This window comes from Megalops cyprinoides, chromosome 25, assembly GCF_013368585.1.
Source record: "Megalops cyprinoides isolate fMegCyp1 chromosome 25, fMegCyp1.pri, whole genome shotgun sequence".
NCBI lineage: Eukaryota > Metazoa > Chordata > Actinopteri > Elopiformes > Megalopidae > Megalops > Megalops cyprinoides.
The window spans coordinates 11,586,933-11,731,111 of NC_050607.1; the positions used below are offsets into that span (position 1 = coordinate 11,586,933).

The window sequence follows — 144,179 nt, forward strand, 5'->3', positions numbered from 1 at the left end:
GCGTCTCCCATTCCCACCTTACAGACCCGTTCAGATATCATTATGTCCCCAAAAACTGCATTTAGAACACTGGAGATCATGAAATGCCACCTCTTCAAGAAATGACCATTTTTAAATAAATGCTCTGGATTTGAGAAGCATTTTAATGTGATTTTATTGTGAAAAAAACAATACTGAAAGAGCCTTGCCATGTAATTAAAAATCTTAAAAAAACAGAAAAGCTACAAATCGTTTAATTTATACCAAAAAAAAAAATTCCAAAAAAAAAAAAATTAATTTATGAAACTCTCCTTCCGCTGTATGAGCGTGAATCTACAATAGCTCACCATTCTGACTCCCTGAGCAGAGGATCATCATGTAACATCCACCTTTAGTTTTATTCATGTCTAATGAAGGTCCTTCCTCAAGATGAGACTGTTCGAGTGTGTGTTTCACTGTTGTGGCCGAGTCTTACTGTGTGTTTCACTTTGACATTTTTGATAGCGCCCGCTAAAAAAAACTGCACAGGATGGTCATTACCATGGTTAAATACCACCAATCGTGAAAATAGTGACAAACCATGTGAGGTGATACATTGAGGGACAAAAACACAACACAAGGAACAAAAAACAGAACCATGTTTTACAAAATGACAGGTGCCCCTTTTGTAGGTAAGTGCAGAATATTTTACAACTGAGACTTGACATGGTTTGACTGAGACACACTTCCAGCACATTTTTGCCTTTGAAACTTTTACAAAGGCGACAGAATTTCTCCTCTTCTACAAATGCTTTAAAATACGACAAAGTGCAGTCAGTTTTACTAGCTAAAAGATCACAGAATAAGTTAAGATCACACAACCTCAAGTGACATGTAACAATTGACAAAACAATTCACTATTGCCCCTCATTTACAACATAGCTTTGCTGCACCAGCATAGATATTCCTCAAACATGATTCATCCGTAAGTTAGTAGCAACAGAAATTACTGTGTTTATTAAGGAAAATGTCATTCCTCACATCCTACAACATAAAAAGATACAAAGGTGGAGGGAAAAGACAATGCAGAAAGATTTAAGTTATTTAAATCAAAAAACAAGGGTTTTATTCCACAAATTCTGCATTTGTCTTTATGGTAATTGTGAAAATCTGTAAAGCACAGTTTATATATTCACACAAGGTTATTTTGAGATGAGATGAAATGCTAACAAATCCAGCAACAAACACTTGGGGTCCCTCTCAAATGAAATAGCCTCTGAGGCATTGCTAACTGAACGTGACTGCTATTTAGTTATTTGATTAGGTGGGTTGTGAGAGTGGTGGCCTTGATATGACTTTCATTGTGTTTGAACCGCGCTACTTTTGTGAATTCATCAGTTAGAGGAGGAAGGATTAAGACCTCACCACACTGTGCCTCCACCCATCTTTACCCATGTTAAATGGAGTTAGTGCTTCCTGTAGATTCACTACTGTTCCCTTTCAGGTAAATTTTGACCACTACTGTACCAAGGATAGAACTGACCTAATACAAAATCATGTTTTTGGGATTTGTGTCTTTATAGTTTGACTGTTTATATATATAGCAGTTGAGCAATTACACATTCTGAGCTCTGCAACAGCTTCAGTATCTCACCATTTCATAGTGATCATGTGATAAAAGATAACACAGAGGTGGCACATTAAAGCTTTCTAGTGTGGCCAATTGTCCCTCAGCTTTTCCCTCAAACAAAACCATTTATCATTAAAAAGATAAATAAATAAAAATCCTATTTTTGGCACTCTTATGCCACTCATGATGAACAGGCCGCATGACCTTGGAAAGTTCAAGAGACGGTATCACACTCTTCTGTATTCTGTAGACTTAACTGACATGTGTTTAATGAAATCCATATTTTCAGATCAGATCCCAGACTATAATGTCAGGGGTTGGTCCAATCATACGTTTACCTGCAGGGCTACTGGGACAGCAGTCCTCTTCATCTACCTCAGTTTAGCTTTGGCAACTTAAATGCTGTTTCAAAAATGGCATGTTTTGGGAAGCGTATCACAAGCTGAGCAAATCCAAGCGACCCGAACAGCTCTTTGACACTAAGAGAAACTTCAATATAGCCAGCAATGTTCTCACTTTCATTTTTCATTTTCATGGAGAATCCAAATCTGTTTCAGCTCAAACACCGGACACGTTGTGGTATAGTGCTGTAGTTGCACTGTAACAGACTGACCTGGTATCTGGTGACCAGACAACTGCTGAGGACACCATTGTGATGAGATGCCATCATGAAATGCTGGCTTTTCAACATCTTTCCACCGTAGGGAATGAATAGGCCTGTTTACCATGGTACTCCCCGCGGTTAGTATTTCAGCTCAACTCGCCTCAGGACATGCCTGGCCTCAAGAGAACTTCTAGGCATCAAATACTAATTACGGTCAGACTTATCCCACGATTTCAACACTGCAGCCCCCTCTGCTCTAGTTCAGCACTCTGTGGCCCACACAGGGCTTGCAAGGGCTTGGCTTTTGGGCCTGTTCTGAAATCCAAGCGCCAGCTAAGCCCCTCATAGCATGACTTCTGGAGCAGGTTGCATGTGAGGGCCACGATCCCGTCCTGGTCTGTCCTGGGTCCCCGGGACCGGCTCACGGGCCCCTGCTCTGCAGACCCTGTTTCTCCATGATGTTCCACAGCTTGCGCAGGTTGGACTGGGTGATGGCGTCGTGCGGCTTGAGCTGCAGTGCTCGGAGGTAATTGGACTCCGCCTCGCGGAGCTTCCCGTTGAGGTGGAGGATGGCCCCCAGATTCATCAGGGCTGCTGGGTACTGAAAGACAAAGGCACACGGACACACACACCATTACTAGCAGCCCCACCACAATACACCACTGAACAAGAGCATCCGAAAGTGTACAGCACCACACAGCTGATGGGTATTAAATGTCTTTTTGCTCTTTGGCCACGTTAAGTCAACCAATCCTGTCTGCTGTTGTATCTATACAATCTGAACACGTTTCCCAGGAAGAACACACCTTTGCTGTGCTCTGGTTAGACCATCAATGATGCTGTGGCATTTCAAGGTTATTCATGATCTCATCGTTTTCCAACACCACTCTCACCACTGATAAACTGAATTCCAATACAGTGTGGTAATTGTTAACCAGCCTTTTTAAGGTCAAGTGCCACAAAAAATTCAACGGGAGAACAGGCCCAACAGACGTGATTTAACACATACAGACATGAGCCATGTTATTGGTAGCGTGTTTGGGAATATGTGAGGGACTGCTTTATGGAAGAATAAGGGCAAAGCTTTCATGGGAGACTCATACATGCGTCTACACTGGAATGAAATGTTAATTAATGAGTGAGGTCAAGCCATTCCCGCCTGGGCTATTTTTGTGATTTGTAGCAGGTTCTCGCCCACAGGTCCTCATTTAATCAAATGCCATCCATTTATGTCATCCTGCTTTGACATTTCACTAATGTGTCGAAAGGTTATGATAGCGTCCGCTCCTTCCCTCAGGAGCATGCTCCGCTTCAGCATGACGTAACCGCCAAAACACAGAACGTTCTGGTAATGTCGAAGTGTGCGTGTTTGTGAGAGTCGCAGGAAATGTACGGCACAGGCTTCAGCAGAGTGGTAACTGTACGTGTGGACAGCTTTGCTGGTGCTGAAAGGAGAAATGAGAGGAAACCTCAAAACAACGCCTCAGGAACAGTAGTCCATTGGCACCTATAAATGGTGTTTCCAAGCTGCGAAGTTCTATAATTAAACAACAATAGTGGCACACGGGGCCATAATGAACTCTATGCCCTGAATTCTTGCACTGCAATCTCTGGGAATGTAATGGGAAAATTCATTAATACTAAACAGTAACGTACTGTACCAACACAAAAAGCATGAATGCAAATGCGGGGTAAAAAACCGCAAACACAAATCCCCAACTGGGGAGGTCTCTTCTACCAGTACCCAAGCATATATCTTTTCTGCTGTATCTGCGTCAATTAATCATGCCATTAAATAGCTTTGCTTACGGTCAGTTACTTATGACCACCCGTTATCAACCTGGAATACGGGCAAGCGAACAAAAACAAGCCGCACAGCCACACAGGAAGGACAAGTTAAGGAATATGGGCAAGTAAACAGGAACAGGCCACACAGTCACACAGCTGCCTCATGGATCAAGCACCTGGTCTGTGACAGGCAGCTGAGAGAGACCGATTAGCCCAATCCCCCTGCCTTTGGAGTGTGTGTGTGTGTGTGTGTGGGGGGGGCACTCAAAGACGGGAATGTTAAAGCACTGACCCACCTCTCCATATGGAGAGTCCATATGAAACACAAAGCCCTAGAAGCACATCTCCCCTGACCACCGGGGAGAACCAGAGAGCTTCCCTTGGATCGCACAATGTTGCGATCCAAGCGCATTGCTACAGTTGGGCCTGCCAGGGTCTTCACACTTTAGGACACTGGTCACCTCTGTTTGACTGAGGGGCTCAATGGAAACAGCATGTTGGACTCCGTGACTTTCCCTGTCCTGGGGGAACTGAATGGACAGATAAATCACAGCACTCCAGGAGGGATCTTGTTGTCAATGAATGGGCCCCAGAACCTCCTCTACACACATGAGAGAGGACATTTGTTTCAGCAGCTAGAGCTGGACACATTCAGACACACGGAACACAATGTGTTAAAGCACTCATTTGCCAGCCAGACGTTCTTCTCAGTGAATGTATTCTGCAATGCAACTTTTTTGGTTGGTCATAACTACGTACATTGCATTCATACAATGAACGGTACAACTAATTATCTGCATTTAAGATGCAAAACCTTTTATTTGATACACAATTAAATGAACATTCAAAACTCATGTTTGTGTTGGATGATGGAGCTGCACTTTGAGCTTTGAGCTACAGGTCTGGAGTAATCTTCAGTATCTCATCCATCGATCAATATTTGCATTGACATGACACAATAGCGATACAATGTTAATCCATGGCCCATGTTTTAAGTTTATATCCCTGAAGCACATAGGTTAGTTAAACAGTCAGTGACAATTCCTTGAAGTAGAAACAAGACTGAAGGCTTTTTGTTTTGGTAAAGGACATTTCACCTGTCAACAAGTGTGAGCATGTAACTGCAAGTGCCTGCATTGGTTATTCATTTAAATCTAACTTGAACTTAAAATTAAACTAATTTTAAATTGAAGTGGCAAACCAGTACTGGTTTCAGCCGCACATCCAGGAGAGAGAAACATATGCTGGGGCCACCATCTCCCATGGCATACACAATGTGTCCCATCATGCAATGCTGCGAGCTGTAGCTTGTTGGGGCTGGAGCAGTGAAGCAATGGTTCTCCTTTCAGTGCTGCTCGGGCAAACCTTCAAAGACCCCTCCTCTGACGGCTCCACCCCCTTCCTACGGCATTCAGCAACAGCAGATGTGAACTACATTAGATGGCCTCTGAAGAAACAGCCACTTAAAGGAAGTGGACACCATTTTATTTGATGCCGTGGCAAAAAAAAGGATTTAATTGCCCGGCAATCGTAAATGCAAAATATGAAACCAATGGAAGAGAGGGAAGCTTCCCTTTCATTGGCCGGGCCTCTAAGGGAGGGAGATGTCTGAGCACTCAAGCACACACCAATTCCCAATCCAAGCAAACAGACACATGTACTTAAGTCGCTTAACATAAAAGCTGCACTAAATCACTGCAGTGCACGTTATTAAGATCCTATCTGCCTGCAGTGTCCTTTCCCATTAACTCCATGTAACAAACTTAAACGAGTGTAAATCTTTTCTTGTCTTACACAACACTGGTGCTGGTGAAATGAATACTAATAAAAATTACTGTGCTAAAAAACAGCTTCAACAAGTTTCTCTCAACAGTTGCTTTAAGTTGCTTTCCAAATGCTTTGCAAGTGTATTGAACCTGGGCCTCAGACTGAACATAAATGTCAGTCAAAAAGCTGTGAGAGATGTTAGTATGGCTAATTAAAACTGAGGGCAACAGCCAGGGAGGTGCAGTCACCTGACTGAACCCCACATCAATACGCAGAGAGCTCTGGTCCAGTGGAGCCTTCATAAATAACTCCAGTGATGAGAAACTCGGATGTTCTTGCTGGTTTCCAGACACAGACATCGGGCAGGGTCAAATATGTCCTTGGTGTCTGAATGGCATACCTCCGTTTCATACTCAGAAATTTCTGTTGTGATCAATGCCAGAGCTTTCCTCGAGCTAACAAATGGTGATTGATAACACCATAAACACCAGAGGTTGAAAACATGAAGAAAATAAATGATTTTAAAATACATTTTTCAAACCCCAAAAGAATACATTCATTTGAATATACTATATATTTTCTGCTGTAATACAGAATTTGTTAGGAAAACCGATCCACATTTAGATACAGGCCTTTGCTACAGCAATATCAATACACAAAGGAAGGCTCTCAATACATTAAAAAGTCTCCATTATGTTCTATCATGGTCTGGTCTGTTCCACAGATCAACTATGAAAAAACTACATAATTACAGTCTGCCAATTAACACCCGCTTTTCATACCCTAACCCTTTCCAAGTGCTACTGCATCACCCAGTGAACCACAGCAGGGGCTAGGGTCTCTGGTGTAATTAATATAACACTGTGGAAATGGATTGCAGAATAACACCCTCCATTATCCTGCTCCGCTGCTTCCCCTCAATTACACTCTGCTATCAAAATATCCAAACGTGAGGCTGGTGGCAAATATATGGAAAACATTAAATCAATACCTACAGTCTACTGGCTGTCTACTGAAGACGAATTAAATTACTATTAAAGTTGGTGCACAGTGACTGGATTGTTAATGACAATAACAATAACAGAAATATGTTCATTGTTGCATATGGTAGTAATTGAAACAGTGTTAATTTCTGCAAAATATCAGTGATCAGTATTGTTATAATCTGTGTAGTAAATGTTTTCTTCCTCTGAAAACATCAGTGGTATTTTACCAATGTCTTTCACACACAAGGTTTGAGGCATTCATCTCTTTCACAACATGCAAGTCATGAACCGATCTGAATCAACGCTGGTGAGCTGGAAACATTTTCAGAAGTCACAAAGAGCTGAGGAGTCTTCCTTTTGAGGAGAGATCAGATGCAAACCCCAGTCAGAGCCGCCACAGTAAAATCACCAGTTTCGCTGCAGGAAACCTCAGGGGCAACGTGTGCCAGTTGTAATGTACATGATGAGGTAATGCCCCAGGTCTAGACTGGAGTCAGACTAAAACAGGGCTCCCAAATACTTTCACTGAATCAACCGCAGGTGTGTACCAACTTAATCCAAATTCGCAACGGAAAACACGTGTGGATCAAAGTGGGGGACCAGATGGCCTCGTGCTGATCCCGCGAAAGGACCGGTTTTTTTTTGTTTATTTTTGCAGCCATGCAGGAAGCGATGAGGTCACCAAAAATCTGATTGGCTATGGCAAAGTGGCTCCATCTTTGGCTAGAAGATTTAAAGAAACATGCTGGCTCAACAAATCTTTACAGGTGTATTTAAAAACTATTAAATTAAACGAATGAGATACAAGATTCCAAAATGTATCCAGGGTTAATTATATCCCAATTACAAGAAAATAACTAAATATTGATCACATCATTGGATATTTAAAACATATTTTGAAAATGAAATTACTTTTAAGAAGCATGGTCAGATATGGAATATCAGTCAAAGTGTCCTATGGGATCAGCCTGTAAAGACTGACAATTTATGGTTCACTACAACTGGCCCAATTTGCAGAAAGCAAGATGTATTTTAGAGAGATGCAGTAAGATGTTAAACACATGAAAAATACACAAAATACATATCTATATTAAATATATGTAAGGCAAATTAATCACAGCAAAAGCTACAAATGTGATATATCCAGCTCACACTGATTGCTACATGAAAAATCACTTCTTCAAAAGCAATGAACAAAGAAGTTCATTAATCCTGCCTACATTAGTACCAAAATTATGGAAAAATCATTAAGAATTATCTCAAACCAGGGCAGCTCATTACAACATTAATGTACTGAGAGAACATCTCATTACGACATTTTTTCCCCACTCACACTCACCGCTCACAGAAAACTGCCGGTTACTTTCTAGTCTTTTTCTATGCCTCCCAACCTTGTCTATTGCTCATACAACACTACAGACCATGGATATATCAGTTAGCAGTGAGTAACAGATGGGTACAGAGCTCTCTGAGCAGTAACTGCAAGCATTTCATAAGTAGTAAGTAGACTGATCCAGTACTTACATCTGGCCTAAGGCTTGCTGCTAGCGCATAGTACTTCTCCGCTGCTTCATTGAGACTGGCTTGCCTGTAAAGCAAAAAAACAAAAAAACATTGCTTGTCTTACATACCAAGATCAAAGGATTGTTTACCTATGGTCCAGCGTCTTGGGAAGCTACGGAGAGGAAATTGCTGAGAGACAAGTTGCTGAGACACCAGACAAGCAATAAGGACGCAATCAATCTGCATTCTCTGAGGCCGTTTCCAGGCCCTTTCTCTTGCGTGGCCCGCCAATCTTCACATGTCCAAGGTCGTGACCTTTGACCCGAGGGGGCAGCATGAAAGACGTTAAATGAGGTGGCTGCTGTTGTTAGAGAAAACATCCCCTCAAAGGGCTGTGTCGAATTTTTGTCTCTGTCCAAACAAACATGATGGTCTTGGAAGCAAGGGGTGGAGCAACGGAAACCGACAACGATGAGGAAAAATAAAAAGAAAAAAAATGGAAAGAATGGGAAGAAGTCTTCAAGCCTGCAGGCAATGTAAAACACACCGCTGTGCAACTCTCAGTCCCACCTCATTTTATAACATACAGCTGTTACATGGAAGCACTACTACTACATGTAAATTTCACTTCAAAATGATATGGACTTGTTTATTTCTTATGGGTCCATGTGAGATATTACAAGCAGCGAGGCCATGTGCAAACCACATGCAACCCAACAGAACAATGCATGGATCAATCCATACAGAAGCTTATGATATGCTATCTTGTTATATTTCGGTAATGTCACTGCCCTGCATAATGTAGACACAGAAATAATAAAGTATGCAAACAGACTGATCTGATTCTTCCTAAGGGACCGGCTCATTGGAATAAATGCAGATTCCTTGGTCTCTAATTAAGCAGGAACTGGCTGTGCTCCTACTCAACTTAATGTGCATGTCACCATCAAGCAACAAGCTCGAGCCCCTTCAATGTTGTTCAGTTTTAAAGCCTTGTTTTGGTCCTGGTTCAAATTAGTTTTGATTTATGAATAGTTAATAGGGATGAATTATGAATTAACACTACTATAATTGGATAACTGCAATTCTTTTGCACTTCTGAAGATTGTACTTTAGTTTTAATTTACATAAACATTAGAAAGGCTATTTGCAATCCATTAAAATGTTTTTTTTTAATCATTATTATTATTTTTCTGTTGGAAAGAACGTCATGTCCCTACAGAGTAAAAATATTCAGACACAATCATAAAATGACATCCGGTCTATACATGAATCTATTCCATATGCTCATTATCTATAAATGTATGTTACCTTTTCACCTCCTTTTTGTCACTCGATTTGTGCCAAAATGCATTTGGTTGATTGGTACGCCAATAAATCTGTAAGGATTTAACAACTTACAGCTGCATTTCACTGATGGTAGCAATTGTCTTATTACAAATAGCTTGCTTAACTTTGACAGAGTCAAGGACGAAGTCAACGACCGTTGGCTCTGGAGGATGATACTGTAATGATAAAAGAGTCTGCACTCTGTGCTTACTGCGGAATCTTCCATTCCACAAAACATCAGACGTGCCCTCAAAGTCCAATATGACATTCTCAAGGACCTTCCCAGTTGCACTGCATGGAGCAATCAGCATTTAAGAGCAAGTACAAAGGGCTATACGTTTATGCTATTTGAGTCGCTCAATTTGCCTGAGAAGCAATTTATTTTTGGCAGCAAGGAAGGAGCTAGCAGCACTAGAACAGTTACTGTCTAAATGACTGACAATAACTCACTCACTCACTCACAGACTGACTGACTGACTAAACAACTCACTTCGAATGACCAACTGAATTACTCACTCATTTACAAACTAACTGACTGAACAATTCACTCACAGACTGACTGACAGTTTCACTCACTTGCAGAATGACTGACTGACGCTCACTCACTCATCACAGACTCACGATGTGTGATCACCAGAGAGCAAATAGACCAGCAAAGTAGTGCTCTTACACGATTTCCTGATGGCTTTAGGCAAATCCAAGCTCACCATAAAGGAGAAAAAGTTACAGACAGACACTGTACTTACTGTGCTGCTCACAGTATTTTAAAAGCACTAAAATGGAGTGAGTAATGGTGAGTAAACCTGGGGTGGAGGGGGGTGAAACAGGGAAAAGCTCTGCTAATCGCAAAGTATTTTGGCATAAACTGATGTACATGACTGGAAGAGTGATATTGTTAAACTGTATTACAGTTATACAGTAAGAGGCTTGAAGGCATTCCACATGATTCACAGGAACGGCAGGAGTTTGGAACAGAGGAGCCCCTGTTTGGGGAACAACCTCCCAGTGGAATTGTGGGCTGTGAGGGCAAAGAGGCCAGTGGGATTGTGGGTAGTGAGGGCAAAGGCCCAGCCAGTGAGGGCAGGCTGTAGCCCTGGAGTGTCCCGGTTCCAAAGAGAGAGCCCTGCAGAGCTGGGAGGAGAGTTACCATAGCGGAGGGAAGGGAGGGGAGGAATTGGAAAACGATCATACACCGATTATAAGAGCTCCCTGGCTGCAGGAGACTCAGCCATAAATCAAATCAGCAAAACAACCGCTGTTCCATCTTTTTCCCTGCACTGGCAGAGAGCAATACCAGAATGCTTTATTAGCCCTCCTATCACACACAATACACACACATACGCACACGCACGCATGCATGCGCACGCGCGCGCGCACACACACACACACACACACACACACACACACACACACACACACACACGAACACAGGCAAACACACATATACACACACATCCATATGTACACATACACATGTGCATGCACAGACACATATACGGACAGACACACACAAATACTTATCAGACACATTTGCACACACCCACATGTATGCACACATATTTTACTCTTCATTTGTAATGGAGATACCAACAAGCCTATGTTTTTAACGTAGAATACAGCATGGTGTACAAGGTGTGTGTTTCAGATGTGAAGAGGCTGCTGTTTCAGCATAAAGCATCCCCATCCATCACATCACATCACATATTCTAAGCAGCTCTTCCTTGTTTTTGAATCTCAAAATGATTAACTAACAAGCAAGAAAGCCTCATGAGCTCTGAATGTATTCACCTACCATTGAAATTTCAGAACATTTACCCAGATCCAGACATTAAGTAGCATTACTAAGCATTACCTGAGACAGTTCCACAACCAGACCTGACTGAACTTGCATCTACTTATCTTCAGTCTCTTATAACAGCCTGTGTTAATTTGTTTTCCAGTAGATCGTTTCCTTACAGGACTACACATTCTGTCACCTTTGACACTTACCTTTTACCTTTATTCTTTTACACAATCTTGTAAACCTGGTATCCTTTCCACCACAGTACTGTAACAGTGTAAACCCACACAGCGTTCTCACAGTTTCACAGATGCTGTGTGACTAACACTTCATCAGCCTCACAAAGCACCATTTTTAGGGAGGAATCCTGAGCTTCCACTGCAAAGCGGGAATAACCCCTGCTGAACTGCATGGATGGATAAGCAGCCCCTCTTTGAAACAAACACTTTCACAGAAATGAGATCTTGGTCTGCACACTGCCCATGCATATTCATTAACTTCATGCTGCCACACAGTATATCTGGAGCATTCTCCAAGTAGCACCTTTTCCTCCATACCCTATGCAGGAATTAAGATGTACAGATTAGGTCCAGTTTACAGTTTGTTTATGGACTTGGGTACACTGATTCAAAGTTCAAACCATGCATGCCCCATCTGTGCACTGCAAATCCTCTGTATATACATACAAAGTACACAAACCATTACACTGCAATGTAAAGCCTGACCAATGAAGATGCAGTGTTTGTAGGAACACCACACTGAAAATGGAAGTTAAAAAACAATATATTACCAACTTACAAACACACTGTCAAAGGAGATCTATGTTTCCGAACAGGACTTGGCTAAGCTGAGAGTATAAAAAGGAGTAGAACACAACATAAGCTGAGAGATAAGAGGCGTATTCTGTTATATGGTTATATGTAGCTATAACAACACTCAGGACAACAATGTTAAAATATCAGCTATAATGCATGAAACTGCATACGGCCTTATCATTGCCATGGTGGAGCATAAACACGGAAAAGGACAGCAGGCTGTTTATGCAATGCGAGTAAGGATCTCCAACGGCTGGATATGACGTTTATGCTACATGAAAAATAGCGGGATCTTGATTCCAGCTATGATGTATCAGTTTCAATGCTGATATTGTTCAAGGGTACACAAACCGCTTTATGTCGAAACACACACAGAAATACGCGGCATCACATCTGCATTGAATCTTTGAAATCAAACGTGAACCCAACATGGGGCAGAACTCATAAATTATGCCGCACAATGGGCGGTTCCTGCCCTCTGATTGGTCGGCACGGCTCTAACGGTTGGAGCATTTATAGGATCTCCCCTGCGCTGTCGCTCAAGCGGCCTTTCATATCCTGCGAATAATTGCGTCCTGGACCAGAGTCTGGAGGGCCGCTTTAACGCACTGATTGTTTCAAGAAGGCCTGGGAAGTGGAAAGTGAGGAAGAAAAATTGTCAAAGGGCCCCTGGGAGCAGTAAGGGAGGCTTTTACCAGTGAGGGGTCCCCGCTGCTTTCCTCCCTCTCTCTCTCTCACACACACACACACAGACACACACACACACACACACACACCGACCTGAGGCCTCCGACGCTCCCCGTCCAACACAAACACATGTACCGCGTTCGCTCATAACCAGCGCAGCCCTCCGTGCCAGCCCGGCAGTCCGGGACGGGGCCAGAGAAGGTAATAAAGGGCCCATTACTGGGGAAAACTCCCTCAAAAGGGCCGCGAGGGGAACTCTGCGCTGTGGACAGGCCTGGCAGGAGGGGCCCGGGGAAACCGCCGGCCGGCCGGCCGGCCGGCCGGATGAGACGCACATTGAGCAGCTATATGGGAAAGTGCATTACGTCATGAGGCGCGAGACCGCAGTGAAATTAGACTCCTGCAAATTGCTTCCATGAAACAGGAGTCCCACATCACAGCGTTCTCACACTGAAAGAATAACAAGCAGCAATCAGGTTTATAGAGTGATACTTTATCCAATTTCTCACTCTACAGACAATTAGGTTTGCGACTGAACGTATACCATATACCAAACCGCTCTATTAGAGTGAGCTATTCAATGGCGCTGCACACGCACAAGCGAGGCTCTTTCAATACAGCTAACTATAATTCCGGTCCAAATTCAATCTAACTAAAATGCACTTCATCCTTACTTTTTGTTGTGGGTTTAAATGCTTCTGGTGTACAGCATTGCGAGTTCAGAGCCTGTGGAAATGTATGAAAAATGATGCATAGGAAAGGAGAAAACGCATCACTCAGAGTCGTGGATACACAGCATGTAAGCCTAATTCATCCACCCGGCTCAGAAAAAAAAAGAAAGTAATGAGGACTAGTAAAAGGCCTTTATCCCCATTGAAAACACGCCTGTGAGATTGTATCTGCCATAAGCTGCAACACCGCTCTGCACAGGTCCCCTGCAGGGACCGTGTCTGCAGGACTGACTGTGACCGAGTCCAGAACGTCTTTCTCATTTGGCAGGCGGGGTTTTTTATGAATGAGCCAAAGGAGGCAGAGAACACAGGCATGTATGCACTGCGCTGAAATGAGACAGCAGTTCTGTGGTCTGGCAAACAAAAGGGCTCTTAATACATGTAAGATTACTATGCACTGCTGGCGAAATTACTTGGAATGTGCACACATGTGTTCTTTCAGTTAAAACTTATTGCTGATACCAAAGGGGTCAGGGTCACCCAAAGTATTAATAGCCTTGTACATATGGGATTTTCAGTGTGACCTGTTGAATATTCTCTAGCTTACGCAGTAATAAGTGTTACGCACAGTAACAGGGCTATTACAGCTTGGTTTGTCCAGCATTTATCAATTTATGGCTTAGACAACTTAAGGTACAAAGCCTGTAGATGGTTTCCTTTATGCATCCTCGCTAGCACATTATTAACTGAGGCGTTAAAGCCTTGGGTGTGGACTGGGTATGTCAGGTACACATGCACCACCGCTTCCTCCACACGCTTCGACACCCTTCTATCTAACAATGAACTGCAAGATAAAAACAAGTGTGACGTTTGAAATCTTCCTGCTCAGGGACGGACAGGGCGTCAGGGTGGACCCACCTGAGCATGTGGGCAGCATTGAAGACCACATCAAACTCGCTGCTCTCCAGCTGGGCGGCCTTTTCCGCCATCTTGGCTGCTTCCATCACGCGGGACTCCTCCAACAGGAACTGACCTGGGAAGCAGAGAGGGAGAGAGAACCCTTTTAATGGTCAGTGAGTAGCTATGGAGACCAGAGGAGATACTGAGGACACAATGCTGCTAAAAATCACTGTCACAATGAATCAGACCCATAATCTACATTAAAAACTTCACTGGAACTTAAAAAGGATAATTCCCACATTGTTATGGTCCTCATAGCTGAAGAGATTAGGAACATTCCAGTATCAAATGGATACACTTTGTAATGTGGTTTCACTCTACAAGATCATCAAAAAACGTCATCAAACAGCATCAAATCAATGATAATGAAAAAGGTATTCTGCTCTGAACAGTTATGTTTTCAACACCTTTCTGTTTTTCTTTCATAAATCATTCTGGTCTCCTGTAAAAACTCCTGAAGCTCCGAAACATTCTCCTGTGATCGCCATGTGGTGTGCTGCATGTAATTCTAAGCTGAGAAAGGAACTACATCGATGTCCTTAGCCTCAGGGTGTCCCTTGTCAAAATGAAAGGTCACTTTGGATAAAGACATTGTAGTGCGTGTACAGTGATGCTAAAATATGAATTATCATGTAAAATCAAGGGCGTCCTCACGAGACTCATGTATCGTGATGGTCTACACATCACACTGTCCCTCCTTTTAACCATGTGTTACTGAAAACAATAGCCGGAAAGGCTTATCTTCAGTCTCTGGGCTCTCGTGTGAATTTTCCTCTGTAATATCTCTGCTCAGCCACGTACGCACACACAAAAGGTGGCCGCGGCAGGTCGCGTGAGGTGCATTCTGGGAAGGGGTCATCTACCAGCGTTGCGCTAACGACCTGGAGGGAGTCCAGTGGACACGGAACAAAGGCTCGATAAGACGGCATGTCAAAGCGAGCCAATTCCTGACAAACAGCTCGGAGACAGTGGAGTGACACCCCTGGACTGGACAGGACCGGATAGGACCGGATCCAAAGACAGCTCTCAACCTGCCAGAACCCTGACCCGAGAAAGTTCAGAAAAACCAGAACAACAAAGACTATAATGAGGAGAGTGAGGCCAATGGAGAGAGAGAGAGAAAGAGAGAGAGAGAGAAAAAGATAGAGAGAGAGGGTAATGAGGACAGAGAGAATAGGATGTGAGAGAAGGATGGAGGGAGACAGAGAAAGAGAAAAAAAGAGAGAGGCAGTGAAGAGAGTGAAGGAATGAAACATTTCCCTTTTCTTTGTTCTAATTTCAAATCATTGCTTCTTGTGGAATGCCTGCAGGATGCAAGCAAGTGATGTGACATATCTATGTGTGAGCTTCACAAAAGAAACATTTAGTAGCTCTTGTAGGACATGCAATTATGCACAGTGAGACCTTCTGCAATTACTACAGAAAAGAAGAAATGTTCCACAGTACAAAACAAACCATTTACAGAGTACATAAACTGTTTCCTCATTATTGTCCAAGGGCAGTAATCATAAAATTATCCTATAAAGGAAAGGATGGTCGTGATCAATCACACAAAAGAGACAGAGGGAGTGAAGGGGTGGGGGTGGAGGTGGGGATCCACAGTGGGTTGAATATTGGGAGCAGAAACATCTTATTAACTATGAATATTATGGAGATGAATGGCATTGTAATATAACTGGCATTTTCAATAACCCAAAGGCTGCAATTTACATAAGCCTAAAGCAATAAAAAGTTCTATTAACTTGATTGTCTGTTAATGCTTTGGTTATTCTAGACATTATCAATTGTACTGTGTAGTCTCAACAAATCTTTATGCAATTAGCACAAGGCTGACTTAAGACCATGCGGGCTATTTTTCATAAGCAATTAGCCTGGAGGTACAGCAAATGTGATGCTCTGCAAGACCAAGTAACACCAAATGAAAAAAATGCATTTGGTTGTTTTTTGATCATCAGCTGCCAAAAACAGAGTAACAATTTATGATTATGAGGTTTTTGGCCTAATCAAAGACTGTGTTGTTTGGTTACAGATGATGGATATCAGCCAAACAAATTCCATTGTTTTAGACTGAGCTCATTTATACCATAGTTTAAATGTGTAGTGCAATGGGTTCCTGTAACAACTCTCAGAGGAAATGTTATAATAGTGATTTCTGAGAAAAATGATTACACCAATATGTAATTGCTGTGTGAATGTATGTGTGCATACTGTGTTCTATATTTCAGTTGTCCCTAGTGTGAAAATGTATATTTTATTTTGACTTTTTCAGACAGAAAAAAATAGAAACAACACCACTATGTACTTACCATAATGCATGTAGCAGTTCCCTTTATTAGGATCCAGCTTGATCGCCTTCAGAAAGTACCTCTCCGCTTCAATCTTCTGTCCCTAGAGAGGACGATTATGTTATATTTTCAGTTCCTCCCAAAATTTTATTCATTTCACAGTAGTATGGTAATACATCACTAAAACACTTGTGATAGAATTAATTTAAATGATTAATTCAGTTATTTATTCATTCATTAGTTATTTTCTCAGCCTAAGTGCTAATGTAGAACACAGAATAATAGACATTTTTCATGCTGTCTATGCAAACAATTGGATGCAGCAATCCAGGTAAAATACCTTCTTGAAGAGAACAATAGCAGGACCCAATCTGGGACTTGACCCTGCAAACCCCAGCTCACAAGCCACAATGCCACACTGCCACCATAACAAATGGCCATTGTGTGTTGCTATTAGCTACACAACAGTGATATTATGTATTTGCTTAGGAGACTGTGCTTTCTTCATTGGGACAGCTGGATGCTTGCTGAAGCAGTCCAGGAGAAGTACCTCACTGCAATGTAGCCACCCACGGTTCAACCTTACGACCTCCCGGTTACAAGCGCGGCTCCCCAACCATTAACTCCCACCCACATAATAAATAATTGAGCGAAATGCTGGACGCTGTTTTTGCTGCAACCGTTTCCTCTCATCCTGCCCAAGCTTCCTCTACTGCGTTCCCTGTCTGATGGCACATGTGCGCAGCGAGTGAAGCCAAGACAGAGAGAGAGAGAGACCCGAGCTGAATGCCAATCTGACAGCACAGCTGGAGATCTCTTAGTTAGGCGGTCGCTGAATGACAGACGCACTCCGCACGTTCCAGCAGTGATTTACACCCATTCACGCGAATGTGAGCGTTGTTTACTGCAGTGTGTCAAACGCGCTTCACTGGAGTGCGCACGCCGGCAGCTGGAGACGTTCTGCTGAATGACCGTCAGGAGCCAGGATGGCACTAGCGACAGCGCCTTGTTTTAGCGGGAGGTTTACTCTCTGTCCAAATGCCCTGGCAGTCAACCCTATTTTGAGAGTAAGAATGTAGAATGAAGCTCAAAACTATGATGCTAATCAGGTTGACGTCACACATAGTCATGATGAAAGACCTTTTATTATCAGTAATATTGCCCAATTGTAATAAAACTCATCAGCACTATACCCAGACAGCTGCTTTTTCACTCATTTTCAGAACAATAACATATATGCTTTCATTTCTCCAGAATAATCCACAACATTTTTCATTCATGTCTGCTATTAAAGCCAAAAAAGCATAATTCTTTACACAAATTATGATTTTCGTAATGGCTAATATTATCATTCCACAGTAGCACTGCAGCTGTAGAGAAGTCCCCTCTCAAAAGCCATGTTCCAGGACTTGTACAGTGAGAGTAATAGTGACATTAGGACACAGATGGAGCGGCTACTTTTGGGGGTGTGGTTGCTGCGGAGATGTGGGCGTAAGGATGGGGCGGGGATGGAGTTGGAGCCTCAGCCGTTGTTGTACACAGGGAGGGCTCGCACCCGCACAGTGTTTCTCATTAAGCGTAACCAGAGTCAGCTGTGAACACATCTGCTGTCATACAGAGGTCCTGCACCGTGACAAGGGTGGGAGGGGAGAGGAACAGAGAAGGGACAGGCCACAAATAAACATGGGGGGGAGAGAGAGAGAGAGAGAGAGAGACAGAAATAAATTGGGAGAAGGAGAGAGAGAGGGAGAAAGAAGGAGAGATAGAGAAAGGAGAGAGAGACAGACAGAAAGAAGGTGGGGGGGGGGGTGAGACAGAGGGAGAGCTAGTGAGAGGGAGGAAGAGAAAAAAGACCAAGCAAAGGTTGGAGAGGGGAAAAGGAAAGGAAGAAAGAGGGAGAGGGAGAACAAAGGAGGGGGGGGTGAGAGCTGGAATCACAGCGCCTGAGCTCAGCTTGGCCAGTCACCCCCCGCTGCCCACAGCTGCGGTGGTCAAACAGCCAGGGACAGATGTGACGCCAAATGTTCTCCAGCAGGCCTGTAATCCCCATCGACTCAGGACTCATGCTCAGATAACATCTTTCTTCTCTGTTTGTTTTCTCCTCATGCATTCTCTTCAATTTCTCAAGGTCAAGGACATACAGGCTGGCCTGGCACAGCAAACTTATCAGTCCTCATCGCTCCATGGTTCCAGCACAGCCCTGACAACAGCCCTTGCTGAAAACTCCTGCTCTGCAGAAAACCTTTTTCTTCTAGTTCATTCTATGAATGTAACTTTTCCATCTAGTCTCTATAAGAGGAAATTATGCCTAATTAATGTGAAACCCTTCATTCTTATTTTAGCTCTAAAGTAATTATTACAACTATTCCCAGTTTCATGGGAAAATCTAAATTAAAATCTACCTAGACATATTAAATACTCATCTTGAATCTTTCATTGACAGTGAAAAAACACATTCAAGAATTCAACTGCTCAAATTTTATTTATTAAATATCCATTCTATCCTGTGGCATGAATGCTACTATTCTTGTGCAGACAAAACATTGTAGAGATCAATTAAGGACATGTTCCTCAAATTTCTCAAAAGGTTATGTCATCTGTGGCTTAAGGTTAAATTGATTCAAGAACAACACCCAAAAAAGAAAATTCTGGGAAAATCTAGGCAAACATGCAAACTAAATACATCAATTTTTGCTGATACTACAAATAAAAAGATTTAATTTTCTTCTACTTTTTCCTGAAATAAGTCTCTTTCGAGCCTAATTTAAACCAATGGTAACATATTTATTGTTATCTTTGTGTTTCAAGTAACACATTTTTTGCCCATTTCAATAAAACAAATACTCCACATCAAGTAGCTTGGGCAAATGTAAAACACCGCTATGTTAAATATATTTATTTCAAAGGGAGTTTGGACAGGACCTCAGCGTAACACGTCCTAATGCTGCGAGCCGGCAGAAGAAGGGAGCTTGAAAAGCGGTGAAGAGGAAGAGAGGAAATGAGAGGAAACATGAAAAGGAAAGCTCCTGGCACTGCACGGGCCGCTGGAGTCAGAGCGGGTCGGCGTGATTAAAGCTGCTGTGTCCGTCGCTGAGCCTGTCCAGACTCCCCCAACAAGGGGCTTTATTAGTGCTGGCAACCCCAAGCATAGGTTGGAGGTGGGGGGGGGGGGGGGTCTCCTAGCCCTGGCCTGTGAGAGATCTGTCTCTGTTCACCACGCCCTGATTCACTCTAAATGTGACCTACCTCTGCCCCCTCCAGGCACACCCCCACACCACCCCCCTGCCCCCGACTGTCCCCAACCTCTGACCCACCCCCGAGCGGATGGACCCTCCCTATCACATGCTGGCCAATCGGCCCTGGACCCTGTTCACCGCGAAGTAAGAGGAAGTCCAAGAACTACACGTTTGGGAAAATACAGATAGTGTATCTGAGTCGATAGAAAAACAATTACAATCGATGATGTTTCATTAAAAACACGGGCAGGGCCGACATTGGTGGGTCCGTTTAACCTGCGGCGAAATGAAACTGTCTGTCTCCTCTCGCAAGTGTGGTCCGCAGCACGACTCTGCCTCTCCATTTCTACAGGACCATTTACACAGGCTTACGTTCATATATGCATGACACTAATTACCTGATAGCCTCAGGGGAATTAGCTGTTTAGCAACCATAAAACGCGTACAGTGTGTAAATCTGTGACAGTATTTCTATTCTGAAGTATAGGCAAGGGTTGTGTGTGGGTGTGATGCATGGCGGAGATCCCATGCACATCACTGAATGAGAGTAAACAGAGACCCTGCCATGCAGTAACTCATTAATCCAACCAAAGGCCTCTTTGTACCTTTGTGTCCTGATATTACGTTTATTTAACCATCAGTTTCTTTCACATTCCCCTGGGACGTAGCCCCCCCCCCAGCCCATGTAGGAACACCACCTTCCTTCAGCCTGAGCTTCAGTCTCTCAGCGATGGGGATCTGACTGTCACTATCCTCTCTGTCCCTGCTCATACCTCTGCCACCCTGATATCCTACAAAGACAGTCTATATCATATAAGTTAGTTGCTGCCGTGTCGTTTGAAGCAGATGATGGATTGTATTTGAGATTTGAATGCTATCCCAACAGGATACAGTCATAGGTCAACGTATGGAACTTCTTCTGGAATTTTCCACAACTGGAATCAGTCAAAAGAAATCTGAACAAGCTATAAACAGTGAATACATTACATGTGAACTCCAGCTGGTTCAGTGCTCCTTTTAGCCAAAACTGGGCACCTAGATTACACCAGTGTTATCAAAATACATACACACATGCGCGCACACACACACAAAGGCATGCTGTCCAATGTCCACAGGCCCACACAGTATTCTGCCACAGCGTGGGACCTCGGTAAAGGGAGCCTGTGTGCTGTGTGGGGATGGACTCACCCTGGTGGCCAGCAATTTCCCATAGGTCAGGTGAGCGGGGATGTGGTCAGGCTTGGCCCTCAGAGACTCTCTGTACCAGTGTTCTGCCTCCCTCTGTTTGTTCAGCCTCATATAGGCCTCTCCTGTGAGGGGGGGGGTTGGGGGTGAGGGGTCCGGTCAAAGGTCAAGAAAGCACACACATTCACACTGCTCAACTGACGTACTTAGTAATGGAGAAAATACACCCCGTCCGCGACTTCAGCAGGCTTCGATACTCAATACCAAGGAACAAGGGCCAGCTTTCATCAGAGAGCGAGCTGTTTCGTGGGACAGGCTCATTGATCCTAGCACTTCATCCAATACCAACAACTTTCAGCCGAGCAGCTTTTCCATAATGGTTTATTCAGAAACTGCACAGCAGTGAAACAATCTCATCCCCCAAAGAGTGCATGATTAGGTGCAACAGTCTGATGCTCTGCTCAGTTGCCTCCTAGTAGCTGCAGGTAAAGTAAGAAAGAACAATTCCTCTCAGTCGCAATCACTACTACAGTGCATCACTAACTTCTAGAAACTACCAATTTTAATGACAGTGCGCTTGTTATGACGGCACTCTGTGCCCACCGTCACAGTTCAGACAGTCTCTTTCTGGAATATTTTTAGAGTGCAGTGTCTCAGGTAGTGAGTCACAAAGGAAGGATCCTTTAATCCCCCTCACCCCCATACACAGGCAGGTGCAGGAGGCAGACAGAGCAGCTAATACTAGAGTCACTGCAGTCCAGCCTGTATCTGAAAGTATCTGTCCCGGGTGACACCCTTGAGCTCATCTGATGACGCAGCGCTGATGACATGACTGAACTCCGAGGACACTGAGGTCACAGATATTATCTGAAACTTATACAGATTTCCTTCCCCAGCTGAGAAAACAGGCTTTCATCTGGGGAGTTCACACTGCCTCATAACTCGGAAAAATGCAGCACGGACCAAAGTTTTTAATGTAATTACCGAATTAATTTAGCAATAACAAAGAACAGCAGTGCATCACAGAGCCAAACATTTACTTGAACCTGTAGCATAGTTCATCATTTATTGTGCCTGTATTCACTGGTGTACAGTTGCAAACTGGGGTTGGCTGTTTAAAGACAATCTGGATTCTTCTAAGTCCTTATCCTGACAAGAAATCTGATATCATCAACATTTGGCGATATTAAATTAAGCTGTTAAATTAGACTGAACTAGCCAACCATCTCAACACTGAGGAGCTTATAACAAAGATATGAAATCATCATTATCTGCAAAGGGGAGCAGTCCTGAGAGTCCAATTTAACCTGACAATAATCCACTGGTTTTGGAATGAACTCGCACGAGTGTTATGATAAGGTTGTGGGATAGACTGACCTGAAACTTTGAATAAACTAATATTATGTGGTTTACCGCTACTGTCATCTCTGTGGCGGAATAAGAAAGTGTTTGACAGTTTTTCCAAAGGTCTGTGTCGAAACAGTATTTGACTGTGATTAGCTGGGGAGGAGGTCAACATTCCTAAAGTACATACAGTACCGTGCACAGCCTCTCTGGAAAAACCCAGCACTGAGAGCTAGTCTAGTCTCCTCCTTGCTGGGACTAAGAGCTCCCTGACAAGTCTGCAAGCTGCCATAAGTCCTGGCCTTTCAACAGTTAGTGAGCAGGGCGGTCACTAAGTTTTGACTAAATTCCAGCCAGGCTGTCATGTTACATTCAGTTCAATGAATTAATCATAGGGTTTTATTCAAAGTGCTCACTGCTAACGGAGAGAGCTATGTAGACATTTAGCTGTACAAAATTCATGAGAGAGAGAGACAGATTACAGAGAGAGAGAGAGAGAGAGAGAGAGCAGAAGCTTTTACCTTCCAACTTTTATCTTGGAAGGTAAAAATTACGTATCATGAGTAACACAGTTTGACAAGGAAGGAAGGAGAAATTTAGTGGTCATTGGTAATGGAGCGCTGCGCTGCCTAATAAAGTAAGAACCAGACCATCAGACATGGCTGTAACAGGATGAATGAGGTTATCATCACAGCAGAGAGTGAGCAATCCGCGTGAGCGCGGTGCGGAAACGTCAACGCTTAGGACCTGAGGAGGGCTTTGATCAGCCGCTGCACACCAGCGCTTTGAAGCTGTCGAACGTGTCCTTCGTAAAAAATAATACATCCCGACTCTGATTTTTATAAGGTCTTGTAAAACACAGAGCCGCTTTAAAAGCTGCTGCCGAAAGAAATATCCAACCCCGTTTTGCATTTCTGTTAAATCTGAGCCGCCTTCTTTCTCTGCCATTCCTGGAGTCTGATATTTTCCGCTCGGGGATTGGAAAATTCTCTGTGATTAGTAAGAATAACTCACTGAGCTGTTTGCTTATTATGTCCTGATAAAGCAAAAGGTCAAAACTTTGGTTGAAAACTGAGCCGAGTATAATCTGATTGCATTTTATCTCTGCATTAATTTTGGAATTTCTCATTTAAAACACTTATCTACAATGGTTTCAGTCAGTCACTCTTATGCAGATTGCAGTCACTCTTTTGGCCGACAAAGATTACACTTACCCATCATATTGTAGAGGCTCTGAGGTGCAAACTGTCTTGGCATCTTCTGTATTGCTTCTTTATACACTGAAAGGGCTTCCTGTGAATGCAATAAAAGGTCACTAATAAAAGAGAATGAATACATCCGCTTCCTGGAGTTGTAGTTAGCAAATAAACAATGCAATGAGGTAACTAACAAAGTAATCCCTGCAGTATTTTCCCACATTGAAGACCTGCACCTGAGTGAAACAGTAAATGGCATTAATGGAGCAGCCAATCAAAAGGCAATCACCACACAGACAACTTAATGCACTTGTAATTTCCTGCTCTTTTCCTTGGGTATACATTCATAAGGGTCAGTGGGAGAAGGTCATCTTTCAGACGTGACTAGTTCAATGCCCTCAGCCAGGGAGAAACAAAGCAGAGTGGGTAAGCGCACAATACGGACTGCCATTTCAGGCAGCAGCAGAAGGCCCTGCCTGTCGCTTCAGCATTTTGATTCCACCTGCTGCCGCACACGTCTCTGCCTCTCACCGCCCTGTGCCCTGCTGTTCCTCCTTATCAGCTTCTGCTGGTGCCCAGTCGCCAGCCTCCTGCTCATTTCCCAGCTCTCTCAGCCGGTTTCTGAGCCTCGGTATCAGCTCCACGCCTGCGCCTCAGCCCGCCTCCGGACTTGCACCCCTGCCACACGCGTCTTCCTCAGCTTGTTTCTCACTTCATTGCTCTGCCTCACGCCTCTGTCTGGATCTCAGGGTGTTTCTCAGCGTGTTTCTTAGCTCGTTTCTCAGTTTGTTTCATGGCTTGGAGCCCTTTTTTTCAGCTTGCTTCTCGGGTTTTTTTTTCTTCCAGCCTGTCCCTAGCCTGTTTCCCAGCATGTTTCCGTGCTTGTTTTCGTGCCTATTGCTCAGACTGCTCCCTCTGCTCATTTTCCTGCCTGTTACTCATCCTGTTTCTGGGGCTTACCTCCTGGTGGCCCTGTTCGTGAAGCAGCTTCCCCAGGTTGTAGAGGCAGCTGGTTACCGAGCTCCTGTGGGCGTGGGGGTCCTTCAGGTTTTCGTCGGGGATGTCGGCGCAGGTGAGGAAGGTCCGTTTGGCCTCGTCCAGACGCCCCTGGTTCATGAGGATGATCCCCGTGTTCAAGTACGCAGCTACAGACAAGAGAACCAACAGATGAATATTGGGGGTCTGGCGAAAACCCTCACAGTTGATCTAAATTACCACCCTCTTTAAACTTCAGCTTCAGCCATGTTCTGCCAACATATACTGAAGACACACATACACGTACACGTGTGGAGAGGAACTGGTTCAGTCCACCTCTTCATAACTGATCGCAAGTCTCCTCATTCTTCTCCCATATGTCAGTCCTTCAAATCAGCCATTAACGGTATAAATCCTTTTTCTATTACATTAGTCCGTTCCTCAATAAGCATTCTTTTCCTAAATAGGCCTTTACTCAAAAAAGAAGAAAGCAAGGGCAAGGAATGTAGCAATTTCAACCACAAAACTGTGAATGATGGGAACAGAATTATGGCCATGACAGAGTTTGCTTAAAGCACTGAGGCTTTTCTTTTCATTCATACAGTGTTCCCTGTATGAATGAATAATGAGAGAGGGCCCTTCCCAGCTCATTTCCACAGTTTCCCTCTAATCATATCCATTAACAGCTAAATGCAATTTGTGCAGAAATGTTTTGCTTGTAAAGAACATTTTGTCACTTCTTTGTCAGTAAATTGGGGAATAACTCAAATTCCACAGCGATCTGGAAATTCCACTCACAAAAGAGGAAGTGAACATCAGTTTCTACACAGTGTCGATGTGCTATTATAGGCACTCCCTGCAGGATAACCTCCTTTGACAGCTTAAAAAAGTTCTTTTTAAACATAGCCTGTTATCAACATCCGACAAGACCTTGAAGTACAGAGGCTGATTCAGAGGCGTCTCAAAGGCAGGATAACTATAAAGGTCTTGCCTTTATTTTAAGAGTGAAGAAATGTCCCAAATTAAACTGCCCTGAATTAAAAGATTTAACAATCATTAGTATCTGCGTAATATAGAGCAGTGAACAACTATCTTGGCTCTTTGTCTGCATTTATAGACGCAAACAATGGAGCCCAATTTCTCACATGACCAGCAGGGTATGAGCATGACATCTGAAGACCAATCCCATCCAGCTTCAACTCTGTTACACCCACAACTGAAAGGAGTTGATAATGGCTTTAAAGCACAAAAGCACCCCTGCAGAGAAGAAGGTGATGGGTAGCGAATTAAAGTGGTGAGAGTGATTAAAACGAAAGCTGAATTACCAACAAACGAAATAACGCAAGGGGGTTTAATCCTCGCAAAAAAAGGACGGAAGTTTCAAGCCGAGCCATTATTTGAGTGGTACGTCTCTCGGTGCTGTGTACGTTATACCAGTCGCTGTGCATGATCACAGGAGCCCGAAATTGGCAGTAAAAAGGGAAGCGATACTTACAAGCTAAAGTTGGCCTGCTCCCAATGGCAAGTTTATAGTAATTCAGCGCCTCGGAGAGCTGGTTGTTTTCCTGTAGCAGCAGGCCTCTGGGACAGAGAAAGGGAGAGGGCCCGAGTCACACTGGTTATTAAGGACAAGCCGTGTGGCACTATCCACCCTCACACAGGCTAAATGGCAGCCCCCTTAATGTGCCGGGAGGAAGACTGCGTGCCGTCTGTGGGGTGGAGGAGACGGAACGCATATCTTCTGAACACGGCTTTAAAGTTTTGCAATGCCAGAGCCGTGAGCCGTAGTATATCACTGGTTGCAGAAGAAAACGGTAAGGCTAACAGGCCGACTCATACAGCTTTAGAATAACGCCATGGCCTGCTCGCTGATACACAGCCACAGAGATAAAATACTTACTGTTCACTTACCGTGTCCCATTAGAACTTTACATTACAGGTCAGCGAGAGCCACAGAGGGAGCTCCCATATACTGGGGGCAGCTCAGCAACTCAGGGCAATTAAACTGTACTCCTCAATGTCACTGTGACTCATGCCATTAAAACCCATATGTGGCTAAGGCAGAAATAACACTGACCATGAGCTTAAATTACTGTATTTGTCAAAGATTTTAATTGTTAGACAAAGTCTATACCTGTATCTGTCAGGTGCACATTCAAGAAGCTTCATCCAGATAGCCAGCTAGTCAAAGGATCAGCCTAGCGTGTGCCATGCCATATGAAAACCCAGAAAACCACTGGCACTTGGGATTAACACCACTGGCACTTGGGGTTAATGTGAGCGTCAGTAGTGTCATCTTCCCCTTGGCTTACAAAGCATGATTAATGGATAAGCACAGAAGCAGGACCCTGGGGGTACAGAGTGGACAGCATCCCCTCTGACACGCTTGGTGATTGATGGTGGAGTTTCAGAGAGCGGTCCTGTTGGGTATGACTCGTTCACACACTCACAGGTTGTACAGCATGTCGGCCATGTTGCTGCGGTAGTGCAGGGCGTTCCTGTAGGCCTGCTCCGCCTCAGCGATCTTGCCCTGGTTCTTCAGGACGTTTCCCAGATTTCCCCATGCTATAATGGTGAGAGAGAGAGAGAGAGAGAGAGAGAGAGAGAGAGAGAGAGAGAGAGAGAGAGAGAGAGAGAGAGAGAGAGAGAGAGAGAGAGAGAGAGAGAGAGAGTGTTCACACATTTACATATTTACAAGTAAGGAAAGACACGGAAATTAATAACCACAAACCCAAACACTAACCACTGAACATGGAAACATAACCCAAACCATACACCGCTAAACACAAAGGGTTAGCACTTCACCTTAGCATGTCATCAGTGTCATTACTTTGCATTCAGAGCCCACCTGCTGTGGCACTCAGATTGCTGTTTATCTTGAAGAAACACATACTACAGTTTACCCTAGAGAGGATCATCAATTTCAGGAGAGAAAAACAATCAGCGGCACCCTGCTGCTCCAGTTTATGCCTTCCTAGCTCTAAGGGTGGCCATTTCTGCCATACCAAAGCGGACAGAGAGAGAGATACAATGAGAATGGCAGACAGACAGGGAGGTAGACAGAGTCAGAGAGACAGAGAGAACGAGAAGGGGATAGAGAGAGAGAAAAAGATAGAAGCACAGACAGGTGGAGGACAGAGAAACAGACAGAGAGGAAGGATTGTTTCGCATAGGACACCTACCAGGTGCAGGCAAGTCATGTGACGTATACGTGTGCGAGATGCACAAAAGAAAATCACACAGAGTTTTACACACAACACAAATTACTGCAAATTACACAAGAGGCAAAGCTTGACACAGAGTGCATGCAGCCTATGAAATGATGTGCCTTTAATATTCTTCCAAGGTCAATAATCCATATCGCACTTAAAAATGGACAGTCCATGATCCATCATAAAGGGTTTTTACAGGCTTTACGCGCTATTAAATCTGATCTATAGCCCGCAGCACAGCATCACTGGGGCTATGCGACAGACTCGAAATTGAACAACCCCCTGCTAAGAGGCTGTTTCTTCTCACTCTCCTGTTGGCTATAAAGGGAGAGATTCCAACAGTGTGTCTTTCAGGCTGAGCCTTTATTAATATATATATATATATATATATATATATATATATATATATATATATATATATATAGTGTGTATGGACATACATAATTCTGCCACAGCTTCTCTTGTATCGCATGCTTATTTATTATTGAACGGTTGGAAGGGAAACTATCCCAAAAGTATACACTCAATGAGACAGAGGGATGTCATTTGCTGTAATAACTGACATTTCCCCTTCATATATAAAATGGACAAGCCAAATGTGCTCTACTGGGAAGGGAACTCTTCCATGTAGTGGCTTTCTAGTTTTTCAGTGCATTTCTGTAGCAGGCTAAGCTTTGCCCCAATGTAATATTTCCAAAGACAAATGAGAATGAACTTTGCATGGGATCAGCCCACATTGACTCTTCACACATATCATGTCACCAGGCCAAGAGCAACACAGATGGCTCTAATGTTGCTTTGTCAGTAAGTGCACAGCTGTGCACTGCTGGATATGTGAAAAGGAAACTAGTGAACACAACTTGTTCCTTCACTTTTAACCATAGACAAATTGTGTATCTCAAAAGTCAGTACAGGTTCAAACAGGCTTGAAGGGAAAAGATTTGTAGGATCCCCTGCTTCATAACTAACAAATATGACACCCCCAGTGAAAAATGCCAAAAAATAACCATCAAAAAAATGAAAGAATAATATATCTCTCGCTCTTTTCTAAAGATTTGCCAAGACGAAGCTGAGACACTGCGCTAGTCAATCTGTCTTTTTTAAATATAGTGTTTCACATGCAGTCCAGACAAACAGGCAATACTTTCCCAGGAGTAAGAGCTCTGAAAGCATTTCCCTCAGAGCTGGCACTGTTAGCAAAGGAAACCTGCTCTTTTGTGCTTTTTCCTACTTTTCTTTCACTTTTCAGGAGAATTGACTGAACTTCCCTTCAAATGGAAAACCCCATGCATATTAAATGTATTTTTATGAGAAGGAATAGGGCCAACTTGAACTGAGATGTCAGTATGCAAAGATACGCATATTTTAAATGCAGTGAATATCCAACACACACAAGTCCTGTTCAAACAGCCATGTTGTGCATGCACTGAATTCTCCTGCGCCTGCACACGGATTGCTAGTCCATCCTAAGCCACGCTGTCATAACTGACACTGCACGACATCCAGTCAAATTCCAAGCCAATGAGAAATCCAGCCAATGGAAGTGGAGGAGGGAGGGAGGGAGGGCCTCGGTTTACCTTTAGCAGGGTTCACGCGTATCCCTGACCTGTACAGCATCTCCTCGTTGTGCCAGTCCTGGTTCCTCAGCACGGTTTTAATGCCGTAGAGAAGAAGCAGAGTGACACTGCAGCAGAGCAGCAGGGCCCTGGAGGACCTCCTCCTCAGTCTGATGAACAGGGCCCTCATGCCCACTGTCACCAGCAGGCAGAAGCCCATGCTGGGGATGTACAGTACTCTCTCCGCAATCACAAAGCCCACGTAGAAGAACAGGTTGGTGGCGGGGAGGAAAGGGATGGACAGCAGCCCCAGGGAGAACACCACCACGTTCTCGGTGGTGGGCGGAGATGTCCTTGGTAGGCAGTGGTTTTTTACACCATTTTCCATGCTAACTGGGGGCACTGACTCGGAGTTCATGTGGTCCGGGGTGGAATGGTAGCTATGCCCATTGGTGCTGGGCTTTCCGTTCGTGACGTGCACTTTCCCATTGGCTTCCTTGACCTTCGCTGGACTCCGAAGGCCAACCCAAGCCAGGAACAGTAATCCCAAATAGAAGGCTATGGTGTGAAGGTTTCTCCAGTCAGAGAAGGTCCTCAGCAAGGGCAGGGCGTCCATTGACCAATCAAAGCTCAGGGTGTCCGGGCACAAGAGCAGCCACACGTTAGCCACGGGCAGGTAGAGAAAGGTCAACGTCCTGGTGAGGAGGCTGGGCGAATCGGCCGCCGGGTTGTCAGAGTTGGAGAAGCTCGGCGGCTTGTTGCCCATCCAGTACAGGCGAGTGATCAGTAGAGCAGCGCCCCAGAAACCCAGCAAACTCAAGCTCAAGAGCAGGTTCAAGTTCTTCCTCTGGAAAAAAAATGAAAACAAACACGTGAGTGAGATTCCGTTTTCAAAGGACCGGAAACAGCACTTAACACAAGCACTGTATGCCATACTGGCCAAAGCAGCCAGCGTAGTTTTCTGGTTGTTTAGTGATTTTCAAAACAAGATGAGCCATACAGTTTATTGGCTTTGGTGTAATCAGGCTAAGGTTCTTACACTGAGCAGAAGGTCGAAGATTATTTCTGCTCTTGAAGATTAACTTGGAACAAGCCGGGCAGGAAAATGAAAGGAAACAAAGCGGCATTTTGCAATGCATATTGGGAACACAAGCCGCAGTCATGCGTAACTTGGTCGACTAAGCGTTTTATGCAGCGCTGGCAAGTGCGTCCAGAAAGTAACAACAACAGCCAGTGATAACAAAGGCTTGTTGCCATGTCCACATCTGAAACATACACGAGAGAACGCCAAGCCACAGGCCAGTTAGGCGCGCGTGAGGCCCCGCATGGACATGAGAAGCCCTTTATGCAGCGTTAACACCTTTTTAGCTCACGTCCAAATACATCATTGTGACAGCTTTATGGTTTCTTCAAGCAGAGCCAAGGACACACACCTCCTTGATACAATTACTTTTCATGGACTAGCGTTAGTCCCTCCCCTCCCCACACACACACAAACACACACACACACACACACACACACGCACGCGCACACGCCTCACACGGGCTTTGAGAAATGGAGTGAGAAAGTCCAATAATACTAATAATAATCTATCAATCATGTCACAGACGTTAAGTTAAGCATATTTGAATGTCCGGCATGCAAGTGGTTATGAATGATGTGAATTTAAAAATCCTGCTGAATCCTTTACACTGACTTATGAAGTTACGCTGAAAAGCAATACTTCATTACTTCCAGCGGAGCGACTGCCCTCACAATGTGTATTTTGGAAGCTTGGTGCTGGTACAAGCATTTATGGTTTCCTTTTGCCAATAACAATAACATAAATAAACAGAAAGCAAAAACCGAATACATTTATGGATCCAGGCAGCGGTCGGTGTTTCCATTACAAGAGGCTTCACAGGATGATGACATCACAGCTGTTCTGCAGCCAAGCACTACACTGCCATATTACTGATGTGTTTACAATAAACAATATCAAGGCAGGCATGACATAAAACCATTCTACCACACCTTTAGCTGTCCCTCTGTATTACATTACATTACGTTACAGTTGTTAAGCAGACACTATTATTCAGAGAAACTACTGATCATATTTGTACTGTATATGTGCAAATGGAACTTACCGTGCGAGAGCAGTGTTGTTGTGGAATAATCAACATTATTTTGCCTGTGATAAAATACATTTTTGCCTGTGATGCAACCTAAGGGACTGTGTCCTCTGAATTAAAAGACCTGCTAACCAAACCCCATTAGAAGACCACGAAATAAAACGCATAAATAAAATAAATCCAATAAAACAGGCAGCTGTCAGCCTAGTTAAGTGGTCCCTATGCCACAGGTTGTTCAGCAGATTTTAAAAGTGTCACAGATGATTTACCGTTTACATTGGGATAAAAACAAGGACTCCCGGCAGGCAAAGAGCATCCGATATACCAAGTAGAGGTGTATTAGTTTTATGTCATTACTCGCAGAGAGAGGGCCTTTGTCCATGGGTGATCATTAAACAGTGTGCCCTTGCCAGCAGGGTATGCTCTACCCAGCTGTCTGTACAGATACTGCTCCCATGAAGGGGAAAATTCCTCAGGCTGTAACTACACCAGGACTCAGCATTCCAGTCACAAAACATGGCGGCTGCTGACATCTCTTCTTCCACTGGCTCCCCCATTTAAACTGTCCGGGGCATGTTTTCTGCAGCCGGGCTGATACTACACAATGCCGGAGGTGTACTATCGATCGCTGTCTTTCCTCTGGTGTGGCATTTTGATCCAGCGAGGACAAAGCAATGCGTTCCCCAGGGAAATCTGCCTGTAAAGGCAACTTTCATTTCATCCCATCAAAGTAGATGTAGTATTGATGCACGGGCCATGCTCACATGACCAAACACAAAGGGTAATACAATTGCACAAGCTTTGCTCCTGAGCGGATGAAACACCAGGGAGAGAACAGCGGGTCTATTCTATAATCAAGCTGTGCAGCAGTTTCGAATGATCCGAGCTGACATCCCCACAAAGAATACGGAGAAGTCCCACTTCCACAGCATGGAGTCTGAGAGTGGAGCGGGGGGCTGATTTTTTTTCTTTTTTCCAGAGTCCTATGGAATGCAGGCTTCGAAGAAAATGAACAGAACCAAAGCAAAACCAGACATGAAAATGGAATAATTCATGTCTCATCACTACCTTAAAATCAGATTAAAAATGCATCTTGATTCATTTTTAAAGACAATGCAAAAAATCCTATATCCTATAGAAATACAGTTTACGCTGTGCTTCAGCAGCCTCCTGTATCCAATGATCAATCAGCACAAGTGTAGCTCTATTCTTTAATGTTTTAGGAAATAAAAACCAACGGTAGTGAGTAACATGAGTACAGAGTACAGAATGCCATTTCTTCACATATGGAGTAAACTAGGGCCAGTGAAGCATCCCTGTAACTCAGGACCGCTTGAGGACCACTTCAGGACTGAACTTCACTCTCTTGGTCACCTAACTATTCCATGGTTTCACCCGGTTGCTAGGATACTGCAATGTGACCGACCCACTCTCTGTCCCCGTTGCATGCTAATTAAAGGATGGTCCAACCTGTGGAGCCGCCTGCCCAGGGAACACCAGAAATAAACAGGACACAGCTGTAAATGTGGCACGGGCGGATGCTTCACCAGGAGCACAGCAGTCACCTGTGTTTTCATGGGACAGGACAGAGTCTAGGAAACAACAACTCTGGGTGAATATCATCCAAGGCATAACCAGCCCAGTTGTTTCAGTTGCATGATCTCTATATAACCTTGTTAAAGCAAAATTTCACTCAAAACTGGATACATCATTACTTACAGACCTCTACAGACACTGGCCCATGATGAATTAACCAATAAACATGGGTCCACCAGGAACTCCAAGTTTCTGGTCAGTGTCTAAAATTGGTCCTCCGCCACAGAGGAAGAGTGAGTAATGATTAGAACATACAGAGCCACACGTAGAGGATGGATGCCAATGTTCAGCCAAACTGCAATCCCCTCTGTCCTTAATACATTTCCCATTAATTTCAGTAAGGTTCAGTGACTCATTCTGTGTAGTCACTGAAAGAGTGTAACAGTTGTAAGGGAAATGAAACACAGCATAACGCATGCCGTTCATCTAAACCTCTTCTGGCAGGAAGACTAAAAACGGTACACTGATCATGATATGTTCTGATAGGGCAAAAAAGTAGGCTGCAGGAAGACTCATAAAAAGTCATTAAAATATGTCAGACTTCCACAGTGATAAATATTAATGTATATATATTAATGTGCCATCCATATTGTAATAATTAATGAATGAATGAATGACAGGGAGTAATACGGCTCTTGTGTAAAAAATGTATATTACATTATAAGTCTCATATAAGCTAAGAACTCCAGTTTGAAGAATAAATAGCACGGTGATTATCATCATCATGAATCATTTCTCATTAACATGAATTTCATCTTGCCTTATCCCAGGTCAGCACACAGCAGGGAAGAGTTCATACTGTAAAGTTCTGAAACTTCAAAGATGAAATGAACTGAAAATTTCTGAACGGGAATGTTAACCCTGCAAATGCTCGAGAGATTTGAATGAGCTAGTGCTTTTTCAGGCAGTGTACAATACACAAATCTTTACATACATGCCATCTGATATTCATTCATTCATTCATTCAAACTTGGGACACATGACCAAACTTTTCTGCCTTCACCACACTTCTCTGCAGCTGCTGACAGGTGACAGTTTGGTGTTTCAATGCAAGTGACACCCAAAGACTCATATGACATCCAGGGGGTAAAGCATGCAGCCCCATCCTCAATTTATCCCTACTGAAAAGCAGTGACAGAGCTGCTTTGATTTGCCATCCAGTTTCCAGGGGAATGCGACCACCTCACCTTCTCATGAGGCTGCTGTTCAAAAACTGTGCAGACCATGTTACGGTTGGTTTCGCTGGAACTCCGCCCACTCTGATCACCATGACAGCGGGCTTGATGCCCTTTCATCATGAACATGAACAGCTGGAATACAGCGCCTCTTACTGCAGCACAAGTGTGATAATCCTCTGCCACGCAGGGAATTCTGGGATGGATCTGCAGCTCTGGTGGTACACTGCCTCTCTCACCCTCCAAGGCCGGGATACTGACATCGCTCCAACCCAAGCAAGAGGATGGGGGGGGGGGGTAAGGTTTGGGGAGTTCCGTGTTTGGACGGAGGCGGAACGCTGACAGTCGCCCGTGAGATGGGCGCAGGCCCTAGGCCAGTCAGGCGCCTGGCAGGTTTTACCCCCGGCTGTGCGGAGACCACCCTCCGACAGGGCACAAGGGCAGGCGAGCTTTCCCGCTGCAGGCGCCAAAGGGCGCCTTGGCGCTTCGCCCACCCGCATTTGCTGTCTGCCCCGGAGACCCGCGAGTGCGAGCCTGTTTATTTTCACATCTGGGCCCCGGCGTTTTATAGACCTGCATGGATTAATGCCTTACAAATTAATCACAAAATAAAACAGATCTTTGAAATAAAAAAAAGAGAACACACTAAATGTGTGGCTTTGCATTGCTGGCACAAACCCTGAATCCAAACAACTCTCGAATCTTGAGCAGAATCATTCAGTAACAGCCGTGCTAAAAAGGCGTTCACGTTTGTGACAGAACGGCTGGCTCAGAAGCGGGGAACATTCATCAGCCGTGGATGGCTGGAACCCCCCCCTATCCTATTCTCTCTTAAGTAAACAAACATGAGCATCCTCCTAATATGCTCCTGGTTTAAATGGCTGACATTCAGCCGCTCCAGTTCAATTATGGGCCCTGCGAGGGGTCCCGATGTGGCCTGCTCCATTGTGCGGGGAGCCGAAGAATGCGGGCTTTGTCCGTAATCCACTTTAGCTTGAAATAAGTGGTTTAATACAATCCCCCCAGGATGCCTCCTTTTTGGATTTTTTTTGTAACTAGTCCAAATCAGTTTAGAACTGAAACAATTTAGCCTTTATGAATCAGGCATGTGGATAAAAGATCCTTGGAGACGAAGTGCGAAGCAGGCTGAATACGTGAATTCCTTTTTTTTTTTTGCACTCAGAATCCTATTCATCTGGACACTTGGGGTGGAAAACTGGCTGGAGGACAATCAAATAAAACGGGATTCACACGATAGACAGGAAAAACATGGTGATTGTTGATCTGTCTGACTTGTGGCTCAGATAAGTGAGACCTGATGGAGCAGCACCTTTCACTTTAAGTGGCTAGTGAACTCCTTTGGACTGTTCTTCCCTAAGTGCTGTCACAGCATAATCTCTTCACAAAGGCAGACAGTGCCATGTAGCAATTAAGAGAAGACTATTATCTGCTGTTGTAACTGGGGTGGGGGGAATCATAATTCATATTTAAGAGCTATTTGCAGCTATGTTTCTTTCAACAGCATCTTTCAACTTCTAATACAACCGGGATCATTCTTTCCACAAAGACTGCAAGATCAATTCCACAGGAACAGTTTAAATGCCCTCTTTCATAGTCGATCGGTGCTGACAAGGTCCATTACAACAAGGTCTGTGCAACTTGTGATTCAGCTCTATAAAAAGGACAAACTCCTTAAGAGAGATGAACTGCAGGCCCGATGTCCACAAGAATCCAAGCTCCACTTGGAGAGACCTGCGGAATCTCTTGCAGCATGACAAAAACCACATCCGTGCACACTCTGAAGTGATATAAAACAAGGCTTCTCAAAAACTTAGAGACTGTGGAGTTTTGCTCCTATTCAGGCTTTGCCAACTAATGAGATATTTACTCTCAGTGCAAACTAACATGAACACTGTGTTTGCCATTGAAAACAGACATTTATGTTAGTAGCATTTTATGTTTGTGTCTCTGGAAAGTTGTGCTGCAGGGCTGGGTGTTATCCTTACAGCACCTTGGACAGCGGCCATCTTACCTGGGCTGTGGAATCTTGGACAGCGTCCATCTCACCTGAGCTCTAGAATCTTGGACAGCATCCATCTCAGCTGGGCTGTAGTATGGCGTCCAACAGACTGGCTGATAATGAACTATGAAGAGCCCCTTGCAGATGAATGAACCTGCATTTGAGTTACAAACTGCCAATCAGCATATTTGGAGAGAAGGTCATCTGTATTCACCATATAGATGAGCAGATAATCTGTGTGGCCTGACGTTAATGTATGTATTGGACTCACGCTACGCATTTGTTCACGGTGAGAATTTGACACGCATTAAAGTGGAATGAAAATAATAGGACAGGGGACTGTGGAGACGAAAAAAGCCCAAATCTTTTAAAACAATGTTTTATTGGAAGTATCCAGTGCAACCAGAGCAGGAGACCTTCCATAAACTGGCTGCCCGTAAATCCCTTCATTTCCTACACTCTCTTGCATTTATTTACTCTGGACTGTCGCACCGTCCGCGTGTGCCGGCGGTTCTGATCTGGTCGGGAGCCGTGTAGCGGGATGGTAATTCGACGTGACTCCGAGAGAGGCCACGGATTTGGCTCTCTTACAGGCGCCTCTGTCCTCGTTCCCTTCCTGGCGATGGGGAGAGGCTTACAGTCTCCTTCCGTGCAGGTCTGCTCCCGTTACGAACATGAGGACGAGCTGTGGGTGGCCTTTCGCGTCACACCGGAGTTGCTACAGAGACGGTGCGCAGAGGAGGCTGGAGGGCGTTCAGACGGTCCGCACCTTGCTGAGATGTCATTTAGCCGTCGTCGTCTAACTTTACTGAGTAGCCGTTGCCTCTCTCGGCTCTGTCATGTGGTTTTGTGCTCGGTGTGTTTTTTTCTTCCTCACCACATCACTGCGACATTACAAGAACGCCGCTGTTTGCCTTGGCTTCCGTCAGCCCGAGAAAACCCAACCAGTACATAAAAGTACATGGTACGTGGCACTACAATTTCGGGAGCAAACGGCTCAGTCCTCCATGGAAATGCTGGAACGTGTGGCAACATGACAGACTCTTGACACTGAAACCCAAAACCGAGATAAACGCATACTTTGGTTAATATGGACCACGACACTGTGTCTGGATCTAGTGAATCTTGGGTCAAATACAGTAATAGAATATACAGTGCCAGTCAAAAGTTTGGACACACCTACTCATAGAAGGGTTTTTCTTTATTTTTACCATTTTCCACATTTTAGAATAATAGTAAGGACATCAAAACCATGGAATAACACAACTGGAATAATGCAGTGACAAAAACATGTCAACTCTTTATTTTAGATTCATCAAAGTAGCCAAGAAATATTTTAAAATTCAACTTTCTTGGCAAGATACATAGGCATCAACTTCACTATTTATATTTGTCTAACAAACAAATTTCAAGCACTTAAGCATAAGTCTTTAGATCAAAATGTCAGTGTCCAAACTTTTGACTGTGTAGCGAAGAGCAAGAGCAGTCACCCCACCCGGCCTGCATGGGCGCGCTTCCCGAAGGGGAGGGCAGTGTGACGGAGTGCCGTCACTACGGTTGAGTATGCGCTCTGACTGCCATACCAACGAGCCCGGCTCTTTGGCGTCGCGGTCAAAGTCGCATGGTTGGTACCCTGCAGACCCAGGTTCAAGGCCGGGTGGGGTGACTGCTCTTGCTCTTCGCTACAGACTGGTACTGTACAGTAGAATATACCCATATAATTTGCAGACTAGCTTAGATCTTCCAAGATGTGATTCTGAGGAAGCACTCTTGACCTCGGATGACCCCTCGCTCTCTCAGTAATCCGGGGATAGCTTTAAGCAGTAAATGCTAGCTATTGCAGTGTGTTGGCGTGGTGATGTTGGCAGCATAGTGGCACCCTCTGTAGTGAGTGCCAGGCTTGACTCAGAGCATCTACATCCTAGGCACTGGTGTGCTTGCAGCTCATTAAACGAAATGTTGTCAACCCAGCCTCTAATTTTAATTACCATCCCAGTGTGGACAGGGGGATTGCTATCATGGTCAAATCATGGGAATTCTTGACAAGGAAAAGTGTAAAATCTAAGATTGTAATTAATATCTGCTACATGTTCTGACACTTTTCTCACTAGAGTAGAAAAACACATGCTCTCGTCAGAACCGAGGAGAACATGCTGGCAGCGTAATTTCACAGACAAGGCAAAGACATGGCAAATAATAAATATTACATTCATCACCTAATACAACACGGGCTGGTCACAACATCACTTCACTAAAACTAATTATTAAAAAAATATTGTCTCCGCCACAGATTAATTACACGGCACACCACAGAGGCCCTTGAAAAAGTATCAAATATTGAGGCATTCATTAAAGATCTCTCCGTTTTAATAAAAAAGCTTCTGAATACACCAGGGACAAGTGGCATATTGTGATCGTGGCCAGAATATTTCCACTGGTTATGATATCTACTCCCTCTCACACCTTTTCCCCTTCCCCTGAATGGGAGAGGCTTTCCATATAAATATCCCCAGGGAGCTTCAGAACTCAATGCACAGCTAGATAGGCATACTCTCACATTCCATTAACCTTTTAGAGGGAAAAATGAGAAAATCATTTTATGGTATAAACAACATTTACTGAAAAATATATATATATATATTATATATATGAGAGAGAGAGAGAAATAAATATTGTACAGTCTGCTGTCCTGACACTGGTAAAGTCTCACAAACTTCTCCTGCAGAACAGTACTGGCTCTCAAAAGTTACTGGCAGTGGTTTTGTTGCACTGCTGTGATAATTACCGCAGTTTGTCACAATGTAGAAATGAGCGATGGGTGCAGGTTGCACAGCCCCTGCTCGGGCTGCCGGCTGCTTAGAATGAAAGGATATGAGCTGCAGCTCAACAATAAAGCCTTCCAAAAGAAAAACAGCTGTGGCTCGTCGCTCAATCTTTAAGGTCTCTATTAAGAGACAGAGCGAAATCCCCACCGACTGATCACAGACATGCGATGAGAATAAGTCAAACTCTGAGGTCTCTGATAAGGGACAGAGCTCAATCCTGTGTGACTGAGCATAGAGATAAGCTGAGAATAAGTCAAATTATGAAAAAATTCTCCGACCATCCATCAAGTAGCCATGGCAGTTACAATGTCAAGCATGCTGTTAAACTGCGTTGAGAAATATGTGTATGAGGCAATGTGAATAGGATTTCCCTGGTGGGTAATCAGAAAAAAAGTATGGTCCCGTATGGAGTGCCATGTAAGTCCTGTGACATAAATCCCCCCTACCAACACACACACACACACACACACACACACACACACACACACACACACACAGATCCACCAGCTGGTGGTTTGAGAGCAGTGAGAGGAACATGACAACAGCAGTGGGACGCGGGTGGAGTGGGGAGTGATGAATCACTCCATACCCCATAACACCATACACACCACACGCCCTCACTCCTAACCAATGTGTGTACATGGGTATACGTGTGTGTGTGTGTGTGTGTGTGTGTGTGTGAGACAGAGAGGGTAAGTGTGTGTACTTGTTCCTGTTTTGCTTGCGCTTTTAACATTCCGCAGCTGTCACCCAATTGGTCATTTCCTGGAACAATTGATTTTAGAGTGATTAAAGGCTGTTTTCTTTTCATGAACCATGCACCTCCAGCCAATGTTAGGGGAAGACACACAAACCACACTGCTCTCCACTATTCCCAAGCATAGCAGGTTTTTGGAAAATGGAAGGAGGAGTGTGCTCACAAATCAAACATACAAACTAAAAATGCATGCATGCTGACGCTGCAGTCAACAAATCAACAAAAAGACTGAACGTCTCAAAGACTGAAGCTGAAGGCCTCGCTCCAAATTTAGAGTGCCTGTATTTGGAACTGCTTGTCTGTCTTTGGCCTGTACCCTAGTAATTCCACTGCATTTCAGTTTCACCTTTACACTGAATAGCAAACTTAAGCAAGTTCAAGTTTACTTAGAATTATGAGAGTTTGCTGAAATTAACAAGGACTGTGCATGTACAGGTATCATTAAAAACTGTTTGTGCAGAAGTGCCCGCTAGCGAGCCCGTCGACAGGCTCACGACTTTGTAAAAAACATGCAGTCATTTCCATCGTAACCGGAACGTAATATTCTTGAACTCTTAGCGACCACAAAATGTAAAGTTTTCAGATAACTAGTGTTATAGTGTAGTAGTACAAATCGTTCGAAAATGAACATAAACTTGGATCTGTTAAGGGTGCTAAGGCCTTGTACTTAGGTTTGCGGGTGAGTGAGCTCTCTGTTCCAGAGCTGACACCTCACATTCGATACGCATCAGGTTTGCCTCTCCTCATGGGGAGGAAGAACAGTGACCGTCTCACTTCCCATTGGCTGACAGGTGATACTGCCATTACTATGGGTGACCCTGCTGACAGACCACACTCTCTGTGCAGCCTCCTTTCAGTCTAAACTCCATATCTCTGAGGATATGTGAGCGAAATAACAGTATTTACACTGCTAAGACAGCGTGAGAAAAGTATCAGCTCCCAGAGGTGTTAAAAATCATGTAGATGCACACAGATATGTTTATAAAACACCCAAAATGAGAAGCTAAATTTTTTTTTGATGAACTGAGACTTCCAACTCATCCATTAAAAATGGGATCTGATGTATGAAGTTTGGATTCAGTCTAATTCAGTTAATATATTTTTTAAAAAGATTTGCTATGCTGTTGCATTATTACACAAAGTCAAAGCTCCAGCCAGTACATCTCTGGGCTAGGATGGTGTTCAGAGTGAAGGTGGGGCAGGTGTGCAGCAGCCAGAGAGAAGACTGGCTCAGCATCTATTATGAGCCAAACAGAGCATGCAGCAACCATCTGGGCTGCACAGAACATCAGTAATACATCACACAGCAACAACCTGTCAGCTCTGCACACACGACCCTCGCTGTGTACCGCACACACCTTTGAGCCTGCCTGCCCCACACCTCCTTTGGTGAGGACACCTCTCCAGGTCTGCTTCAAAGGCTGTCACCATTAAAAGCACCATCAGTCTGGGACTGGGAAACTAGTCAGATTACACGAGTTAACTTGTGATATGGCTTGAATGGTGTTAAGCTCACACTGACTGGTCTGGGAGTGTTGTTAGCCTGGTCTGACACTGTTGCTCATCTAACCTGAATGGATACACTTATAAGAGTGTCTGGTAAATGCATATAATGTACTGTAACGTAATGTACTGTAATGTAATGAAAACAGGATCAAATACTTCATCCTCTTCTAAAATTGGATTTGACATGCATCTGTTTGAACATGGAAGAGCAATCTCAGTGTGCCAACATGTTTACCCCTACACAATGGAGGTAAGCAGATCTTATCTGCCCTGTTTTTAAAACTGCTGATGTAATACCGTCTTTATGATCCAACAAGCAATGCAACTTTTGTTGTGGAAAAAAACATAATAGCCAGGAATGGACATTTTACTACAAATCATTAATGAGTAAACCTCCACAGCCCATATTCTAAAACAATAGCATATTTGGCAAGATATGTGTGCTGATTATATTTTACTGTAGGATCTGCTATGTAAAATAAATCTGTTGCTCTGAGCCACACACAGAACATTAGGTCATAAAATGCATATTCCACACAGCATAGCAAATAACTATGGCATAAATATACTGCCAGTTAGCAATCTTGCATTGTCTTTGTCTAACATTTACGTGGGATTTGCATACTTCCATAAAAGATTAAATAGCAATTTCCAGACTGACTTTGTGTTCTTGTATTACTTGTAAAACCCACAAAGCAGATCTCCACATGTTGTAAGAGTAATGTTTGCAGAGCAAAGGTGCTTTGGTATTCATCTGAAAATACTTAACAACGGCTATTAGCATTGGGGTGATTCAAAGTTCACTTGGCATGTACCTGCAGTAATCAATTTTAATATCAAATTTTATCTAATTTCCTTTTTCAGAATTCAATGTAAAAGCCAAGCCTGCTTTTAGTTATACCTTCTATTATCATAGCTGGACTCATGGTACTAATGTTACAAACTAAGACTTCCTTTACTCTGATAATGATAGCAATCAATAGTTAAATAAAGCTCTAAAAACACATTTAGTCTTTTAAAAGTTATGGAGGGTCCATGAACAGATGTAGCTGAAAGTACTAAGTCAGTGCATCCTGCTTTTCAGAGCACTAGCGCTTAAACCGGCATGTACAGCAAGTAAATGAAGACATTCTCAGCTTGACCCTCTGCATAAATAACCTGCATATTTCAACACCCCTGATAAAAATAATTCACAAGTAAATCTACTTCTAAATTCCAGAGCGGTGTGTAAATTATAAAAGTGACAGATGACCTGGGCTAATATGCCCATATACACCTCAGCTGTTGGTCACTGGCGGGGTCAACAGTGATGTGCAACAGAGAAATATATGAACGTCTAGAGTCTGACACAGTTCAAAACCAGCTGACCATGTGATTCTGGCTGGGAAATGCTACGGACCGCAAACTGCTCTGACAGCCAATGTTATTACACTTGTAAGGTCAATTATGGCTGGATTGAGATATTCCCGGTTGTTTGTTAGCAGGAACAACCACAGGCCAAGAAGCAGCAATAGCATGTTGGGAAAAGAGAAAAAAAGTCAAGTGTTTGGGTGCCAAAGTTAATTGAAAACAGTGCTTTTAGCATATGTCTTGCCTATTGAGGTCACTCTGCTGTAAGTTTAAAAAGAAAAGTGGGCAGGAGGTGGGAATGCATCCCCATAGCAGACAGCTCTCCCCCAGACACTCCTAAAAACCCTCTAATAGCAGCTTCAGGAGCACACACTGCCAAAGGGGCTGGAGATTGCTGCTAACCCAGCAACGAACGACCCACTTCTGTGTGTCTTACACACACACACACACACACACACACACACACACACACACACCAATTTCCCCATGCAGAAACTCAACAGCAACTCCTCTTTGAGTGCATGTCACTCATCAGGATCCAGGGACACAATATGTCCTATTTCTGTTCTGAGACACTGTGTCCCTGATGGGGAGGCGGCGTTAAATTCCCAGAGAGGGTGAAGACGAATTCGTCGACATGTCCGTATCTCCAGCACATCGTTTTTATATCCACTTCCAAGCCAAGAACGTCTCCTGGTATCTAGCCATGCTGTCCCAGCTCCTCTGCAGCTATTGTTACATCTGTGGCAAAGGGCCCAGCCCATGTGGTCTTCTGCAGACTCCAGTGCTTTTACAGAAAAATGACAGAGAAATGAGTGAGCCCTTTCTGTGCGAGATAAAAATGAACTCTACCTCATTCCTTGACTGTCTTGCATTGTGATATACAGGTGGGTCATGGGTGTTTTGTTCTTCAAAGGCAACAATATAGCAATAAAAATGAAAGGGAAGACGTACTGTCTCTGTCTCTCTCCATTCTCTTTGGCTACATTCCCACTGTTCTCCCTTTAACACATAAGCTTCAGCATCTGTGTTTTTGAAAACTTTGGGCAAAAAAACCTCCCAAAACTAAATTCAAGTGAATCAAAAGCCTCTCATATCACTCAAGAGTTCATAAAATTCCACATTAATGAACCATCAGCACATCTACCTGTAACGCACTTGTTAAATAAAGTCACTAATGAAAGTGCATGGCAGTACATCATTTTAACAGCACTGGAAGTAGCATAAATAAATACATTAGCAGTTGTCTTGGCTCAACTGCCCGCAACTGTTGACTCAGCATTTCAGATGCCTGCTGTTGAGAATGCACACCTGCAATTTCCAAGCCATGCAAACAAATACACATTGCACTCATTAAAGACTGGAAGAAAACAAAGGCGAATTGTTTGGCATTGACCTGATATTTCCAATATAGACTGCTGTACTCAACACTGTACAACTAAGTGTCATTGGGGGAGTCACTTGGTCATTCAGCCAATCAGTAAGTCGGTCGATCAGCGAGAGGAACTGTACTATTCCTAAGGCCCGCTTCCTGTACTCACAGCCGAAAACAGCTGGTGGAAATTACGCATTCACCACTTCAGACGAAATGTATCATTCAATAAACAACCCATGTTTTGTGAATGTGACGGGTGTGACCTTAAAACACCTGATTTTGCAACATGCAGTTTGCATATATATAACAGGGAAGAGCAGTGGCTTGAAGAGCCATCAGAAGAAAGAAAGGTCAGTAAGAATTAGTACATGAACAGCAGGTCTAACAGATGACCTAGAAAACAGCAAGGTTGTGGACAGGGACAGTATTTGATCCTTTTTCTGTGAATAACAATCATGTGAATGTGACATTTGAAAGATGCAGGAGGGTTAGCAGAGCAAGTGAGCGTACACCTGGAATATGAAGTGTGCTGTTCCTTTACAGTTAACAGGTATTTTGGTGACTTGTTCAGCTCCCTTCAAAATGAGGCCAGCGTAAGTCCAGCGTGTCCTCTGGCAGGAGTGCAAAGGCAGGCTTACAAAAGCTCCCTCTCAAAACCACAAATTATACACAGCCAGCCAAAGGACTACCTGGGGAAAAATGTAAAAAGTTTACAAGGGGGCAAAGGGTCACGTTGCACGCTACTCTCTAAAATCAGTGAAGCGATAACAAGATCTGCAGGTTAGCAGAGATCGTAAACCAAGATTAGTGACTATGGGAGAGGTTTTCTGCTAAACAGAGAGACTGGTAAGGTCACTGGCAAAGGAGACACAGATAACTGATCAAGATAGGGCATTTTTGCAATGCATAAGCAGAGAGAAATAGAATATGACAAAGAAGGTCGCACCTCCAGCTGGCTCACGCAATGCTAAACAATGAAGTCAGGACCACCTTCAGACCATCTCCACCACATTCATCTCTGTCTCTGTTAAACACCTAAAGAATCACTTATTTAAACATAAAGCTAGTGAGAGAAAGAGAGAGAGAAAAAGAGAGAGAAAGCATACAGACTATGCTCGTTCTGATTTTCCTACGCAGTTGCTTGGAAGCCCATTATGCGCCACTACCAATTGCATTAATATTTTGCGAGCATTAAAAGATGCATGCTGGAAGCATCTGGAAAGAGCATGTTTGGCCTGACTGATGTCTGCAAGCACGCAGACCAGCAGTATGAAGAAAAGGCGCCTTTATGCTGGCCTGAGGTCACGTGTATTCCTGAGTTTATAATTGGGCTGTAGTGTGGATTAGTGATAAGGGGGTTGGACTTATGGGGAAGGGCTTTGGGAGGGCTGAGGGGTACAGACATCTCTCTGGTTTAGAGAATAGGTACTCAAAGCCAGGTAGGGCCTGCTACCCGCAATAAGAGTACCTGCTGAATGTAATGGAATGGAATTGCTCCTGCCACCAGGAATGGCGGGTGAGATGGACCTGGGGAAGGCTTTCTAATAAGACACTGTAAATGTCACACACGTCATCCCGCCAGCCGCCCCCGAGCTGACAGGCTGCTATAAGCACTGTCTGCCGCTCTCCGTGGAGGGCGGGGGCGGGGACGAGGCTGAGAGAGCGGAGATGCAGACATGCGGAGGGGGACAGCGTGCGGAGAATCGCACAGCCGCTGGGCATTTTCACACCATCAGGAGCACAGAAAATGACTGCCTGTCTATTCCTTCCTCTTGTACGCATGAGAGCCGCAAAGACCCGAATGAATATTAGAGTACCTCACACAACACACACACACACGCACATGCACACGCACACTGACTGAGTGCTTTTAAAAACATGGCAACTCATGGCTGCGTGCACTTTTCTACTGAATACATAAAAGCATGTCATTTAGACACAGCGCATCCTTTTTCCCACTAGCCTTCACCGTTATTTCATTCCAGCTCCATTAACTGAAAGCTTATGGGATCCACACTGCAGACAGAGGAGACCCGCGTTTACCCTGTGGAGGAGGTCCAGGACCTGCCGTAGCCTGAGGCGGTGGAAGACGAAGAGGTCGTAGGCGGCGGAGACGGCGAGGACGGTGACGCCCTGCTCCTTCCAGAGCATGCTGCAGGCGGCCAGGGCCAGGCTGGCCAGGAGGAGGGGCCAGCGACGGGGGGCGGAGCCGGGGCGGAGCTCGCAGTGCCGCGCATAGCACAGCAGCGACAGCAGGAAGCAGAGCGCCGCGCCCACGTCCGCCCGGCCCACCACGCCCGCCACCGCCTCTGTGTGGATGGGGTGCGAGGCGAAGAGCAGCCCCGCCATCAGTGTCCAGCGGCCACCGCCCAGCAGGAGGCGGGACAGGCCAGCGAAGAGCCCCGTGACGGCCGCGTGCAGGGTGACGTTGACCAGATGGTAGCCCCAGGGCTCCAGACCGCCCAGGGCGTGGTTGAGGCGGAAGGAGAGGGTGCAGAGCGGGCGGAAGGACTTGTGGCTACCGCTGTGGGTGAGCTGGGTGCCCCAGAAGTCATTGTAGAAGATGTTGATCCAGGGGGTTTCTGGGAGCAGGTCCTGATTGGTCTTAATTACACGGCTGGGGGTGGAGAAGAAGAAGGCAATTTACAATGTGACAGAGAAATCCAGGACATACCAAACAGCATGTCACTTCTTAGAAAATTTCTACCAAACCCACAACCACATCTGCTGTGGGTATGGATAAATGTTGTGGGGTCAGATGAGTGAAGAACGTGAAACAAGGCTAGTGTATTTTAGCAACCCGTTAATCGCATTCAAACTGCTACCTTTGAATCATACCATCATCTGGTCTTGATTATTTCCACACTGGAAGAATGCATAAATATCAGCTTTCGCCATAAAAATAGACAGAAAGGCATAATCTGTGGTTTAATGCTGAAGGAAATCCACTCGAACCATTTTCTGTACAGATCAGATGAAACGAGTCTTAACATAGCACTTTACAGTAGCTGTGAAACCAACACCAATTATTTTTAGAGGTGTGTTTTGCAGGTAAGAAGATAACACAATTACATGAAAACTACCTTAACCAGGGTTGTACTGCTTAGAGAATAACCTATGGTTTAATTAATTTAAACAAGGCAGTGAAATGTCATCCATGGTTCCATTCATCACAGTTTACACAGGAGAATCTGAAAGTTACTGAACTGCATTTACTAGGACAAGGAGGACTATTTAATCACATGGCCTGCGGCCATTTCAAAGCAGTGTTTACTAAATAAGCTTAGGGTTCCTAATCGTTTGGATTGCAAGTGGCACCTAGAAATGGACTTAACCAGAAACAACAGACGTCTGCATTTTGCTGGGTCCTGTGTAGCTCACGCTGGGAAGCCGAATACAATGGGAGTGTCCTAGCTCAAGCAGCAATATGTGTTTGACCCAGCTCACATCCGGAGTAGTCTAGTCCAGCAGCTGAAGATTGCTGAAGTGCATGTGGACACTACAAAGTGAACATGAGCAGCGCACTCTTCACCAAAAAAAACACACTGGGTAACAGAGAGAGGAACAGACATGTTGGCGTAACAACGGCGAGGGAGAATTTGGAACGTAGTTTGGAATGTAAGACTGCAGCATGCAGACAAAGACACTAAACATTTTGTGTATGCAGGATACTGTCACCTCACACTTCGGTGTCACTGGAAGGCGTTTATTTCCCTCGCTGACAATGTGTGGCAGATGTAAAGGGTGAGTACTTGGACACAATTTTGCCCCCCCGTCACCACCCTCCCATGGAGGAAGTGTGTGTTAACATGCGACTCTGTAATTAAAAACCGCAATGGGCGACAGGCGCCATGTGATAACACACAGAGAGTGCCATATTGTGCTCAGTCCCTGGGCGGTCGCAATTAACAGGCTTAAAAACACATGTGCATGTGTCATCTCAGGACTGACAGCTGCAAAACAATTTAAACAATGACTGCACTCAGTGGCGGCATCCTTTTATGTTTAATTTTTTTTTCCTTATTGGTGCCCTCCTATCTGAAATTATAACTTTAAAAAAATCCCGTTCAATTCACCTATTTCATACCTTTAGGGAGTTCAAGCACATTTCATCGAATTACAGTGGCCTATCGATTTCATCCAAAAATTCCGCTTTTGGAGGCAAGCCCAATATGCAATGTGCTGCCAGCTCAGCTCGTGCACAGATTCTTGAATCAACGTTTCTCCGCTTCTCTGTTTTAGATATTAGATTCCTAAGCAAATGACAATCCGTGAGGGGATCCTAGCCTAAAAAGCTTAGCCTATAAAGCTTAGCCTATATGAGTCCCTCTTTACTGTATGTGCTGGATCTACAGTGTAAACTGTTGCCTTTTTCATGGAATGAACGTTGCATTATGATACACCTGATAATCCAGGCTCCCTATTCACAGTTCACAAATAATTCATGCATTCACAAGCTCCCTCGCAAACTGTTCCGGCCACAGCTGAATTCAATATTAGAAAGGACTGAGGGAGTCTGAGATTGCCTCTGCAGTCAGCAGATCTTACAGAGAGGATTTTTGGGAAGAAAAAAAAAAAAAAAAAAGACTGCTGCAAATATCTACCCCAGTCAGTCCTGAGCTCGTTCCTCCTCCAACCACAGGCCTGGCCCCATCTCTGCTGTGGCAGAGGATCATGGGACTGGGGCTGGGACTGGGTCACATGTTGAGGGCACAGTGTGTGACAAGGTGCCCCGGTCAAAGGGATTTTTGGTTTCTCTAACCCCATTCACTACAGAACCTGAGAGTAACAGTATTGTTTTGCAGCCTGGTTTTTAATACAATGATGTTATTCCTACTATGTTATATACATCTCTGTGCCAGCCACTGCTCGGTTCACCTTACTATATACACTGATCTTTGAACACCTCTGGATATCCTTGACTGCCATTCAAGTAAATGCAAAAGTAAACACTTGAAGGGTATGGCATTCAGCTTATTATGTCTGTATGTCTGTGTGAAAGGGACACAGTGACAGTGTTTTACCTCTAAAAGGTAAAAGCATCAAAGGGATGAGAGCTGGCAATCTGTGACTGCACTTGATTTCGTTTTGCGAGAGAGTACATTACCTCCCGAGTGCTGGCGACACCCACTGACCCCACGTAATGGAAGCTGGCATCAAGTGCTCAGCACGTGAGGATGGTTACAGCAGTGAAAAAGCGCGCTGTGTGATTGTTTGAACATGAAGTGTGCACCGTGTCCCCTCCGCACACCCCAGCCATGACTAATGGTCCCCACCGCCTCCAGCGCACTGAAACCAACCCCTTTCCCTGCGCAGTGCAGCATGACACACACACTGGATAGTGCGGATAAGCCCACACACTCCCTGCTTGTACAGCTACAAACCAATGGGTATTCCTGATCCCGCAATGAGACACTTAAAACTCCATATGATTTATTTTGTGGCTACGGAGAGGTTTATAAATTATTTGAGTCGTCTCACTAAACACCCCGTTTTAACCATCTCATGGTAAAATGTAAATGCATTTAAACTGTCAGTGATGCATTTAAATATTCACATAATTTAGACATTCAGACATTCCCTGAAAATGCCTGAATCATTTCATAGTGGTGGTACTGATGCTACACTGGTTCACTGTCACAGACGATGACACAACCATGAGATCTATTAAAGAAACAAAGCAATTCAGAAACCTTCCTCTACCTCCATGCCTTAACCGCTCGAACATTAAAAATGGAGGTATCTGAACAGAGTAAATCAGCCATTTCTCCTTCACAGGAAAAGAATATTCTCAGTGGCTGTGGACAATGCCGTCTGTTTTATCCCTGCCTAGGAACAGGTCATGTGACGGAGCGTCAATGCCATATATGGCAATCTTATCAGTCATCCAGTTTCACAGTGGCAGCAGGATTGTGAAGGGAGCCATTGTGCTGCTCAATAATCGGCTCTGGAGGTGATGAAAAATTTCACTTGTCTTGGAGGGAATAAAAAATGTATGAATTTAGGAAAAAAAAATGTATCACTCCTGTTGCTATGGAAACATGACAGTCAAAAGTAACCGTGCACCGTACAGTTAGATTTCTGTTGATCCTTCCACATGCGCTGTACAGTAACAAGGATGGAATCAAAGCCCTTTGCATTGAAATCAGTGCATTAACACTGAATAAAATAATCCTTCACGTCTCACTTTTACTGTATTCCAGCTAAAAGGGCCTCAATTTGCTTTGGTGAAAAAAAGCTTTCTTGTAATATCACCAGCCCAGCACTCATGGACAAGACTTGATAAGACAGTTAAAATGTAAATGACTACAAGGCCCAAACACATCTTCATTACAGTAAAAGGCCGTGGTGAACTCATTCTTCACTGTCAGCAGGATGCATTACAGAGAGCGTGGTCGCCAGACAGAGGAACCACCTAACAAATCTGGTTTAACAAATGAGACGGTCCTTATCACAGAATAAGATGCACTGGGCCTGATGAGTCACTTTAAGCAAACTGGGCATTCATTTCAAAAACTGCAGCTGAAGAGATGTGCATTGTGTGTGACAGTACTTATTTGGGGTTATTCACCACAGGAACACGGTTAAACTGGTGAAGTATGAAAGTTTAAAAAAAGTCCTGGTTTAAACAATGCCGTACAATTCATGCCAGGCCCAAATGGGAAGAGCGAGGGCGGAGGCTTTCTGGCAGATGGGTGATCGTGCTTTTGCCTCTGCCAAGCATGCGTCATCGCCCGGCTTCGATGTCCAAACAGTGGTGCCGCCATTTTTTTTTTTTGTTTTTTGCGGCGTGCCTTTGGAGGGCCCCGGGCTGCCCAGTCAGCTTTCCCCGAGACTTTCACGCCTGCCGTTCCTCCTCCCTGGGCCCTTTCCAGCAGGTCGATAAAGAAAGCCTGCTCTTTCTTCCCTTCCCTCTGTGGCATTTTTATGGCCGTGTTTTTTTTTCCAGAGCCCCGCAGCCCTTTCATACTTTCATTTATTCCTCGGGAAACAATGCAAGTGGAAATCCTCTCTGGTTTCTGAGAGTGTCGCTTGTAGCGTTGCACCGGGCCGAGGGGCGGAAATTGCAAATTCATTACGGGGGAGAAGTACCCTCGCCCAGTCCTCCCCACCCTGCGAAAACCATTTAGAGTTAAAGAGTTAAAGAGTGATGAAATATTGTGTTCAGAGAGAGAGAGGCTGGGAAAGGAGCCAGCACAGGACTTCCTCTGAGTGCTGATTTAAAGCCAGCATCAGCGGAGCAGGTAGAGAGCCTCTCCGCTGTGAGTTCACTACAGAGGCACGGGGTCATTAATCTCCCGGCCTGCTTACAGCTGAACGCGGCGCGGTGTCGGAGGACCCCGTCTGCTCCCGCTTATTCCATCCCTTTGCCATGTTATTATCTGCCGTTACTAAGTACCAAACAAACAGGAGACTCTGTGTGTGACAGTTTTATGGCTGTTAAATGACATAAATCAGTAAAACAGAAAAGCAGTTATACTGTGACATAACATAAAACATCAGAGCAATATTACACTTACTTTTAAACATCTCTGCTTATGTCTTTTCATGTCTTAAGGGCCTATTCTTTATCATCAGATAAATTATCAATTAAGTTTTATATTAACTCAGAAGATAATGATCAAAAAAAGAATAAAAACTAATTCATTCATTATTTAAATTAGAAAATTAAAAACACATGATTTTAAGACGTGAATCTGTATTCAGAAAACGACAGACCTGTGATACTGCGACATCATAAAAAGAGCACGCCCAGAAAGAGGATGACTGGACGAAATGCGCTACACAGAACTATCCAATCGAAACGCAGGAACAGCCAGCTTCCTCAGACAGGGCCAATATACAGTACATCTGAGACCAGTGTGGAACCCTGAGAAACTGCTCATTTCCCATTGGAGAAAACAATGCTGGGAAACAGCAACAGCCTTTGGCAGGGCGGCCTATCACGCAACGCCTACAGCTGTGAAGTAACGGCAAATCATGCATCACCACACAATGCAAAGCCACAATCACACACACCAGGTCAGGCACTGTGGCACACAGAAAAAGCATCTTGCCAGGCAAATAAACAAGGTTGGTTTTGTTCGTTTTGGTGGTTGAGTTCAGGGACTGAGGGAAATGGCTGAGAAAAAGTGCCTAGTATCAGTTGTTGATGTCAAGGGCTTATTCTGTTTTGGTCTTATCAAACCTCCTGAGTGAGGAAACCAGTTATCTATTATGTAAAGGCTTTAGTGAAGTCATGAACTCGAATTTAATATCTCAACAAAACAGGAAAAATCCCGACAGCCAGTCCACAAATCCAAACCGTTTCTGTAAGCTATTTTTGAAACTGTAAACCATAAAATGTTTTGTCAGTTATTGTTCTAGTAATATAAACACAATTTTGAAGGCAAACTCAGGCCCAGATTCAGTCTTGACGCCACTGTAGTTTATTTTTGCCTTTGAGCAAGTAAATTAAGAAATTGCTCAATGTTTCGCATTATTTACAAATTATTTTTTGTTCAATTCAATAACTACTGAATTCATAATGTAGTGTCAGTATCTAGAAAAAAGTAACATTGGCTTGATTTCACAACTCAAAGTTAACAAAGTTTACAGCAGACATAGTGTCTTAAATTAACAGCTCGTACACGAAAGCTCCCAGATATTAGTCTGAGGGATAAAGGTCAATACAGGTCACAGCTGCTAAGTGTAGCAACCTGTCAATCTGCATTGTTGGGAATGGCTTGAAGCCTAACCAAGGTGACATCTCTGATTAAGGAGATTGAGATGCGATCCTGGAGTAAATAACCTAATTATGAGTGTAGGAGCACTAGACTTTAACTGGACATCTCATTGCCCTAAGATAAGGGTCCCCACAGGCCACAGAATCCCACAGGATATCTGTCCATAAAAGGTCAACAAAGGTTGCTGATGTTTGTCTTCTCCAGATTCAAAAGAATACTTAGTCTTAAATGACTGAATTATTTAACGACTGTAGAGATAAACGTATCCGGGGAGACGTCCACAGTTTACAGTCTTATAAATCCGCTTATGCGGGTGGATATTAGTTGAAGGATGGCATCTTATCTACGGAGTGCCCATGGAGACAAACTTGCAACATTCTGGCTGCAAGGCAAGTTTCCTACTTGCTAAAGTATGTCATGATCCCACCAAACAGAGTCCAAGCTAAAGCTGTAAGTTTCCCTTGCATGTGACTGGACATCTGTGGCATCTGTATAATGTGATTATGGGGCCATTTTTATAAAACCAGGGACATTAGTGTCTCTCAGATTAAAAAATGTTTATTTTGTATCCATTTGATATTCCGCGTTGCTTATGGTCTTGCAGTAACACTTGTCTTGCAGACATACAATACACCATGTCATAAACTGCAATTGCTTTAAGTTACGTGAAGCTGTTGCAATTACCAGCACTAATTTACATGCAAACAAAGTGAAGATGGACCGAATGGTGGTAATAAATGCGTGACCGGTAAAAAATGAGAGATGACTTTGTGATTTAACGCTCTCATGTTTTAGATGTTAATTTACTTTGCTTGCAATTTTTGACTTTGCACCTGGCCTAATCAACTTTCAGTTCCTGATAGAAATGATATGTGTGGTAAAAGAGAAAATCTTCTATTATTGTATATAACTTTAAAAAGTAAGAGTAGCCTCCCTTCAGGATTAACGGTAGGATCTTACCACCTCACGGCTCACACAGCAGGCATGTCATATTTCATAATTATTTCTATAATTACGACATAAATCTGACAAAACCCAAACTCAACAGAGCTTGAAGAACACTTTTAGCTACACACGAAATCATATCACTTTATCGCCTCGGTTTCCATGGATCCTGCCCCTCAACACCATTAAAACAAGGCCAGAGCATTTCATAATGGCAGTGAGTCAATAGCAGACTTCACCTTGCCAGAGAGTCCAGCAAATCCACTCAGACACTTCACAGCCTGTTATCTCTTTACAAAAACAAATTTCTCCCACGTTATCCCGTTTAAAGCTAATTAAAAAGAGGTCACGGTGCTCTGGGTTTGAGGGGCGCAGAGAGACAGGGACCGAGCCAAGCGAGTCAATTCTGTGAAACGGGAGGTGACCCTTTGAAGAATTCCCCGGTCCCATTTCGCAGGTGCCTTGCGTGTGCTTTGTAACTCTCTGCTCAATAAGCCGTTTCCAGTGAGGCTATCTATAATGTGGCACTGCTCAATTCATAGACGCACACTTAATTTCACGCCACAGTAGATGAGCAAACACTGGGGAGGTGAAATGCATTCTGGGATGCACCGAGCACTGAGTGACCTTGTTTAAGGCAGATCCATCCCCACACTGCTGTGCTGGTCAAGTCTTTGTTTCAGGGTAATTGGGCCTGGATGTGCCTGTGCTATCACAACGTCTCTCGGAGCAGAGAAGGAGAGGGGTGAGTGTCTCGCTGACTCTGAGAGAGCAGAGAGAAATGAAAGATTACCCAAAGAGAACATAGAAACGTGCCTAAATAATCCAAATCTTTTGGAGGTACTTCAGTTTGAATCCTACTGAGTGCAAACTTTCTTGTAAGCTACGCAAACACAATGACCCGACAAACATCTACTGAAGAGTACTCCTGACATTTACTATGACAAATGTGCATATCTACCTGTATTTACAACACAAAAGCAGACCGCACACCTTTCCACTGCTGTCTATTTCACTTACCATGTCCAGTGGAAAGACCTCTTGTTTTCCCTTAGCGTGAGAGCAGACCCGTGTGGACAGGAAACATGGCACGTTCAACCCGTATCTGAGGTTAAGCACTTCCCCATGTTCGGTGCTCTGCATTGTTCTTGATCCCAGCCGGACTCCTGAGCTGCGTGTAATTTATGGCCAGCACCAGGTGTGAAAACCAATTACAGAACCCCTGCCTCTGCGAGGCAGCTCCGGGTCGTACCCAGACAGATTATTACATCTCATAAATCTGCGCCGGAGCGGCGGGCGTCCGCCGCAGCTACTGGACGCTCCAGTACACCACTCTCCCCTCTCCCAGCGGTCACATGGCCCGAGGAGATGAGGGTCAGCGCTTTCCCTCCGCTGCGATCCAGGAGGATTCTCCCTGGCGGTCAGCCCGCGACCACGCCCGGAGGGGCATCATCATGTACCCGGCTCCTCTGAGGGCCCCTGACCCCATTTTTTTGGAAACATATCCAGCTGCTGCTCAATAGTCCGAGCAGCAGGGTACGCTGTCAAGGACAAAGAGATGACAGGCAGCTTTATTACCAGAGAAATATTCACATTGAAGGTGAAGCCGTATACATTCCTGCAAAACTCGATTTAAGCACCAAACCATAGAGCAGTTCCATTAATTGAGTCTCTTTTTTGTCCATTGATAATGAACTAATAAGAAATCCATAATTAGTCATTAACTCTAAAGGCTATTACAGCTTCCTTCACAGACTGACTAATTGAATAAGTCTCATTAGGTGCTGTTTATCCTCTTCCCATAAATTACCTTAATCTGTCTTATCTGGCATCGATTGAGAATCCTCAGAGACAGATAAGCTCTTCTTATTGCTTAACCCATATTTAATTATGCAGTCCTCTGTTCGCAATAGGGCTTTCATAGGAGGACGTTCGCCCTGCAATAACCCTTTCATCAATGGTGTGATGCAGGTTTGGCTCTGGTCGCCATATTCAGCTCAGCACAGGTTTTCACAAACTGAAAATTTGGCCAACCAATCTATTTCAATGGTGACAAATTAAATTATACTTGAGCAAAGTTAAATAAAACTAGTCACTCCACACAACAGGAGACTTAACAACAGGAGAGCTTAAATAAAGGCTGCATTGAAGCACTTTTTGCACCTTTCAAGTTTTTTTTTTCATGCTTTACATTTACCCTGAGAAATACTCTCAGACAGGCTGTACAAAGTCTGTGTAAATCTGTTACACTTTACCCCAGAATTTGACTTATACATTGTATGTATATGATATGTACCTGCATACCAAATCTGCTGTTTTACGCTACATTTTTATGTATATTTTGCAATTTAAGAAAAATCATGTGTGGCACTCTGACCAGTATGATCTCATAAGATATGAGACAATCACAGCAGGTCCAGGTTCAGTAAGAGATACATCCCACCCTTCCACAGACATTCATTCTTTCCCATCAGGAGTAATTCATACCTTCCCATTAGGAGTGTGAGAGCCCTTTTCACAGGGACATGAGCGGCTGCACACAGGACCCAAAAAGCCCCTCTGAGGTGCCTCGGGTTTCGCCCTTTCCCGCTGCACAGCTGCACACCACCACGACTTCCCACCCAATCAGATAAGGCTGCCGTAATTGGCTGTTTGTTGCGAGATAGTCAGGGCCAATGAAGAGCCACGACTGAGAAGACTAACAGAGCAGCGCACAGCTGTGGAAATCTTAATTCAGTTCAAGCTCTGTTAATCGAGTATGAAATTGGTTGAGGGGAAAATATGTGAATTACTGGTCAGCCAGGCAGGACTGAGATATTGAACCTGAAAGACTGAGCCATCACAGCCATCAGAAACAGATTAGTATACTTCACAATTAACTGAAAATTCCTTGATTAATTAAAGGCTCGTTCTTTTCATGTTTAATAGCAAGAACTGAGACAATCAAACAATTAGCTGCATGATTAAAGTTGCTGAACATAAAAAAATGGTTACAAACACGCATGAAGCCATAAATGAGGGGAAACGGCACCAAAACAGTCTACCTTAAAAAGAGGCCCTTGAGCCTTCGCTAAAACAAACACAAATAAATCCAACTGAAAACTCCACTGCTTGCGTGACTCTGGAGAAGCCAACAGCCCTATAAACATATCGGAAAGCCCTAACACGCCACTTAATTCCACATGGTGTCGATTTGCATCCTTGTGAGGGAGCTCATTTATGCCTTTGCAGTTTTACAGTTCTGAATCACCAGACCCACACACGTCCTTCCTGCTCACTTTACCGGCATGCGTTTCACAACCTACGTTTGATATGCAAAGCGCTTCAGCTTTGATATCAGCACACAAAAACCAACTGGCCTTACTCAGTGTCGAAGACAGTGAAAGCGTTTTAAGTGAATGTACGGGGAAAAAAACTACTCGCTGGGTGTTTTTTTAGTAGTACAAAGGAGCCTGGCTGCAGCAGCCACAGGAAGCCAGCATTTCCCATAGTTCGAGGCAGTCCTTTGATGTCTCTGCAATGTATATTTCCTGATTAATAACCAACAGCAGAGCACATGCCAGTGCGATACTATGAGCATGGGAAAACTCAGAGTGAATGACCTGGTCTCTACCTCCGTTTTCGTCTCTGCAATAATGTACATGTATCTTAAACACGAACCATGCCAATAATGACGGAGGCACTGACGCAGATGGAAACCATAAAGCAAAACCACAACACAGAAATAATCACCTCAATTCAGCATCTCTACCCGGCTTTGAGAAGTAAAAGGTCAATGCACTCCCTGTATAGTACACAAACCGGATTAAAATGTTTATCAGCGCTCTTTCCCAAATGCCTTCCGCACGACCCTCTTTATCAAGCATCAGGTTGCTGGGTTACTGGCTCCATGGTGTCGTCACGTCCGATAGCTGCGAGCAAGGCGGCGTATGAATTTAACAGAACGCCGCTGGCGGCAGACCTGCCAGCTCTTTCGGCAACCAATGTGGCCCGCAGCATCATGGGCAATCCTCCAGAATAGGAGGCCCATTAAACAGCTTTCCCTTATGGAAGAAAGCGAGGCATCCTAATTAGCCTTTCGCATACACACAGATTTATGGGTGCAATATAATCCACAATAAAAGCGAGAAAGTAAGGGCTTTATGAATTACAGCAAAATAAGAGACGTGCTTATTAAAATGTCCAGACTTCTGAGCGCATTTTCGCTCAGTAAATACATATCCAGATTAAGGGTAAAGTTGGCACTACTTTTCACCCACAAATCATTATTGTCACTAAGCAGCCCATGTGCAACAATGTAGTTTTGCGGCTTTAGGCATCTTAAGCCTGAGCCTGCTTCACATTTTAAATACTGTTCAGCCCAGTCATTCCTTACACAAGTTTAAACAAGGACTAAAGTCTTCAACATACCACTGTGCAGTGGTTTCTTGTGTTCTATTGTTCACATAAACTCAAAATATGTTGGAGGAAAATGTCTACATAGCTACTTAGCACAACTGGATTTATAAATTCCGTCTGTCCTCATAACCCCAATTTATCCAGAAATCTAACTGGCTCCCTTTCTCAGCGAATCACACGTCCACAGGCAAAAAGCCATGGCAAATCAAAGGTGGCCCTTTTAATTTCTGGTTCAGATCTGAACCAAAAAAAGGGATGTAATTCACAGAATTCCTGAAATGCCTGCTAGTGTCATACTGCACTGTAGGTAGAGAACAGCCAGCTCAGGATAAAGGCTGTGTAAAGTTTGTGCAACTGTGATATTTTATAATAATCATTACTACTTTTAGTCATCTTAGCAGTGGTGGTAGTAAAGTAGAAGTGGCAACAGTAGTGGTAGTAAAGTAGCAGTATATAAACAGAGGAAATAGGAGACTGTCTCTTCTTTTTATTACCATCTTTACTCATTAAATATCACCTACAATAAAACCTTCTTAAGATTAGATTATCCATTCAAGAATCCGGACAAATGGAGATGAGGCCTGCCATGATAACTATGCAGCACCATCTGCGTAGCATATGTGGACCTTTATTTTCCTTTACGTTTTGTCATTTTTCAGCACTTACAATGTAGAAGCACAAAAGGCATATGATCAAGTTTAAAATACTTCATAACTGCAAGTTACAGTATACAAGTACTGCAAAGCATGTAGTAAAAAGCATAAGGCCTTCGAACTGCATAGTTGATGTCAGAACAGACTTTTCATAGACCACTGTATTCCACAGTGAGTCCAAGAATCACATCGCTCTAAACCACACAGACAGCGGTACAAAGTCCACATGTAAACAAAGTACACCAATGAGCTCATAAGGCACAATGGTCGTATACGCCTTTGGTTAAAAACGCTACCATCAAAGCCAGCTGCTCATTAGCCTGTCAGTGTTATCTGTGAAAATCTGTTCTGTTCCAGTTCTGCTCTGATTTCTCTGAGTCGGTATGGCCCTGTGTCAAGGACATGTTGAGCAATTCCTTAAAAACTGGGCAAGCATATAATTAGGAAGTTTTTGAATGGCATGATAAGTCTGCAGAAATAGACTTGGCTTGCGCTCTAGGCGGAGGATAAAATAAGACTATACAGTTGAATCCTTCTCAGACAAATCCTGAAAAACAAGAAAATTAGTGGCATAAAATGCAAACACTATTACCCTTCAAATAAATGAATGCTAAATTACAAAGAGTTGTTCCAAGCTAACATGAGGCAGTTAATTTTTTTCTTTTGACAAAATGATTGATGTGATAAAAAAGCCTTTCATTTTCAAACCACGATGTTGTATTATATTTTTGATAATAAATTATGCACAGTGGCTTTAAATTTGGACTTTAAAAGAGTTTAAAATTTCCACATCTTTATACAATTTGGAGGACTTAGTCTGTATAATGAAGACAATAATCAGACAGTCTAATCTTTTCATACAGCAAGATTTGAAATTTTGGGCTCTAATCCTGTATTTACTTTGTAGGGGGGATTTTGGATGTGGTAGTTGGCCTCCTGTGAAGCTACAGGCCCATAACAGAAGTACATGACACTCTGATAGTGTTACACTGATGTACTAGTGACACGATAACATTATGATAACGTCACAGGAACATTGTGAGAATGTCAAGCCCAGCTGTGTTTCTGCTGGTCAAGAGGCTGGCGAACCACCTGTTTGGAGCTGCTTGCCGCCAAAAACCAGAAGGAAAACAGGGCCGGGAAGTCTGGAGTAATGCTGAGAAACAATCGGACTCATCTGGCTGGAATCTAGCAGCGGTGAGTCTTAATGGGTTTTCTGGGATATTGCAGGAGCAACTCGTAAAAATAAATCATTACAGTCACATATAAACTGCTGTTGAGGGAACGGAATCGTTGCTGAAAAACCACAGAGAAAAACACCTATCGCAGGAGGGAATGTTCCAGCACACTGCCACAAATGGGCTTGCTTTGCTGCCTTGTTTTTTTTTTTTTTTTTCTTTTCTTTTGTCTTGTTTGAAGCCAAATTTTCATCAGGAAAAGGACACAGATTGCAGCTCAGAACATTGCCTTTTTGTGTCTTTCCTGGATTTACCTTGGAATGCTTTGCAGTTTGAAAGACCGGCATTAGGGGCCACTAATCAAAGCTGGTTGGTTAATAGCCCGATCGCTGGTCAAATGCAGCACAAATCACAGCGGCTCTGATTGGCAGTTGGTGCACCCAAGGTTCTATAATCAGGAAGCAAATATCACATCACCCTGAAATCAACCCCTGTGCTTAATCCCTAGCCATGTAATCACACACCCACAGACAGAGCAGACCAGTGTAATAATTCACATTAATGCTATTTTCTGTTTCACTTAGGGCTTGATGGCCAGCTGGCAAGTTGGTGTACACTGCAATCTTACACGTTATGCCTGAAAATCTTATTGTTGCACATGGCATGATTCTGCTTTAAACCACAGTAGCATCCTCCAAAATGTATGGTGATGATGACAGTTACCAAATTGAAATGGAGTCACATTTCTGCACCGACTGTACTTACAAGTTAACCCATCTTTTTTTTAAACGTACCCATGAAATTATTTGCTTTTGCATCGTTTTCTGTCAGTGTTCACAGAAATGAAGTACCATGATTCATTTCTAGACTAACATTTTGTCTTCTATTATAAGAAAAAAATGAATGCAAGGTCACATTGACAAGGGGCCTAAACGCAGATGAAACACCATTCACGAGTAACAATAAACCTTTCAGCCAAATTTAGTCTTGGCAGCAATTCAGCGCTTAGTCAACCAAAATCACCTGTGACGTCAAGCTGCAAAAATGCTACAAATACTATTCAACTGCCAGAATGTCATCAATTCTCTTTATGTAGATAATGTAAAGAGAACAGGTGGGAGAGCTGAGTGTCCTCAGCAGAACCACAAGCTTGTTTCTGCCACTCAGCAATGATCACTGTCTCCCCGGGTTGCATGCTTTTTTGCTGAATAAACTGTCAGCAAGTGCTTGCTAACAGGAACAGTGAGGCATGTGACAAAATCCAGCTGTTTGGGTAATGCAAGGTCTATTCATTTATTTAGTAATAGCCGATTTCGGAAGCCACAATGGTGGATCTGTGCATCTGTACTGACTACCGCACAACAGTCTGGGACTTAAACATGAGCCAGGGCAAACCTGCAGCTGTGTACTAACTGTGCATGTGTTCCCAAACAGAAGCACATTCGAATATTACAACATAAACCCCAGAGAAGTCAGAGCTATGTGAATTGTGAACTGAGAATGAAAAATGCTGCTTTTTCTGTAATGTTCAGAATGACAATGGACTGAAAACATCATAGCTATAAGTATGTTTTAAGATGTGCTACAGAAATCTGAGTTCGTCCCAATGTTGAAGAGCTGCCAAAACATTTTTGAAGATTAAATAATGTGTTAATTTATGTTTATTATGTTCAACACCACCTTTCTGATCCATCTGACAAAAGGAAGTACCCCATGGTGCAGTAGTTACACATTGTGTTTAATATGGAGGCACTGTACGCGAGTTCATTTCTTTACACGTGAGAACTTGCTTGTTATACATCCATCACCATCCAACTGACCAGTCACATGGTTTTTGCAGTTAATGTACACATACCCAGTTATAAAACAAATCAAGCACTCATCTAAATAAACAACCCAGCATATTAAATTAGACACAGCTCAAGCATATCCTTGCATCTACCATTATGAGGTATCAGTAATTTGGCATTAATAAGACTAAGGACATAGGATTTATTGCAAACAGTGGAGACATAGCTTAACTAACCAATGTACTGAAAGCAGAATACTTTCATGTGTATTTTACATTACTTCAATAATGCTCTTGGCATGATATTAGCATCTTTTTATCAGCAAATCTTTTTATCAGTAAATCCCTTCATATATAACAAAATACATAACAAATATGTTCAACTCCTTCAAACTGGGGGCGAAGAACTACACTTGTTTCCTCTACACTGAAGTGAGCCATTATGTAAGGAATTATTCCACACTAATCCCCTTGTATTTGCCCCAACATCAGCTGAGGTGCTTTGGTAATCGCACACAGTCAGTTCTTGCAGGCATAATGAGACGATAAAGGAAGGAGACAGTTGCTTCCATGTGGCCAGCTGAGCAGGCAGAATGTGAATGTGTGTTTACCAATGCTAACCATGTGCTTAATGAAGGAGGAGGGAAACATCATAATTACTCCATATTCCATTCAGCACTGCCTTACTCAGTTCTAATGTGCATATCCACCTATTAGGAGAGCAGCTACAATTGGCTCGTTTGAAGTCTCCTCACTTTATTGCATATGAGGAGCTAATGTTTCCTCTGGAACTGAATTCTCCCAAAGGGCAGCAATTTATTGAACCCAATACAAAAGGTCTCATTGCCAGTTATGAAACAGGCTTGGTTCTAAAAGATTACCAGCAATGTGAAAGAGTGTGATTAGTAATTAAGACACTATAGCAGGTATCTTATAATTAAAAACCAGCTATGGGCTTGTGCAATGAATTTGGTTTAAATTAAGTACACAGGATACCAGTGGTGAAAGAAATGACCCCTGTATCTCATGAATTCATCATCTAAAACACACTGACCCAAAGCCCTTCTATTTTATCAGAACAGTGGAGTAATCATCATTCACTTGGCGTAAGCTGTGTACTGAACGATGCACACAACTCAGACCGTTCCACAAACTGACAGGCCATTCACATTTTGATTAATGAGCACGGCCTTGCCTTATCTGCAGATGGCTTCGCTTTGTTGTTCTGCAGTTGCTTCTTCGTTATTGCTGAATCCTCCTACAAATTCTGCTGCCCCTCCCAACATCTAACAGGGCCTATTAATACAGCATTAATAATTCTCCTTTGCAGAATAATGATAGCATCCCTAGAGAGGCGGACCTTGATCCAGGCCTCTATCAGGAACACAGCTTTGGCAGCCATGCAGTTCAAGTCATTTCTGGCAGAATCACATGAAAGAGAAAAACCTTGATGAGCAACAAACCATATACAAACAGATTTGTTTTGGATAAATTATGAATGGAGCTGAACACAAAAAACAAGAGATGTAGTTGAAGACAACTAAATCCCAGTGGTGACAAACTCTAAGACACTAAAAAGTGGAACAAGGTCACTCAGATTAGACACAAACAGGATGTACAATAATTCACTGAAAGCAGCAGCTCTGCTGTAAGCTCATGGAGAACAAATGAGCAATTAGATACTCTCAAAGCTACACTATGATAGTCAGTCTACATTATGATTCCCCTTGAATGCTGCCTGAAATGTCTAAGCAAGGGAAGCGCAATTAAATCTCTAAGGGAGTAAGAAGAGTTCTTTTTCCACATAACGGTGCACAGTCCTGCTGCATGATTAGAGTAGTTTTTTACACTTTCAAGTCACTCAGAGTCTGGGTTACCAACAGGCATAGTAGAAACACAGCTCAGTTACCTCAAGACGCAAGCTGAGGAGCTCCAGGCTTGTCACATAATAAGCACAGGAAGTCAACAGGCCATGCAGAACAGCAGCAGTAGTTTTCTCCCCCCTAGCGGTGAAATGCTGTTACTGACATTAATGTCTGAGGGAGCTGCTCAGTTTGCGAAACAGTGAGAAAGTGAGGAGTGCAGGGAACGTTTCAAAGGGCAGCAGCGTAGCGTAGTGGTAAGGAGCAGGGCTCGTGACCGAAAGGCTGCTGGTTAAATTCCTCGACTCCCTGATCCCCCGCTGTGGCACTTCTGCTGTACCCTTGGGTAAGGTACCTAACCCACAGCTGCCTTACATGAAGTCAATATCCAGCTGTAGAAATGGATAACATGGAAGCACTGTGACCTATGTAAGTCGCTCTGGATAAGAGTGTCTGCTAAATGCCAGTAATGTAATGTAAAGGGTTCTTCTTCTACAAGTAATTACAGCCTAAAATAACAGAATCAATAGTGGTCCTCCACCTGTGTAATTACCTACTTCTGTACAATGTAAGTTATGTTGCTACACATGTGCAATACCATTAAGTGTTCAGGATTAGCAAGCGCTGTGTAGCAACACTTAATTATCTTAATGAATCACACAGGCCATTAACCTGTAAAGTGTAACCAAAATCTCAGCAGCATTCAATTCATATCACATGCCAAAAGCAGCAATCAGCCAAAGACAGACAGGAAGTGGGGACATGTGCCTGACAGACTATACCAGTGTGGGAAAGGAGGAGTCTTCTTTAATATACCCTTACACTCAATCACTGCCAGCTGGCACAGTGAAGGAACTGCATTTGTAAGCAGAACACTGGAAACTGGAATCCCAGGTGGAGCACCACTGTACTTCCCTTGAGTACTTACCCCGCACTGCTTCAGTACAAAAGAGATGCAGGTAAGATATGTGCTACCATACACAAAAGGACAAGTGCACATCTAGCAAGCAAAATGCTAACAATAATAAGCATGATCTTAATCATCAGCATCAGAACACCCAGTGACCCACTCCACCTCAAGAAATAGTCTGCACTTGAGGCCCTTATGATACAGAGGGTATTCAAACCAAAGGCGCTCTGGTGGACTCATGCTCAGGCTGGTTCCATGAAATGGCTCTGTAAAGCAGCTGGTGCTGCAGTTCCTATGTCATTTAAAACAGAGTTGCTAACCACAGTCCCTCATAACGTTTAAAAGGGTGAATCTAAGGTTTCACTGCGCCCCTACTAGAATAAATTGCAGCTTTTTGTGGTCTAATTGTGCGCCTCTTACATCATGACGAATTAATTAAGAGCGCACATAGTCTCCGGACAGAAAATAACTCAAGTGTTGGAATGATGAATATCTCGCGTGACGATCGGCCCAAAGAACGTTAAGTTAACGATCAGGAATGGCATAACAGCGCAATCCCAATTTCGTCCTAAACGTCTCTGCATATAAATGTTTTGGAGCAAAATCATTTTGGCAATGGAATTATTTCATTACACAATGGGTCCAGTGGTATTAAATGTCAGTGCTGAGACAGAGCAGTATTCCATAATGTAGATATCTACCCCTTGCACGACTCCCTTGTCAACGTAGTATGAATGGTCATTCTTTGCTGTTCCAATTGCATTTTATAACTGAAATGACAGGTAGTTAAAAAGTCGTATTTCATGCTTCTGTAACTGCAAACTACAGGGTCCAATATACCGCAGTAAAAGCCAGCGAGCTGTGTAGGACTGTGGTGCCTTTGTAATATCAAACCTGGAGCGTGGGATTTGTAAAAAAGCACACAAAACAAACCACATCTCTTTTGCCTACTTCAGCAACATCAGTCATCGTTCCCTCTATTCAGGTACTCGAGTCATTCTGCTCCTTGACTGCAGTTTCGGTCTATCAATTCAATCTACAGTCACTTAATTTGAGGGGCCTCCCAGCCCTAACGTACTTTGCAGTCATTGCATTGCGCGGTAGGCAACCACCTACTCTAAAAATATTCCGCTGAAGCCGTAGAATATGAAAGGTTTGCACTTCCAAATGAGAGGGTTTGAGCTCCCATCCACACAAAATCATATTACTCAACTCACTGATAGTGCTGATAGAAATATTTGCAGCTCTGCTATTTCCAGTGTGATGGTGGTTATTTTAGCACTGTGACCACATCCATTTAAAGATAACAGAACAGGAATAAGCAGTTCATTGTGTGTCTCAGGCCTCCAAATTAAAAAAAAAAAAAAAAAAACAGCACTGCACAGTATGTAAATTGAATTAACTGGTTTGAATTTGATTTGGTTTGATTGATGTTCATTACCTGCAATAAAGCTTGTATGAATGAAAGGTCAGCGAACAGCTCAGGCTGTTTAATGAGATGAAATGGGAATTCAAATTAATTTAATATTAATATTAATATTAAATTATTTAATTAATTAAATCATTTAAATACACAAAACCATTATTATCATTATTATTACTGCTGTTGGACTTGTCATTTCAAATGCAACATATGCCCTTGACAGATGACTATGCATGTTGTTGGATGTCATTAATTTAGTGAATAGCTTGAACAGAGCAAATAATTCCTAGTGTTGGGTAAAACATATTTAGTTTTCCATTATTTCAGCACCAACTCCTCCATGTAATGAATGAATTGATTAGTAAGATGCTAATTATGCAGCTTTGGTATCCTTAATGACACCAGCACTAGATGGAAGCAGTCCAGGATTAGCACATCCCGTTGTTTGATGAGCGCAGCGGCGGTAATGGAACACACTCGAATCTGCCCAGAAAGTTTACTAAACTCATTGCAGGATGGGCCATTGATTCACGGCTGCTGATTAGCAGATGGATACCATCAAGCAATGACTGCCTGGGCCAGATGAGTTCATATGGGTCAGAGCTTGAACCATGCTCTCTCTCTCCATCAGCATAAATGGCTCTTCAGCTGACACCTAATGGCTTGCTTTGTGTCCAACAAATCTGCGCCACTCTTATCTGATTGCATAACTGACAGCAGCCTCTCAGGCAAAAATGGGTCCATATGTGCCCCTTTACAGTTGCTGAATAACCCATGAAAACGCACACATTTTTCAAAAAAAAAAAAAAAAAAAAAAACACACTTAAGGAGGGAGTAAGTATTCCCAAAGACAAATGGTTCACAGATATCCATATCAGCAACAGCAATGAATTCTTCTGTAAAATTTGTTCACACACATTCTCTGTCCCGTCCAATGCTTCGAGGCAGCCAAATAAATTCAATGCAAGGTAGTGTTCGGGGTGCGTTTCACGCAGAAAGCTCTTCCATATGGGACGCTCCATCTACGTGATCTGCCAACAGCATACAGATCAGACAGTTGGCAGCAATGTACTGTGCTGCACAGGCTCTCTGGAAGAGCACTCCTGTTGATATTTTCTGCAGCGCAGTCATCACTGCAGTTTCTCAGACCATCGGCCAAAGCATTCCAGAAGAGCCAGCTATCTGCCTCGCTGGTGGCCTCTGCGACCTCAGCTTCATCACCCCCAACCTAAACTCACTCAGTTACCTGTCAGTACTGCAAAGAAACTCACAGATTAAAGAAAGTTGTGAGACTGCCAGTAGTATAATGTGCAGTTCGTACCCCTTTAATAAAATGGTTCCCTCCTGGGGGGGGTGGTGGGCCAATTAAGATAAAAAAAAAACAGGAGCAGTGTCTCGCTGGAACTTATTAATAATGCTAAGAGAAAACAATTAAATGCAACTGCAGTGAGCAGTAACATCATAAGCGTACTTACTGCTAGCAGCTCTCTTAAGCGCCCAGCTTACTTGAAGCAAATATTTACAGCTCACAGACCCCATATCAAAGGGTCCTGTGTGATACAAGGGAAAGGTATACTCCCTGTTGCAAGTGCAGATTAATTAGAGTGCTGACTTTTCTGTAACATGAAAGCCAAATGTTTGTTTACTTAAGGTGGCTTGTCTCGTCTACCCAAAGCTATGGCCTGCACATGACAAAAGTGATTAAAGAGCTAACACTTACGAGGAAAAAAAAAAAACATCTGTGCGAGAAATACATTGTGTTTTATAAAATGGAAGAACTCTGATGTGAGAGAGAGAAAAAGGCTTGGGTTTGGGGTTTTTTTCTGAAGCAGTTCCACTGCTGCTTATAGAAGATAACCGACAGCCTTCAACACAGCATTACTGTACAAAAGCTTGATTGAAACTGAGGTATGGCTCTCTTACCATTAAGCAAGCAACAGGATGCCAAATCCTACAATATTCTAGCTCTTTATAACACCACAGTAGTGAGCCTAACTGCATTGTGAGAGGAATTCAACCGCCTTCAGAATGATTCACAGCTACACAACAGCAAGGAGGAATGACACCACAATAAGAGGGGAAAGGGGACGGTTCTGACATATAGCAGATGCACAAACCAATGGCTACAATAATAAAGATAAGTGCAATCTCACGGACGCCTCTCGTGAGCGCACATGTTTATTCTTGACACAAAGACATGGATCAGTTCCTGAGCGAGCTGCATGTGCAGAACATATCAGTGTTTATAAAGGTTCAGCAGCCGAGCAGGCCTGGCCCGGGCTGCCAGCGGTTACCACTGTGGGTCTATGTACACTGGCTGCTCCCAGGAGGACCCCTGGAAGCATGGCCAGACGAGGCTGGCTGGCTGCAGCAGTGGGCTGGCACGGGCACGCCCAGGGCCAGCCAAGGGTTACCTCTGTCCCACCTCCTATTAGTGGGTTTGATGGAAAAGAGAGGAGGCTGCAAAAATATACGACCCGATACAAGCCTGAATGTGCCCTCAGGGTCCTGGCAAAGCCTTGAGAAGACTTAGCGTTTTCACCACTCAAGAGGACACGCTGCCCTCACATTTCCAGTTATGTCCGCAATCGGCGCATAAATCTGTGGCGGGGTTTCAGGAAAAGTGCAATATCATACACTGTGTAACCTTACAGAGAGGAAAAAAAAACCTGAGAAATTTGAAAGCTTGTATTTGTGCCAAAGAACAGTCGCGCAAGTCAGGCCGTGCCAGAGACATCGTTAACGTGCCGTTTTGATGGGAGTGATAAAATGACAGTAGTAAATTCTGAGAAGACGCTGTTCGGAGCGCTGGCGGCTGGAATCGAAGGGCACGAATCGCTGAGCGGCGAGAAAATCAGCATCTGGGATGGATTGTTGGAGTGAGATCTGCCAAACCTGCCTCTGCGTGAACATACATGGCAAACATACAGTGCACTCTGTCAATTTACTCCCAATGCCCTGGAGTGCCAGAGCAGCCGGCTACAATGAGATGCTTTCACACCTAATGGCCCAAAACCATATGTATTAACACAGTACTTGACAGCAAGGAACTTCAAAGATGGTTCCTCAGTGATGGGACAAACCTTCAGCCTGTAAAGTTGCCTACCTCACTCCTTTGATTAAATATGACAAAAAAAAAAAACATGTAAGCAAGATCAAAGGCAAAAGGAATTCCTTTCATTTGAGGAGCGAGGAATCCTGCATTTTTTACATGTCATTTGGTTCGAGAGCGAGAATTCCATCCCTCCCTGCACGTGTGGTTTGACTGCTCCTCTCATCACCAGGTTTAGCACATTTCTTATCTCCATGGAGAGTTAAGCCTTAAAGTAAGCTTAACTCTCTGGAGCATCGCAGAGGAATCCGGCACAGAGAGCTCACAGGCCCCTGTCCACAGTCTCAGAGGGTTTAACCCTTCATCAAGGTTAATGGTGCCCTCCTCCTGAGACATCTGCCCGATAGGTACCTACAGCAGACCACAGAGTCTCTAAAGCCAGACAAATCCACAGCTAATTACAGCTTAGACGGGATATCCGTTTTTCATTGTTTAATATCTGATGTGCTTCCAGAGAGGTAACAAATGAATAAAACCAGCCGTTCAGGAAACGATCCAAACGGTCCAAAATGAGACCACTGTCCTCTTTTGCAGGCGTAATAAATTTGCTGCTGGTCAGAATCCCAAAGCGTCCCGCCAAATCTTGCCAAAGTGTAATCCCCATGGAAACGCGCCACGGTTACCGCCACGCGCTTGTGTGTGAGATTTTCGCAAAACAGTGTATAAGATGTGTTTCATTAAGTATGACTACATGTGAAACGTGATTCCCAGTACACTGGGAACTGTACTTCAGAGATAAATGGGCAGTCTCAAATTATATTCTGAAAACACAGCCTTCTGCAGCTGAGTAAAATAGTGGTAAGGTGCAGGACTCATAACCAAAAGGTTGCTAGTTCAATTCACTGCTGGGGTATTGCTGCTGTACCTTTGGGCAAGGTACTTAAGCTAGTATTGCCTCAGCAAATATCCAGCTGTATAAATGGGTAACATGTTAAAAAAATAAATAAATAAATAACCACATAATTGTAATTTAATGTAGCCTGCCCTTCAACTACATTCCCACAAGGAAGATCTTCAGCTCAAAAGGACGATGGTATGTAACCAGTACAATAATATAATAATATAAAACAATCACAGCCATTCCAGGGGGAAACGGAGGTCTGTGGAAAATAATAATATAATTATACCACTTCTGCAATGGATATGCATTTCTGTAAAATCTTACTCCAATTAGCCCTTTCCATAGCAGACATGAATCAGGCCACAGGAAGCAAAATCTGTCACTGTAAACCAAAGCACAGCTGAAGGCTCTCAATCACTGTAGCATAATGTGAATCATACTGTCCTCTGCGTGGAATTAACATGTCATTAAAACAGAAAATATATTTTTACTACGGCTTTGTTGATGAATTCAGTGGTGTAAAACAATGACTTATTGGTCAACAAAGTGACAAACGGCTTAGAGAAAAACTGCAGGACAGGAGTATTAAATTATCATTTCATCAGTGGGTTTCTGTTCTATTATTCATGTGTTGCTCAGGCAGAGCACTGTAAACAGCCAGCAGACTTAAAAAGGACACTTCTTTACACAGCGACAAGAGAAAACAGAAAGCCATTTCAATGATGAATGCTTCGTTTCAGACAACTGGGTTCCAGATGTGAAGGTTTAAAAATCAAGGCTTAATGTTCCTCCTCTCTGCATCACAGAGTATGAGACTTTGCATAGGGATGGCAGTGTAGCACAGTGGTAAGGTGCAGGACTCATAACCAAAAGTTTGTTGGTTTGATTCCCTGCTGGGGCACTGCTGCTGTACCCTTGGGCATGGTACTTAACCCAGAATTGTCAATAAATATCCAGCCGTATAAATGGATATCATGTAAAAACTGTAACCTATGCAAGTTGCTTTGCATAAGAGTGTCTGCTGAATGACGATAATGTAATGCTATTCCATTTACACTATAACAATAATGTATGGGTGTAAATGGAATGAAAGCAACCATACAAGAGACCACTCGTAATTAGCAACATTTTTATTCTTTCTGTGAAACGTGGGCCGTGATAATGGGACTGCCCACTGTCATGGACCGCTGCCCCAGCACAGACACTGGCATTGAGAGGGGCAGCACTGCACCGCAGGGCTAGAGCAAACCCTATTACACAGAGCCAATAGCACCTGTTGAATGTGCTGTTGCAGTGTTGCCATCGCTGGCAGGTGGCCTCCCGTTTGGACTTCTGGCAGAATCTGCCATCGTTTTGGGGTGCAATTCCAAATCGTCTTTCTTTGTATCAAATAATGAGGTGTTTTAGAGGGAAAAAAGCAACAACCTCTTTTATATTGAGCAACAGTGCAAAGCGACTAAAAGTGCAATAAAAATACTTTCAGCCAGCAAAGAGATTGTGAGAGTATTTGACTTCTAAAACTGCTACAAATAAAAAATTTGAAGATTTAATAAAGTGGCAAAATACACACAGCTTTATTCTGTCTAACATCAGAGTTAAAGAGAATAAAGAACAGGAAACAAATGACATTAGTATTTCTTCAGTTATTTAATTTCCTGGAAGAGTATGTGAACATAGATCCCACTGCAGTGAGTCAGTATTTACTCAGAGCTGGGATGAAAGAGTGGGCTGACCACTTCAGTGTTGTATCCTGTAAAAGAGCATAGGAATGTGTAATAATGTCTATTTTCTCTGCATTGGTGAGTATTAATCACATGCACTGTGTCATGTAAGGGAACTGTGATTTGGAGCTCCGAGGATTATGTTCAGAACCTTTTTACGGAATGTGGAGAGATACAACTATCCTTCGCTCCTACTGAAACCCAAAAAATTCAATCCTGCTCAATGTTTGAGCATATGGCAGCTTGCCCCCACTTGCAGGAATGGGGAGAACAGAATGGAAGCATGATACAACCGAACACAGTAAGCGAGTGTTTAGAAGATCACCCTAGTCACCCCGGTGATGGAGGCTTGCCCTTGCATTTTCCAAAGGTGCTTTCAGAATGCACATTGGGCATGCGCAGCACACGCAGGACTCAGAGAGGCAGTCACTGCCAGCGGCCTGAGCGCGACAGACTACAGTCATTGCCACACAATGAAAAGATCATTGCAACAGCGGACACAGAGAGACAGAGATTTCCAAAACATTGCACGTCAATCTGAGAGTCTGATAACTGGCAGATGCCACTCCTACGAGAGGACCTGTGGGTGAATAACACTTTGTTCCCAGACTTGTGTTCGAGCTCTCTGGCTGCCAGACACTCCATACGTACGCACAGACTCATTTAGAGACCACATGGAGGGGGGGCAGTGTCATTTCAGGACTTCTGGAGCTTTTTAATGAGCTCAAAAAGACATCTCTGCAACTTGCTTTCTTGCATAGTATGTGGGATACCAATGTCCTAATTTGATGTACAACACCACATCAACACCTCTACTGTGATATCCGAAATCAGTTTCATGATTACAATCATTTGTCAAACAAAAATCACACTCTCTTATGAGGGATACTAAAGAACAAACAGTAAGATTTCCATCAATAAGTAATCCACTAACCACCAATCTATTCCTTTCTTACTCAGGTTTGCACTCCAGGCCTGTGGGCGTCGACTGGAGGCACAGCGGGCGCAACTGAAGACATAAATCAAAAGGAGTGACACGTACTGCACGCCTCATTAGCCAACCAGGAATGTTCAGCTAATTGAACCCTGTGGAGGAAGTGTGAGAGAGCCCTTGAAGTTTTTAAGGACAATTTGTTGGTACAGTTCTAGGTCGCATAAACACTATTTGCTGAGGAAACCTTTTACAGCAGTCACTCACATCAATGTAAATACAGTTTTAGCCAAGTGGCCACTCTGTGGATTTATTTAATCAGCTTTTAATGAGCCAGGCTGCCATGTGGTGAAGGGCTAAATTGGGGGAAAATGTCAGCTCCCTCAAGACAGTCCAGCAAAGGATCTTGGGTAGTACACATCAAACTCCAGTACATGACATGATGTCTGAGTTTTGATGAAGAGAGACCTTTTTCAAGATACCTGAATGGTTCAAAGTAAGATTGTTGCGAAATATCTTTTTATGATAGTACCTGAAGGCGTTTTGAATGGAACAAGTATATTACTAAGACATTCCGAATAACAATTACTCCAGCTCAATTAGCATGATGAAAGAAAAGACCCTCCTTGCCAAATGGAACAACTGTCCTACACTCTACCTCCTCTTGATCTTGCCATCAGCTGGTCACACAGGAGGGTGTTCTGTGCCCTGCTTCAGCACAGCAATATCACAATATCAATATGCTGAAACATACAGATACAATTTCTCATTCCTTTACCGTGCACCGTGTCTTCTTTTATAGAAGTGAGAAGTATTTAGTACCTTAATCCTTTTTTGGTTTGAGGTTTTTGACAATGTGCAGACAGTACCTCTAACTGAAAACACAGAAAATCATTGCCGTGAGCTGATAAGTAAATGCCTGTCAAAGCCTATCCCTAAGAAGTGCAAGTCAGACTGCCTGAAACTGAAAACCTGTACATTACAGGCAGAGGTTCACATGCAGGGCACCCAAATATAAGCCGAGGGGACTAGGATAGGAATAGGTATGTCTGTCCTGAGGCTATATCCACACTGTCTGTGTGTGTGTGTGTGTGTGTGTGTGTGTGTGTGTGCACGCGCGCCTGCATAAGGGCATGTGTGTGCATATGTACACATTTTCAAGAAAGCAAAATGCCAAGATTCTACGTCAGCTTTTAACAGGCAATTCATTGCATTGCTATGACAATACAGCTCAAACCGACAGATCCCATTTCTGGACGGAAGAGTGCCTTTTAACCCTTATTCAAAACACTAACTCACAAGAGGAGTAATGTATCTCAACTGCTCTGCCATGATAATGTGTAGGCAATAGCTTTTATTCAAAAACATCTGAAATTCCCTTCTCCCTGGCACACATGCATTGGACATGGATCTCAGAGTGCAAATTAAACTCAGCCATGTCACTTAAAAATGTTTTCTGCCTCTGAAGTGCTTCCACTTAGCTAACAGCAGGCACAACATTCATTTATTTTTGTACATTTTCACTGTGGTCATTCACTTGATAATCACATTAAAATCAAAGGCCGCATGTGGAGAGTTTTTGAGACTCTTGGAGGAAATCCGCTCTGTTGAGGAAGAATAATGCTGGAAGGAAAGCCTGTGGAATTTTTATTTCATTTTTGCATTTTAGCTGAACTCAGATCAGCGGCATGTGGTTGCATGTTTGGGTAGCTCACACACGCTAACTTTATTCAAGTGCAAGCAAAGCGGTCCTCCACCATCGCTCTCGAGATGCATATCATGATGAACTCTGGGCTATAACTTTAGTCTCATCACATAAGGTATATTCTAGAATCTTCCATGTGCATCACCTTCACTTGTAGTTGATTCACAACAACTCCAAACACAATAGAGAGCAAAAACAGTATGTGTGAGGAAGAGAGGCCCAGCCGAGTTATTAATAAACAGTCACACAATAGTTCATAAAAGATGGGCAGGGAAAATCAAGAAAAAATATAAACGAATAAACAAATTATAAAAATAGTAAGCCCTACCAACGTAGAAAAAAAAAGAGCTGATTAGAATTACAACATCCAAGAAATGTAACACTACATGCCTGGTTTCTGTTCTTCCTCTAGGCAGCTGAGCTCAAAAGCAGACAAGCCATTTCACAGTCATTTTTATTAACACTATTATTATTATTTAGTCCAAGCGATGTCAGGCCTGCTCTGCAGCCAGGAAAACACCTGACGTTATAAAGCAAACAGAAACCCGCCAAATTTCCTCATAACTGCACTGGCTGGGCCTCCAGATACCCTTCCACACTCAGCCGACACTGATTAAGAAGCCAGCAAGACGAGGAAGGCGGGGGAGAAGTCACTGATGAAATCTGCTCCAAAGCCACAGCTTAACTCTGCTTTCACTCTTTCATATCCTACACAGCCACTGGCTTGAAAGGCCCAGAGAAGCTATAGTACACCATGGCACCGCAGTGAACTCCACTCTGACCCCTTTTTAAAGAGGCAGTTTGATGATGAGAGCCCGGGGGTCTCCAGCATTTTGACATTTGCCCGTTTTCACTTCAGCGTGTGACCCAGCGAGAATGGTTCTGATGCCAGGGTCAAAACGGGGCCTAAATTAACAACAAAAAAAATTCAAAAACCCCAGCCAAATATCAATTCTTTCTTCAAATGAATCATGACCTTGAGCAAAATAAAAGGCAATGCCTTGTTGTGACACAAGCTACAGTACGTTGGAGCTTTCATAAATAATAATAAAAAAAAGACATTCACAAAGCATGGTGGCCTGATTATTCTCTGCTGTCTCTTCATAATAATGCGACACACAATGGTGCCATTTACATTCAGCCCAAGGTGACTTTGTCAGTCGGTTTGAATTTGCAATGACAGGCTGCATATTTGAATCCCTTTCTTAAAATAACGGGGCCTTTCAGTTGGACAGAGGACACTTGTCAAGTTAAATCACAGCTGATCTAAAGCTACCAATCTCCTTCACCCCCTCTCTGCTTAGACGGTGACATCACAATGATCTCCGCAGATGGGTGGACAACACTCCACTTTGCTCACTGCTCACTTCCCGCACTTGCAAAGGGTGCTTATTCCAGCACGTATCCTCACAAAGAGTTCATTACTGTATATGGTTTCAGCCAAATTTTTATATGACAGTGGACAACTTTTATCCTCCGGAATACTGGGATTCTTTATCTCTATCCAACCAGTACAACAGGCCCAGTGTAAAATAAGCCCTTAATTGGGCCCGGGCAGAGCGTTCAGACCACACAGAACTCCACAGCAGACAAAACAGCGTTCAGCGAATGTCATCGTCTTATCAAACGAGCCAGCACATGATGCCAGGGGACAGAAATTAAGGGCTGCCTTTTTCTCCCGAAACAGCGGACTACTGCATTCTCGTTCCACGCCGGTGACAAGGGAGTTTTTGTTTCCAGCAGGTTCCAGTTGGGTTTTGCGCCTGCACTTGCTTGCTCATGCATGCCACTGTTAATCCCATTAATATGAGGAGAATCGGGAGCGAGGGCTGCAAACAGGATTAGGTCTGTCAGCGAGCACCAACCATCCAGACCAAACCCCCCTGTCCCAACCCATTACCAACTTCCCGAAATGTCAATAAAATGACTCCAAACTGATGTCTAATGCAGTGATGAAACATTACGCCAGACCTTGACCAAAGGTCTTCCTCCAGAAACATTCTGTCAGTGCTCAGGTGCCAACAATATCAAGCTGCAACCTCATATTGCCAATATATTCAGTTTTTTTTTTTCCCAAACAAATGGCCCTTCTAATGTTTTTCCCTAGTTGTACAGCATTTTTAGATCCAAAAAGCTTATGTCCTATTAGAGTGACTTCATCACAGCATAAAGGGGCTGGGAGACAGCAACAAGCAAGTGCAGCACAATTCTTTAATCCGCTATTTGTGTCTAAGGTGATTAAATCTGGTGAGAAAAAAAAAAAAAAACATGTAAGAAAGATTAATTCAGTGAGATAATCTGTGTGGTTTAATCAAATAGCCAGCCAAGAGATGGGAGACACAGGGAGAGATTACACGCGCGGCCACCTCCGGTATTAATACCAGGCTTGGGGGATCTCCCATGCAGCCCGTCACAGAGCAATAAGCCTGACACTGACATATAGCCCCGCTTTCCATCTGTCTAGTGGCCAGCTGAATGACTGCAGTGGACCCATGCCCGCTTCGGTTATAAAAGGGGCCGGGGAGCTGCCTGCTGTTCACGCGAGACAGACGGACGGCAGGGAGGGATCAGGCCGTCCCAGGCTCCTTTCACACTACCCAATCTGATGGCCGATCACAAGAGGCAATCTTTCCCTCCAATTCTGGTACAATGGGCCAGGCCTGTCCAATTTCCCGTCCCCTGGTGGTAGCAGAGCCAACATTCAAAGCCTTGTGGGGGAGGGGGGGATCCCCCTGAACCCTGTTACTGCACAGAGAACTTCTTGAGGCAAGACCAAGTCCTCCCCCCAAGGCTGGACACACGAGGCATAACGAACCAGACCCATTTTCTCCAACTTCAGACTTCTGTCAAGAAGCCATCTGGACTATGACTGTCTGTGGCCATCCAGCGGTATTGGTTTTAAGAATTCTTTTCGTATTAGATGCTAGCTTCAGTTTACAGAATCTAACACAAACACTGCCCTGCTCTGCTACATAAACAGCACTATGCTGAATATTTCTCCATTTCCAGCTCTACACCTAAACTGAGAATTACATCCCGTTCTTTCAAGATTTTAATACAGAAATTCCAACATACTTTGGATCCTCCATGCTAGTCACATTAATGCCTTTTTTGTACAAGTGACACTTACAATAATTAGTTACACAATAGGCTTTTTAGTTTCCGATACTCCACCGTCAAGATGATCATGTAATATTTGTGAATCATGCCCACAGCTGCATTTATAGACAAATTTAAAGGGACACAGACTACAGCAAGAAGCCACCTTAAAAGCCCAGGAGTCACCGTTCGGCTAATACCGTGGGAGCTGCTGCTGCGGCCTTCCATAGTGAGGCTAATTTAACACAGTTGACAGTCACTATGGAAGTCAGTGACCCCGCAGCGCTGTTACAAATGATCAGAGTCACGCTAGCACAAAGTCCTTTCACACCGCAGCAAAGGCGTCCTTATCGCCGGCTTTGCCCTGCCATCGCAGCAGCCCCTCTCGCTTTTGGAGCGGGAGAGGGCTCCTCCGCGGCCCGGCCTGGCACGCCGCCACCCTGCCCCCGCCCTACCCCCCTGCGGTGGCACAGTGCTGGCTCGGTGCCGGCGATTGTGCGCCTGTGAATGGAGCTGGTGACGCGCCAGCATTCACGCGGCCCGTGAAGCGGTGCGTAAAAAAACTGCGCCGCAGCGGCTGCTCGGCTGAGACAAATGCAGGACTCAAAAGGCCTTATGGGTACTTCCTTAGTGACCACTACTTCCTGATTATTAGAAAACTGATGCCATATTTGCCATGTCACTGCCTTGTATAACCTCCCACTCCTCTTCAAGCATGCTGCAAGGGATCCCTATGTTTTCCCTGCCGTTAGCATCAACTGTTGCAGTTGCAGCACGCTGAATGTGTGAAGCATCATCACCAAACACAGACAGACAGTGCACCTCTCCTTTACGTGTACTGTTGTGATTCGTTTTGGACATGTGTTCTAGTGACTGATATATCAGTGTCAGGTTAACTTGTGGTAGGGCTTGAATGGTGTTATGCTCGCACTCACTGCTCTGGCAGTGTTGTTAGCCTGACACTGCTACTCGTTCAACTTGAATGGATATGTGTTCCATTGTGCTGGAAGCCGCTCTGAATAAGAGCGTCTGTTAAATGCATGTAATGTAATGTACTGTCCTCAAATACATGTCCTCCACGTTCACATGTAGTAAAATATATTATGTACAATGGCTGCAAAACATCACATCCAGAAGAGAGCACTTTGCCAAGTAACATGTGAATGCTATTGAAAAATACAATTCAATACAATACAATTTGCCTGTGTTTCAGGCATCTGTCTCTGGTGTGTGGTGAGCTGAGGGCAAATTGCCAGCTTGTTCCATGTTCTTTGATGTAAAAGGGGCAAAAAGAACAGTACTGTGCAACCCTGCCCCACATCTGCTGTATATCATGTAGTTCACAATAGGACAAAATCACACAGTATGACCAATGAGCCTATAATCTTTGTTAGGAGCATGCAGCTACTCCCAGTAACATTGTAATTTAAGTCTATATACATACCAAGCTGAAATAACACATTGAGAAGTCGGCCTCAAAAGAAAAGTGATTGTAAAAAAAAAGTTTTCTCTGAGTTAAAAGCACCCCTGTGATGGGATGTATTTTGTTGCAAATGGCAGAGTGGACTGTTTATGCTTATGGTGAATGAGGAATGAGTTCACAGCTGGAAAAGAAGAGAACAGCGATAGCAACAACAAGCTCACTGCCAAACCTTATCGTCCTTCTTACACTTTTTGGGTCGATTGTTCTGAGGAAAATCTGTGGTATTTCATCTCCGGCTTCACATGACTCCTCTAAGATTAAAATGCTTCGAGTCACTCCGAGCATTATGGGAAACGGCAACAACACAAAATACACTGGAACGTCTCATTAATAGTATTTTTAGCAACAAACAAACCTCTGGTATCTCGCGTTTGTGGTGTGGGTGAAAATGACATATAATCTGGGGCTTCATATCTTATAGACACAGTGGAGACAAAGAGGGAGGAAAAGCCATCTATCAACCTGAGTGTGGCTGGAACTGTGCTGATCTCATAAGTATATGTCAGAACTGAAATAGTCACTGCTTACAGGGACAACAGACCTGAGTGCTACTGAACAGAAAAAAAAAAAGTAAAAATCCATTCAGTGTGATGAACAAAGTGGGGCAGAGTTGTCAATCTGAGTTTGTACTTGTAAGATTGCTATGTGCGGCACCAAAACAATTTTGTGCCTCAAGTCTTGCGCAAAGGCTTTTGAAGACTCACATTACAAACCATCCGTGGGTATTACTCCAGCAAGCCTGTACTGCAAGGGGGATTAAAGAACAGCAGACACACAACAGTTCAAAAGCATCTGCCCGTTTGTTTCAGGCCAATCCTTCGGCTCTAAATAAAATGTACCTTCAAGATGCCGTATGACTGAGAAAACTGACATTCTGTTTCATTTTGTTATAAGAAAATATCCAGAGCAATATACTGTATAAAAACAGAACTAATGTACCCACTGATTTTGAAGTCTACTTCAAATGCAGATAATGGTTAGTTCAACACAACAACCCTGTGCACTGCACCCTATCCAAGGCATTTTCACAAAGAGTCCCTGAAAGAATCAAATTTTATGGGAACCTGACTCTTCTGTGCATATTTGATTTAATTCCATCATATTTTTTTAAATCCCAGAATGCTTTGCAAACAGGACGATCTGGATCCAGCTGTTGGAGAACTACAGTGAACCCCTGGCATCACTCATGTGGTACCTGGTGCTCCTCTCCCAAGAGAGCAAACAGAGGCCAAGGGGTGAGACTGCTCTGAGATGTTCAGACACTGAGTAAACCATAAATCCATCCCGGATCGTCCAGTGGGTTCACTATGTGCGGAATGCTGAATTTACACCTCTACTCTGTCAGATGAAGGTCAAAAATGCATTCACAGTACTAATGGAAGTAGGCCCACTTCAGCTCACACATCATATAATCACATGATTAATGGCAGTTCATGCTGTAATATCAGCCAGCCTTAAATATGATGTGGTGGAACATACATAATAATATTGTGAAGCGTTCCCCTCATTCATAACCGAGGCACACAGCGAAAGATAAGGAGATGTGTGCCGTGCATTTGGGGTGACCACAAAATAAGGCAACAATTTGATGCCGTTTGATTAACGATAGAATTCAATCCGCCAGCTTTGCGGGTCAGTGAAAATTTCCAATATAGGAATAACGAACTGATTTTTTTCCTTACATACATTTCTCCGTTTCCTTCAAAACTACATGCAGCGAAACCTGAGAGTTGGTATCTTAGATGTTAGATAATAAAGTATGGCACTACAGCTTGTCCTCCACCCACTTCCTTATTCAGAGGCATCCTCTCCACAGCTGGCTCTCATGCCTTTCCACTGATGGACTGGATCCTTTGCTTTAGAGCCATGTGTGTCTAATAGAGATTACAAACAAAGACACATCATTTCTTCCAGGTATTGTTCTTTCAGGTTCAATGAAAGAAGCTTCTCGGCACCAGCCACTGCTAACACTGCTGCACAGCTCCAGATGACATCTGGAGGACCTCCAAACACAAAGCTAAATAAAACTCCACTTTGTATGAGGAAAATGCATAACAGCGTCTGATCGTGCATCAAGGTGGTATTTGTGCTTAAAGGCCAAAATCTTGCAGATTAAAACTATTTTATTCATGCTGACAGTGATGAATCTCTTTGTACCACAGTACAGAGAAGTATCCATCTCTGTCAGATGGAGGGATTAAAGCTCCTGGATGGCCATTTAAATACATGGATTCCTGCTCTGACATTTGGCAGATATGCAGTATCATTCAACCAAATGAGCTGGATTTCAGAACACGTTCAGTGATAAAATGGATCGTAAACTGTTTGGAGCCTAGGCTACCCTTATTCAAAAAAAAAAAAGAATGAGTTAACTGTACTGCAAGACCCTTAAGTGAACACAATATATTGAACGCTTTTTGACAGGTTCACAGCACCTAACAGGCAATGATTAATTATTGACATTTATCACCCTACTTATCGCTCCACCTTGGGTCGAACTTGGGGTTTATCACGTCCCAGAGATATGAAAGGAATGAATGGTAATTCATTCTCGATTGTGGATGTAAGAACATCCTTTCTAGCAATAATAGGAAAGTCATGTGATAGATAACTGTATAAGCTCCCCTACAGTGGAAAATCTGGTCTTTTAGCAGAGAAGGTTAGTCTTAACGGTGAAACATGTGGTTCCAGTCCACAGCGGGTTTTACACACAGATCCCTATGAGCTCCCCAGACACATGGTGCAGCGTTCACCAGATAAAGGACTACTCAGAGGATCATGGGAGGTGAAGTCCACAGCCCCACCAACTCCCTGGACAGACATTCTGTGACACTTTGCCACTGAACACATTTGAACACTGTCCTTTCCGGCTTGAACCAGAAGGGGCACACCTTTCCTAACAGGTATTTGTGGAATCTCAAATGTAATAAGACAAACAGGTCAATAAAAAGAATAAAATAATTCACACTTTAAATTCAACCATAAATATCCCACAAAAAAATAGCATTTGTCATTTTGTAACAGCATTCAGTAATTCAACATTCAGCCATACAACTGACTGCATTTTAAAACTAGACAACCAAAATGGCGAGCTCTCGGGAAATTGAAGAGACAACCATTGTTGGTTATACTACACTCATCATAATCTCTTGCTGCATCACAAGAACAAAAGACCTCAGCAGGACAATTCATAAAGATACCATTTCAACAGCACTTGTCAAAGTTTTTGGCATGCACAGCTTGTTTGAACCATGCCTCTCCCCCCCATCAGCTTTATTGTTTAACATCAAAGCATAATCACCCATCTTGTATTTCCCACTAATCAACATCCTATATAATCTCCATAAACATTTCTTATCTTGTAAATCCTCTTTTGAAAATCAAGCACTTCAAAACAAAAAAGCATCTGGAAAAAAAAAAAAAAAACAGACTTACGAAAATGAGCTGCAATGCAACCAAAGCATCAGGTTTGATTTACGAGGGCTCTCTCCGTTCGAGAATAATTACAGCGCGGCAGAAATGGCACATTTCCTCTCTCTGATTCCGCCGTGTCCCCGGCCGATGGCGGGAATCCACCAGCAAATTGAGTGTAAATTCTCAGGTGGAGCTCTGGCAGCGGGCCTCGCTGCTCCTGGCTACTTTCCGCACACACACCGGATTGGGTTTCCACTTTTAATCATTACACGGGTTCAGCGGAGGCACTGAAGGTTCATCGAATGGCTCACATAATCCCTTCCTCAATTCACAAAGGGAGGCTTTATTCAATATTTCAAAACGAATATTGATATTGTATCTTTCAAACTTAATTTGTCCACTGTCTACTTTACCAAACACTAGGCCTTGTTCATCGTTAAAGATCTTTGTTCACATTTTTGTTATTTTGTGGTTGTTAAAAGACTACTACTACTTAATAAAAATGTTTTGGACATGGTTCACATTTCAACAGAAATTCTCTCAAGACAGATGGAGTGCTTGTCAAAATCAGTAAACACAACATCACAACTGTCTGTTAAATTATGTAATGCTATTCTGTTGTAAGAACAGTGTAAGAACAGGTCTTTCATTATAAACCTATATAAAACTACATTAAATCTTGCAGGGCATATGTATCTTTTAAATATTGTACAAAAACAAGCTAATCAGCATGACAACCTTGATATTCATAAGAAACTGCTATGGTAAGGTCATCTGAGTGAAAAAGAAAACGACGTGAAAGTTTCCAAATTACAGTTTGGCCTACTGCTGGTTGCAACTGAAAGTTTGTAAACTCCGGTTGGGAAGTTGGGAAGCTATTGATGTCTTACTGACAGTAATACCAAGAGCATCATCATCATTAATTGGCAACAGTGATTGCAATGAGCTGGACAAAACACAACTGCATTAATGGATAATGCCTTTCGGTAAAACACGGCGTCATTAGCCATAAACCTATCTACTTAATCGCTAATGTAAGTTTCACTGGCCCATTTACTTTCATCACTAATGCAAATGAAATTACTAAAATAAAATCAGGTTTTGTGCTGCATGCTCTTCGCGCGTGTGAACAGAGCTGCAATACAACCATTTCGACAAAAACTGTCGCAGCCTTTAGCAAATTAAGCGCACGCACGAACCATTCCTCCGAAAAACATTCTAAAGTGGATAAATAGGAACACGTGTCACAGCTTTCGAAACAACACTTGAGCAAATGAAAATGGTGCATCCGTTTACATTAGTGAAAATATACACTGACCCTTGTGCAGCGGCCCCTCAGCAAGTTAATCTCTTTATGAAAACTGAGCGCTCGGCGCCTTCACATGTGTGTGGCGACTCACTCCAAAGCACGCATCGTGCCACCCAAGCTAACCTACACCCATGACGAAAGGGAGAACAGGAAAGGCCGCAGTAAATGTCAAACATTAAAGCCACGCGAGCAGGACCCGTAAAATGCCAGCCACATTCCATACTTTTCATCTAGTACAGCGGAATAGCGTTGAAATACTATACATTCCGTCTCGGATTTATGCATCGATATTAAAAAAAAAAAGAAATTCTGTTATAATCCTTCTCTGGGGTATTGAGGGTCATTCTGCATGTCATTATTTCCACGACTGGTCCTGCATGTATCAGCCTGCACTTCAAACACACTATAAAGTCAGGCAACAGGAGGAAAAACTATCTGTCAAAGCAACAAGTCCGCCTGCAATGCATCAGTATTTTCTAAGTATCCGAGGTGATAATTGGTGGTTGTTTGCTGTTCCAGGTAAAAGTAGAAACCTTACACATCCCTGAATCCTCAGCCTTGTCCATACAATGCCAGACCTTTACAGTAGCCTACAGTTGAGCATATGCACGAGCGGCCGAATGCAGTATTGTATGATATAAGCTTGCAAATCTTTTCAGAAATCATTTTGAAAAGAAAACAGATTCGGGAGCTGCGACCTGCAGCTGGGCTATGGCCATAACGTCACTTCAAAGTTCGCGAAAATCGAATCAGATTTGTGTGGATTTCACCGAGGTTCTTTGATTCTGAACAGTTTATTATCCCATACAAATACTCTGTATGAACAGTATTATGAGTAGGCTAATATAATAAACGACTACTCAATGATACTGTTTTAAGAAACTGCGACCAATATAACGGTAATCGATCTCTAGATTAATACTTTTTAAAGATAAAATGCCTTTGAAGTAATTATTTATGGTTAAACATGTTTCGTTATTATTAATATTATGGTGTTCATTATTATTATTATTCATGTCCACAAAAGAGTATGACGACTCCCCTTCTGCTGAAACTTTTCTCATATTTGAATTCAATTAATGGCATGTTACATTCAGAATTAGAACTCGAGGGAAACATCTTTACTTTCTGGATAGCTGCGTCTAAACGGAGCATGGAGTCCTGGGTGATTTATTAGCTGATACATTTAGCAAGCCGTGCAGCGATTTTTATGATTACATCGCATTGTGATCGCTGCGTTCATATTAATAGCCGAGAAAATGACACTGTTCTAAGTGGAGCGATTCTACGGGTGCACCGGCTGTACTGTCCGGTCACAACGGTTCCCTGTCAGCGCTCAAAAATGCACGAGCCTCCTGGTCCTGGAGGAGCACCGTACGGAGGGTTTTAGAGTTGCCTTTCAACCAGCTGCTGATTGACACTTGGAAGAATGAGTGATGCACGTTTCCGTCCAACCAATGGTTGCAATTAAGTCATTTAGTCCCAGATATGATAGCCGCCGTGGACCATCAGCGGACAACACTTGACATCGAAACCTCACCGGCTTCCCTGACGGGGGAGACGGGTCACTGTGTAACTGTTTTGAAGTGCTGGGTGTTACACATTCATGTCCTTTAAAAATGAAAACGCACGTTCTGTTTTATGCAGGATCTGGTGTGGGGAATGAATAGAAACCTGTAGATAAATGATTACTGAGCAGCAAAGCATTACTTGCATGTGTAACATATTAAAACGTGCTGCCCTCGCCTCACATTGCGCAAAGCATTGATTCTGTTGTCATATATCATCTGCTACACAAGAAACGTATTGATATCGGACTTTCAAAGTCATGTTACGAAGTTCATGCAATGAAAACACGACTTAGGCGTTACTAAGGGTGTCGGAATAAGTATCCCTTACAACTACATTTCACGGAGGAATGGTGCAATTTCAACCCATTTCACGTAGACTATTTAATTGTCAACCGAGCTTTTATAGTAGACTAATTCACTAAGCCATTCACAAAAAATCATATGTCATCACTGGCACAAAGGAACAGAAGCTCTGAATTGTGAAATTTCTACCTGTCATCGTAGCAAAAATCGGCGCCCAGGGTGTTCAGATAGAGGACCAAAGCTACGGCGCTGCACACCAACTCTTCAATCATTTCTCAAAAAAAGAAAGAAAAAGAAAGGAAGGAAATTAAAATAAAGAGGAGAGGATACGTGTTCTCCTCCCTCTGAATTCCCGTCTCTATTTTCTTTCTTCTTTGTCAAGGTGCAAAAAACACATTCCAACTCCCATCCTTGCAAAGTGGTTCGAACTGAATATTCCGTGCATCGCCCCTCTAACCCATCGTGGCCGCGTGGAAATCTTCGTTAATCCGGAGAGATGGCATGCAGATTGTCTCTGTACAGTAACTGACGATATATGGAAAGCTTTGCTCTGGCGAGTGCGGGACTTGCAGCCCTTGGTCAGTAAATATAACGCCGAGCCCTAGATCCGCGTGTGGTAGAACGTCTCTGAGCGCGTGCGCAGAGCGCCTCCCTCCATCTGCGTCGTCTTTGGAATCTCGGGTAGGCTTCATTCTAATTATTCTCCAAAGGACAGAGAAGCCACTCCATCACGCTTTCGCTTACGCGCTGACATCGGAGACATGTAACCCTGCAACAGACAAACGAACAGAGATTGAACCGTGATTACGGTGCACATTCGGAATATTTAAATTGACAAACGGAAGCCTACCGTCGAGATGTGGTTACTCCGTGTCGCTTACTTCAGCTGGGAGTGTAAACGTAGCCCACGGCATATAGGCACATATTCAGAAAATACTGCAACACAATTACGTAATTTAAGAGAACGCACATAACATGTTGTGTAGCTATAAATCAAAATAAATGGCGTTTGTTTTACGAGATATTTTGCACACGTTAACGAAAACATTTGAAATGAAAACATTCGATGAAACACATTTACAATATTAAGCTTGCCATCAAACTTTGGCAGACGAACATGTGCACAGCGGCGCGTTTTTGTCACAGTTCAGCCAGTTGTAAAAATACCACAGCAAAGCACCAGTCTGCTAAAAACTGTGCATCATTTCTACACAAGTGCAGCAGACAGACAGCTGTCAGGACAATCTCATTTTTCAGAGTAAAGACTTGTCAGCATGAGTTTGAGGAACTGACATTAACTGGTCACACAAGCCTCCTGGTATTCATAGGGCAGAGACACACATACAGTAAACAGTAATAAGTTATTCAGCCTCTGACCACATAAAAAATATCCAATCATTATTATTGCACTCCGTGACATAAACTTAGTGTCATCTTCCCTGGTGAGTGCAGCTTTAGTGAAATGGAGATGTTGTCTTCAGATGCAATGGCAGAAGAAGTGCTGCCTTCCATAAGGATTTGTACTAAGCAAATTGGAAAACCAATTATGTAAATTATAATAATTTACTATCAAAAAGCTGGCTTTGATGTTGTTTTTTCATGTTACTAATAAACCCCAGGAGTATTAATATTTCAGTTGTAAGGATTCCCATATTTGACAGGAGCCTTCAAATTAGAGGGAGTCAACCTGTAGTCTAATGCATTCACAATCGTACATTTCTGTTCTCCTCACTCAACTGTTGCATTTATACAAATGTTCACATACTGCAGTATTTTGATCTGCAAATGTGTTTTACTTTATTTCTTACAGATAAACACTAAGTTCTCATGATATGGAATGAAACCACGAAGCTCACTGTGATGCATGACAAAATCTAAAACAAAAATAACATGGAGAACCACAAGCAGACCCCAACCAGGCCAAAGCTCATTTTCCCGCTGCAGATTCTTGGAAAGATCCATTGGCCATGGAACTGGGGTGAGCAGATGGCACAGAGAAGCAGCCAAGAGGCCTTTCCTTATTCTGGGCTCAGTTGTGCCCTGCAACATCGGGGTAGAGTGTGTTAACCAGAATGCGGACAAACAAGATGGAGGTGGAACCACAAGAAACAAGATGGCGCAGTCAGACAAAAAGGCCACGACACTCAGTGACACTGCTGCATGTCTGCCTTCTCTCTGATTCGTGGATATTTACACCTTTCCCTTTGTGCTTGTGCTTGGATTTCAAGTAGCACAGGGTCACTTAAACCATGGGGTAATTGACACAGTACAACAAATACTTGAGCTAAGGGAAAAAAACTACACATTACAGATTGGACAGGGCCTTTGATTGGTGAGGTCTTCCATGTAGGACATGGTCTACAGAGACTGGGCAAGACTCTTTACTGGCAATCCCAGCTATAGGAACTGAGAAAACACATGAAACACATGCTATTGGTAAAATTGGCCCTCATTAAGATCCATTCATTAGTTTGCATTTGCTTTGGCCCAACAGATGGGTTTCAGATACTGTACTGTACGTATTTGCTGCCATAGAATTGAATCAAAAAGAACTGTTTTTGAAAATGCTATGGGAATGACTTTAAAAAGGCTATTAACTGCACTGCACTGAAAAAAAATCAATGTAACACACAAGAATTCAGCATGTGAGATAAGCGACCTGTGGCAGATTGGACTGTGGTGATGCTAACATTATACATTGCACAGGGGACTTTCAAAGAAACATGCTTTATACTTAAAGTGTAATAAACCTTTCCAGGGAGCAGACAATGTAATAAAACAGAACTACAAGGGTCAATTTATATTTGCTTAGCTCCCAGCAAGATGTTGACAAGCAAAATTAAAAATGGATTAGCTAACATACAAGTAATTATTTGTTTCCCCCCCTTTAAAATCTGTACACAGCCTCAGGCAAAACAAATAAATTACACCTTTTGTGAATGGACATGTAATAAGAGCCTGTAATATATTTAAGCATTTGGAAAAACACTGACTTGTTTGGGGTGAGACTGTATAGTGCTCATCAATTGTTAATCCAGGTGTTTGGGAAAAATATAACCAATTGTGCTCTGCAATAAGTGGTTCAGCAGGGAGTCTGTAACTGGGCCACAGCTCAAAAACTGTGGGCTTGGATACAACACACAAAATAAGCAACTGACTGCAGTTGCCTTGTCTATGCAATTACTCCCCCAATTTTACACTGGGAAAGGACTCCTGTAAAATCATAAAATGTACAACTGTCTGCTGACTACAAACTTGATTTTTAACTCACTCTGTGCTGGCCATGGGTTGGTTTGCTTCTTTTCTGTGTTTATTTGGAGAAGCTCCTCTCAGATGCATCTTGAGGGAGTGCACATGTCACTTGGAGCATGCAGGCCCGTAACAAGCACAATATGAGGGCAATCAGGTAGACACAGAGGGTTTCCTAATGTAGTGCCTGTGAAGCACTGACTGCTTTGATAAAACAGTTATAAGATACTGCAAATTATTTTGAATTATAATTCTTCAATCTTCTATTAAACGTAGACCCTACCCCAAACATTATATTCCCCAGCACATGATTATGTGAACTCCTCCTGACTATTTCTATTTAAACTTAAAAATAAGCCTCCCATGACTCGAGAAACCATTTCTTCTCTGGCTCACCTTCTCGCTGCGGTTTGGGTGCAATAAGCAAAGACCAAGGTTAAGCCTGAGCTTTCAGCAAATTCTGAAAATAAAATTGAGATTCTGGCACGGCTGCCTGCAGATGCACATGCCATAAATAAACAGATGTGCTGATCTCTCAGGTCGGAACCCTCTTCAGCTTGATGAGATCGAGCACTTCTGTTCTGGCACCATGACCGCTTCCCGCTCCCCGGGGTCCAAGTCTCACAACATTGCCGCAACACTAAAGTGGCGTCTGGAGCCACTCTCTAAAAAATCTTCCGTTCACCTTCAAGCCATCATTTAAAGCATGTGTATAACTTTGGTTTAATGTTAACGCGCGCTTTCTGGAAAAGCTGACTTTTGAAAACGAACACCAGGGAAAGTGTTTAGTTGGAAGTGCCAAGCAGACACCAAGTAAATGGCCCTTTACAAAACAGATTTATTAATGCCTGGCACGTCCAGGCAGACACGTTCCGTGGGATTTATTATCTCACACAACAACCCCCAAGTGCTTTTTAAAGGAGGATAGATATTGTGTGCATATGTTCACTCGCTGCCCATTTTTAAATTCAAGACAGTGATTCAGTGATTCATAACAGTAGTAGAACTTGCTTGTCCTGGACTCCACATCTTTACTGAGTGTAGAGGAAGTTTACAGTTGCATAAGTCTGAACAAGTCAGATTCCTGTATAATTGTGCACCTTTGGAAGTAGCGTGTTCCTCATACCTCATACCTTCAAACTAAAATCATAGGTAGTATTATGAAAAAAGTCCAATTATTGCTATCATTAATTACTCAGCTGTTTGAAAATATGATTCAGTTTTATGTGTTTCAATGAGGATATGAGGGCTAATGTGAACAAGCAGTCCCAGGGCCAGCATCTTCCCTTGTAATTCTGGTTGAGATACATTATCAAACTGTATTTGTACTTCTAACAATTACATAAAGGATACATAAGTACTGGATCTGATCTGAAGTTAGTAATTTGGGAGAATCTTTCTACACCTCTTCTATCAAGCATACAAAATAAAGAACCTGCATCCACAAAACGCTAGCCATATTAGCCACCATTTATCCGCAAGGTTTGTGTGGATGTCTGCAGATGCTATTGGACGGCTGTCACATTGTTTGCCCTTTCCATGTAAGCGTGTACTAAACTCCCTATTTAAACAATATGCCCTGGGGTGTGTACCCTCAAACTGACTGAGCAAGTGTCTTTCATGGCCTTAAAAACTCTGAGGACCTGCATTTTCCGCTCCGCTGGCCACACCTACACAGGTTTGGGATGCATCAGTTAATGTCAAGGCTATTTCCATACCAGACGGAGCGGTCTGATATTTTCACAGCGACAGAGCAGAATGAGGACACGCACAGTTAAGCAGAACAGAATGCAGCGCAAACCCAATTCGAGCGGGAGAAAGCTGCATTTTCCGAAACGCTGGCAGAGTGGGCCTTTTCAATATAAACGAATAGCATGCGCAGATTAAATATTTCACTTCATGACTTACTAAGCCTTCACTTCCGTTTCAGAAATAAAATAAATGGCAATAAACATCATCATCAGCCAACCCAAGGCAATATTAACCTGTTATTAGGTGAATGCCAATGCCGATTCTTTATTCTATGAGTTACAGAAAAGTTTACAGTTTTTGAGCAATGAAATAGCTGGGAACATCTGTTTATATCCCATGATGACCTAACTGATGGGGAGTTTGTGTTTCAAATGAAATTCAAAGGAGGTTCAGGAGACTAGTTTGGGGGCATGCTTCCAGCAAGCAGTCAGACCTCTCCACTCCACCGCACTGTAAACCCTACACCCCAGTTTTTAACACATCACAAACCTGGGAGCCCTGGATCTGCTGTCACAAAGAACAGCAAAGCAGATTTTTTTTTTCCTCTCTGGATGAATCAACACCCTTTTCCGGGCGGACCTCGGAGGCGAGTCCACGTGACGTGCTGTTCCATGTTGGGTGCCGATGAGGTGTTCAGGCCCGGAGGCGACAACATGGAAGCCGCCTGTCCTCGTCTCAGGTGTCGGTGGCCATCTGTCACAGCTACGGCCCCAGTTTTCTGTGGCCCTTCCGGCACTCCAACACCCAGCCATCTGCCCCCGCTGGCACGGCCACGAAGCTCACTGAGGCTTCGAGCCATCGCCTCCTCTTCCCGTTCACGCCTCCACAGAAGTGGGTCAACAAACACACTTGCAGTATCCTTGACCCTGCAGCCTGCTGGAGAGAGGGAGGGGGAGAAGAAGAGTGGGAAGAGGGGGAGAAGAGAGGGGGAGAGGCTCCCTTTGGGACTATCAGAAAAGTGGTTCATGTTGGAAATCTTGACAGAATGGCAAGATTGATAATCTTCTTAAATTAAACACAGAGCGCACACTGTCGCTGGCCCTCAAGGCATTTCAGACCACTTGCTCGCTCTTCCTGATTGATAGCTAAATCTAACAGCTTTCTAATATGCAGTCTCCACGTGAGCCATCCTCACGCGTTCACGTACAGTAAAAGGTTGGTATTAATGCACAGCAATACAGCGATGGACCCATCCTCCACCTCCCCAGGCGAGACGGTCTGAGTACCTGTCTGAGCAGCTCCGCTGGGCGTGGCAGGAGCAGGTCAAGTGAAGCCCAGATGATCCGTGCTAATGCAGCTAGCAGTGGGAGTCATAAAGAAAGCGAAATCATCCTTTAAATCCCTGGTAGATCCCATCAGCTCGCGCCGCACTGTGTCTTTCAAGCAAATAAAATGGAGGACAAGATAAAGTGAATCCCTCTCAGGCCCTGCGGAAAGCCTGGCTTTGTGATCCTCGCGGAGCGGACTGTGAGAAACACAGACATCCGTTTTATCGTGCAGGTCTCACGTTCAGATTGTCATTTATGCGCTTGGCATCTTAAATGAATCAGTAGAACACAACAGATGCGAAAACACTTTGGCGGGAACAATCACTATTTGGCCAACCAGAGGTCTGTTGCACAAGTCACTGATTGATGCAAGAACCATCATGTTTGCGTGGTATTATCATAAAATGGTTATTGACACCAACATTAGGGAAGTCAGCATTACTAAAATTGTTCACACAAGCCAAAGGTTTAGCTGCTGCTTATATAACAGAGGCTGAATTCAGGAGTGGTCAGAGCCCATCTCAACTTGGGTAACATGTAGTCTCAAGGCAAGAACACTCCTTAGACGGGATACCTGGCTATCACGGTGCAACTACCCATAATCCATCACTTTTAACGCTGCGCACAAGGCACCAAAATGTATGAAACTGACAATGCAGGTTATACATGGTAGGATAGTAGTTCATAATTCAAAGAGATGTGGTTCAGCCACAGATATGCTCAAGGTAAAGCTATTACAATACTGACAAACTGGTACTTGAGAATTTGTCATTCAAGAGTAACCTTGAAGCAGTGATGAGTTTCTTAGTTTCTTCTGGCAGATGACTGAGCGCCAGTATGACTCAGCTAAGACGTGCACACTCACATTGTGCTCCACTCTGCTCCTGTGTAGGACATGACTTCATTATACACACAGTACCACAGACACACATGAAGACATGATGCAATATGCTGTGCAACATCACCCTCTTTGTAAAACTACGAGGTGAAAAGCACGCAATTAGTTAGTTTAAAAGCAAAAAAGTATACAGTGGTTGAGGCAAAGGGCAAGGCTATACTGCTTCAGGATTCAGGGCACCAGTTTCTCATCAAGGGGAATGGTGGATTTGAGTCCAATCTTAATGGTCCAAACGAAGTTTGTTTTGAGATTGCGTCTCAGTAAACGCGTTGGTAAGGTGGGCCAAAAAAGCGGTTATACTCTGGCTACCGAAATGGAAAGTTTCTGCACAAGATAACAAAAGAAATGTTTCGGATTTTTCAAAGCAAAAGGGACATCACTCCCCTCCTCGTTAATTTTCCATTCACAATCATCTGCCAGTGAAAAGATCCAAGAAGAACATGAGCATCTCACTCTGTTTCTCATCAAGGCTCTATTTTAGCCTGCGAGAAGCCTTTAAATGCATCTTATGCATCAATTCCCTGTATTGTGTTCTGGTGAAATGTAGCGTCAGAAAATGTTGGAGTTTGTTTGTTGCACGCTGGCACGTGAAGGTGGATGTGTGGTTGTGCGTGTATGTGTGTATGTGTATGTGTGTGTGTGTGCGGGCGCGCGCGCGTGCGTGCGTGCGTGCGTGTGTGCAAGACAGACAGACAGAGAGGGAGACACTGTGACAAGACAGAATGAGACGAAAATGAAACTAAAGCAGAGCGGTTAGCGTCTTAAATGTGTTGGTTTTAAATGGACATGAAAATGCACATCTTGAAGTGCTTAATTTCATCAGGCTTGTATTATGTGCGTTTCTGTTCTCTCAGAAGTGGCATTCTGACTGGGGCCTCAGTGCTCCACCCATTCATCACAACCCAGAGCACAATGAAGGAGAAGGCCAATTAATCCTGCTGTGACAAATAGCGCCCCCTACAGGAACCATGAGAGGCTTACAGCATACTGTTCTTCATTTGATGCCAGCCTTTTGAAATTATAAGATTAGAGGAAAAGGAGAACAAGCAGGAACAGTACAAATAAATAACTATTCATCATAATATATTGACATGCTAACCCGATTTCTCCAATGAGATAAGCTTGTATGTATATGAGACGGTGGTCACAGAGCACTTGGGATTCTTAAGGTGGAGCTCTGTACTCTGACACCAAAGAATCATTACCAGCAAAGCAAAATGCAAGATGCCCCAGAGATTACAGCCTCTGTGGTGCTCATGAAATCTTATCTAAGTCTAAATCTAAGTGTCTCTTTTAATTGCACGTGTCACCGCGGGTGGAAGCACCTCTCGATGCTCGGTCCCGCGGCTGACATCATGCCCGTAGCAGCCGATTAATGCGGGGCTGGGGCGTGCGGCAGGCAGTCTGAATCAAACCCAGAGCCCCCCGAGCTCCCATCCCACGCGATCGCATTACAAAGCCACCGTTCTGCCGTATATCTCCAGCCATCTGGAGCCCATCTCTCAGCACCGACACACGAATACTTCTCCGGCGCTGACCTAACCAGCGCAGGTCAGGTACGGGCCCCGGTGCGCATTATATCACTGCGAGGATGCGGTGCAGGGGACGGAGGGAGCGGCGTAGTTAAAATGGCTTCACCCCGCCCCAGAGAGGAGCGCGCGCTGCGGGAGGCTCATAATGGGAGACACGATGTTGCTATGAGTGACTAAAATTACATCCTTTGAGACGGACTGGCCTCAAACGTGCCACGAGCCACACCCAGCACTGCTCGTGTGAGAAGTTCAGATGTGTCAATGGTGCCTCTTTAAATCTGTGGGTGTAACGGTGAACTAAAAAGCCAAGAGATTACATTATTGACTTGACTAAAATTTTTTAAAAATCTCTGAGAATGTTACCAGTAATACAAAAAACTGGGGTGAAAATAAGCCATCATAAAGCAATCGTGAAGAACTAAAACATCATAAAGAACTAAACTGTTTTGTTGTTGCATGGATACATTCTAAAAAACACCGACCATCCAATGAGACAGTAACAGAGGGAACCATGCCAACACAACATTATGCGGTGATACACCATTTAAGCATTATCAATACTTGATGCAAATTCAGTGTACATTTTGCAGAGAGCAAGGTAACTCCTGGCACCAAAATAAAGAGCACCACACACAGAGCAGTACCAGGTTTTTCAAAAAAAGGGCCTCCCCCCCCCCCACACACACACACACACACACACACACTTACACTTCTGCCCTAGTAAAAATGAAATTTCCTTTATTCAATAATTTCAACAACATAATAAGGATGTGTTACATATTTATTATCGATAAAAATGTTATTCTTATGTTGCTGTCAGAGTTCTTAGAGCTCTACTGCACATTGCTGAGAGCCTGTTTTGAGTGCAGCATATGCATATACACTGGTATACTGCACCAATCCCACCTACAGCGTTCCAGGGCCCTGTGTGCTCAAGTGTCCTTTCCCTGCTAAAAAGTTTATTCCTTATTTCCATTTGAACTGCTGGGAAGGTCTGCTCTTGCAGTTGTCCTGAAACCGTGCACCGCTCTGACATTTAAAGCCATTTGAGAGAAAGACTGAATTTCCATAAGCCTCCTGTAAGCACGCCTCGGAACATACACACACAAGGAAGGACGGAATTACCTGTTAAACAATGGAAATGTCAACACCCTCTCAGTAGATGGGTGGAGGGGTGATATTAAGATGTGCATAATCACGCCGGATCCTCTAGGGGGCCTCAGCGACCCTCAGCGCTCAGACTTTGATCGAAAGTCCCGCTGGCCTTCCGCAAAGCCGAGCACGAGCCGCCCGTCATCGCGACACGACCGAGAGCCGTTAAAAACAGGCCGGGCTCTCGCCCCGCTCCTCCACCGCTCGGGCCCCGGCCGCGCAGGTGATTGCATTTCCAGCCTCGCTGGGGGAATAAAATTTAGATTTGGATTTCGAGGGCGATTTAAAAACATCCCTGGATGTCGCAGTGCGGCTAATGCGCTTACGGGGCCAGCTCAAATGAATCAATAAAGCAATGAAACGGAGGAAGAACACTGAGAAATCACTTTAACAGACACGGCTGCCACGCCGAGGAGACCGTCTGCGGGAAGCATCTCTCGATAGACTCTCCCCCTGATTTATGGCTATAGGACACAGCTGAGCATTCTAAATGATGAAAAATGTCTTCAAGCTGCTCCATCAACAGAAAATATTATGCAACACTGAGAGTCATCAAGAGACTGTGAAACATCTAGCTAGTACAAGTTCTGAGCCTTCAGAGCCAAGTTCCGCTGGACAAATACAGGCCTCAAACAAATGCTGTTGCATCCAAACAGCTTTCAGTAATTTGTTTGCACAAATCACATCCCCCGTCTCCTTTTCACAACAAGCAGCTAATAACATGCTTACTTGGACTTAAAACATAAGAAAGTGAAATCCAGGGAATCTTTGGTTGGATGCACCGTGTATGCACCATTATGAATCAGCCTTAGAAGGGACACTGACTTCACAATCCAACCAAATACTTTTCCTGGGGTTGGCTCTCATACATTTTCACTTTCCAGATAAATTGGAAGCTCCAATGAGATGCACAAGGTAAATATGATATTAACGAGTTAAAACACTGACAGGTCACAGAAACGGCCCCGGCTGGAAGACTGTAGACTTATTCTTGTGGCGAGACTCACAGAGGTTCACAGAGAGAGATAGCTCGGAATAAATGATGCAGGATAATCCAGCGTGGACCTCCCAGCAGGAGCGAGAGAACCAAAGGCTCTGGCAGTAAGCCCTCCATGAACCGAACACGGTGACGAGAACAATAACGCCCCCGGGCTCCCCGCCCCCATACGACAGAGACTGAAGACTGAAGACCTCTCACAGCTGCCTGCAAGCAAGAAAATACTGTACCAGAGTTCCTGCTTAGCCTCACAATGCATTCATAATAAGACTGAAATAGAATGATGGATAGAATGGATGGATCCTGGTTTGAAAATAATGGAGTATAATTTCAGATTTTTATAACTTTTGCGTTCTGGTAGTCTCATGCATTATATGTCACTATGGATAAGAGCATTTGCTGAACTAGAACAACATCAACCACATGATAATAAAAAGCAGAAGAAAAGCTATAATTACAAAAACATGATATCAGACATTTAAATACAATTACCACAAATCATAAACAACCCAGAAGGAGTCAGTTGTCTCAGCAGCAACAAAAAGTGCCATTTCTAATGTCTTCAGATAAAACGCAGACATCACAGTTATAATTAGTATTTGTTCATGGAAGCCATTTGTGAATTCAGACATAGAAACTTCACCATTTCAATGTTTCTTTCAGTGATGTGTAAGTTGCACTGAAAGCAGTTCTATCCGGTAAACCTCTTCGTAACATTAGGCCCGACACTTCAGTCTAGCAGTGCCGTCTGCTGCTTTATGGAAGCCTAATGCTGCCTTAAAGTGGAATTACTGTTGAAATCAGAAAGGGGCTTATGCAAATGAAAACAGTAGCCTGTTGCAGGAGCTAATTTACACACTAGACCAGGATCTTTAATTCATACAATGCTATCATTTTTTGGAGCATGGTGTGGAAACCAAGCAAGTGCAAATGGGATGGGGTCTACTTCAGGAATATATAACAGAGCCTTTATTGCATGTTTACCTTAAACGTCCTTAAAGGTGATGCTTACTTGGCTTCCTTACATTTATCAGTGCTGGTACCATTAGATTTTCTCACAAGCACCACAGTCTGGTATGGGATTCTCTCATTGTTGACTGATATAAGAACGTCCCAGGGCAAAAGCAAACTCACAGGACTGGAACCTGGCTCCCACACCACCCCCATAAGTCTCTCCAGCTGAAACAAGTGCTCTACATTCCTACAACTCCTGCCCTGAAAGCACTGCTGTGTCTTTCACAACACTGCGCATAAATAAGGACGAGGATCGCAGTGGGGCTGGAGTCCAGGCCAAAACCTTTATTTGGCTCCTTAATAGATACTTAGCATCTTCTAGGAAGCACTGAGTTTACTGAGGCATCTCTGTGTCAGCGATTCGAGTGGTTCTCCCATCACTGAAATCAAATTTCATAATCAATAAGAAAGGACAGGCTTATATATTAGATCTTATATTTTAGATTCTTCAAAATAGCCAAAAAAGATTTTCTAAAATTAAACATTTTTGAAACAAATCCATACATTGGCATCAATTTCACTATTTATATTTGTCAAAGAAACAAATTTCAAACATTTAAGTGTAAACATTTAGATCAAAATGTCTTTCAATGCATGTTTCCCATCATCTCAATCAAGTGTGTCCAAACTTTTGATTGATACTGTACGTTTGAGATTGGTACTCATTTATACCTCTTGAAATCTCAGGAAGAAATACAGGTCAGGTAAGGGGTGACTTGACTGATTACCCACATGTATGTTCTGATGTTCAGTTCTGCATCTGAGGATTTTGGATTCTGTGAATTCACTGCCCTTGCAAGCAGGATCTAGGCAGATTCTGCATGGTGCAGAGGAGAGAACCACCATGCAGACACTCCAGATGAAGCTTTTCCCAGAAGCCAACACTCCCATATTCTCTAATGGAAAAGACAGAGGCTCTCCTAAAAATAATTAAAGGTAAAGGCAGAATACGGATTCAAAAAATTCACATTGTATACGATTGTACCCATGAATTCTTGCCTGATCAATTACTTCAATTTATAGACTGACCAGAAAGTTTCACAAGAGGGCATTCTATTTATGATCCTTTGTCGAAGCCAAATCCTACATTTAAACTGGGGGTTTTCACATTACACAGGAGACAGGGAGTCATGAATCCCCTCTTTTCAGAGGAAAGAATGGTGTGATGTCAGAAGTGGTTCGTGTTATTTGATCTTGCAGCTCTTCCCACAAATCACAAAATGTAGGAAAATGATGTCAACCTGGAAATCATACAGAATCAGAGAAATGACTTGGAAGATTAACTGCATACATATTCTATAAAAATGATTGTAACTAAATCAAGTATTAGAGAGTGTTCACCCTGCAGAATGTCTAAAATACACTACAAAAATGATAAATCATCAGGAAAACTTGACTCAGGGATTAATTCCTAACAAGCAGTAAATGTAAGCTTGAGACCTTTTATTCTAGCTGTGTCTTGTTTTCACACAAACACACACACACCTACATGAGGATTAACATTCCAGCCATGTATATATTCATATGAATCAAAAAGCAAAGACCTTACTGCTGCTCAGGTAAATACTGAACTAAAAGGCAAACCTCTTTATTCGTGCCATTACCGTGCATGTAAAAGTTGGTGGTTTTGGTTTAATCAAGATTTTCCAATCTACTTATATCTACTAAATATCTGCTGAGGAATATGTTAGAACACTTTTTAGAGGACTGTTCTTCCTGACGCGCTCCTGTCTGCAGAATTTCAGAGCATCACTACAGGCATGCTGCTCTCTGTCCGTTTGTTCTTCACAGGCTCAATAGCAGAGTATGGTGGCTGGGCTGTTCGGTCTTCACAAGCTCCGCAGCAGGGTATGGTGGCTGGCCGGTTCGGTCCTCATAAGCTCCACAGCAGTAGTGGAGATACTGCAGACACCAAACCCCACATGTTCCACCCCCAGCTCTGAGAAAGCAGTGATGTCAAAGCGTGTCATGGTCGACTAATCTCTGGCTCTGACCACAGTGAGGCCTCGGTGCCGGGCCGACGGCTTTACTGTCGCAGATCTGTCAGTGCTGGCAGTGGCGGGGGACGCCGCAATGAGGACGCAGTAAATCGAGCGCTACCAGATCTCACGGAACCCTCCCCACCCCGCCCAACCCACCCCCACCGTAACGAGGCGGCCGCATGGAAGACCTCAAAGTGAAATACAGCGTTTATTTACGACAAAACGAAAAAAAAGAAAACCTTTTGCAAATTGGATCCAAATGTGGCTCGGGGACAGGGGTGTCTCAGGAGAGGGAGAGCAAGAGGTTTTACAACGTCAACGTTTTAAATGTGGCTGGGGGGTCAGCTCAAATCCTCGCGGACAGACAGTTGGGCATCTCGGGTTTGAGTTGCCAGCAGTAACATTTGAGAGCACAGCATAAGTCAATTTAGTTTCCTAAATGTTCTATTGGTGGAACATATTTTATTAAGAGATAACATATGGAAGTGGTTACGTTCCAACACAGAAATGCAAAGATAAACATGTAAATTACTCTGAATGTCTACAGTGTGAGTGGTGCTACGTCAAATGCAAAAAAACAGAAGACCTTTAGCATAAAACGGTTTAGGAGGCTTTCCTGAATTAAGTCTGGAAGCAGAGAGTACCATAAATAAGTCAAAGAAACCGTTTAAATTCCTGGGGGGTACATACTTCAATATGTCCCCTGCTTCTTTCTGTTCCTGATGGATTTTAATTACTGAAGTTACAATGCAGTTCCCATAATCAGCACCATTTTCTAGGAAGCTGTAATTTCTCCACGTAAATATTCATCACCCTTGTAGCACATTGCATGAAAACTCTTCTCTCCATCCGTACGCACTCAGTGTCTCATCAGGATGTCACTTAAAGTCCTGAAAAATGCATTCATTGTTCTGAACATTTTTCTAACTTTGTCTCTAACATATGTATTCCAATTACTAACAGGCAAAACTGTATCTTACAATGGCATAAGTACACTGAGCTATGCAAATACATGCAAAGTCCCACCCACACACAAAGGTAGTCTCTGCCTCTGCCAGTAGGTAAATGTCTATAATTCCCTGACAATTTGCGTAATGGAATCCTAAATATGCCCTGTGTGGGGCTGGATTTACAGCAAACCTCTGACATTTCTGCCAATCACAAAAGCCAAATTTGCAATTAAAATGGGCATTTCTTCTTGTTGCCATGACCACAATATTAAGTTCATAATGGCATAGCGTCCAACCTGCTGTCCATGCCAGAGAGTGGCATGTAGCCTGTTATATAAGAAAGGATGCTCTACTCATGATCTCCCAGATTCCTGATGAAGAGAACACAAAATAAAATGTGAAACAATACAAACGCTGGCAGGACTGTAAACCCATCACATTTTCCTACAAGGGTCCCAAATAACCAGTGATGGAAAAGTGAGGCTTCGTGAGCTACAATGTGCCGTCAGTCACTGACTTTTTTTGAACCGGTCCAAGCCCTTTGCCCTTTGCAGATAAAAAACACCATGCTTAATTCATAAAAGCGAGTACAAAATTACATGATTGATCCTCACATTTGGGAGCTGATGAAGCCTTACTCTCCCATAACTAGCAGCTGCGTAATTCTACAGCGATTCCAGAGACTTCACTGAAAGCACAATCAGCAGTGCTCTCTCTTCTGCATTTCTCTTTAAATCCCAGACAGATTCTTAGGGAGAGGAGAGCTGAGCAGGCCAACATTAGCTACTTTGCAATAAGGTGCAAACGCATGCAGCAGTAGTCATGCATTTAGGTGTATGTTAGCTAGCATTTCGGTTACAGTGAAATTAAGAGTGATGAATTGCCTACTTAAATTAAAGTGCTTCCAATTTCCTTTACAGGGCAGTATCTGAGAGGATGATTTCATATTTAATCAGATAAATATGCAGGCTCTCAGTCTTCGCCCGTAGACACTTGCTCCGTACGCAGCAGAAGTACACTGTAATTGTGTTGGCTGGAGCCCAGTGGTCTCATGTTGCATAATGGTGAAACTGCCAGTACCCGCAAAAACCTCTGCCGAGCAAATACCAACTGCGAGCCTCCACGGTGTCTTCTACTGTTACACTGTGTGTATTCAACTGCGTATCTTTCATCTTGATGATTTAACAAGTCAAGCTAAAAGCTTTCAGCGTGATGCATGACATAACCATACACATTTGTTTGCGGGCAAAAAAAAAATTTGACTTGAACTTAATTATATCACAGAAAATGAGAGCTGGACTGTACAGTTAACCCCATAGTGCATAACAAAAAATATCTGCTTTGAAAAACAATCGTCCAGCATCATGACTCTAATGCATTACTGAGCTTCCAAGACATGGAGGAAATGCTGGGGCACTTTACAGGTTATGAGTGCACACAGTCCATTTGCAAGCACTACAACCGATAAGAATCTGTACCACATTACTTTGGGGAGAGCAGGTTTATCTAAAACAAAACTTTTTGCTGGACGTAATATTTTCAGGACCAGGGAGGTGGCTTTGACTTTGAAGACACTTGTAATTATAGAAGAGTTTAAAAGAGAGGGGAATTGTTCTGAAACTTATTGCACCATATGGAATCACCCAACAGGCAACCCAGGGGAATATCAATACTGCTGGAGGAACACCAGTCCTCCTTATTAAGGGAATAAGTAGCATTCTTTGTTACTTTCACCTTATCCTATCAAATGTGTCCATTATAAAGTTTATGGACTGTTCAGGTAGAACTGTTCAGGTAGTAGGGCTGCTCCAGGAACATCAAGCCCTGAATGCAGGCAGCTGCTTTCAAATGTCCAACAAAGATCTCAGCAGCCCGACATGATTAAAGGTGACAATAATGATCATTTAATCTAAAAGATAACACGAAATTCAAAACAGAGCTGTTCAAGTAACTGAAAGGAATATCCACATGCCTTTCTTGAACTGTAAAGCCCCAATCTTCACCCACGAATCCAAGAACCACATTTGAAATGTCCCGACTGCAACATAGTCAATGGTTCATCAGCTTTGTTCTATAAATCACACTATATGAGCATGTGCCGTGAGTGTTCAGTCACACGTTGGTTTGAGCTCAAATAACGCAATTTCCTGAGTTTAGAGGGGATTCATCACAAGCAGGCTCACCGAACTGGGGCTGTTGCATTGGGTTTCTGCTTTACTTTCTGTGCTCTTTTTAATCCTACTTCAGTTAGAAAAAAAATCTCACATGTGTATTCTTATATGCAGTAAATAAAACTGTTAGCCGTAAGCTGTGCAGCAGGACTGCATGTGAATGCTCACCATGCGGGATACGAGGAGGAGGGCTGACACAGGAGAGGATTTATTACATGTGCATCAGATGGCCTTCCTGCCAAATCAAAGCTCCCTGTGAAGAGTACAAGAGGGGGTCCATGCCTAATCTGCGCTCTCTGCTCAATGAGGAACAGCTGAGATGTCCCATGTACGGTGCGAGAGGAGCGTTTTGGCTCCCCACATCTGAGGCTGGCCCAGCTGAAGGAGCACGGGCTCGGCCGAGCTTACACAACGGCCCCATAAACAGATACGCTAGCCTGGAGGGGAGGGGGGGACGCCAGTCAATCGCAGACTCGCAGAAACTCTCCCGGCATCTCCAACACCGGAGACCGCTCCGAGCCATCCCGGAGTGCACTCTTCCAGCCAACACGTTCAAATATCACCATGTCCATTAACAAGCCCCTTAAAGACAGTCAGTACAGAAGACTTTTCAGATGAACTTGAATAGCACGAAGTGTCACAAGAAGAGAATATAACTGCTCTGCGTTATGTCCGTGTTTTCACTAGGCATCATACGTTTCTGGAACGGTTTCAAATACATCATCCAACTTTCATGCTCAAAAGCACATAGCGCTACATAAAAATGGAATTTGGAATTCCATCAGTCACAGACACACAAACACACTCTCCCTTCTCTTTAAAAAGTCACATGGATGGATGTGTTCCATCTGCTAGTTCAGCCGTGTCCAGATTTAACTCAGCTAGGCTGTCTTGTTGTTTACAAGCACACTGTATAAAATTTGATGGGATAATTCTGCATATACATTACGCTATAATGTAAGCACATGAGTTTTGTGTATTGCTTATTTAGCTTGACAATCCAGATGATTAAATGCAGAAATTAAATGTAGTAAAATATTCTCATATGAATTCATATCAATTAATTCTGATTTAAAATGAAACATCTCACATTCTTCACAAAGCTATTTATCTATTTAGCACTGACAGACACAAAAACACTTCAACACTTCTAGGTCCAGTTTAAATTAATTTGATGTCTTTTTTTGGCTCAGAGCGAGAGGACAGTGTAATTCAGCTACAATCAAACAAACAGGCAGAGTCTTTACTCACATTAGACTGATAAATATATATAATGTATATGTACTATCAGATTTACACCAGAGTCATTCAGAGTGACTGTTTTATAAATCTGTACAATTTTCTCTGACACTGATTCCTTATTTATTTCTGAAATATGTGCATTTCTGACATTTTTCCCCATTCTGCCACATCTGGAACTGTTCCAGTTATAATCACTGCACACCTTAGACAAATGTTTTGTCAAAACTGAAATTAGTTCAAGATTTAGTTTCTAACTGTAATTTCAACATGTCTTGTCACTGACATGAATGATACAGCATGACTTTAATTCACAACATGAATAGTAAAAACTGCATTAAGAAAGAAAATATCACAGCAATAAACAGCAACAGAAAAGGATTTGATGGATGTATGCTCAACTTAATTACACAGAAGACAAAGTGGAGGGAAAAAAGCCTCAAAATCCAACAGATAATTCTATTTTCCATACCGTATAATCCTGGGGGGAAAAAGCAGCTGACTGCCAGGGAAGGTTTGAGGGGAGGGAGGGTTAGAGAAACACGCACCATGCCTACAGAGCCAGGTACGGCGGAATAAATCACCCAGCACATGTGGCGTGCACATTCCTCCCTTCAAGGGGAGGACACTTGACTCATGATGTTCAGTCAGCCCGATGTGGCTCTCCTGTCTTTCGACCGCATCCATCATTTTTCTAAATCCAGGCGCAGAATTAGCCTGGAAACACGCGGGGGCGCCTGGAAAGCCACCAAACAACCTGCTGTCCTGCGGCGCTTGCCCAGAAAGAGCGCTCGCTCTCCAACACTGAGTGGATTCTTGATTTATCAGTCAGATCTATTAATGCATGCTCTCCTGACAGGGACTGGAGTCAGCGCAGGGACTTCTTGACTGGCCCAGTAATCTATGTAGGATCACGTATAGGTTCAACAACAGGCTGCTGAGGATTCAGACATCCTTTCACAGGTCTAAAACATAACGCAGCCCCCTTCACTTTTTGCAGACTTTGTTGTTATAGACTTAATGTAAAATTAATTAAATGTATTCTTTGGATTAAATGGATGAATGGATTAAATATGGAGATTGGATTTAACACTGTATGTCCAGTCCAATCTCCATATTTCTGTTACTTCTTGCTGTCTCCAAATACAGAAAACCGTAAAGTGCAAAATAGACCATTAACACAGAAGCCACTGAACACAGTATGAGTAAGTAAAAAATGAAATGCCCAAATGATTCCATGGATATTTAGCGCCTTAGTGTAGCAATTTACTACATGTCTCTGTTTCCAGTGAACAGTAGTGCGGACATTGCAGTGCAGAACATATAATTCTGCTCTAAATGGATGATTTGGACAAAGCAGAGGCTAGACTAGTTTGGCAAGCCTCGTTGTGGTTTGGGGTTTAAAACAGCACATTATTTTAGGACCAGAACTGAACTCATAAAGCAAATTTTGAGCGTCATATTAAGGAAATGAAGTTACTCGGGTAACTGTCATCTCAGCTTGATATCTCGAACGCGGCGTCCAAGGAGATGAGGTTTCTGGGGAGGACTTACAGCCCCGGCGTCAGATGAGACAAATCACATCTTGAGTGCAGTTTTCAAAACAGAATGTCAGGCGCGTGCCCCTCCACTCTAACACCGACCAAGCTTACAGCAGAACACGCCCTTAATCATTCCTCTTTTTGAAGCTGGGTTTAGAAACAGACTCATTCTGGGAGCGTTTGAAGCCAGAATAATTCTTTTCATTAAGCTCAATAGAAATACACAAATGAGCGCAGGTTGGACTACCCAGTCAAGCGTGTGATGGGAAACACATGTTGCCAGGATGTTGATGAAACATTGTTTTTACATTTGGCCGAATGGCCACAGCACATGTGCTTCTCCTAGCAGCTGCAGCCACCTCTCACACACAGGAAAGAAGAGAGTATTACACTTCAAGCGCTACATCCATTTCAGCCGGACTGAGCAAATGTTTTTCATGCTCATTTTGATGTAATGATAATTCCTGCTGGTGAACCAATGACTTACGCTGTCATTGAAAGATTATTTACATGGCGTGACGTTTCCTTAGCAAACGCCCCTTCCCAGAATACCACACACTACTCGAATTTGAGAGGCACTTAAGCATATGGATTTTCAGTGGAGCATGGGGGCATTAGACTCTCCCACCTGAGATTCATACCCAAATGAAAACAGAAAATGCTAAATTCACTTTGCATAGAGAATAGTCCAGTTCTGAGTACAGCCAAGGCACATGAATTAACGTATGTCAAAGATGGCTGCCACTGTACTCATGTACTTCCATTTTAGCAGATCACACTTCATAATTCACATGCATTGGAGTTCACAGACTCAACTAAAATAGAAACTGCATTTATCTTCAACTGGAAAGCTAAAATTCTGAAAATTGACCAAAAACAGTGCTATAATGACTATGAATTTAGAGGGAGATAATATCATGCTTGCACTATTATAATGTTCATGCATGTTTCACATTGACTTCTGAAAATTGCAAACATCCATAGGTTTTGGCAAAATGCATAAGGACAGGATGTTCGCTGATATGAATGTCAGGACTTAGGTGTTGTGTGTGAGACGTATGTTTTAACTAGGCGGGATGACAGGGATGTGGGGGGAAAGTAGAATACTAGGAACTGGAACGAGTGCAGTACTCTAAAGCAGCGTTTCCCAACCCTGCTCCTGAAGGCACACCGTCCTGCATATCTTCTATCTATCCCTGCTCTACCTACCTGACTGAACTCATCAGTGGCACTTTTGATTAGCTGAGCACACCTGATTTAGTCAAGCAGGAAGGATACATAGAAGATATGCAGGACAGTGTGCCTCCAGGAGCAGGGTTGGGAAACACGGCTCTAAAGTAATGACATACTGCTTAAAGAAGCTGTGCTAATGTGTGTCGGGTTGCTCAAAAGGTGCCGCCGAGACAAATATGTCAGTGGCCTTAACATCAGGGGAGAGCCTTGGTCAAACAGTAATTCCCATCCCTGAGAGCTCTCATGAGAGGTGCGTGCTAAACACCAGTAAAAATACCAAATATTATCAACTATGTAAGGAATCCTGCTTTTAAAAGGACAGTGGGCCAGAAGCTAGCTTTTAAAACTACAAACAAGAAATTGGAGTGTTGTATAACAAAAACAACAGTTGGCTTTTTTTCCCCCACTCTGAATCCAGTCAAATAACATGCAATGTTTTAAATCAGACTTTAACCCTGATCAAAACTTAAGATTTAAGATGTGTTTACTGAGGAGAAGGATGCAGATTCAACAACTTACTTGGAAAGCAAATCTCTTGTTATATCTGAGGATCACAATTAAAAAACTGCATATGCCTCTCAGGCAGTAAAAAATCAACAGATTGGAATACTGACCACAATGTTACGGTACAGTGTGTCCCATTCAAAGCCTTGTGGCCTTTAGAGAGGTCTCCTCAGAGTCTGACTGGATCCCAATTACAGGCAGAGAGACAGCTTGGGTTTCATCATCCCTAACCATAACATGCATTACTTGTGGCCAGAGCACGAGGGCTTGCAGATGATGTCTGTCTGTCCATGCGGTCAGAACAGTGCCACCCACAGAGACTGAGCCAGCCAATCAGGGCCCACCCAAGCCAGAATACACGGTGGCAAGGGAATGCTGGGACTTCCCACTGCCCAAATAACAGGAACATGGTGATACTAACAATCTAAAGGCCGTAGAAGCGAGACCATCACAAAGCCAGTCTCTTTTGCTCCATCCCACATTACACAGTGATGCGGTCTGTGGAATATTCTGTTTGGGCTGCACTCTGCTATGGGCAAAGGTGTTCTGGCAAGGGCGTTTACTGAGTCTGAGTGGAAAGAATCAGCTTGACCTGGCGGACGAATAGAAAAGATGCAGCTGTTGAACGAAAGCCCAAATCCACTGTGAGAAATATGGTGCGCACCAGACGCTCGGCCTTCTGCGAGACGCTAAAGCCTCTGTAATGAAAAGGAATCCAGATAAGTTCAAAAACAGCAAGACGAAAACAAATGCAAGATTTTTCCCTTTCAGAAAGCATTTAGATTTAGTACTGAGATCAAGGACAGCCCGACAATTTCAAGTGATATTTCTGATACCATCCAATTGCCTAACAATTATCCATATGGACATAACATATAACAGAGGAAGGTAAACGTTGTTTTTCCATGAAATCTGTACTTGAAATGTTATAACTGTACCTTCTATGACAAGTTACTGCATGTGCTTCCCATGAGCAACACATGGATCTTCATAATACTTTACATTTATCAGATCACAATGGATAAAAGGACTCTTTTGAACTACGTTATGGCCACAGTCCCTCAGATCAGTACAGTAAAGGCAAGCAGGGGGCGGTCTGAAGACGGATGCTTCACTAGATACAGTGCTGACTATCAACAGATATTTTTTATAGGCCATGTTTCACTGATGTCACCAAGAAAAAAAAGAGTCTAACTGATCTAATCTACAGTCATTTTCCTGGGGAGGTTCTCTTATTCAGGTCTGCTGTCTGTTATTTTACAGTGTGTCATGGCTGTGCTCCCACACACAACAACCAGAGCCATTTCCAGGAGAATCTGCAGACCGACAGACTAGCAAACGATTGCACAAGTCCCCCTCCACCACACAGAGGTTCCAGCCTAGCAGTTAACCAGTTCAAGCTGATGCTGGCCTTTGCTTCTCAGCTGACATCTGCCCCAGGCTCTTCCTCTCCCCCTATCTGTGTTTACACACAGGAACACGCACCCCTGCATGCTGGGCAGGCCCTTGGACACCAGCCTCTTTATATGCATCCCACCGCCACATGTGCTCTAACCCAGCATGAATTCCTTCAACAGCAATGACCTCATTCTCATTCTAGACATTTTTTTGTGAGGGAGAGATATTCATTATGTTCGCTGGAAGGTTTCGACAAATCCTGCGTTTCTTATTTTCACGGTAAGCTTCAAAGCTAAGGGAGGAAGGACTGAGAGAGCCAACAGGCAGAGCGATCTGGGCTCTGTTTACCCTCCATATAAATACTGCTTGCAGTATCAACAGGGCGGCAGAAAGAAGGAAAACGCCTTCGAATGACTATACTGCAGGGATGGGATTGCTTTATTCTAATCCAAAAAGGTATGAGACCCCTCTACTCTATGTACTCTACTGGGGCGCACAAGTGCATGTACATGCACGCACGCACGCACACACACACACACACACACGCACACATACACACACATATATATATATGCAACCTAACATGCACACACATACACGCACACATAAATATGCAACCTAACACGCACACACACATACACACAAGCGCAAATTAGGCTTGCCTTCTCTGTCCAAACCCCCTTAAACTTTCCCCTGGTCACAGTCAGCATGCACAGGAACACAGTCCAGTAACTACCAGATCTGCTAATTACACAAAATGTGGTACTCTTTTCCATTGTTTAAAGAGAGTGATTAAAGGCTTTAGGCAGTGATACTCTACTTTTGTCATGGATTAGGTATACATTAACAGAAATCCTGCACCACATGGCGTGAGAAAATCTGATTATGGAACAAAGCCTCGCTCTGCCGAATGGAAATTGCACCACTGGATTTCCTGCATTTTCTACTCTCCTTTGAGGTGAAAAACTATTTCTGAAAGTGACAAACAAGTGGGGCTTTCGTGTTGAATGAAATTTACAGCACTACTGGGGCTACTGACACCCATGTCTGCAGGCTACAAGTGAATCTATTGAATAATCTTAGCAGAAATATAAATAAGTGGCAAAGGAATATGCAACACCACAAAATGCAATTTAATGAACTGTGCCAGATTTGAACAGCTGTTAATAATAATAATAATAATAATAATAAATCATAATAATAATAATATTATTATGACTAATGTCTTATTTTGTGGACACTTCAGACCAGCACTGCAAGGTTAAGGTGGGTTTCCCCTTATAAATAAAAAAACAGCAGTGCTACAATAAAATATCAATGAGCACAAATCAATGAGGCTTGCAGTTCCAACAATGGAGGAGGACCAAAGACCCACCGTGTGCGCCATATCCTCATCCCCTGTGAAATTAAAACAACACAGCCCGCTAAAGCTATTATTCACCACGGTACCTTGACTTTCAATGGTTCCTCTTTTAAATGGCTTCCTTGAGTCGATATATTGCTCAGATTTAACACACAGGGAAAAATTGACCAAGAGAACAATAAAATAAGTTTTTGGAATTGTACAATTTACATTTGGTATGTCCATAAAATACTCAATGGGACAAAAAGACGCAACCACAAAAGTGAAGGGGGAAAAAAAGTTAAGAGTCACTGAAAGTTTAGATTTAAGAATGATCGTCTCCTCTGGTCTCTTCTTGGAATCCATGCGGGGTATCACACAGGGTATCACAGTAAATATTAAAAATGAAATGCAGTTTTTCCGCCTATAAATCTTCCAACCTTCAAGTACATTTTTTTCTGCTTTTCACTAAGAATGTTTATACAGAAAAAAACACTGTCATTTTATCATACAGTAAATCAAACAGGTACTCTAAAGTACGAAAAGCAGATGTTTCAATACTATGTTCAATTTCTTTTGGTTCGAATTTGTGTTTTTTTTTCCTGAATTGATAAAATGCATTTGAAATCTATGACTGTGACGTTTTTGCGTAGTGGTTTGTGGGCCTGACAGGAAATAAGCATTGCGTGGCATCCGAGTCAATGGATACGCATGAAGGCGCAGTAACGCAAGACCCAGCACACACCTGGGGAGGGTGGGCTGAAGGCAAAAGCCCACAGCGGAAAAAACGTCCCACACAAATCACAGACTTGTTCTGAGTGTTGCTCCAAAACTTTGTTTTATAGGGGTGAGGACAAGGTCTGATAAATTATAGACAGATGAATGAACCTCTTCCTAACACTTGTGCTTTTCAACATTATGTTATTAAATTATTTGGATTTTCAGGGCATATTATAAAGCTTATAGGTGGACATCCAAGGCACTGGAAGTACCCCTTTTAGTTCCCACACACCACCATACACCTATCACAATACATTTACACAAGGACGAGAGAAATCAATCTTAATGTATACACAATCAAAACCCACAACCCTTAATTGGCATGCAATCAGATTACTAAATCAGGCATCTCTTCATTCCAGCACTAGCAAAGAATATGGCAGGGCTGGAAATTAAACGAGGCACATCTTGAAAATTTGGTGGCTGAAAAATGAACAGTTGGGAAATGACAAATAAACCACCTGTTCCAGTCGGCAGGAAATGACCGCATGAAACTTTCCGGAGTGTTCCAACACCTCTGACAGTGGACCATGGAGTACCTTATCTTGAGGAAATACTGGCTTTCGGACAGCATGGATGCGCTGGAGAAAACAGCGCCAAGCCAGTCTTCCATCCAAAACAACCATTTGTGTGTCATTAAGGGTGGTGAGATGATTCACAACACTCATGACAAATTAGAGTTTCCATCTCTCATCTTAAGCAGAGCTAATTTAGCTGGTGAGAAATGAGCTGAGCACTGAGGTAAGCCATGCTAACGGAGTGCAGTGAATTCGTGGTTTTATTCAAGGATTACAAGGAGTTCAATGATGTTAGAAACAACTGTTTCTCAAACCCACTAGACACTGTTTTTTATCATTTCATTTTAGACAAATTAATCACAATTTCTTTATGACTTGTTCTTAAACTTCTTTTAAACACACTTTATGCACATTGTTATTAGTTATGAGCCAATTTTATGGTCAATTATTAACACACGGTACTGTAACAACTGTACAGAAATCCTATAAAGACTTATATACTTTAAAATATATCTGGCATGTCCATAGGACTGAACTCTTTAACATTACAAGTCTATCCAAACTGAAAAGTCTTTGTGTCATTATAAGACTTTAAAACCTGTGAACTCACTCTTGCCCTCCACAGATGAGATCACATAAATTTTCCTTCAGCGCTGGGAATGTACCCAAAAGTAAAACAGTGGAAATGTGCAGGGCCAATCAAATAACCGCAGGTTTGTTTGATCAAAGTAATTCTTCATCCTCACTATAGTCACCACCTGCAGTTGCGACTTCAACCATTGAAGAATAATCCAAAATTAGCAGACACACACTAACTCAACTGTCAATGGCAATTTGAGAGTTTGGCCATAAAATGTGATATGATGTATCACTCACCTCCAAACTGTCTTGTGAAGGTACCCTGAGAGGAGCTTGCCAACACTGTCTGGCATCCACAAAAACAAACTTCAAGAACAGCAGCAGGGAGCCCATGCTCCTCACAACAGCTGAGGATGCTGCACCTCCCCCATTCTCTCTGAAAGTGCAGAAGGCATTGTTAAGTGTACACACATGTAATGATATGGTTTGCACTGCAAAGAACTCGGATGCGGATTAAATGCACTGATCATGTGCATAGACGCACACGGGCACAGTCAATGGCACCAATCATATGGAGGAGACACACACAGCCACCAGCTCCTGCTTGGTCTGTCCTCAGCTCTAATGGCTGCAACGGATAACCAAGGCGGTTATACCGGCCAAAACGCCATCCATAACAGGAAGAAAAGTGCAACCTCAGCACTCGTTTCCAGTTACAAAAAACAAGTCGAGACAACAAGGCAACCTGTCTCTTACAACTGGCAAGGAATGAACCTTATTGGTGGGTGTATAGTGTGTCATAGATTTGTCTGCGGTGGTATCAGTTGAGGGATCAGTCTGACTCCAAAAATGCATTGGATTGGACACTACCACACACACTGAGTGAACCAGCCTTTCTCTATTGCCAATCGCCTGTCACAACCAATCCAACGTGATCCACATATGCTGACTTTTTCTTGGATCGTGAGTCTCTATTCTTACCACATGCTATTGTGTATCAGGGTCTGACCAACAAATACCTTGGCCTGCAGCATGGCAGTGTAAAATTGTGTAAATCCAAACAAGGAGAAAATGCACAACTAACAAGATTCCCGGTGTTATATGTGAAATACTTCAGGCTACTTTACAAAACAAAAAAATAATGTCAAAGTTCTATTAAAACATTTATGGTAATATGTTCAATGTGAGGCCTGGGCAATAAAGGCAAGTCTGGGTGGTATGTTTCAGTGTTAACAAAAAAGACCTGTCTGTGGACCAGAAAGAGAGAAGCATAGTTCCATCTCTGGTAGGCATTAGGGCTCTGCTGGGTTTAACAAAAGCTTTAAAGGAAACAGCAACTCTTAAAACAAAGTCCTTGACATAAACATAACTGAAATACCACCTCTATTGCAGATCTAAGTTGCTACATTTATTGCGAAGTTACACACTAGGCTTCATTCCCCACAATAAGCTTCCTGCCCCTTTAACACTGGTGTCTGGATCCTGTAAGTTGTACGAAAATGAGCTGGGAGAGGAAGAGGCTCATAATAATGTGAAAAGAATAATGACCACACTGGGGCTAGATGTCACATCCATCTACAGTGTTTTCAGATATCAGTGCAACAGGCCAGGGGTAGCCAACAAGACTCACAGCTGACGCCAGAATATACTGGAGTCATTATCTTACGGCCACAACAATATGTTCATACTCTGTATATTTGACAAAGTGAAAATGGCCTGTTTATCACCCATGCATGTATTTGCTTTGTAAGTGAAATCTTTTATACTTTAAACTGAACATGAGAGGGGAAGGCCATTTCCACCACACAGATATTGGAGGCCTGACAGGGACAACCTGAACACTCCTAGTCTCAGTGGACCCTACTTGAATGTCATGATGGTCTTTACTCTAATGTATGTTTTTTTTTTTATTTCACAGGAACCAACAGTATAATGTTTAATCAAGAAATCAGTTCAATTGCATTGGATGTTGTGTGTGTTAAGTACTCACCGCAAAGGTCACACACAAAGGCCTGAAGGGCTGCCGAATGCCCCCACCCCTGCACTAGGCCAAAACCACAGATTAATTCAGTACTGATCTTTTAACAAATCAAACACTTTGACTCTTCTGTTCTCTGAATGACTCTGACCCACAGAGACACCTAAAGAACAGGAGGATAACAGGATGACCCCAGGAACATAACTGTCTTAATCAGAGGCTTACTGTATCTTTTGATCAGGAGATAGAAAGTAATGCAGTCAGGCTAAAAGAAACACACGCTTGTATAAAGCAAAAGAATTGCTTTGATCCAGATGAGTGGATGAATAATTGTCTTATTTTAAAACAATGCTGCCAATTGCCTTCTGATTCTCAGAGATTTTCTCCATTACATGGACTTTTACAGAATGTACTGAGTGGCAATTCTACTTCAATTTGCCTTGGCAGAACTGAGAAACAGTCACGTTCCAGAAATGTGACAAATAAAAAATCCAGGTGATGGAATAATATTGAACATAAAGCAACAACGAGAACAGTTGAGAGGTTACGGTGGGACCAGCCTGGGTTTAAAAGTTGGGATTTAAACTTTTAATAAATTTTGGCTAGAGCTGAAATTCACGACACAATGGAAACCACATGTAATCTTGAGAAAAGTCCACAGGGAGCTTGTGCTTACATGCAATCTTACATAATTGTGTTCTCCCTGCTGGAAGTGGCACGAGAGATCTCTCCTGCTCTTTCATGTTTAAGTAAACACAAACACAGTGGCCCTGAACCAGAAGTGCATATTTACCCGGGTAATTCCTCACCATTAATAACAGCGTATTAATCTTAATTAAATCTGGCCAGAACCGCTGGCTTTCTGACAAATGGCGCTGGCAGACTGGGCACTGTATTGCAAGGCAATCTGGCAACGTTCGCCTGATTGGCCGAACGTGAGCCCAAGCTGAAGGTGTTGCGTGTAATTACCCGGGCTGCTCAATCATACTCCCGCGATAAGGGCTGACAGCAGCAGGCCTCAGTGCACACGGTCTACAGCTCCCACCTGACTGTGATCACACGCAGCATGGGACCATGACTGTGCCCTGGGGTGGAGAGAAAAAAAAAAAAAATCAGACTGGTCGAATCAGTGAGGGCCGCTTCAGTAAATGACCTTATGAGAAATTATACTGGCCCACAGCAGCAATATCACAGTTTACCCTCTGTTATGGCAGTAATCAGGCACAAAATAACACACAGAATGCCCTTTAAAAACAAAACACTTAAGCAAGGACAAAAGAATGTTGACATGGAAGGTGAAGAGAACTCCCTTTCTTTTGAATACAGACTGAAACTATCCTTTTTCATCTATCAGTTTCTTACACATTGATATATAAAATATGAGTATTCATTCTGCTCAGACAGGGTTTGCAATAATTTAGTTGTAAAATTAGCAAGTCAGCATAGCAATGAGCTGTTTACCTCACTGCCAGTCTAATTTCATCCTCTTTCATTTGCACGTTTAAAAAATTCAATCAGCCCCTAAATGACTTTGATTAGTGCAGAAGCAACACAGTTGCAGCTGTGGGGACAATGGGGATACATCCCAGCAGATTTCCTCACTGTGTCGCTTTGGAATGACTTCCATTAGTGAACACTGCCCCCTGGGGGTAAGAAAGGGTTATCACATGCTACTATGAAAATGTGAACAGTAATCTGACAAGCTCCTCCATGTCCTGTTTTGAAAAATTCCATCTTACTTAGTGACCTTTCGTCTTAGATCAGCCACCTGTCAACATTGACCACGACTACATAAAACCCCACAAAACTTACATCTGTAAATACAGTGGCAAATTCCCTTACCATTCGTAGAAAACTACACTAAGGAAAGATTTGACCTCATGCACCACCTCCTGAAAGATATTGCTCACCCTATCTGCATCTGTTGTTTGGAATGGCTTTTGCATCAAAGGTAACAATGTATGGAAGTCTGGATTATCACGTCAATCATCTTTTGAGATACAATCTGTCCATATAAGCACAAGTTCCCAACTGAAACTTGCTTTATTAATAATCACTAGCTCTCCAGTAGTCTGTTTTAATGTGACCACTGGCATTGTTGTAAAGCATACTATAGGAGTGCATAAGCCCTCCCTGCGTGGTTGGAGGAGGCGTGGAGGTGAATCGGGTCTCGGGGGAACACGCCCACTACCAACTCCAAAGGCCACGATAAATAATGGGTAGAAAAAAAAACATGCTTACGGTCTGGTGCTCCTTGATGAGGTTAGTCAGTGTTGTCCTTTTAAAACAGCGGCTCTAACCACGGGAGCAGGGTCCCTCCCTGTAGCATTTCGGTCGCCACAGTCACAAGGGAGAGTGCATTTCCTGGCACTGCTGCAGAGAGATGTAGCTGCTTATACACGGCTACTCAGATGGGTATGCCACAAGCATTATTACATATTAACTGACAACATGAATTATCAATTAATGTCTAATGATGCACAAGACAACTGCTCAACTTAACTGGGGTAATAAGATAATCTGTGGCTGCAGCGGAGCCCCAAAATTCAACCAAAGCCTACATGCTTGAACTTGAGGAAAAGTCAAAAGACACAAAGATAGGAGTCCCCAATCACCTGACCTCCAGAAATAACCAAATAAGGTGAGCATTAATCCTAGATAAAACGCACAAACCCTCTGTACAACTTAAGTACTCAATCGTGAGCCTCAACCAGAACCAGCGTTGTGGAAATGAAGGGTTATTGGCCTAAAGTGTGTCTGAAATTGGTTCCTTTTATTTGGGCTCAAATAAAGGACATAAAAGCAGTGCAAATAAGTCACAGGATTTCAGTACAGTGTGCCTAACTCTTTTACATGGGAAAAGATGGGCCCTCCCAAGTTTTGTTTTACATTTATATAGTTCCACAATTAAACAACATAGTTTATATTTCCAAGCAACATAGGAGACAATGAATTATATGATTTTTGAATGAATGAATGATTTGTTACCAATTATGGTAAATGTGCTTTACAGTCTGTTTTGAAACCAACATTAGATCTCTAAATTATATTAAAATTAATATAAGTTTCAGATTGTCTTCCATATATTCCTCAGATGAAGCACTAGATATTATCTTTGTGGTGTGTGTGTGTGTGTGTGTGTGTGTGTGTGTGTGTGTGTGTGTGTGTGTGTGTGGGTATAAGAGAGAACAAGTAAATGTGAGAGATTCCTCAACATGACAACCACCCATTACTCCTTGTGAAGATCTGATGACAGTGTAACTCAAATGAAGAAGGAAGGCATTTCATCTGCTGCAGTTTTAAAATTTTTTGACTACCAAGATTAAACATCAGTCTCATTTGGTTTGACAAAATTTGTTTTAATGCCACTGGACCCTGTTTATGGAGTTCGTGTGGACAACCAAACATTCTCATTGAGTCATGAAGGTCAAGGAGGGAGGGAGGGAGGAAGGAGGAGAGCTTGTCTTTTATAGCCAATATTGCAAAATGCATTGATTTGGCTACCCTTGCCATTCACAAAGGTCAGCAACATTTAGCATGAAGGAAAATTGTTATTAATGAATGATTCCGGACCCTATTGGTAAAACGCCTGGGGATTCTATAACTCCCCACTTTCATTGAGTCATAAAATTCTGCTCTCCTTTAGTGCTGCGTGTTTTTATGGCCAGTTTAAAAAAAAAAAAAAAAAAAAACTCATTGATTTGGCTACCCACGCCATGCTTAAAGGTCAACCTCATTTCTGCAGAACGGAATTGACAGATACAGTTAGGAGATTTTTCTCTGCTGCCATATAATTGAAAAGTCTACACATTGCAAACTGTCTTCACACTTGTCTGAAGGCTGGAAATTGAATGATAAATGAACATCACCTGATAGCCATGGCATGGCACTGGATGAATAAAGACATGGTAGTGCTGTTCTGGAGCAGGTACTCTAATCCATGCACAGTTCCTCTAAAAAAAAAACAAAAAAAAAACACTGCAATTACATGGGAAATCATGGCCACCTCTGATTAGAATCATTTGTAAACGTGGGAATTACAGTACAGGTAATAGTTGTGCTGCAAAGTTAACTGCAGTCCTGGGTCACATAAGTTCATTCTTTTGAGAAAAGTGATGAATGTCACCTTCAACACCCATTTCAGATATTTGAAGGGGGGATATTCTGCAGTCCATTGATAGCTGTCTCCACGCACATAATTTTACACTTGTCCGGTTCAATGAGCAATTTGCTACAGCTACATCGCCAACAGACCATGACTAGAAATATCCACAGGTGAGAGGCCGCAGGAGATGGACGGCAACACTGGTTAGCTTGAGTAGTCGACTCAGTTTAACTCAGTCTTCATTAGTCAGTACACTGTGCATTGATTATGGGCATACTTGGCATCCTTCTAGGAAAAATCCACCTACCTGAGCAAAATATCTCTGCCAGCCATCGCTCGTCTCGTCGCTGCTGCAGAAACAGGTTCTCCAAGAGAGGGCCTAAATATAGTCGAATATATTCTCCCAGACAGCACGCAATATGCATGCAATACATACCAGACACAGGCGGTACACCTTGCTTTCACATTCTGAAAAATCTCTTTCACGCAGAAAGCGGCAGCGACAAAGGCTTTCCATTTCCGAGAGAGCGGATGGTGCCCGGGCTGCCATTTTCCTGCCGCGGCGTTCTGATTGACACGTGTGTAACATCAGTGATGCTTCGGCTAACTGGCGAGCTAATTAGCTATAATTACCGTTTTCTACTCCAGGTCGTATTCTGTTGCTACTCAATTTTCAGTTTCTGTGAAACTTTCTTTTTTTCTTTGCCGACTTAATTCTGCTACAGACTCCTTTACTTTTGGGAGCATTTTAGCGTATAATCTCTGAAAAAAGTTGTAAAGGTTACAGTAGCCAGCCGTGATTACTAGTTAATGACTAATTGGCAAAAGGTGAGTCGAACCGTTTGTTTCCATGGCAATACATTTCGAATTCTCCCACCTAAAAAGATGACACTTTTTATCACTTCACTACCTAAATTGCAGCCTGATAATGACTGAAACATGTTAAAAGTAAATGCATTTGTCAAACAGTTTATAACCCAAATTGTAATGCGGGCAGCAGCAAGGGAGACGTATAAGACTTTTATACGTTACAGATATCGTTATCTTAAAACATTTTTTTAAAGTCAATAGAAAAAATATAGGACGATGGCGTCGTAGTTACCGTAGTACGTCGACACAGGTAATTTTACAGCATAATTAGAGTTTGTGTAAGGGTGTGTCGGTCGAGCGAAGTCTCTGTGAGGCTGGGGTTGGGAAGCACCGTTGCAGAATAATCAGTTGTCGGGATCAAGGGAATTGTGGGATTTTCACTGCTTGTCCGCGAGATGGCAGTACGTTGACAGTTATGTGTGCAGCGTGCTCTGACGATGGATTCTCTAATGGTAGTTGCCATGTGTCAGTCAATGAGTTCCTCGTCTGCTTTATAATTATCTAAATTCCTCAACTAAAAATATTTTATTCAGAAGCATTGCAAATTGATTGCATTCATTTTTTGTTCTTCTTCAAGGAACACTTTGGATGAATGTTCCTTTCAGCTCCCTGGAACTGAACTACTTGGTTTTGAACCGCTTCCAGCCATGTGAAGACTAGCAACAATGTGTGTTACGCAGGTTCCGAATCTGTGTAGCTGCTGACCATACACAAAGTAAGTCGGGGCTTGTCTGCATTCCAGGGATTTGATATTCATAACATCAGGTGTCTCATCAACTGGATCGATGATGCATTCAGTGAAATAGAAGCTTGTGGAGGTCAAAGCAGAAGCAGTTCTGTATTGACTGCATACTGAGTAGCTGTGCTCACTGTCCACATGTGAGGTTTTACTGTGCAAGGGAACATGACAGACGAGACACACAGGAAGTCAATATGTTCATGTCAGACCCTACATTGTGTCTTCCCATTATGACAGAAAGGTCAGTGGTCATAGTAATAGGGATGCATAGAAAATGCTAAATCTGCATATGTCGATGAGACTGGAGGGTGAAAACTGCATTTTCTGTTTGATTACGTGTTGCCATGATGACCTTGTGAAGCAGAAAACTGACAAAGGCACTACTGGTTATAATACAAATAAGGATTTGAAGGCAGGCAGAAGTAGAAGATTTTATTTAGACGTTTCTCCATGGTGGACTTTTTTTTTCCATAAATGAAAATTTCATGAGCCATCACACCTTTCCACACAAATTCTGTTGAACTCATCCAGAAGCCAAACTTCCATTTCAGAGCAAAAGCCCTGTGACTACACTGGTCCAAGCACCGCAACCAAGCTTCCATAACTATTGGGTCCCATCACACCATCACTATAGGAATGACAATGTAACCAAAAAGTAAATTAGGTGGTCTTTCAATGCACAATTCAAGGTCCCGAAGGTGAGTCACCTGCAGTCCCAAACCATCCGATCAAGTCATTTCGCACTGACCGAACAGTTCAGTAGCGGACCTAATACTGATGACATCCTGTTCCAGGAAGACCAGCCGATACATTTATAAAAATCAATGGGTTCAATTAATTTGCCAGAGAGTGTGGTTAATTTGTGGTTGTCAGGATGCGCGGTGTGAAGCACAGCCAAACTGCACTCACAGATCTTAAATATGCACGACACCAAAAGCTAAAGCTCTCCACTCTCTGGAGAGGATGACTTTATACCATTTGCTGGAGTCATAAATTTCATAAGATCATAGATCTAAATACAGCACTCTGTTTTGCTCATGTTTTTTTTCCTCCCCTAAAACAAACGTGTTTAGACAGAGCTTACTGCCACATTCAAGCGTTATCTGGACGTGGCGTTTCATATGCTCTACTGTGAAATCTATTGGAGCTATCAAATAGAAAAAAAAAGTAATACTACGCGTGGCCGAGAACGCACTGATTGTACTGTACATGCTGTGGAGAGGAACTGAATGTTGGGGCTCTTAACTTACGCGAATAAAAAGATGGCAAAAAGTGAAAAAATACACCTTAAACATATGTATTCACTCATCTGAATAAACAGGATTCAGACATTTGTCTTTGCTTTTTTTTTTTTTAAACCCCCACCGTGCCACATCTCTCTAATGTAATCTTACAAAGTAGACATTCTCTGTGTCCCTACAAGCTTGTTCATCAACACTCTGAACATAGAGATAAGGCAGAAATGATATTCAAATTGTACAAAACAAATTTCCCCCATAACCCAGTTGTGAACAGCATGGAAACTAAAAGGGGAAAAGAAAGTAAGAAAAAAATGGGGATGGTCCAGCAACAACAAACTCAGAACATTATCTTTAACCCTACCTTCATTCCCACTTCACCCTGGAACTATTGGATTTTATTCCAATATCTAATGACAAGAAATATCCCTCCAGTAACGTGGTGCTGACCTCAGATTCAAAGCAGTTTGTTTTCAATCAATTCATTTCATGCCACTGACTTTGGGGTCAGAACGCCTGGAAGTACCTGTGTACTTTGCAGATTTTCTGGAATTATAAACACTAGACAAAAAAAAGCAACGATGAACAAGTAGCCAAACATACCGTTTTGTGTTTTTCTTTTTTTTTTTTGTTTATGGTAAAAGAGGAACATAGTGATAAGCCTTGGAGCTTAGACAATGTTTATCTTTTTCAATTTTTTTGCCTTTTTTCTGTTTTTCGGTTTTTCTAAACTGTAGATTCAGTGCAATGCGTGGAACGATAAACGGGTCCCCCAGGTTTATTTCTGTAATTTTTTTTTGGCAGTTTTTAACTGGTGTCCATGGACTCCATGTTTGCGGATGTGGAGTCCTTCTGGATGCTCTCGAAGATGGCCGCCAGCTCAGGGTTGGAGCTGATCTGGGACTGGAACTCGCTCATCAGGGGGCTCTTCTCCGCCTCGGGGATGGTCAGGAGGGCCACCACCGCCCGCATGGCAGACCGCTTCAGCTCGTCCTGCTTCTCGAACTCCTGCTTCACCGAGTTGGCCTTCACCTGCAGACAAAGTGCTTCAGCATTAAGGACAGCTGTGGCCTGTGGGCTTGTTGTGTGGGAAGTTACTTCATCTGTATGCTCAGGCAATATGAATGGAAGGTATGTTAGCGATGGCACAGAACATGGCCCTCTATAAAGGTATTCATTCAGCCAATGAAAGCAAAGGTAGCTGTCCCCCCTTTGCACCCACCTTTGTCGTGCAGGTGGCCCGCAGCGGCTCCACCAGTCTATCCAGCCTCTGCAGAACAGCACTGGGGCAAAGCGTGGAGAGTCTGGCCAGCATCAGGAACGTCAGCATCTGCGGGGAAAGAAATGCACGTTCGCAGCTTGACACTTCTCATCAGCACCCACTCTCTTACTCTGTCTCTCTTTCACTCACTCAGCACTGAATGCTTCCTTCAGATCTTGGGGAGTTTTTTTGCTACTCTGCTTTAACACTTTTCACATCTTTTGTCTCCTTCAAACTCTGACTACATAAAAGGACGTTCATTTAATTATGATGATGGCATTGTATTGTCAGTAAACAAACCGAAAAGTGAGTGGCTCATTGTTCTAAACTTATGGATAAAGGCATGCTTTGGTCCAAAGTGATGGTCCAGGTAAAGGCATGTCAAACAGGAGGAACAGAGGAGAGTATGCACGTTGCAGTAGACCAGCTAAAGTATGCCTGAGGACTTAATATCTTACCTTAATATCGTAATGGTCCTTAAGCCCATCTTCAACGTGGTTGAGGAACTCAAAGATGTCTAGTCTGTCTAAGCAGCTGTCCAGCAGTGTGTACATGCACTCGAACGCAGCCTTCCGGATGTCCAGGCCGTCGTCCACTGTGTGCTTGAACGGTCCCATCTCCACCTGGAACACAAGAGGCGAGGAAGCCCTCAGTGAGCAAATGTATAGCCGGCAGCAGTAATTGTGGCATGCAGGATTTAGGAGAAGGATGAGGTCTCACCTCTCGGATAAGCTCCTTGCGCACTTTCGTCTCATTGTACAGGTGTGGAAGAACAGTATCCAGGAGGTCCCGGATGAGGGAGGGCTTATTGTGGGCTGCCGAGTTGAACGTCACCAGGGCAACTCGTCGGACGTTGAGGTCGGGGTCTTCCAACGTCTTTAGGAAATCGCCTAGAATGACAACTCTCTCTTAGGCTCTTCTATGCGTAAAAAGACAATTACAAAAACAATAATACTTCTATTGCTAACTGCTATTCTGATGAATTTTCTGTCTTATCCGTACCCTTACAGACATCCATTAGTCATACTTTTGTAGGACTGGGATGATAGCTTTTAGTTTTTGTAAGAAGTTGCTGTACTATTCTAGGCTTTATTGAAGCCCATAAGGAGTGTTAGAAGTTCAGTTCAACCTATTAAAACTTCATATTTTTAAACCTCATTTTGATGAGTCATCTCTGTCTGGGTCTACTTGAGAGGATTTATGCAGCTTGTTAAAGAAAGCCTACCTATGCAGTTCTTGAGTAGAGGATCAATAGTCTGCGGATGATCAGAAATGGTGAATTTCACTGCAGTCACTACTGAGCTCCGGGCATACGAGGAACCTGAAAAGGACGAGAAACATGCACCTGGTTCCACATCAGCCAGTTACACTTTAGAGAAATACATCTAGAATGTATATGCTCATTTAGTGCATCTAGAAAAACATCTTCATTTAATACAAAATACACCAACTTATTTACCTATTCTTTTAGAACATAGAAAGAGTACAGTGCATTGCATTTCTATGGCATTTCAAATCTTACAGTGTGAACAAACTGACACCAAGAGCAACTCCATCTACAGCAATTGATACCGCTCAGTTGTAATGTCAGTGTATGTGAAACCATGTTATGAACAGAGCTGTTGAGCTGGGGTGGCATAGCGCGGTGTCTCAGACCTGACAGGAGGTATCCTTTGAGGCGCGGCAGCAGCGTCTCGGGGTCGATGAGGGTGAGCTTGCCCAGGCACTCGGCCACCACGTTGCGCGTGCCCTCCTCGGTGCACTCGCAGTGCTTGAGCAGCAGGGTCCACACGCTCTCCACGTAGGGCCGCAGGCCGGCCACCGACGCCGAGCCGATGATCTCCTTGAGCGAGTGCAGCAGCAGGTACTGGCGCTTGGGCTGGCCGGAGATCTCCTGCAGCACGAAGGGCAGGTACTCGGGCAGGTTGCCCACGCTGATGCTGCCCAGCGCGTACGAGGCGGCCGACTTCACCTCCTCGCTGGCGGAGGAGAAGGCGTCCAGGATGACGGCCTTGAGCTCGGGCTGGCCGCTCAGGTCCACGTGGTGGCCCACCTCGCCGAGGGAGAGCAGCGCCAGCAGGCGGATGGAGTCAGTGGAGCGCGAGTTCTTCACGTCCTGGATGAACTGGCCCACCACGGCGGGGCCCTCCTTGGGGCAGGCCCGGGTCAGTGCCGCCACGCACTTGGCGATGGAGTAGTAGGACTGCTTGTGGGCCAGCGTGGCGCTCTGGGCGTAGACGGGGCCCGTCAGCATGCGCAGCAGGTCCATGTAGCCCAGGCCGGCCGTGCCCGTGGTGACCAGCGCCTGGAAGAACTCCAGCATGGCGCAGAGAGCGCCGCCCTGCAGGAGGGGGGAGCGCACCAGCGCGATGAGCTCGGGCAGGATGGCGCCGCTGATCTTGGACAGCAAGTCCGGGTGGGCGGTGGCCAGCGTGGTGAGGAAGCCGATGGCCATCTGGGACACGTGCATGTCGCTCTCGCTGATGAGCGGCGGCAGCTCGGCCAGCACGGAGTCGATCATGGCCGGCGTGGCGGCGTCGCCGTAGCTCTTCACCAGGATGTCCAGGGCGGCCAGCGTGCTGAGCTTGAGCGCCCGCTGGTTCTTGCGCAGGAAGGAGGCCAGGATGGGCACGGCCTCGCCCAGCACGGGCCGCAGGTCGATGCGCAGGGGCGAGCCGGCGATCAGCGTCAGCGCCTTCACCGTGGTCAGCCGCGTGATCTCGTTGCGCAGGCGCTCCAGGAAGATCTGCAGGGTGCCGGGCAGGTCCGTGCCCAGGCTGTCGCCCAGGTTACAGATGATCTGGCCCATGCAGGAGATGGCCCGCTCCTTCACCTCCTGGTCGATGTCGGCCGCCTTCAGCCGGCGCACGGTGCAGGCGAACAGGTCCTGGATGTAGGGCGAGGCGTCGAAGGCGTCCGGCTGGTCCAGGGGCCGGATGACCTTCACCAGCTGCTGGGTGACCAGCAGGGCCTCGGAGGTGATCTTGTAGAAGGGGTCGCCCACGCAGGCCACCACGGGGGGTACCAGGGCCTGGACGTGGGGATGGAAGACCTGGGGCTGGTGGTTGCACAAGATCACGTACAGACACGACAGGGCGTCGATCTTCAGGTTAGAAGAGCTGGATTTGTCATTGAGGGAGAATATGATTCCTGCGAGGGGAAATCCAAAAAGTTCAAGTGAAAAGTCACACTTACGTGCTACTGCATCTTACATGTCTCAACACACTCCCAGAGCTCCACATTCCATAGCTTTATTAGGTACTCAGACATATTAAATGTAATCATTTAAAATAAAAAGGTCAGCAAAGACACATCACAGTGAACTCTGAACACCTTCTACATTCCACCATATCCCCTTCGGCATCTTTGTTTCAGAGGAATGCAAAGCTCCGCCACATTACTAGGTATACCATGACAGGCAGGAACATGAAAATATTTCACAGGTAGTAAATCACACACTGAACGAAGCAAATGCCGTAGCTGCAATACCATTATGTAATGAGTCATTCTTATGATGTGGAATCAAAGCCCAGATTCCCTCAGGGACAGTGACACTACAGTCAGATTTACAGTGTTTCATATACTTACAGTACTTCTTTTACAATGTGCATGTGCCAGATGACCTGCACTCACTGTGCCTGGACTAAATGAAGTGCCAGCGTACTGTCAAAAACTCCAAATCTGAAGTTTGAAATTCACTGCATACACATCACAGCTTATGAAAATTAGCCATAATCTTCTCCGACTGCCTCATCTGAAGCGCATGGCCCAGCCTCCCTCGGACCCCCGGACAGGGTTCCGCATTTCACACACAGAGTGGAGGAGTAAGGCAAGGCTGGGGCTCGCACCTGGGACGAGCACCGGTATGTGCTGGGTCAGGGCCCCGGGCAGGACGTTGACCAGCTCCGTCAGCATGTTGAAGCAGCACTGCCGCGTCTTCACGCTCTTCTCCTTCATCTGCTTGTGCAGCGCCTTCACGATCATGGGCACCTGCAGAGAGCGATGGCAGGGTGAGCCGCCAACGGGCCGTCAATCTCTGACACGCGCAGACCAATCAAAACACTGCAACTCCTTCAAATTAATGTGTCGTGGGCAAAACGACCATCCACAATTGTAGGCCACACCATGACAACTGTAGGCCATGTTGTTACGGGACAAATTGTTTAATATGATTAGAAATGAACAGGCAGTGAGAAGGTGCTGCAACTGCAAAGGAACCACCCACTCAGTCAATCATTTGGCCAGTGACTGAATGTTCCTTGGGTATGACTTGGGTTTTATGAAGACATTGACATGAAACTGAAACAGTGAGGGAGTTGTGGGTAGGTGAGTGAGAGAGAGGAGCAAGTATATATGTGTGTGTAAATGAGAGGTCTAAGTGTATGTTTTTGTGCGAATGAGAGGAGTAGATGTAGGAGTGTGTGTGTGTGTGTGTGTGTGTGTGTGTATACGTTTGCATGTACCTGGCTCTGCAGCATGGTGAGGGGCGTGTCCCCCTGCTCCATGGCGTCGGGGTCACAGAGCCAGCTCTGCGCGGGGCGGGTCTGCTTCAGCAGGGACAGGTAGGCGTGGAACACGTCCGCCTTCACGTTCTCCTCCCGCTCCTTGAAGCGGCCGATGAGTGCCGGCGACACCGTCCTGTAGAACTCGGGAAGCATCTCGTGCCGCGTGCTCACCACCGCGTCCAGGCATTTGGCGGCCGCACGCCGCACCTTCCAGCTCATGTCGTCGTCGTCGCTGTACTCGTCATCACTTCCTGTGGAAGGAGGGGGGAGGGGGGGGGGACAGCACATGAGGGGCAGAGCTGAGCCAGTACCTGTGAGGCCAATCATGACATGGCCAGAAGCCCCCAGTCTCAAAGATACATGACTCCAGGGCCAGGATTCCTCATCTCCCTGCTGTTAGTCAAATACTAGAGATGCTAGCTAGCAGTAGTGTTCTGCTGGTATTATTGGTTCCAGTTACATTACCTGAAAACCCATTACCTTACTCCTGCACCACTACTATTGTGGGTAAAAAAAACAAAATCACTGACCCCTAATTTGGAAGGTAAGTTACCCCTGGGACTGATTTATATTTGTGCTTGCAAAACCTGAAATAGCGGCTTTCTTTTTAAGTTCTTTATTCTTACACCTTACTAGACAGGCAGTCATAAATGATAAATCGAACACCTGCATATTTATCAAAATTTCTACCAGTATCCTCCCGTTTCAGACCCATAAAGCACTCGCCTGTCTTGTCTTTGTGTTGTGATTTTGTGCCGTTTGAAATATGTGGGCTGAATTTTGGCCAGGCTTTGCACTGGAACTTGTCACAACAAAGGCACCCTGGAGGTGCTCGCAAACCAGAGTGCAGCCCACGGGACAGCGAGAAGATGGGAATATGATTTATGGAGGAATAAGATGCTGGCATCCTTTCTCCAGTCTTGGGAGACAGAGCCAACAGAATATGCAAAGCACGGGAGTACTAAACACAGGAGACACTGGCATTTAGAAATGTGCTGTACCGCACTGGTGAGATTCACTGAACCGGAAGGCAGGACACACAAAGAATTACAGCCTCGTTCTGAGATTGTCTTCTGCTGGAAACCCTCAGACCTCAAAAAGGAAGACGATACTGTGTTTGTGGTCACGGCACTGGGATGGTGGTGGCATTTTTACTTCCACAGTATTGGTGGCACGCAGGGAGGAAAACCACCGACGGTTGCACCACCGAAAGACAGACAGCCACACGTGTTAATCAAAAATGCCATGTTTGTCACCAAAGTGGGAGACACTTTATCACGTGCATCAGACTCTATTCCTGTAATAATGCAAACAGAAACCAACCACAATACTAGACTTTTAAGCGCTGTTTATAGACCTTACACTCGTGTAATGATTTGGGGTCATTTCAAAAACTCCCACAAATTCACAGCCCTCCACTACACCTTTTTAATAAGGTTCCCATGACAAGTCTCATTTCTCACGTATTATGTAAAAGCAGGCAACTGCTGAGACAACACTACTTCCCGTGTGTTTTTAGGTAAGGAACCAGTGGTCTGGCTGGTTGGCAGATCAATTTTCTGATAGCCACTCAGAACTCAGATATGTTTTAATGAGATCGGGAGGCTTTTGTTAATATGACAGCGCGGCGCAGCAAGTCAGCATGAAAAGTTCCTGAAAGCTGGATATTTTTTTCTTAAAAAACTTGAGCAGAAACCACAATAGGGGGAAATCTTAATATTTCTTTCACGCACTGGTATCCTACAACAACTTGTACCATGAAAGGGCATGTATGAAATGAGACACCATCTACAGCGGGTGATATAGGGGCCAATTCTGCAGGAACCTCAAGCCGAATACAATCTTAAATGAGTCCAGGTGAACGCATCTGCACCTATACCAGTACTCAACTCTCCACACCACAACTCCAAGTGGTGTCCCTACCTTGATAGTCTTCATCTGCACCATCAGCATCCATCGCGTTCTCATCCTCGTCCTCGTCGTCATAGTTGTAGTTGGGGTCGTAGGTCAAGTACTTGAGACAGATGCTGATTACAGTGGGAACGTGGGGGTAGACTTCTTTTGGACACCTGCAGTTCAGAACGAGGCGAGAGGAAATTAGAGGTTCTGAATGGCTGGGTCCATTGAGGCTGTTTACAGCATATTGTCAATTTGCTTTTCACGCTAATCTTTTGAAGACCGCAGCCAGATAATCTTCTAACAGCGGTATTCGCTCGTCTCTTTATTCTGAGGGTTTTCCACAGCTGCGGCTGTGATAGAAGCTTATTTGATTAAACCAATAAATATAGAAATAAGATTAAACGATTAAAGAAATGTGTCATAAAAAGAAAGCAGGATGTATGGAGAGAACGAGAATGGAACAGGGGAAGTGAACGAAGCACAGAGGATCATGGAATACCGCATCCAATCTCAAACAGGATGAACTGAGCTGCCAATACGAATACTAAATATGATTTAGCTCACCGTCACTCTCCCTTCTCTGTATTCCCTGTGCAACCCTACACAGGTCTGTCAGCAAAAAGACTTTCCCTAAAAAAGACCCACTCTCCTTGTGAAGGATGTGCTCTTTTGTTCGTTTGATATTCGTATACTGAGTCTGACTGACTGAAGTATCTGGACTATGACTTAACATTCAAATAATCAGAAGAATAATATTAATGAATGTTATTATGTTAATGTTATTTTGAGCAGGGTTCTTTCTCTTGTTTTATAATTATTATTATAATTTTTTTTTTTTTTATGTATTAGCATTCTAGCATCCATGTAATCAATTAGTGATTTCATGGGTGAATAATCAAATATTCTATTCCAGCTCCTTTGATTTCTCCATAAACAAGATTTTCTCACCAGCCACTATGACTCTGAAGTCTTCCTTGAAGACCTCGCACCAGCAGTGGGTTACATTCAAAACTGTCCCCTTGCTCCCTTCACCCATCTCCTGCTGATCTCAGATCAGTGATCAGCACAGCATACAATGTGCTTACCTGCCATCCACTTGACTGAGATCACTCACTTATCTGCCAAACTAGATCTTCAATTATCTTTGATTTTGACTCAGACATTCGTGCAAAGGAGGACAGAGAAGAACGTACCTTCTGACAAAAGACTCGAAGGCCTGGATGCAGTATTCTCTCAGCTCGTCATCATCGATGTTGCAGAACTTCACAACCAGGGGAATGATTTTCTCTAAGTATTCACCTGAAGTGGAAAGAGACATTTCACAGACATGTTTACGAAAAAAAGGTGCTTCTTGAACATTATCTCCATTACCTCCGTCTGAGAACATGTGACGGAGCCACTTCCTTTCAAACGACCGGAGTAAATGGTTTTTAGAGGACAGCCATGCCGATAAAAAACTCACTCTTTACGCTTTTCTTCTTTCAACAAAACCCCTAAGTGTGCGCTCTAAAAAATGACAAGAAAATCAATTAAAATAAGGGAGGAGATAACTGCGAAACGGCTTTGAGTGCCTGCGCTAAATAATCGAGCACATCTTAATCGCTGCCGCATTGACTTATCAAAGGAGGCAGTAATTGGTTGATCGGGGAGCTGCAAACCGGCAGGACCGAGTCCAATCTCAGCTTCTCACTTCATTACACACTCGCCAAGCGGCAAGCCGCGCAAGAGCGAGGAAGCAAAGGGTGACAGGCTGACAGGTAATAATGACGAGAAAGGACAGATTCTCCCATCTCCTGACACATTACTGTGACAGGAAAGATTCCTCCGGTCCAATGCTATACAGAAAAATAAATTCTTGGACAGACTTTACCTCTGACTGAGGGGTGGGGGAAACAGCAATAGCCCACAAATTAAACATTTTTTAGGATTTACACGTTTGAAAAGTTATGTCCGTCGAATACAACAACACACAACGGGCTTTATCCAGAGCGATCCCCACAGTGAAAAGGGTGGTCAAGCAGCAACAACCGCCTACAGACGCAAATGTGAGAGAGATGGAGGAGGACGGGCAAAATGCCTCAATCCATGAATCAAGACGACCAATAACGAAATGTAATCTAGATTTACCGCCGACCCGCGCGACCTCAATTTCAACACTAATTTACCCTGCGAGTGAGGGGGCCCTAAACGGTAGCGTGACAGCAGGCCGGCGTTCTCCGCTCCACACAGACACCACAGCGGTGGCTGTGCCCCTTCAGTTTCCACATTCAGATTCAAAAAGGGGCCACATGGAAATCATGAACACTCCGCTCGTAAGACAAGCAACCATCTCGAATGTTTACGATGACTTAACCCTTTCTTTTGTGCCCAAAAAGCAGGAAAAAATAACAGGTATTTGTTTGGCTCAGCTCAAATTTTCGATGGGACATTTTTGGCTAAATATTCAGTGAATGGATCAATCACGGCAAACAGAATTAGCGAATGAGCTACAGCTCTGGTAGGTGATTCACTTCCCTTCCAAGTGCTGAACAACTGAGACCCTTTTCATCTCCAGAAGGCCTCCATATTGGCATGCTGATCCACCAGAGGTGTTGCCCACACTGTCAGCCTAAGGGTCTCACCAATCCTGTGGCCGGCCTGTCGGCTGATGGCCGCAATGCACTGGATGTAGGTGCGGGTGGTGGACATGGAGTCGTTCTTGGAGAGCTCGGACAGCAGGTGCTCGATGAGGTCCACAAACACCAGGTTCCCGCAGCTCATCACCAGGTGGCCCAGGGCGATGATGGTCCTCTTCCTCACGGCCAGACGAGGGCTGGTCAGCTGGGGCAGCAGGCAGCTCAGGATGGAGGGGTGGAAGTTCACCAGCAGGCCGCCCTGTCTGTGGGGGCGGAGGGACATGCCTTTCAGCTCCAAATGTGCATCATTACTGACCGACAGCTGGCACTCAACAGCCTGTAATTTCCCACTGTGCAGAACTCTACCTGTAGCTGATTAGCTCAGAGTAGGAGAATTGGAAAGAGTAAACCATCTGAGCATCTGTATCTATGCAATGTTCCATAGAACAGAACTCTGACAAACCTTTTAAGCAGGCCGAGAGCAAAAATATTTGGCCATTAAAATGGCTGATGCATGTTATCATCCGCAGTTCCAGTTGCAAAATGCATGTTACCATTCACAGTTACAGTTGCTCCAACCAGGGCCTAGCTTCAGGCTCCCCAAGTATGGAACAAATGTGTAATTGCTGATGCTTTGCTACAGACAAGGATTTGATTACCTGCTTGTGTGTTTACAATGGATGGCCCCTTGATAATTCTGTGTACTCTGACAGTCATGACAACAATGTGTTCTGTATAATTTATTGTGGCTGTTGTTAGTGTGTTTTTACTGTCTCCTGGCTGTAAAGCAAATTGACCCTTGGGATTATTAAAGATTTATTCTACTCTACCATACAGGGATAAGACCTGAAAACAGGTGACAACACTTCAAACATAGTCACAAAAAAAAAAAAGTTCATGTATACAAGAATCGCTGTACCAACGTTCTGCCATTGTTTAATAAATTAAAAACCCGATCCAATGATCCAGTCCTTTTCCTTCAGCTCCATTAACCTTCACTGTTAAAATAATTCCAGACACTGCACAAGCAAACTGCTTTTTTTTAGCTAACTAGCTAACCAGCCATTATGAAGTGCTCATTACCTAGATTCCCCTGTATGAGATGTACTGAAAATGCAGGAACAGGTCTTAATTGGTCACAGAAAATGGAGGATAAGGGGCTGTAGTTGCTTTCCAAAATATCACGTAACTCTGCAAATTTGAGTGACAACTGTGATTAACTGCAAGAACCTAAAAGAAATAGGACCATATCATATATTCCCATATCAGAGGTGAATGAGGTCTTACTTCAGTCCTACCAGTTCTGCTGGTTTCTAAAATAAGGGGCTTGGACGCTTCGTAATGACACCAATCACAAGGCATCTTGGATCATTACAGAGATATGACCTTATTCTGAGGACAAGCTCATAGATGTTTCTGATTCAATTCCTAATACAGCAGTGTCACTTTCAGCCTCACCTCATCATGTCTTTCTCAGAAGGCAGAATGAAATATCTTTAAAACCCATTTTCAAATCTTATTTTCCTTTGGCAACTAAAATCAACAAAAACTTCAGCTGCATGTCTCTTCAAAACTGTGTGCACATCTAAGATCCAGAGCAATCTGAGGCAGCCATAATTTTACTTCTTTTTTACGGATTTTTAACAGCACTCTCCATTTCACAGAGACCTGCAGACAGACTCATACCCAGACAAGCAAGCTTTCAAGACAGAAATGGACTGGAATGCACACGTCAAACTAACAAAAAGCTGTACAGGTTGTTTACTATGGCTTGAACAACAGAAGTCTTTAAAACCACAGAAACAACAGAAAAAATAGTGAATTTTTTTGGAGCAAACTGAAGTCTTCAAAGAAAAGCAAGGTGACTGACTGAAGATCCCATCATTCCAGCAAACTTTTTGTCTTTGACAAATAATGCTGGACATTTGACGGCCAGTATCAGCAATGAAACAATGAAACAATACGTCGGTTGGACACTAGCTGACAAGACAGATGACACGTTAGTTATAACACAGAGCACAGACGAAGCCTTTCACAATATGCCTCCGCATGACACACACGAGACAAAACGGTGACTAAAACACAGGCTGAGCTCTTCTCAAAGTGCGACAGGAGCTATGCAACCAAATACCCGGGCAATTCCCTCGGCTATCAGTCAATCCATCACAGCCGTCTGACTGCATGTCTGTTTTTTCCGGTTTACCACACGGCTGAAGAGCTCCTCTGCGTTTCACACAAGCCCGGCTCCGGTTACAGCTTGGTTCTTTCACTGTGCAACAAGCCAGGAATGCCATGTCAGCTGTGCTGGCTGCATTAACCACTGTGAGTGGGGGATTAGCAGAGAAGTGATAAAGAAAGTAATAGCTTTCTCCTTACATTTCCCTATTCAGCTTGGGCTATTCTCTAATCCATATCTTAATGTAGAGATAAGTGGGGCTGATATCATTTTAAACCCAAGCAGTTCATCATATTAAAATGAGGGACCGGCTACTGGGAGCCATTTTTCCCTCAGTTTTGCTCACTTACGCATTGTGAACAGACATTTCAGACACAAAAAAAGCTGCCAAGATACACAAACCGGGAACCAGAGACAGAGCGAGCCTGGTGCTGCAGAGAGATGGAGATGGAAGTGAGCGAATGAGCCATTCTGAAGGCAGGGTCACAAATGGGATCTACCAGGCTCCTTTTTACTCCGCGTGTCCCAGTGACAGGGGTGACTCCCCTCCATTTCGCATCCAAAGCCAATTACTCATCTTTAAAGGACACCTCCACCCGAACTGAACGCTGACTTACCTCACACGCGGTCCGTCCTGATTGACTGAGCAGCTGTTTTTGTTGTATTGTTGTTGCATTTTTTGTTACTTACACAAAAGATTTATTTCCATTACAAGGCTTTAACCTGTAATGTTATATGGCTCAAAGTGACAGCTCATTAATGGCACTTTTGCATTCAGCGCACCAATAATAGCCGTCTGCATGATTTCTGTCTACAGATGTCGTACCTTTATTTTGAATACCAAAAAAGCTCCTGGAACAACAAAAAAAAAGAAAAACTCGCAATTATGTATTTTGTCCCAGCACAAAACAATCATACCACTAACACATCAATGCTGGGGAAACGGATGCAGAAAGCAATAGGTAGTTTTCCTCACAAACAGCTGTATCTTCTTCAGGGGGCCTAATAGCCACCAGTGTAACAGGGCACTTCATTAACGAAGCAGACGCGTGTGTTGAATGGTAAGAGTGAAGCAGAGCCAGTGCTCCCCACCTGCACAGCATGTCCGCCATGATGTCTAAGGCCTCGAGCTGCACAGACACGTCCTCCTGCTTGGCGATGGCACTGGTGAGACGCCCCGTGATCTTTTTACACACGCTGGCGGCGAGGGCGGAGCCTGGAGAGGGGAGAGACGCTTAAAACGCAGGCCTCGCCGTGCGCGTGTCCGCAGTGTGTGCATGTGTGTGTGTGTGTCTGCATACACATTTGTAGAGTGTTTGTATGTGTCTATATGCATGTCTGCAGTGTGTGTGCGCATGTGTTTAAGCATGACCGCCGTGTGTTTGTGTGTGTGTGTGTGTGTGTGTATCTACATGCATGTCTGCAGTGTGTGTGTGTGGGTGTGTGTGTGTGTGTATGTGTGTCTGCATACACATGTTTGTAGTGTGTTTGTATGTGTGTCTATATGCATGTCTGCAGGGTGTGTGCATGGGCAGATGCACGTGCGTGGAGGTGTATGTGCGCAAGTGTATTTGCACTTCTGCTATGTGTGCGTGTAGTGTCTGTATACGCATATCTGCAGTGTGTGCTTCTGTGTGGGCATGTATATATGCATGTCTGCAGTCTGTGTGCGTATGCATATATGTGTGCATCCAAAGTCTGGAAGGTTATGCCATTTACCACTGGACGCTGGAGGAAGCTCTCCGATCACTGTCTTGAGGCCGATGCTGGAAATGTCCCGAAGTTGTTCCTTATCTGACAGCATATTTGTGCACAGCGTGTCTACGATGGTCTCCACTTGGTACTCCTTGACTTTACTGACAAGTGGTCCCAGACTGGAAAAAGCAATGACAGCATAACTGCTACGTAAGGCACATGCACACACTGTCAGTTAACCTAGAGTCACAGTTTAGAGTAGTGATTAGCCATTATGTGCCGTCAATGACTCGTTGATTTGAACAAATCACAGTAATTTGCTACAGAGAGCAAAGTAGTCTATTCACTGGTTCATACAAGTAAGTGATTGACAGCACATGGTAGCTCCACCCATCATGGGGTTAATAAAGTCTCACTTTCCCATCTTGTCATTTCATTACCAGTAGACCACAACAATTTAATAATCACTTCTCATCAATGGCACATAAGAGCAGGAACAACACAGTGAACATCTCATTTCCTTCACTCTTCTGGCTTGATTATGGGTAAAACAACAGGAAGTGCTATATTGAACTGGGATTATTTCCTGTGGCTAACCCAAGAGGAGCCAATTCATCTCCTAAAAGAACACCAGAAATATCTCCCCAGAAGAAAGAGGAAAAAGCATTAACCAACCTCCAGCTGATAAGCTGTATGTCACGTCACATTTCTGTCCGACGTTTAAATTTGCAACGTCTCCATTCATTTAATTTACAGGATCTCACAGGAGGTGCTTTAAACGAAACTCATTTTCCATTTACTTCTTGTTATGCATGGTTAACAGCACTGAGACAGCTGGGAAACATGGCTGTCCCAAACGAATGAAGTTGTTTAAACCATAACAATGTATGTGACTGTAACAATGAGCCAAACACATATACAATATTCATATTGACATAGGGGATTAGCAAAGCTGAAGCCACGAAATACCACATCCAAAAAGAACGTATCTGCAGTACATCTGCCTCATGTCACTTTCCATACACCTTAAAAAAAACCTCCAAGTGACAACAGCAGCCAGCAACACTGCATTCAACTCACATTAGCTCAAAACAGCACATTTTCACAGTGAAGCCTGAAGTATTCCTTTTGCGCTAATTGCTGCCGTCCACCTGAGCATGAACAGCAAGGTGTTCATTCAGCTGAGAGGCTAACAGTGAATCCCCATAATTTCTGTTCCTACACACAAGAACATTGCAAATGCAAAACAAGTGTGTCATTAATGTTAATCTACTCACAAAAAGTGGCTTTAAAATTGCTTCCTGCCCTAAAAGGTGAGGAAACCTGCCGTGGCATACTAATTGGTATGGAATAAAGAATATAGAACACTGTACATTAACAGCCTTCTTGTATTTTATTGATCACTTCGTCTTTGAAAGGCTACTTCATACAGGATTTCTTGGGAGGAAAAAAAAAACATCAATATGTCATTGGAGCAGTTAGTCACACTGCAGTCTGAAACTTATGATTTACTCTCCAGAGATGCCAGATTCCTCCCTGCTGCGACACAAAAAAAAAAATCCGACTGCTTTTAAAATCCACACATCCAAAAGCTTTCAAAATCTGCGGGCAGAAAACAAAGCGCAGGCAAAAACTGGAAATAGAGAATACCCGATACTTAGAGCGCAGTTAAACAAACAGTGTGTCTCTCTCTGAAGGTATAAAGGGGAGGAATTGGAAGCAGTCTGCAGCAGAACCGCGTTCATGTAGGGTGGGGAGCAGCATTGCAGGACAGTGGGGGTGTGGAGCGACAGGGAGGGCGGGGATTGGAAGAGCAGGGCAGGGCGGAGGCTGGGCACTACAGGGCAGGGCAGAGGCAGGGCATTGCAGGACAGTGGGGGTGTGGAGCGACAGGGAGGGTGGGGCATTGCAGGGCAGGGTGGGTGTGGAGCGACAGGGAGGGTGGGGATTGGAAGAGCAGGGCAGGGCGGAGGCTGGGCACTACAGGGCAGGGCAGAGGCAGGGCATTGCAGGACAGTGGGGGTGTGGAGCGACAGGGAGGGTGGGGATTGGAAGAGCAGGGCAGGGCGGAGGCGGGGCACTGCAGGGCAGGGTGGGTGTGGAGTGAGAGGGAGGGCGGGGCTTGGAAGAGCAGGACAGGACACAGGTGGGGCATTGCAGGGCAGGGTGGAGGCGGGGTTAAGGCAGGGCAGGGCAGAGCTGAGCGGGGTAGAGCCCTACCATTTGACAGCCAGGTTCTGAACCTCCCCGTTCTTGTCCTCCAGCAGCTTGAGGATCATCTTCACCACCTTGCGCTCGCTGTCGTCATCCAGCTTGATGGAGTCCTTCTGTAGCTCCGACATCAGGTCATTGGTGGCCATGAACCTGTTGGGTTGCAAGAGTAGGAAAGAGGCTCAGCAACATGCCACCATATTTACAAAGCTTACTGGACCATTCAACGCAGAACGCCATCCACTTGTCATGCCTGTCGTCTAATATAAACCCTTCCACATGGATCATGGAGTGAAACTAAACTGTCCCCGCCACCTTCTGAACCCAAGACCATCTTTCCAACCAACACACCAACCACACACTGCACCCCAGGCTGTGGTATTAGAAGCTGGAAAATCTCTTATTACAGAATGGGCCAGACAACACGCACAACACAGTATCCAACCCCGTGAGAGAAGTGCTTTGGAACCAAAGGCATGCGCCAGTTAAACAGCGAATTGTTCCAAGGATGCAGTCTCTCCAGCACATTTTACAAAACAGGAGGTGAAGAACAGGAAAGGATTACACGTGGACAAGGGTGTGACATCCACACACCCATATTCCTCACAAATTAGGTATTAAAACAATATAAGCTGCCAACTGAAACACAAGGCAATCTGTGTTAACAAAACACTACCCACAACTGGCTGTACCAGCACTCCCATGAGAAAGCTCTGTTAGAAAGCCAGGACATAAACATCCAAGAGAAAGGGTTGTGTTGTATCAGCTTCGAGAATGCCCATCCCATCATGATTCACAGTGATCGTTTATCCCTCCTGTCTCAATCGATAACACTTTTGTTGCAAGTTGTCCTTCCCCCAGCTTTAGTGCCAAGCTGTAAGAGCCACTCTCTTCCCGCAGACCCACAATTAAGACCCACAATCACAGACAATTTAGACATTAGGTAACAACAGAGCTTTCCGACTATACACAAGCTAAGAGTGTTATGAGAGGTAAGCAAGAGCCAAGTGTGTTATGAGTTCATGTGTGTTATTAATGTTCCTACGGTATACAAGCTAAAAGCGTTAAGAGTGGTAGGCAAGAGCCAAGTGTGTAATGAGTGGTTCTAAGAAACATGCACACAGTGTGTTATGAGTGTTCCTAAGGAACACACACAAAGCATGTTATCAGTGTTCCTAAGAAGTGCAAGTTAACTGTGTTATTAACCTTCCCAACGTACACGTGCCAATCACAGATGTTCAGCCCTCAGGAAAGAGTGGTGTTTTTGGCAGGTGGAATGAGGGGCTGCAGGTATTAGCTAACACACAGCAGTTATTTGAACAATACTAATTTATTACAATAACCTCATTTACATCAGCTATTGTCAAGACCCTGGGTCAAAATACCACCAACATGGCCCAAATGTGGCTGTAAAACTTGATTTAAAAGGAATAACTGTTGCAATGTTAAGATCCCAACCACAAGTAAGGTACCATTAGAGATACAAACAACAAAAACTCACCAGTGATAATACTAATGTGACATGCAAAAACCCATGTGGTTAATGCATATAAGTTCAAGCGCACCTACATTTTGTTCACTGCAAGATGCAATTGTGTTTATTTTCATTATGCTCATTGGTTGAATATTGGATGACTATAAAATCTTACCATCTATTCTTACAATCTGGATTCTTTCGAAAAAAAAATTTTCATGTCACATATTTATGAAATGAACCTGACAAAATTTCATTTTAATTTGATCTTGTTTGCAGTTGATGAGGTGATGCATACAAAATTCAGCTTACAACCACAACAATCAGGCTTGAATCTTTGAAGCTGTCATGAACTACTGAATATATTGGGTCAAATTACTAAGATCCTAAAATGCACAACATGATTCAGAAGCAAAAATAAAGATGAAAAATTAATTGACAGGTATGAGTTCTTGTGGAAATAGCATGTGTTTTACAGAAAGGCAGCTGGGTTATCGCCAACAGTAGTCAGTAAATAAAATCTGAACTGTGGCACATTAAGGGACGGAGCAGTCATTACTGAGGAATTTTTTAAATTACTCAACTGCGTGCCTGCTAAACCCAAAAAGTAGGTACATTAAAATCTTGAATCCCTAATACTTGCCTTCACATCATCCCAATTCTCCCCAACTGTACCTGTCTTCAAATTTGTTTATTGCCCAAAAAAATCACTGGTAAACTCCTCAACTATGCCTTATTTCTCTAAATCTACCACACGTGCAACCATTCTAAAACATATTGTAACAAAGCTTCGAATTAAAGCTTTCACTGTATGAACAATTGTATATAAATGATACACTTCGAATTAAATGTTTAAAAGACAAGGGCTAGCATTTACTGTAATTCACGTCCTGATGATGACATACGTTCGAATGACATCAGGGTAGGCTCTGCAAAAGAAGCCACCCAATGCCTCACGGCATCCGTTTTTCCGTTATAATCACATGCAAGTCGTAATATCAAGTCATATCAATACCGAGTCCTTAATAACGGCTGAGCAATGCAATAACAGATAATGCAATAACAGGTTATGGTAACAATATTAACATATTACTTTGGCATTAATGTGTTAATAGTTAATAGAAAAATGGTTTACTATAAAGTTAGCCATTACTATTGATAACTACAGATCATCAGTCAAGCTAGGCAGCCACGATGCTGCAGTGACGGAAAGCTGTTATTATTAATAACACTAATAAAGTATAGTTATTATTACAAATAATAGTAATAACGTATTAGCTAATGTTAACGTCCCACAACAAACGATGCCTTACTAGAATAGTTCCTCCCGACATGCAGCTAACCAGCGAGTTAGCTTCATAAATCCAACTTGCCGTGTAGCCGACTAAATATGACTAGATAACTAAACACCCTTCCATGCCAACGTTAACTATCGCTTATGTGCAGCTAACTGTAGCCAGCCAACTAGCAAGCCGGCTAACCGAGTCCATAAATCATGAGACTAACTAGCAAGCGTGCTAACTTTGACTGGCAGAATTCAAGTTCAACCGGTACACTCCAGCTAGCTATACAGTTAGCTCGCTATTTATCAACATTCATTCTGCGTACCATGTTAGTAATTTAAAATGTAAAAACTGTTAGCTGGCTGTCGTTATTTCAAAGTGTAAGGTCTGCCCGAACACTTCCACAAGTTCAAATTGTCCGGTTTTCAATCTGATGGAAGCCAACGCTAAAGTTGGAGGCAACATACCCTGCTAGCCAGGCTAACCTAGTCCTGTTGTTGATCAGCCATGACTGTGACTTTATGAAATGCCATGTGTATTTATCATGTTCCCAGCAGAAAAACAGTTGAACACGTGTGTACCTTAATTGATGGAGAACATGTTACATACAAATAAGAATAGTTTTTAATGCCACTAATGGTGTTTTTTATGTTCAAAACATAACATGAGAACTGCGGCCTACTGAGTCGGGCTTCCAGTGTTAGTTAGCTAGCTAGCTAGCCAGCTAATCGCTCTTCATAGCGCAACCAGTTTTCAATGAAAGCTTCAAAATACCGGCCAGATAAACACTACCTTTATGGCACCATATGTTTTTAGAGTATTGCATATGCTTTCTAAAACTTGTTTACCTGAAATCCTTGTCGCTGGATGTCATTTTCTCCAGCAGATTAGAGATATGGTAGGAGGCGCTCGCCATGTTTGCAGTCTGTGGTGGTGTAACAGCTAGCTAGCGAGCACTTGTCAGTATTTGCAGGCCAGAAAATATTTTTTCACTCCCCCTTTTCTCTCTTTCTGGGTTTAAGTCTGCCTTCGATCGCCACACTGCCAGTTTTCTGTCCTGGGAGCGAAGCACTGTTTCAGGAGCTGGATCGCCGATGTGGAGAGTTGAGTATCATCACTCGGAGTTGAGCCGTGTTTGAATGGAGATCTCCACTTGTCTGCAGAGAGAGGCGGGGAAGGCAGTGAATGTGGAAGCTGCTCCTCCGGGGCGCTTTCGTGCGGGGGGTCAGAGTTGACAGGCTTTTCACTGGAGGAGGATCCACACGCGTATACAAAGCAATGCGATCAGATTATTGGTCGGCGGTGTTGTCTATCAAACATATTTGGGAAAAAAATTTTTGCTTCCGTTCGGTTGAATTTGAAGCCAAGCCTTTGACTCCTGCAAGTGACAGCATTCCAGATACATGATCTTATTTTTCTTAAGTGCAAATATTGACGAAGAAAAGGTTAGAGTGCATGGGAAATTAATGATACTTTGTTAAATGTAATTCAAATTCAAATTATATCTCCCCTCACTGCTGTCCCAACAAAACTGGCTAGACAATGACTATAAGCATTTCAACTTCTCTTGAATTAACGTTTTGGTATCTGTTTTCATATGCTCACTAAAATTGTTTTCCATAACTTTTGCCCAAAATGTCAAGTAAAACACAATATAAAACACACAGTCTGCAAGAGCAGCAATATTATGCTCCATGAATTGATTATTCAAGACTTAGCTTCCATAATTCACATTGAAATCTCTTGCTGAGAGTTTCAGGGTCTGGAATGCAATGCTGTCTGTTGTAATCGCTGTCCCTATATAAATAAGGAATATATTAATGAAATAAATGAGAGAAATACTTGCACTACTCTGAGTGGTGATGTAAAGATGAACTGAAGAAAGTGGCCTACATAGCTACAGAAAAACAGTGGAAGGCATTACTATGCATAAAGATTACTCCCATCTTAGCTTGTTATGATAACATTGCCTATTGGGTTACACATGAGTTATCATCTGACATTACCTATTTAGAAAGGATTAACCGTGCCTGTGTTAGTATGCATTTGCATGTGTGAACAGCTTTGGGTCTATTTAGATGTGCTTTCATTTTCTTAGTATGCTTATGTTTGTCTCTCAATGCCTTCTAAAGAAATGCTTTTGCCTTTTCTGACATATACCTTATACTGTTTGCAGTAGTTAATATTCAATATTATTTATAAACCATAATATTAGTTCAGAAAACTATATTTGTGATCTACTTCAAAGTAATGAAAATTCAATAACTCAATAACTTTCATTACAACAACAAACAAGCTGTTATCCACACTTGCCTTGAGCTTTAATAGGAAACAAGGTTCTCCTGACAGCTGTGGATAATCCATTAATTTGATTAATATTCCGACACATTGGGACCATGTATTCTCTATATGAAATGTTGTGGGTAGTTAATTTTGCCAAAAGGAGTGACTGATGGGAATTAAATGATGTGTTTATTAATAATGAATGGTTTTGCCATTTATACATCTAGAATATGATTATTATTATGATTAGAATATCATGAAAATTTTAAAGCTATGCACAGGGGGGTTTTTACATGCCATGTTGACTTGTGCTCCTTGGACCTTATTTAATCCAACCTCAACATGCTTTAGTTCAAGAAAGGAAGTTAAGGAAGGCATGCACCTTGTAAAGCATTCTTACAGATTGGCAGCGGCCCAAATGAGCAATACATATTTAATTATAGATGAGGAAATAACAAAGATGTCCCTGACCCATAATAAGAGCCTGCTCGTATGCTGTGGAGTGACATAGAAATGCCTCAGCTCCAGCAAAGAAAATGTGAATTTGTTTGCACTTACCATCATTTACCCTATACTTGGAGCAGTACAGCGGTCTCAGAGGTAACGCTGTGAAGGTTTGACAGTGATCACTGCCTGGCCTGCTGAAACCGGGCCATTTAAATTCTGTTCGCAGCTTTGCTGCATGTTCTGCACACATGATTCCCAGATCAAATATTCCGCGGTTTGATGCACCACATTCTGTTTCATGACATGGAGGTAGATGGTGAGGTCATGCATGATAAAATTGTCAACCATTTTAGGAATTGAGAACGCAGTTGCATTTGTCAGTGAAAACACAGATTGGATTTATACAGAATCATAACTGCTATTCTAAAGACAAAAAAAGCTGGACAGGCAGACCATATAGCATTTTATGTGGATTCAAACCTCAAGCATAAACACAGGTCACTGAAGTTAAAATGATGCAACGATGATGCAATGATGCAATCTTCATTTCTATACAATGAAAAAGGAAGCATTCGGCATTCCATTGACATACTGCATACAGCATGGCATACTGTGTATGTAACTACATAACTACAGTAATACTGTGTATGTTACTATTTAACTACAGTAATGTATACATGTGAGATACACATGATCAACAGAGCACCTAGCAACCACAAAAAATGACATGGAGAACTTTGATGCCACTCCACTTGAAGGAAGGTAATGATAGCTGGTTACCATGGCCTCTCATCCTTTTGTTATGCAAATCAGGAAGCGCTTTTTCATGTTTTCATCTTTCTTGTGTGGTGGTCAAATGCCTTTTGAAACTTGAAAGAGCGATCAAGGGTCAGTCCAAGTTGCCCACTGCAGCCACTCACAGATACCTGCGTAGGTTCCTGAAAAGGACTTCAGCTGTTTACACAAATCAACTGCCTACATGCTCGTCCTGCTGGATCTGAATGTGCATACCGAGAAAACAATTAGTCAGGAAATTCTCAGAATACCCACTGCAGCAGGGCCAAAAATGGCTCTTACAGCGGTGCATGATGGTACAAAAAAACTAGAAAACACACAAGGAATTATTGAAGGAGATGTGGAGACCAGCAGAGAAGACGCTCTTCAGAAAAAAGGGGCAGCGAGACAGAGGATCAAAGGATGCCAATGATGTCTAGTGATGGCAGAACATGCACCGTAGTACATAGAGGATACATAGAGAATATAAGCTGAAACTGATAAGGCTATTATTTCTGTTCAGTAATGGAATCCCTTCATGTATGTAGGACAGTTCCGTGCGATTGTATTTAAATGTGATTCCGTTGTTTGCCGTGGAGACCAGGGTGAGTGCTGCTCAGGCAGGTCTCACAGTGGGATTCTTCCAGAAGCAGGTCACCTCAGCTCTGCTTAGATCAGAGGCAAATCTGTTGCAGTCCCTGAAAAACAGCACTTTTCTAATAATGTGGCCATCCATATCTTGCAGCATTAGAATTTCATGAGCTCAAAACATTGTGGTGACGACCCCCCCCCCCCCCCCCCCCCAGTTATCGTTACTGTTCGGATATGAATAGATGCCTTTTATCTAAGGCAAATCACAGTGTGTTTATTCTTGCTTTTGAACTCCAAAGGGGAATGTGGTAGATATCAATATACATAGATATATATCTATATCTACATCTACACAGACCAGCTATTGTATGTTTCGCATT

The 144,179-nt window shown here is 43.5% G+C and overlaps 2 protein-coding genes across 2 annotated transcripts; both read right to left on the reverse strand.

Moving 5' to 3' along the window:
• Positions 1–1,214: 1,214 nt before the first annotated feature.
• LOC118771650 (protein O-mannosyl-transferase TMTC2-like) lies at positions 1,215–86,151 on the reverse strand. The gene is made up of 12 exons (XM_036519658.1): positions 85,746–86,151; positions 46,227–46,800; positions 29,489–30,314; positions 27,150–27,264; positions 26,195–26,280; positions 24,685–24,869; positions 23,743–23,821; positions 21,188–21,309; positions 16,785–16,866; positions 14,437–14,551; positions 8,258–8,321; positions 1,215–2,793 (listed from the first exon to the last, which is right to left on the reverse strand). Exons 1-12 carry the CDS (start codon positions 85,826–85,828, stop codon positions 2,614–2,616), a joined length of 2,511 nt encoding a protein of 836 aa, XP_036375551.1. The 5' UTR covers positions 85,829–86,151; the 3' UTR covers positions 1,215–2,613.
• A 33,611-nt stretch (positions 86,152–119,762) lies between these two features.
• Positions 119,763–140,903, reverse strand: cand1 (cullin-associated and neddylation-dissociated 1). Its single transcript, XM_036520041.1, has 15 exons — positions 140,553–140,903; positions 136,957–137,100; positions 134,761–134,915; positions 134,134–134,257; positions 130,872–131,128; positions 129,444–129,549; positions 128,275–128,420; positions 126,310–126,602; positions 125,695–125,836; positions 123,503–124,996; positions 123,072–123,167; positions 122,567–122,736; positions 122,305–122,469; positions 121,808–121,915; positions 119,763–121,617 (listed from the first exon to the last, which is right to left on the reverse strand). Exons 1-15 carry the CDS (start codon positions 140,618–140,620, stop codon positions 121,393–121,395), a joined length of 3,693 nt encoding a protein of 1,230 aa, XP_036375934.1. The 5' UTR covers positions 140,621–140,903; the 3' UTR covers positions 119,763–121,392.
• Positions 140,904–144,179: the final 3,276 nt, after the last annotated feature.

Coding starts and splice junctions, on each gene's coding strand:
- LOC118771650 (XM_036519658.1), bottom strand. CDS start 85,828: ATGATTGAAGAGTTGGTGTGCAGCGCCGTAGCTTTGGTCCTCTATCTG. Junction 46,801..85,745: donor GATTTTTGCTACGATGACAG/GTAGAAATTTCA, acceptor CTCCACCCCCAG/CCGTGTAATTAAGACCAATC. Junction 24,870..26,194: donor GAGCAGGCCAACTTTAGCTT/GTAAGTATCGCT, acceptor TCTTGTCTGTAG/CTGCGTACTTGAACACGGGG.
- cand1 (XM_036520041.1), bottom strand. CDS start 140,620: ATGGCGAGCGCCTCCTACCATATCTCTAATCTGCTGGAGAAAATGACA. Junction 137,101..140,552: donor TCCAGCGACAAGGATTTCAG/GTAAACAAGTTT, acceptor GCAACCCAACAG/GTTCATGGCCACCAATGACC. Junction 122,737..123,071: donor TCTACTCAAGAACTGCATAG/GTAGGCTTTCTT, acceptor TTGTCATTCTAG/GCGATTTCCTAAAGACGTTG.